Source organism: Manacus candei, unplaced genomic scaffold, assembly GCF_025592945.1.
Source record: "Manacus candei isolate 608988 ecotype Guabito, Panama unplaced genomic scaffold, ASM2559294v1 h1tg000065l, whole genome shotgun sequence".
Taxonomy (NCBI): domain Eukaryota; kingdom Metazoa; phylum Chordata; class Aves; order Passeriformes; family Pipridae; genus Manacus; species Manacus candei.
Window position 1 is genome coordinate 5962501 of NW_026138113.1, and position 132500 is coordinate 6095000.

At 40.2% G+C, this 132500-nt stretch overlaps 1 long non-coding RNA gene across 1 annotated transcript; it reads left to right on the forward strand.

The window, feature by feature from the left end:
- The first annotated feature begins 44991 nt into the window (after window positions 1-44991).
- On the forward strand, window positions 44992-106961 carry LOC127479239 (uncharacterized). Its single transcript, XR_007907515.1, has 3 exons — window positions 44992-45130; window positions 47197-47275; window positions 106790-106961. It is a non-coding gene; the product is annotated as an uncharacterized LOC127479239 (long non-coding RNA).
- The last annotated feature ends 25539 nt before the right edge of the window (window positions 106962-132500 follow it).

Consider the following 132500-nt stretch of genomic DNA (forward strand, 5'->3'; position numbering starts at 1 on the left):
TGCAGATCTCTCTCTTTGCACCTTCGCCTGATTGCAGTATGTCCCAGGAGAGATTAAAACCAATCCAGTGCTGTCCAGGTGAGAAAAATTAACTTTTTAACCTTCTGTTTTCTCCAGAGATCTGGGTTAGGCTGAAGTTTAACCACTGGCACAGAGGGTTGCAGGCACACTGAGTGGAGGACTGCATTTACATAGTTTTGTTCTATTTGAAATGGTTTGCAACAAGGTCACTTTTTTTTCCCCAAGCAAACCATTTCCTATCACTCAGAGTGATGCAGTGATGGGCTAAAAAGAAAAAGGAATTATAATTGCTATGACAGAACTTAGATTTTTGTGATGCTCTGTTGGTTGTCCCTTACCAACCAGACCCGTTTTTTCCAAGATGAGCTGATTATCTCCCTGACCTCCCAGCGTAAATGTCAGTGGAGAATCCAGCAATCCAGTTTGCTTCCACTTCATGTCCCCCAGGATGATGCAGTTCAGCTTGGCAGAAGGACAGCAGCGAACTGGCTGCAGTGTCCCTGGGGCGACTCCTGCTCACGGGTTCACTGCATGCTCAGGGAAGTACAAGGACAGTCTTTAGCAATAAAACTGGGCAGCTGGTGCAGGTGAGGCAGCTTTTTAAGGCCAAAACTGCCATTTGAAAAGCCTGGCTCAATAACCTCCTCATCATGCTTGAACTTCCTTCACCATTCTTTCCCAGTGGTGTCCACACTGCAATCAGAGCAGAGGCCAGTGGTGCCCACCTCATCCCAGGGCTGGGTTTGTGGGCTGTCTTGGAGAGCTATAGAGTATTTCTTGGAAGATGCAGTTACAGCTGCACTAAAAAAAAAAACAACGAAAGATGAAAAAGAGACAAACCAACCCCAGACACTGCAAAAGCAGCCCCTGTGGTGTGTCCCAACCTGGTGGTGGGGCGCTCAGCTGAGCAGTGAAGAGCAAGGTCTGGCTCTGTGACCCTGCTACCCAGCCTTGGTGGTGACCCAGAGTGGTGTTGGGGGTGCCTGCCCAGGGACTGCAGGGCTGGGGTCACCCCAACCCTGAGTGCATCGGAGGGTGGGTGAGGGTCACCCCATGGGGCTGGTGACTGCACTGGGGACTGGGTCACACCATGAGTCTGAGGATGGCACCAGGGATGGGGTCACCCCAGGGTCTGAGGACAATGCTGAGGATGGAGTCACCCCACAAATCTGGGGCCTGCACTGGGAGCAGGATCACCTGCAGGGCTGGAGATGGAGTCACCCCACAAATCTGGGGTTGATACTGGGAATGGGGTCACACCAAGAGTCTAGGGATGGCACTAGGGACAGGGTCACACCAGGCTCTGGTGCATCACTGGGGTCTCTCAGCAGGTCTGTGGCTGCACCCAGCCTGTGATGCCCACAGCACTGCCAACCAATCCCACCAAGAGAGAGCTGCTCTCCACTAATCCTCTGCTTCCACCTGGTTCCACCCTTTGGCCCATCCCAGCCCCACCCAAGGTATTTAAGCACTGGCCCAGCTCAATCCCTCAGTGTTGCTGGTGGCTGCTCTGTGTCCTTCAAGCTGGGCTGAGCTGGGGGCCCTTCCCTGGTGACACCCTGAAGGCCATGGTGCCTCTGTGGGTGGATCAGCCTATCCTGACACATTGGGGCTGTGCTGTGCACAGAGCCCCTGACCCAGGGGATGCTGATGCCCCGGGCTGGGTCAGGCTGTGGCTGGGCGAGGGTCCGTGGTCATGAAGGGACAGGGCAGGTGCTCACCACGGCCTCTGCAGTGCCCATGAAAGCCTTCACATCGTTAGTGCAGAGCTGGCTAACACTGGCTCTCTGGTGGTACTGAGGAACAAGGACTGCGCTGAACCTGTAAGTGATAACCCTTCAACAAGATACCGTGACTGAGGGCACCTGCTGTGGGCAGCACTCTGGCAGCAAGGGGGGCTGGTGGTTGGTGGGCAGCACCACGAATCTGTGGAGCATTGCTTGGTCTCTCCCTGTGTGACTGGAAGGAACAGATTGCCCCAGCATGGCCAGCTGGGTTTTAGGCTGGTGGTGAAATACCATCCTGGAATGCAGAAACTTTAGTTGTCCCACTCTGTAACACTGCTGGGAGCAGGTGCCATCCCTTACCCCTGCTGTTGACTCTCAGGCCTTCCCTTTCCATGCTCAGTATCTTCTAGATCTTGTTCACATGGAGGTTCTGTTGAATGGATATTGGCAATTTTGGATGATGACAACTTTGCACACACATAGGAAGGGATTACATGTGACAGAAAAATTTGCCACCTAATAGAGAATACAGGCGAAACAGTTTAGTGCTTACTCTTTCTCTCTAGAGTAAGGAAATTCAAATAATGGTAGATCTAATGATGGTCAGAGGAGATGGGAGTCAGGAGGCTCTGAGTTCTCAATTTGAAAGTTTGCACTGAATAGTAAAGACTGATACAGTACGTCCTTGGCTACATGGTCCTCTTACCTCTAACAAGCTGTTTGTACCACAGAGCTTGTTATTTCCTGTGCTGAGGGAGGGAAAGGCAGGGAACTGCAGGCGAGCCATGGAGATCAAAATCACTGGCATCAGCTCCACTGAAGTGCTCAGAATGAGTCTGGAGACAGCAAGTGGCAGAAATGTTGACGTAAAAACATCTGTGCGATTCCAGGCTGTTTAGGAGTACAGTGAAAAATCATGGCGGATAAATCCCCTAACTCTCCAAAGCAAGGTGAAGTCCATAATTACCAGATAAGTACAGCCTTGAGTAAGTACTACTGTGAAACAGAGAGAAATGTGAAGAAAATCTGTTTTGAAGCAAAATTATCAATTTTTTTATTCCCATCGTATAAAATAATTCTAAAATTCTGACAATATGTATGATGCTCTCTATAAAATCCCATTTTAATCAGTGATGACAGTTTGACATTTTTCCAGCTGCTTAGAAGCACTAGACAGTCAAGTATCTCAGTAGGACATGGGTTGGCATGCTGGGATGTATGTAAGCTTTAACTTTCCTCCTACTCACCAACTTACCATGGTATTCGAAGAACAGGGGGAAAAAAAGCTTTCTGCAGGTTTCACATTAGCTTATGCCATCTGTGTTTTTATCCTTGTCTTGCAAAAGCAAAATCTTTGCTTTTAAAGCGTATCCAGATGCTGCCAGCTAATATTATCATTCTCAGTAGCAAGTGAGGATTTGATTTATAAAATGTCCTGGTCTTCGCTGAACAATAAATGGTTCGGCACACTTGAGGGACATATAAATAGCAATTAAAACACAGTTTAGAGTAATGCTTAGGCTCTTAAAGAAAATGACATCAATTTAAAGGAAGGCATAATGTTCTGGGCTGGACATCAATCAAAAGGAGGGAAAATTTTTTGTCTAAAGCAGCATCTAAATGATGGGATAAAGCGTCTGGGTGAACAGGCTCCACAACACGGCGTCTGGCAGATAGAAGATGCCTTGGTGAAGATACTGTGCTTGATGAGACCCCCCTTCTCAGATGTACCTGCTCCAGACCCTGCTAAAGGCAACCTGACTTCGAAAGCATACAGTGGCTTTATAGCCTATTTCCTTTAGAGAGAGATCTCATTAGATGAGGGAACAGGCATAGTCTGGGGTTAAAGGGGGATAATTTCTCACTTACTTAGCATCTCCTACTGCATCCTAGTCAGATCTTTTATCCTAATCTATCTTAATCTACCTTAGATATTTCCACGGTGACCATCATGACGGTCACTTGCCATTATTTGGTCACCACCTTCTCTTCCTTACTGAATTTATCTTCTATATGTTCTTCTGAAGTAGGAAAACACTGAAAATCCCTTTTTATAAATGGAAATCTGATGTAAAATGTTCCCATTGTTCCACTGTTCAAAGCCTTGCACTGGACAGCATTTCCATATACCTTCCAAAATTTCCAAGTCCCAGGTCTTCATCTTTGCTGTGAACTTTTATGTTGTGTACCTGGTTATTTCTGTAGCACTCTGCCCAATCCCTCTGCCTTAGTGTTCCTGTCATCTCTCGTTGCTTGTTCTTGTTTCCTCCCTCCTGTTTCTCAGTGGAGTGAATACCAATCCACTCTCCAGTGCAGAGTTTTTTTGTTTGGATTGCAATTTCTGTGGAGCAAGACACCAAATCATAGCTCACAGCCCACTGTGTATACACACAGCACCTTGTTAGCTGTATAAACAATGAGAATAAATTGGATTCAAATTATCAGTATTGTAGTAGCACAGGGATAGGCACGTAAAATCAGTGCTATGAACCTAACCTTCATGTGTAGTTACTGAAATTATGCATAAAACCAATCATTTTGCATATTGGTAGGGTCATCTAACTTGACATGCATCTGTACAACTACTTAGTGTTCACACAGTTTTAAGCACAAATGTCCTGTAAGTCTGTATGGCACTGGGGATGCTGAAACTGGACTCTCAATGAGAAACTGTTGGCGTATTTTTAGTTACGGAATTGTGTTGCTGGATTGTTTGTGGAATTCATAAGTGTTGTCTGAAGGGTTTTTAAAACTCACTTTACCACATCTGAGCCTTGTATCTCACAGCTTCAGATAGGCGATTGGACATATTAATGCTGGCACTATACTTCTATGAAGAGTGGGCATTAAGTTGAGGAAATAAGTGCACAATTTGCACCTGCAGATAAAAAGACTTTGAGAAGTCAGGACAACATTTTTGTCTTTGTTTATTCCTGTTCTGAATGTACTTTTTCAACTAGTTTTAGGTAGCAGAATGCATGAAAAAACCAAGAGATTTAGATCAAGGAGTTAGAGATCTAATCAGAATGTTGATGACTTATTTACAAATGTTTTCTCAGCCATGTTGTTTTCTTTAATTTCTACAGGATATCCTTTTCCTTCAAAGTCTCCTGAAACTACAAGACAGGCTGCTTTTTTTGGGGCTATTTGTTAGGAGGCTGACAAGATGAATTAGTCAAATAATTGCTGCTAAACTCATACAGTGCTGCCTATTTAAGGTGTTTAGTCTGGATAAATTGTTCTCTGTTAAAGCACAATCATTCTCTCTCAAAAATACATCATTTTGATACATTCCATCTCTGTTTAGAATGCTTATCTTACCTTTCCTAATATCTTATGATGTTTTGTGCAGTGTAAGACATTATTTGGTTTTATGCTGAAAAATCCATCTTTTTTCTTCCTTCAGATTACAGATCTTCACAGTTGGGGGGGGGGGGTGGGCAAGGCAAAAAAGGTTCAAATCCTTTATTTGAAGATACTGATACTGGTGATAATTATCAAATATTTAGTTTCTTTGACTTTAGATGGAGCATTAACCATGTCCCCAGCTTGTAAATCCAGTCACTGATGAAAATCTGCCCGAGTGAACTCGGACAGAAATTTTGGTGAGTGTCTCTGCGGGTTTTTCCAGGGAGGCTGCAGCAGTGCTAGTACTCGCAGAATCCCCAGGGCTCTGAAGATGATTAATGATAACAAAGCTTTCCCTATTGTGTTAGCAGATAGGAAGGAAGGAAGAGTACTCTAAAAAGAGAGTGCATAGAATTTCTGAGTATTGAAGTTCAGGAGCAGAGTTTAACCCTTGAAATCAGCTACAAAATGTCTTCCAGTTATGTGAGGAAGATGAAATCTACTTTCCTCTTCTTCACAAAATCTGCCTACTTGGCTGCATTAGCAGATTTCTCCAGCAAGTATGTGCAGAGGGAAACCAGTGCACTGAGATGTAGCAATGCTTTTGGATGAGTTGGGCTGCTTGAAATGTAGCAGTTAGGCATACCCACAATCCACTTAGGTTTAGCTTTTTGAAATGTGTTAGAGATTTCTGCTAATGGGTTTTCCCTGTGGGCAGCATTACCAACCTGATTATACAGGTTTTAAGAAACTCTCTTAGGAAGATTCTTTTTCATCATAAGTTTTGACATTGACCTACTAAACTAGGTAATTTAGCATTTTATTTTCTAAGAATGAAAAAGAAAATTGAATATTTCATGACAAGAGAGGGATTATAGTAACACTGTTCTTTATAGGAAACCTATCATGTCCGGGGGCCAGATCATGCTTCCGAGGTCTGTGCATCTACATGAAGGTCTCAACTCCTGCTTACAGAACAGCAACAGGAGTCCTTTGGTTGTGATACCCGCTCTAATTACTTACTGTGGAAGCTTCTATTGTAAGTGCTTGTGAATATAGCTTGGAGATGGAGCCATGAGGTGAATAAAATTCACCTTCCTACCAGGAAAATTTCAATGAAGAGGTGATACATTTGCTAACCACAATCATTTTTATAGGGACCTTCTATATCAACAAAAACAGGGAGATCATGGCAAAGACAACTCTAGTTGACTGTGGCCATCTGGAGCCTCTGAAAAGGGAGCTCTGACCTCCCAAAATCTTAGTTTCTCCAGGATTAGGTGCAACTTTTGAAAAGAGGTGGTGAGCAAATTTTTGTCTTCACTCGCTGTGAACATTGCAAGAGAATCTTTGTGAAGAAATTTTGGTGGAGATTGCATCACAAACCCCCCACTCCTAAAGCTAACTGGAAGGATGTGGCAATCTAGCCCTAGTGATTTAATTGTTATATTCCATTAGTAGCAATTGTTCTTTTCCATTAAGGAGTACCTGATTAATAGTTGGCTGAAAAACAGGAATGCTTTGTTTCACTAAGACATATTACCTGATATACTGGAACTGGGATTCCATTACAAAACATACACAAAATTTTTAAACTGGTTTTACAGCAGGTAAATATTATCAAAATATTTCCCTTTAAAAAAATTTCAAGTGCTATAGGACTTGGCCAACTCTCCTGCTAAGAGACTGTGCTTTAAAATAATACATTTGCCCACTTGTTGTCAGTCTGTGCAAAACTAGTGTCGTCTTTGAGCTTTGGAGTGAAATATTCAAGCCTGTGCTTGCAAGAAATCCATTTGGTAGTCGTTGTTTTACTACATTTACTAATTTGTTACTAATTTGCTACTATTGTTAGGCATGGAGTTTAGAAGCACATTACTAACCCTCTAGCTGATCCCAGAGAAAAGTAATGGATTGCTGGGATTCTGATATTTGATAGTTTCCTTCCTCTCAGTCCCTTCATCTTTCTGTGTTCTCCTCTTTACTTGACTTTGCACTCCAGAGTGTCCAGAGCTGGAGGATGTCCAAGCACAGCAACACACTGTGAGGCTGTGTAGTGATTTGATGGTCAGCTGGGGAAGGGGGGGAAGCATCTCCAAAGAATGTCCAGAAAATTAAAAAATAATGTGGTGTTGACTCAGAGTGTATGTTCACGTGTGACCACCCTTACCTGACTGCGTAACTGATGCATGTATGGAAAATACAACATACATGGTAGAGGTAAAACATCTTGCTCTCCAGCAATTTTCTAAAAATAGCCTGGAAAAAAAATACTTAGCATTTCTGTGATGCCTCTCATTATGTCTCAAAGCACTTCTCCAACGTGACTTCAGTCTCAAAGCAGGATTCAAGCAGGGGCAGCCGGGTTGAAGGTTTTTTGGGGTTTACATTAGCGCCGGTTAACAGAGCTGCTGCCAATAACTGAGTCCCACATGTGGCCAGGTCCTTCGGTTTGCAGCATTCTCTGCCTCAAATGTAGGGTTAAGATTTCTTCCTGTGCTCTGACCCCGTTATGGTAGGTAAACAGGCCAGAGCAGCATAAAAGGGCTGGAAGCCCCATTTCTGGCTGGGGCAGAATTCCCTCGGCACGGGCCCTGCAGAACACGGCAATAAGGCACCGCACAGACTCTCCCCCAGATGTCTGGTACCTTTGGTATGCAAATAGGGGGGACCCTGATAGGCGGCCAGCATGGCGCCTTTCAAGTTCTCCTTTAGTTCCTGCTGTGTGTCTTTCCCCTCTTACTGCAGAGAGAAGAACACTCTAGTTTTGTTATGTTTGAATTACACTATCTTTTGTATTAGGACGGATCAAAAAAACTAGCACCCAAGCCACTTTCAGTTTGCGTAGCTGTATAAGCAACTGTTTCAGAATTAAAGCGTTTAATTAAAATCTACATATACCCCCAACAAAAGTAAAATTGTTCTGTAGCATCGCTGTTAGCATGAAGTTTATGCAAGGCAATATTCAGAGATTTCTCGGTCACTTACTGTATAAAAGCAGTTCCAATTCCACCTTTGAAATAACCCACAAAATTCTTCATATAAATAAATATTCCACTTGCATAATTTATAATTGCTGTGGTTAAAAATGTTAAATTGCCAAGAGGTCTAACTGACTCTGGTCTGGTTCTTCTGTTTTATATACATATTAAAAAAAAAAAAGAAAAGAAAAAGAGAATGTTGAAACAGCTGAGGTTGGTTTGGTTGAGGGTTAATGTTTGGGTAAGAAGCCTCCAAGGAAAACTGAAGTGCTGAATGAACACCACTCTATGGTAATTAGTGAGTGGTATTTTTCCCTTGGAGTCAGTTTCTGAATCAGTGTAATGGCTAGTGATGGGAATGAGGAGGGATGCCGGATGGAGAAGATGATAACTTTCTCAGTGAGATGTAATGTTGAGATTGTAGCCATGTCATTAAAGATATGTAGGCAGTTCTAGGAAAAGAAGGAATGCAAGTTTTATTGTATTGGTCAGAGTTTAAGTGATTGGTTTAAGTTATCTTTTTTTTTAATATCCTCATCTCATATATGGGTATTGTGGTGCCATATTAAATGGTTCCTGTCTTCCATGCTAGAGATACCTGAATTCAGTGGTTGGTAAAACATTCCTTGTTTATGGAGTTTATATAGTTCTCTCTGTAAAGTCTGCAGAGCACTTTAGGATCTCTGAATAAATGTTGGTCATTATACTGAACTTTGAAAGTACTTTTATGATCAGAAATAGAATATTTTGCTTCAAAGATGTGAAATGTAGATTAATAGATAGATCCGAAAAGTGTGTGTGTTAGGAGATCAAAAGGCAAGACTTTGTTTTATTCAGTTCCACGGCTAAACATCTATATGGTCTCAGACCTGTTACAGCAGTAAAGCAGTTGGAGTTCTACTTCTCTTGCAGCAATTACTTGTACATATTTAAGGTCTGATAAAGTGAGGAACTCGTAGGATCATTTCTTTCACTTATTTAAATGAGCTTGGAAGAGATCAGTATTCTGTAACATAGTATATCTGTGATGTAAAAAAGATGGTGAGCTCAGTCAAGGTGCTGTGAACATTGGAAGAACCACTGCAGTGCATGATTCTTTGGCTTCCAATGTGGGAAGCTTATGTTCGTAGAGGATGAAACTCCTTTTCATCCCTTTGAAAAGTATTACTGTCAATAAAGGTCCAGAATAAAATATATTTGGGGGAGTTTCAATCTTCGGTGTTGGTGTTTTTTCTGCTGTTTGGATAGTTGCACTCTTGCTGCTTCAAGAACAACTTGTTCTTTAAATAATACATAAGTGGAATCAATTCTCAAGACAGAAATGTCATTTGGTTTTCCAAAAACAGGAATGCCAAATAGCTGTGGCAGTCACATGACACAATTTTTTTCAGAATGGCTTTTGAAATGGTGTAATTGTGTAATAAGTTAATGTGTTAACTAGTGAAAGAACTATGAACATCTGTCTCTGTCCCTTCCAGAACTGTCAGTCAACTAAAGGCTGGACATTTTTTGCACAGAAGCATCTAGTTTTCAAGAGAGGGAAAAGGCTTTCCACTAAATAGAAGTTTTAACAAAATTTAATTGAAAACATTGGCATTTTTTCTGAAAATCCAAACATCCAGTCATAATACTTTATGAAACACAAGTGTTTGAATGAATGTGGGAATTGCATCAAAATACAGGTGTTTTCTTTTGAGCCTTTCTTTCTCAGAGTTTATCTCATGAATAGCTTCTTAGCAGGGAATATGCAGGCTAGCCTAGTGTGGCAGCTTGAAGGCTGTTTCCATGACCTTTAAGTGATGATAGGGAGTGGACTTATTCTGAAGTTAGCCAGCTCCCTCAGCCCTTGGGACATATCTGAGCTGGTCTCATGGACCTGTGTGAGTCTTCCTGGGAGACTTGCTCCTAACTAGAGAGCCCTTGATATTGTGTGGTGGTGTTTTGGAATACAGCCCCTACTTTGGCAAAGTAACAGTCATTTGGGTTAAAGATAAATGAAGAGCTATTATTTTTAATTGAATTATCTAATTTAAGAATAGACGTGTGGGGTTTTAGGAGCGCCAGGCTTTGATTTTAATAAACAAAGTACACCCACTGAGAGAATTCTTGGTCCTCTGGAACAGAGCACAGAAGACCTACGGATATCAGCGAGATCAGGTTTTCTCCAGAATGTTCTCTGGCTGTGAATGGCTGTAATAGCTTTTCACCATCTTTAGGGTTATGCCTTCATTGCTGTCCCCTAGGATGCTGTATTTACTCTTGTTTTTTGGACATAGGCTGAGGTCTTGTTATGGTATGCTAGGCATAGGTTTGGTAGGGTGCTCAAACCGATGCTTCATGGTCCATTGAGGTGTCTGATGGGAGTCAGTGGTTTTTAGGGAATACGTCACATTCTTAAAACTAGGCATGTGTGAAGCAGTGGGTTAGCTAAGGCTGTAGATCAGGTTTTGTGTATTGTGGCTGTGGACTGTTCTTTCCATCTATTAAAGCGATATCCTGTTTTCCCAAGAATATCATATTTAGGAGAAAGCTAGTCAAGAATTCTTCTAAGTAAAAGACCTTTTTTTCTGTGCTTCACATAATAGCAGTTCAGTGAGATAAAAATAGTACAGAAAACAAATTAAACTTACAAATGAGAGGATATTAGACTTTGGTCATCTTAAAAGTTGGTATTGGCCTTTTTTCTGAGAGATTATTTTATTTGTTTGGGGTTTTTTCTTTTATTGATTTTCTTTTTCCCCTCAATGTTGCCAAGGTTTCTCACTGTTTTGTTGTTGCTTTCTCATAAAACTCTCCGCAATTCTTAAGGGAAACATTCTCATTAAGGTCGCACTGGTAAAAGAAATCTTTATGGCAAGGTTAGGAAGTATTTCTAATGATTTGGAGGTATTTTTCAAGACAATTTATCCTTGCAGTGGTCATTTAAAACTGAAATAAAACTCCGAGTAATAAGACTCATTCTTTTCCACCAAACCCTGCAGACTCCTGGACTTAAGAGGGAATGATACATGAAACCATTGAACATAGGGTAGAAGAACAGTAAAACCGACTTTCTGAATGGAGAAGAAAGGAGTTTTAAAGCCTTGTCTAAACACAAGTGTTGCTTCTATTAGCTTTGCTGATAATTAATTTGATACAAATGTGCTGATATTTCTCATGCACAGGAGTGGAAAAATGCTTACCTGCATGGAGGAATGACTGCCAAATAGCTTTGGTGCTCACCCTGGTCCCCCACACAGACACTAAGGCTGCATTAAGGGCAGGAAATTAAACAGGCCCATTGAGCATTCCCAAGTGCTGGCACATGGAAAGCCATGCTGGGAAGTTCTCAGGAGGGTTCTTCATGGGCCTTTCACCACTGCCAGCTGCCCTGTGCTGAAGCCCTCTGCCTATGGCTGGGAGCTTGGGTGGGATGGGGTTTGCAGGCAGCCAGTTTGTTGTGGTGGCACAGAGGTATGGGCTCCTTAGGTCAATCCAACCCTGATGCCCTGCAGTGTTCCCAAGCATGTTTAATTTGTTTTACTGGTAAGGCTACTAGATGTAGCCTTAGCAAGCAGTACGAGTGAGTTTGTGTGGTTTGCTGTGTTTTGCATAAGAGTAAGCTACCTCACCTCACACGACATACAGTAATTAGTGTGAAGTTAATAGTATACCTGAATGCTGCAGCTTATTATACAGTCACATTGCCATGTAGGCCAACCCTGTGTGTACAGAAGTAGGCCATGTTTACGCTGCTGTTACTATATCAACCCTACAGCTTGTACTACACTGGGTTACAAATACCTGTGCTACATAAATATAACTAGATGAGCATGCAAACGTGTGAAGCTGGCCTTAGCGGTAGTGAGCTGGGAAGAGCACAATAGAATATAAGTCATGACTACAAAGTGGACTTACTGTCTAAGAGTCCAGAAAATTTGCAGGAATTCAGTATTTTATTATTTGGGGTGGGGGGTTTTAAGTACATTTTTAAGGACAATTTTTTTTTCTGTACAGATGAATTTTTATATTTATTTTGATAGAGTAGCTTTGTCACTGGAGACTGAACTTCAGAATACCATAGATCTTTTCACAGTATGTGCTATACATTAAACTGCCTATCAGAACTTATTAGGGTTTCTCCTGGCTTTCTCCTGGTTCCCACCAACTGAACAACACTAAAATTCCCTTTATGTTATTTCCTGGTGTGATGACCTGGTGAGGTGTCCAGAAAGATAGCAATGAGATGCCATCACTGTGTAGCTGTCCAGCTCCCTTTAAGCCATCAACAAGCTTTTGATATCCTGCTCAAAATGTGCTCTATAAACCATCCCCTGGGGCTGTTGCCCAAAGGCTCATAGCCTACATGTTCAAGACTTATTTGTGAGATTCCTGAAAGATTTATAGAGCTAGAAAACAAATAAGTGGTGTGTAGATGCATGTGTGTGTTTAGACACAAGGATGTAGGTTTTAAAAATCTGTTGGTCAATCTAAAGCCAATTAGTTATTTTATAAGCAGTTACAAAGGAGGGAGGGAACAGCAAAAGTAGAGTCCCCTTCATCTGAGGTTCTCAGGTGACTTTATAAACGTGACTGAGCATATTTCTTCATGTACTTGTGAAGTGGGTATGAGAAGTGTGGTTCTTTTTAATACATCAGGTGATTCTCCCCAGCTGTTGGATGTGACAGTACTGAAGGCTGAGAGAGTGACTATAAAGCCATTGTGCTTCCTGCCACATACTATGCTTTAGAAACAACATGCTGTTCCAGTGCAAACTTGTGTCTGAACAGGCTTTTTAAAAGCTTTCTAAGAAAGAATGGGGAAAAAAATATATCAAAATATGAATTTGCTCTAAGGTCACTGTGACGTAGATTTATCTTGAGCAACCTGCACAGATAATGACTACAGGGTTTTTTAAGATGTGTGTTAAAAATGTCAACAAAATATTGTTCAGAATCAAACACATTTCCAATATTTAGAGTATTTACTTTTGACATATCATTGTTAATATATCATGGTGGGTACTGGGGTTTACAAGTCACCAGTTTCAATTCAGTGGGTGTGTGTGTTGGAGCAGAATTCATATACACGTAAATGTGGTAGCAAAGTATTCTTATTCCATATTGTTATTGTATAAATGAGATTTAGTATTTTGCTAATTTGAGGTCAACAGTATTAGAGGATGGTAAAAGTGAATTTGACTTGAAGACTATGACAACACTGGAGGATTATTTTTTTAAAAAAGATATTTTCATCCTAAAAACGCTGTTTAACTTTTGTCTTAGTCATTGACTTGCACCGAAACAACAGTTTTCCAGAGGATGTAGTGGTTGGGTGCATGACTATTTGCGACAGTAGTTTTGAATATTCTGTTCTAAGAAGCAAGACTATTCATGTTTTAAGATCCCATTTTCTCCTTATTTCTAGAGGGTAAGGTACAAGGTTTAAGCAGTATATATGGATTCATTATCCTAATATACTGGTTGAGCTAAGAAAACCCTATATATACATATAGTTTTTTTCTTTGAGGATAATATCACATAAGAACCAATATGATTCTGTGCCAAAGAGGAAGATGAAGAAAGTGAGGATACTTTTGAAATATTTTGAGATTTTTTGAAATTCTATAATCCTGTTTGCACATGAAATGTTGTTTCTTGACTTTAGCAGTCTTACTTGTTACCTCAAATGTAGACAGAAGTGTTTCTATTTAACTGTCATTGTGGGAATCCATATTTATCTTTCAGTATTGATGGTATATATTCATTTTTTTAGTAATTGCTGCAGAGCCTGTGTGGGATATGAAAACTGGCTGTCAAGATTTCATTTTCTTGTGTTTTGCCTGGCAATAAAGGCTTTATTATCTGAATTTACCTGCCAGTTCTGTTGAGAACATGAAAAGTGAACTATCATAGGTTTTAGTCCTGTCAGCTCAGTGATTCTGCAGTACCAGCTCTCCTCGCCTCCATGTAGGGATGGCTGCAAGGGCCAGGCACTAGCAAAGCATTGGTACCAGGGTGATTTTTCCCTAAGGGATAGGCAGAGCCATAAAGGTGGAGTTGGTTGAGACCTCAGGTTTCTAATCCAAAGTCTACTGGCAACAACAATAGAGTTCCCATTTAGTTTGATGGAGTTTAGCTCAAACGTTGATGATACAACTCATCATCTTGGTTGCTGTGTCAGTCTGGTGATGATGATGCTTCATCTTCTTCCCTCGTCCTTCCAGAATGAGATTGGGTGAGCAGAGTGGTGTGTGGGAATAATGGCACTTGTATTTAGTGAGACACATGAAATCACAGCAGGAGTTGAATTCTTGCAAGTTCACCAGCTGCAGGTGCAATAGAAGGTTTTTAAATTTTATTTGTATTTTTAGCAGGTTGGATCGAACCCTGGCTAAAAGGCAGATAATCTTTGTGAGCATATCAGGAAATTGGGCCTGCTTTCACTGACCTTCTGGTTAGTTTCTGCCATTGTCTGACACGTCCTCTAACAGTGAATATAGTGACTGATGGCTCTGTGAAGCATCTCAGTGGTACAGCTCTTCCTCTGCAGCATGATGCTATTGTACTGCTGATTGTCTGAAGCTACACTTGCTATTTAGGACGGTAAACAAACAATTGTTTGACAGGTAATTGCCAAGTTCCCCTCCCTCAGAATGGATTCTGACTTCCCTTTGGGTCTGGAGATCTCTAATGCAGATGCTTCTCTCTTGGCAGTTACAATATTGCTTGGAATTTGGATTTAGAGCTAATCTGGAGGGAGAGGCTTTCTTGGTAAGGATTTATTCAGTTTGTCAATGCACATGCTGCGAAGCTGCCTCTAGAGCTTGTGAAAAAGCATGCCCAAAAGTGATTCCCGGTGTGCATTTTGGTCAAAATACTGAAGGACTTCAATCAGGACGTGTATTTGCCTTTACCTCTGAGGAGCCAGGGAGCAGCTTTTCAGGCAGTGCATGCTGTGTTCAAGCCAAATGTGCCACAGCTGGGCTTGAGAACTATTGTTTGGTGACAAGCTGGAAGCTGGCTTAAAAAAAAACGGGTGATCTTCCACTCAACTTCCTTAAGGAGAGTGGCTTGATCATGCACCATGGGAAGTAGCATAAAACCAGCTCTTCAGTGTCAACAGAGCACTCAGTTGCGGATGGAATAAGTTAAAACCTTGCCTGAGACTATTAAATAAGAGACTAATTATAGTTGTGCTTTAAGTAGCTCACTGATTTCATTCTTTGGCTGTAATCTGTGAGGAGCATCACAGTCATTTAAACACATTGGTAGCCTGCTAATAGTGAAGAATTGCACTCCAATGAAAATACAGTGTTGAAACAATAGAATAATATTTTACTAGTGTAATGTCTCACAGGGATTTTAGTTGAATATGTTTGTTTCTCATTTGGAGCACATTCACTGAAATTTGCAAATGCAGATTAGCAAATGGTTACAACAAACTAAGAACATCTATGTCATATGCACTTAATCAAGGATTGCTGTGTGAGCAGAGCTTGTGCATGGGCATACATCAAAGCTGATATCTATCTATGTTGTAATGTATTCTTCCACATGACCATATCCAATACATGGTACTTATTATTCTATTAGTACCCAAACAACAAACCCTTTCCAATATCCATCTGTGAAGATGCAAATAGCTGCATACTTTGTTTTATTAAGGATCAGTCATTAGGGGGTCACTGGTTAAAAGTCTGAAGATCATTAGAGGGATTTAAAAAAAATAAACAAACAGCTGTTGTCATATATCTTGAAGAGTTTCTGTTGTACCAATGCAATTTTTATCTGTGGTGATGATGTTGTCATGGGAACATATGCACAAGGGAATTAAGTGATGTCAGGAAAAGTGTAAATGATGCAAACACTCCTCATTTGAAATGTTAATTACCACCCTTCCCACTACTCCAAAGAACAGTTCAATTTGATTTTATTTCAGATGTAGGAAAAAATATGACACTTTTGTCTAACAATAAGTAGCTTATATTGTTGTACCAAAGTGAGTATGAGTCAGTGAGTTAATCTGCATTGGCAGCATTTGCACTGGGGACCATCTGCAGCCCTGCTTGTCTGAGCATCAGTAATATTCCTCTGTGAATATCTCATCTTGATGGTCAGGGGAGGCAGGCAGCCTCTTTAAAGAGTTCCATAAATGCTTATAATTGCTGCATTAAACTTCAGTTTATTATTTTCTCCAGGTGCAGGTATGCGGATGATATGAAACCCCACTGCATTTACATACAAATTGAAGATTTTTATTAATCAGCCCAGTAACAGGAATCAAACAGCAACACTCCATCAGGTCCTTAAATACATTTGGTGACATTTTTACCATGCATTAGCATGATAGGGCAAGCAGAATATAATGTACCAATGATTGCTTTTCCATTGAAAGCACAAACGGTTTCATTTTTCCTGTCATCTCAAATAAGTGTTAAAGAGGGTTTGGAGGCTATTGTGTATGTTCCGTATGCTAGGGACTTACAAACACTGATGGCCACATTAAATAACCATTAGTGGCTCGGCTTAGATCATTGCAACATCCCTCCTCTTCAGAATTTATTCTTTGATTTAAAGTGAAAGCAATCTGTGACTGCTTTCATAAAGTCCTTCGGCTCCCTCCATTTTTTTTTTCCTCAAACAAAATGCATTACAACAGTAATTTTATGACTGTTAAGATAACTGCCGTTAACAAGCACTTAATTAAAATGTACAATAAATAGCAGGCTGCAGTCTTATCTCCTCTCATGAGCTCCCAGCAGCCTGAGACTCCAATGCACAGCCCTGCTGTTCCTCAGCTTGTTTGCAGATTAATTGCTTTTCTGTCTGGCAAAAGCTGCTTCTCCTTCAGCCAGATCGTAAATGACCAGATAGGGACTTTATCAATCAAGCTACTACTTTCTGTGATCACTTCCATTCAACACCTTCTGAATTTCGCATTGAGAGGAACAGAAGTTATAGAGATAGGATTTAACATCTTAGTTTTTGTGTGCTTGGAATTTACGATAGTGCTGTCACCATTTGACACTGTTAATCTTTACATACAATACCCTTGGAGCAAGGCTGGTTTTGTTCCTGGGATGGAACCATCCCTTGTAAGAATTGTGAAGAATACATGTGAAACACAACCGAGATGCTCTCCATAGCACAAGGTTGCTTCTCTTCCATAATCTGTATGCACTTGCTGACACGGCTCAGCATTGCTCTGTAACCTTGGATTCTGACCAAGCTAGCAGGTAGCGGTTACATTAATTGAGAACTTGTTTTCTTGTCATTAGTTATCATTTATATGGAGACCTTAGCCATGGCAAAGGATAGTTGCTAAATGCGTCTTCAATGAAAACCTTATTATGCTCAAAGGAGGCTTTGTAGAATCAAAAGTTAGAGTTTTGCTGTTTAGACTTTGCCTATCAACAAAACCCTAGTGCGTATAGATTTAAGGAAACACAGCTCTTTGCAAATGAGTTGTGATTTCTGAGTTTAGTAAGATGATCTAAGCAGGTCTAATCACTGTAGAAATGCTTTTCTTTTTACTAAAAGGCTTTAAGAGAGCAACTACTGCTGCTACTTGCAGAATACACAAGAGTTACAAATGTAAATATGATACCAGAGTGCAAATGTACTGTAGGCCACTTTAGAAATGCAATCCTTGAACTGCAGTAGGTATGTTGTTTTCTTCTTACCTGCTCAGAATATAAACAAATCTCTAATTTAACAGGTTTATCTCACATGCTGAGCAAAGGGAATGGCTTCCATTTGGAGTTCTAAACATGCACTGTATAGTAACTTTGAAAATACACTGTATTAACTTCAGGCTGGCTTCTGAATACACATGAAGCTGCAGTGTTAAACATAATTTGTGTAGCTGCTTCAGTGTCATCAGTAAGGTCAGTCTTCCTAAATTAAACCAAAATGCTTGCCCCCCTCTCCTTGCACACTATTCTCTGAATACAGCAGCCCTGTGAACATGTTTTGTTATTGTTGTTTGGTTGTCTTTTGTTTTTCTCCTCCTGTCAGTCAGAGAGGCAAGGGACTTTCCTCATGGAAAAACTTATGCCTAGGAGAGACAAAATGCAGGAGTTCCCTGACAGCAGCATGTAGATTTATGTTAGCAGCCTCTAAGGACACTTGGAGCATCTTTGCAAAGGGTCTTTTTCTGTCTGATCTCCTCTGAGTGGTCTTCTCAGAGCTTCATTCTTGAAACACATCACCAGGAGTTAATTGCAAATGAATGAAAAGCAGAGTAGCCACTGCAGCCACTCTGGCTGGCAGAAGTGCTCTCAGACAGTCCCTGAGCAGACCCATCAAGGGACTGGAGGAGTGTTGGAGTGAGTGATACACGTGTATCAGGGGAAGAAAAATCCCCACAGCAACGGGCGTGTTCCCGAGGCACGGGAATGAAAAAGCTGCTCACAAAGAGTTGCTATAAAGCTGTTAAAGAAGAAAAAACACAACTGTTTGGAATCCTCCAAGCTATTTGTCATGGTCACTACACTGCTACCACTTAAATAAGCAAACAAACAAGCACAGAAGATAAAGACAAGAAATAATCACTGAGCGTATCAGTGAGAAGAGAATGCAGGCCAGTGAAGATAGTAAAATTACATACATAGGTCAACCAATTTGCACTGTAATCCTGCTGCAGCTGAATAGTCCTGGTGTAACATGTGTATGCATGGACATTTGCAGCTTTAATGTTGTTATGACAGAGAAATGTTATTATCAAGGTGCTTATGTGCACTAGGGTCAGGACACCATTTACTTCTCACACCTGTAACCATCAGGTGAACAGACAGATTCACAGAACACTCCTTTGAAGGAGGGAGATGCACTACATAAACAAATCTCTAATTTAACAGGTTTATCTCACATGCTGAGCAAAAGGAATGGCTTCCATTTGGAGTTCTAAACATGCACTGTATAGTAAACCACTGTGTTTATGTCTTTTTATGTTTTTCTTATTTTAAGTGGTTTTGTTCTTAAACTAGGCCTTGCAGTTGCACAGCCCTTATGTTTTCCCATGGCATCTGTACACTTGAAATTCTGAGTTCTTACCAGTTTTCCCTCTGTTTTTATATGTCAGTAAAGGTGGGGTGTTTTTCTTTTGGACACCTGATGTCTTGGAAGGAAATCTCTGCTTAAAGTTCAGCTGGTGCTTATTTTTGTTGAGTTGGCATTTATGTCCTATGCTAGTAGCAGGCTGAGCTTTCTTGATGAGATCTTCTTCACTTAATACTATTTTCATATAATTTTTCAGATGTTTGGGACTCCCCACCCCCCCTGCCCGACGTTGTGCTATTTGTGAAACCTCTGTTGAAAAACGAAATGGCTTGGTGTAGCCTGAACTTTTTCAGATAACTTCTAATACACTTGAATGCTGGCTCAGAAAACTGTTGCATAAGCCATATTTCTGTGCAACTTGCTACAGGTTTCTTTGCAGGTGAGCAACAACATTAGGCACTAATGGGGCAGGCCCACTTACAGAGTACAGCCGTGGCTGATTAATCCAGATCATCTCACTCCACTCACTATAGCATATGTGTTTTAATTTTTTATTACTTAACAATTTATTTTGAAATTATGCTGATTAAAAAGGTCATATTTTCATCAGTACCTACATTAATTCCACCTTGTAATATTTACTTCACCCACTCAGTTGGGTGGAGTGACTTTTTTATGGATGAGCAGATGCTATAGCTGAGCTGTCAATTTTTATATTACTTCACTAATTTATTCACAAGAAATGTTTTAATCTCAAACACTCCACCGTGAGCAAGTGGCAAGATTCCTGGGTTCTGCAACACCCTGACAATTCAGTGATATCTTCTTCACACTTTGAAATGGAGACATTCTCAAATCTGACATAAGCAAATGTAGTATGCACTGAATATTGTATTTTGACATTGTATTTGGCATGATGGTCTTTGGTAGTTCAGCTGAGTGAAGGAGTCTTTACCTGTGTAAATCAGTACAACTCCATATAAGTCAATTAAACAGTTCAGCAGGTAAGGCTTTCTTGTTCCATTGTAAGATTCTCAGTTTAGCCCTTGTAATGGTCTTTATTCTTTCTGTCTCCATCATCAGATAGCAAGGGTACAACCCTAAGGTTACAGAGATTTCTAGTTACCCTAATTTGTTTAATACAATCCCATGGATTTTTTTATTATTATTATTTATTTACTTAGTATATTCTCAGTTTGTGGAAATAGAACAGTTATGGTAGGGAAAACTGGAGGATTGGGCACTCAAGAGAAGAACTAATGAGAATTTTGAAACTTGAGGGAGTTGAGGGAGAATTTTGAAACAATTTCAGACTGTGGCATTAGAAAATTGACAAAGTTCTTCTGCTTCATGGATAGAGAGGTGTTGAGAAATACTGGGGTTTCTTTAGGTTTTTTAGTTATCAATAAACATGTCTACATGTAATAAATACATATTTTGAAGATTTTCACACTCAAAATAGCTGAAATAGCTATCAAAAAGAGCTGTGTTTTCTTTAAAAAAATAAAACTAGACCCCACATCCTGGATTAGAGCTGTGCTGTGAGTGGCCAGCTCTGTGATGGGTTTTGTTGTAGAGCAATTCAGAAACATGTGATGTAGCAGAGTTATTGGGAAACCTGGAAGCACAGCATACTTGGTATGGTGATGACAGCTTTTCAAGCTCTGCAAGGACAGAGCTGCATGCTGCCCAACCTCCAAGTATGTATTCAGAGCCCTACTCAGCACTGGTGCTGGCATTGTAGAAAACCAAAAATACCCTTCTTAATGCAGCCAGTGTTGAGAACTTCATTTCCTTAAAAAGAAGTCTGGAAGTCTTTCCAGATTATATATTTGTGCCTCTAACTTCAGAGGATATGACTGAACTAAGAGACTATGAGTACAATTAATAGTGAAGGGCTGTTCTTGTGCTCTTAGAATATTCTCATTTTAGCCCTTCTAATGATCTTGGCTCTTTCTCTTTCCATCATCACATAACAAGGGTACAAATCCTAAGGGAATATGTACATTCATTCCTAGTTGGCTCAAGATAATGTAATTTGGAGTTGATGAACAACAAATATGAATTTGGGTAGACTAATACTAAATGAATTATCATTAAGAGCAGAAACTAATAAGAAAATTTAACTTCACTTAAATATCTATTGCACATTGTAACTGATTTTTATCTTAACAGATTTTGTGGGGATGACAGTCAAGCTGTGGGCTATTTTAGTGGTATTTATGACACAGTTGTATCAGGAATCATTTTAAAGCTATGCTAGGGAGTCTGTTCTACAAAGGTTGGACCAGAAGAGATTTCTAATTCAGAAAATGTTGTTTGTGTTTCTTCCAAGGTGGATTTAAGATGTTTGATCAAAACCTTATCACAGACAGAAATCTATACAAAAACTGTAGTCTTCAGAGGTTGTTTTTCAGTAAAGCATTTAAACATGTTACTTGGTTTGATGAGTTAAGGTAGAAGTTGAATTTCAGATAGAAACCTGGTTTTCAGACATTTTCAAATTTTGGTGATCATTAGTCTTTAAAATGAACCAACACCATTCCTCTTGAAAGGAGCAGTGCTGAACTTTGGAGTGATCAGGATGTGTATTCTCTTCTGATTCTGTGGGTGCAAGAGTACTCATGGAGTGATAATTTACTAAAGATTTTTGTATTTAATCTCTTCTTTGGGTGATTTTTTTTCCCTACAGGGAATCTTCATAATGGTTTACATTTAGGCTGAATTCAAATTAATTATTGCAAGTGTTTTTGCTCTTCTCCATGACTTACTTCTGCCCTCTGGCTGATCAGTGGTCCATGGTCAGCACTCACATCTCCAAGGGGCCTAAAACATGTAGAACACTTTGACATTTAGGGAGGTCAAACTGAAGGGGTTGGAAGGAGTGTTTTAACTTGCAGGAGAGCATTTCCCTTCCATTTACATTCAGGTTGTTTAAATAATTGTTATTAAAGAGGGATAAGCACTAGCTTTCATCTCAGTCATGTTGATCTTTTTGGAACAGACATGCATCCAACTCAGAAGGTCAGACCTAGAATTTAGGATTTGAGGGAAAGGTTCAAACTGTTTTCTGAATTTTGATAAGTCTTCCTGATTTTAAGTTTGATTGCATTAGGATTTGCCACCAGTGTTCCCAATCTGGTAGATTTTCAGGCCCAGGTGCTAGGTGCAGGCACTGACTTAAAGACCAGGTGAAGTTTGGTCTGAGCAATCAAAGGGATTTCCTCCCTTCCCTCTCTGCTAGTGTTGTGGAGATGAGTGAGCTTCTCCCATTCACAAGACAGCAAGGTCAGAAGGATTTTCTTCCATGTATTTTTGCCATAACAGATACTATCTGATCTGGTGTACTTTGGTTTGGGAAGGGTTAAGACAAAATTAATGTGTTTGCTGTGGATGTACATAGGTAGGATGTAGTTATGAATTGATGGGGTATAATGATAACTTTGGTGTACATTTGTTGCAGCAGAGAAACAGCAGTTGCAGTAGTTTTACACTGTGTGATGTGATGTTCTGGGAAATTTAAGTCCAGTTAAGGCAGCCTGAGGATTACAGTGTGTATTAGTATTAACCATTTACAAAAAAGTCTTGGTAAATTAAATGTCAACTCCTACCCAGCTGTGGCTGTTGAAATTCAGATCCAGATGCAAGATTGGATCTTGTGTGTGTGTTTGCTATGCTGAAACACAGTGGCAAAAAGCAAAGATATTCTCCTCTGCCTCTTAGCTAGCACTTAATCGAGCTCTGTGTCTCAAATATCTCCTCAATGATCAGGAGTTCTTAACTGCTCACATTTTTCATTCCTCCCATCACCTGAGAAGGCTTGTCTATTGTTAAGCCAAGCAGCAGTGACTTTCCAGTAAAATAAGATGAAACAAAGCAAAACCTTTTTCTTGTTCTGTGAGGTCTTTTTAATTCTGTTGCAAAATACTTTTTCTACCTTAGTTATGAGTGGAAAAACCCGTGTCACTTTTTACAGCATTTCAGTGCCAAGCTCTTAAAAGTAATGCAATTGGAAATGGTAAAGACCTGGGAGGTCACTGAATAATGGCTATTCCCAGGCAGGATTTTTCCCTATAGTGTGTGTATATTCCCTAGAGCTTTTCCAAGTCTTGTTTTTTAAAAGTCTCCATTAATAGGACTCATTTCTCTTGGAAAATTATTGCATATGGAAAAGGTTTCACAAGAAACTTTTCCTTTTACACGATAAATCAAAATTTGAAAAGTTGTGTTCTCATACACAAGTTCTTGTCTACTGCTGACCGTGGTTCATCTCTCTGACCACTTTGCTGCTGTTGGTATGTCTGGTGCACCATGTCTTTTCTCAGTGGGCCTGACTAGAAGTCATTTGATTTTATCATCCCTTTCCCTGGATCATTGTGCTGCTTGGAGTAGATCAGAACAAACCCCTGTTTTTAAGATTTGCTGTGATGATTGACCTCTGTTTGCTTCCAGCCACAAACCAAGGGCTCAGGCTCTCTGCAGACACAGGGGCAGGAAGGACAGACACACACTTGGGTTCGAGGGAGCAGTGTCAGGCCACAAGTAGTTATGGCAGCAGAATGTTGCCCCCCACCCTTTCACTGGCAGTTTTATTTGCTGTTGGTCATTTATTTTTTTAGCTAACATCAGTTGTCCTAATGAGACACCTTCCTTCAATCCAGGGCCAAGTCCTGGACTGAGTATTAGAGGATGTAGGTTTTGTAATTCATTGTGATTCAGTATTCAGAAATATCTCCCATACGAAAGAAAAAGCTCAGTAGGAGTATAATGAAGAGAGGTAAGAGGCTAGAGAAACTTAGAAACAGGACTGCAGACTAAGCATTTGGCAGTTGGTTTATATTGGCGTTTCTTTGAATTTAATTTGAACTATTAAATTCCTGTGTTCAGTTCTGTCTATAGCTGGTATAAGTACAGAGGAGCATAAATGAAGCCAGTGGAGTTATGCTGAATTTAGATTAATGTTAAACACCTTAGGTAGTGCAACTATTTAATGAATTTATTACTGGAGTCCTTTGTGAAAAGAAATCTCGTGATTTCTCTTAAAAAAAAAAAAAAAAGAAAAAAAAGTTATTCCATTATGGTCTTTTGCTGATAAATTTATCCTTCTCTCTTTTCTCTCCATCATTTATATTTTTAAAACTTCTGTAACCCCTATTGTGTGGTTCAAAGGTATAGCCAGAGGTCCAAATTTGTACAGATTAAGGGCAACCCCTTTGGTTTGGGCTGGGGCACACTGGATCAGGCTGTAGCACACTGGATCAAAGACACTGGCTCTGTGCAATGTTCTGGGTATGGAACATGAGAAAATATGCTGTAGGAGAGCAATGGGGGAGTTCAGTAGGGAGAACGGAGTTCCCATTGTGGAAACTGCTGCATGCTCTAGCTCTGGTCAAAAGTGCCATTAAATCTTCAGTGCTCAAGATGTTCTTTAATGATGTGTAAATTCAGAGGTTTCTAAATTTAGAAGTTTTGCTTTTGGCAGAAAGCTTGTTAGGACTGTTTTTTTCTTCTACATCATAAAGAAACCTGCAAGCTGTTTTCTACAGAATTACATAGAGGCTGTAGATCCCTTAATTTGTTGCTTAAACACCAACATTTTTACAACCTTGTTTAGTAGGTTTTTGGGGTTTTTTTGGTACTTTTACCCAGAAAGTTTTCTCTAGAGATATCTTCTCCCACTAACTGAGGTACTTTTAACAAATGATGCCCAAGGGCTTGTTCTTGTCTCGTATTTGTATGACCTATACAAATACAGTGGATTCATAGGCAGAAAAATCAAATAAAAATAATTACAGACAATGGCCCTGAATCTGGAAACTAGTATTTTGGAGGAATTTGTGTCTAGTGGCTTCTGTCAATGTTGTCTGGCATGTGAGTGCTCAGGGTCATTATTAGACAGGGGCTGTACTTGTGTCCCTACCCTCGTCTCAGTATCTCCTTTCATGTATCAGATGTACATTCACCTCTAGAACCCATGAATGGGTTTCCATTCATGTTAGATCAGGTCCTGGCCTGTTTGCTTGAGTTCATTCTGCCAGAATTTTCCTTCAAGAGTCCATCAGCGATAGTACACAGTGACCAGACATCCATCCATCCATCCTAAAATCTACTTTGCCTTTTACAGAATCTGTAGAAAACGTTAAAACATTAGGCACTTTATGAATGAGGCTTTTTGATTACTGGTCACTTCCCCCTCTGATGATGCAAACAGGCCTTTGCTGAACCTTTAGGGAGTTACAGGTCTCAGACCACCACTCTTCAAAGAAGTTACTCTCACTGAAGGGAAGATTTCTTATTAAGCTGTTCGGGTTTCTTCTCACTCTTCAGAGAAGTGAGATGTCTTTCCTCATTTATTGCTATTCTATTCATTTTTATGGGTAACTCATTTCAGCTTAAATCCAAATAGTAAATATCCCAATCCCCATGTCAATAGAAAATATTCTTTTATATATATATAAAGGCATTATACTGAGCATTTCTGAAAAACAGACCCCAGGACACCTTGAGAGATGGCTGCTCCCAAATTAATAGCTGTTTTTGAAAAATCAGCTATGTATTTCCAGCTTCTTTTTACACTTCCTCAGTGATAAAATATTAGTCTCTCTGCAAGACAGGCTGTAAGAGGCAGTCAAGTGTCTTTGTATAGCCATCTCCTTGGCAAGCAATCACCACACCTTCGAAAAACTCCTTGGCAAAGTGCATGTTAACGTTAAGTGCTGAGCATTTTAAAGGCATTGTCAAGAAGAGCATAGGACTGAATTCCACATCAGGGATTTGGAAGATTCTGCAGGAGGCCAGAGGGAGAAAAGAGAGCAAAGCAGTGGAAGGATTCAAATCAATTTGGAGCAGAAGGAAGAGCAATGGTGATGATTGAAAATAACATACCCTAGTTGTGAGGGTAATTGTGGCAAGATATAGCTTACTTTTTATTCTGGGATGATGTATCAAAGGCAACTTTGCATGACCATCATGAAAAGACCTACATTATGTCTTAATCTGATCCCTTGGTCCATGTACCTTTAATTAAAAAGAGAAGTGAGGTCTGTGGTACAGTGTGGAGAACAGTATGGTTGTGCTAGGTCTACATCCTGTATTGTCTCAAGTGAATAGGGTCAGTGCTTCTGTAGTGTGTCATCTGTACTTTGGATTAAGAATGGTTTGCTTTCCTAAGGATTTGCTGTTTTTAAAAACAAAAACAATCACAAAACATTGAAGATGTTCAGCTAACAAGATTCTGCAGAAGAGCTTTGGCTGGCTGTTGTTTTACAGAGACTAGCATATCTTTCCTTGTGGATTTAAAACATCACCTCTATGGCAAAGAACATGAAATGACCAAGATTTTCCCTGTAGTTCCACTTCCCTTGTGCTAGTCTCATATGTAAACATCATCAGACCTAAGATTACTAATTCCTTCTCAATTAGTTTGAAATCCTCTGAATCCAAAGCTCATCCTCTTTTAATGTTTAATTTTTTAATTTTTTTTTTTTTTTTTTTAAATCTCCTAGCACCATAAGAACTGTGGACTTGCGGACTTTATGCCAAGATAAATTAAAATCTCGTTTTTAGTTGGGAACTGCATTCTGTGAAGGAGCTGTTGTGTTATGTGCACGCCTGTGGAGCTTTCTGTGAGCGGGTGCCTGGAACCCGCTGCATATCAGTAACTTTATACAGAGATGTGGGCTGTATCACATGTCCAGGCTGGTATTTCAGCCTCCTCTTAACGTCCAAAGAGTTTTAATAGGACAAAAGGCCAATTTCAAGTCTGACAATTTCAGTGTACTGGAATCTATGCTGAACACAGAGCAAAAAGCACAGTGAGGGTTGTGTCTGTGTATTCGACAAAGGGGCAACGTGTTTTCATGGGTTAAAAATGGACATTTTCCATATCCTCATGTACAAAATAGATAAAATATGTGAGCTAACCTTCAACCTCTTCAGCTTGTCTCCTGTTTCTGTGTAGAGCCTCTGCTCCTCTGAAGTGTAGAGGAATAGCTGTCCATGTTAATGAAGCCTTGCAGGACATTGGCATGGTGTGGACTGATGTAGGTACATTTTCATTCAAAGTGGGATCCTATCTCTCAATGTGTTAAAACTGCACCTCGTCCTGTGTTCTCACTCAGATGAAGGAACTGGAGTTCAGCTGGCACCGGACTCTACTATTTTGGCTGATAAGGTTTAGTGTAAACAAACGCAGGTCTGTGAATTATCTGGCATGAGGATCAGCTAGGGGTGCTGGCTTCCTATAGCCTTAATCTAGTTGGCCTAAATGATTTATAAACTGGCAACATGATAAATGTTGTTTTAAGTGGACAAATCACATTGAAGAGGTGTAACTTTCTGTCAGTATGTAACATGACCGCCTCTCTTAGGGGAAGAATAACAATCACAAAGAGCAGTAAAGGTAACAGGATCACAAGTAGGCATATTCCTTCTCTACAGCATAAATCATTAGAAGGGCACTCCTTTCTTTCCTCTTTGCTTGTCCTTCTTCGTCCTTTCTTCCTTTTTTTTTTTTTAAGTGCTATTTTCTAGCACTTCCATATAATTTTGGAAAGCTAAACCCTCCGCTTGATTTGTGCTGCACTTTCTTCATAAATCTATGAAGCTTGTCTCCATCAAGCTGTATTTTCCATTAAAATATGGTTCCCAGGTGATTTTCAATACTATGAAAAACATGTAGCCATAAGTCTTTCACTGATTGTTTATTATCTGTTTAGGTGCTCCTGAGGATTTTGACAGCTAGGACTTGTATCATATGTAATGTAATAAAAGTGGATGTCTTCAGCCTAACAGGGATAGCTGGTCTTTCATTTCTGTTTGCTGGGGCTGTATTTGTTTACTGTGTGTTGGGGTTTTTTATTTTTTTTTTAACCTGAAACTTTGAGTCTACTCCAAATCAGGTCAATTTAAACTTTGTGTTTTCTTTGCTGTGTAGATGAACAAAAAACCCAAAATAAAACCCAAGCAAAACACAACAATAACTTTCCTGTTATAAACAGCACAGGAAGCAGTTACAACAAAGCTGGTATTTATGCTGTTGGAGGAGTAGATTTACTTCAGCTGGTTTCCAGCACGGACACACTGTTCCACCTGTGATTGCAGAAAATGCAGCAGAACATTCGGTGTGTCTGTGTTGGAGATGTGCAACAAGCATGCTGTGGGTTGCAATGCTGTGGGTTGGAATGTGTGAAGCTGCTCACAGGTTAATGCTTTAAGCTACAGGTTTGTGGAGAATTTAGTGAAAACTGATAGGAATTGGTTAATAATGTCTATCTGTAGGCAAAAGTGCAGATCTTTTGCAGGCAAAGTTACCTCTGGCCTTAAAGGGAACTTTACATTGGGATTACAGGATCAGCCAATATTTAAGCACCGATTATTTGGTAGAATCCAGTAAGGCTGGGTGAGGAGTAAAACCTTACCTAAACTCAAACAGTGTACTCTGAGTTTGGTTGGTTGAGTCTTTGTATACTGTCTGTTACCAGAATAGATGCTGTGTCTTCCTGGTTGCTGTGCTGACACGTGCAATGCACTGCAAGAAAAGCCATAGCCAGCATGGAAGACTTCTGCTTAGGAAAGTTTGCCAGGGAAGGCCCCATCACAGAGGAAAGAGGCACAGAGAACTATTGATTACCATTATAAGTCAGTGCAGAACTTGGAAGAAAAATAACAACTAATTATTAGGGTGATTTGTAATTTAAAGGTTGACTTTTTAACAAGCAAGCAAAATAACTTACTATGGCCAGGAAAACTACTCAGCCTGGATTTCAGTGCCTTTGTAATATGGAATGTCCTCTCCCTGCCCTGCAAAGAGATGTCTTCCCAATGGTATTCATGCAGTGGTTACATAGATTTGATATAACTTTGGGTTTGCATTGTATCTTCTCCAGTTGCACCTCAGAACTGGTTGTCCAATGAGAAATTACTGTTTCCTAAATGCTTGGTAAAGCACTTAATTGTGAAAATAACTAGTTTACCTCACAACATCAATTTGAAAAATTACTCATTAATTTTTGAGGTGTAGCCGCCTTCCCTGGAGGACAGAACTACTGATCTCATCTGTACCTAAAATCTTGGATTTGCTTGCTAGAAGGCGTGTCTGATCTGCAAATGAAATTTGGCTTACTGTCTCCATTTCCTTATAAACACCCTTGACTGCACCTTTGGCAGAACACATGATAATTAAACAGTTGTGGCTTGTACTATTCAGGCTGAACAGAGCTGGCAGAGAAGTGTTTAGATGACTGACATGTGACACAGAAATACTGTTTCCCTCTACTTTTCAGTGGCATTTACTAGCAAAGTAGAGTTGAAACTCTCTAAGAGCTATGTGAACTTAAAATGATTGGGGTTAATTTTCTTATTATTTGCTTCATATATATTACTATTTAAGCCTAAATTATCTGTTCAACTCATAGACAAATAAGTCAAGATAAATGGAGCACAGAGATTTAAAGAAGCTGAGATCTGAATCAGAACCACCACCTGAGAAATGCCTTTTTTACCTACAAAAGTTTTAAATATATTGGATTGTTCAAATTCTTCCTCTGGAGACAGTTAACAGCACGGTTCTACCAATGCAAACCACATCAATAGATGTTTTAGGCATATTTTTCAGTGTTTGAGACTATACTTGCTCAAAACTGAAATAACTTCAACTGCAATTGCTGCAAACTGATTTTTAGTAGTTTTTTTAAAATACATTTTGTTTTCAAAACAAAGTTTTGTTGGATCTTTGTTTCCCCTGGGCTCTGGCCATTACTGGCCAAGAAATTCTACATGGAGACCTCTCGTTTTCTCAATTACTATCTTCTCTATTGCTTTTAGTCTACAGAACTGCCATTCTCTGTCCTCAGTCTTGACTGCAGGGATATCATCTTCTGGTACTCAGCCCTCCTTTGTCCACAATGTCCAAGGAATGTTCCAAAGCATAGCAGGTAAATTGAACCAGGATGTCCTGAGACTTCCCAAAGTGATGCATAATGTATACAAAGGTTTTTTTAATAGTTGACTGGCTTCCGAATTTACACCCAATGTGTTTTTCCATCCTTAGTTTATAATTTTAGCACTGATTCACTCCTGAAATGAAAACCTCTTGAAGAGTAAAGGCTGATACAGTTAAACCCCTCTGGGTTATGATCCATTCATTTAGAGCCAAATGGCCCACTTGTTAATGTCATTTGCATTATGACCAATTATTAGATATTTCCTTATTAAGCAGAAAATCTCTTTTGCCCGGTGTTGTAAACCATCTTAATAGCTATTCACCTTCTTGTGCATCATAGCAGTTAGAAAAAGAAAATTGGGAAAGTAGGGTTCATTTACTGACCATTTCAACATTTGAGACGTTCCCTTCATTTTATTTTTAAATGAAAGCGGATGATCAGGGTATTTGTCTTACCTCAGTAGGGACATTAAAACTGGAATGTGTCAGATGTTTAGCTCTGACACTCTAAAAGGATGTTACTATTGGTGCTATTGTTTTGGGGGTTACAAGACTGAGCCCAGCAGCTTGGGAGAAAGAAAAAGCTTTCATTTGCCAGTTGTTCTTGCTCTGATGCCCCTTTCCAAGCCAGGCCTACAAGTTCTGTTTTCATCCACCTTAGTGCACCAGACTTTCCCAACTGGCTACAGGGTTCTTATAGTTCCTGGTGGACTGCACAGATTTGGAAACAACCTACTTCATCCAAATTTGAACATTTACACTACACCATATTTTTTTTTCAAATACTGTACCCTGTACTACTCCTCCTGGGTGTTCTGGGAAATTGTCATTCTCAACTTTCCCAGCCCCAGGTCACTTATCCCCTTTTTCTCTTGACAGGAAGGATAATTACTCTGCACTTTGGGTGTTTGCATGCAGCATTCAGTTCATATCTACTAAATATACATACACATAAATTTAGACAGCAGCCTTCTTTTACTAGTTTAGCAAACTGTGTACTTTTAACCCTCTGTCCTAGAATATGTTCTTCATGCCCCTGAACTTCCTACTTTCCTTTTTCTATGCGTGTTTCAGTTTGAATTTGCCTTAATTCTGATACCTTGGCTGAGGAGATCTGTACCCAGTGCTTCAGGCTGCACAGCACAGGGAGTTGCCACATCTTTCTGGGGCTGACATGCCTTGACTCGTGTTCTAGGATTGTGTTTTACTTTCTTATGGCCACATCACTAAGCTTGCTGGCCATCTTGTGAATGATAAATATGTTCGGCTCATCCACTGTTACAGTTTGTACTTCAGTGCAAAGTTATTATTATTATTATTTGCACCTAAAAGCATCCATTTTTACACTGTTATTTTTTTACCACTATTTCCAAATCTCTAGTTCATCCCTTTGTTCTTGTGAAGGATGTCTAGCCTGGCCTGTGTACTGACAAAGCTTCCCTTGGGCTGAACCAGAGTTACACTCTCACCTCTGTAGTTTGCACTTAGAAGAATCGATTCATTACCTCCAGTGACTGTGGTCTGCAGTGAGACAGTGAATGTGTGCTCAGAGGATGCACCAAGATCTCTAGAGCTGGTCATGTGCATGAACACAGTGGCTTCCCAGTCCTTGTGGCCATTTTCCCGTAGCAGGTTGGAGCTAATATACTCTCATAGTGGCTTTAAAAGACTCCCGTGCCCTGGACTAATCTGTCTGATGGAATAGGATGAGTTTCAACTACTAAACCCTCCCTCCTGAGGCCAAATGCTTTAAAGTAAGATCTGATGCAGATCCTTATCCTAGGACTGTCAATAATGTTTTCAGAGTACGTCACCTCTTTTTCCTTTCAAATGTAGTTTATTCATTTACTGATGTTTTGAAGTCAGACAGCAGTTAATATATGATATTGTGTAAATTGGGTGGAGTTGATTTAATTAATAAGTAGCATAGAGTTGAGTTTAGTCTAAAATTTACATTAGTATTGCCAGTAATAGCATGCAAAAGTCATAAGTAGGAGCCCTCCTCCCCATACAAACACTAAAAATGAAGAATTTAGTTACAAATGTCCCAAAGATTAAATCTGTGATTCTTTTTTTTGTGTGTCTTCTGACTCTTAAGCTTTAACATTTCAGGCTTTTCTCCACTGCTGTGACCTCTAACAGAAGGTTTAAATGTTAATTGAGATTCTCACTTAAGCTCACTTGGCTACAGATCTTGCAACTTTTTAACAAAGTTAAACCAACAAAATCCAAGAAAATGCAGTGAAGATCCTGAAATATTACTTTTCTTTTTCCTTCACTAAAAATTTGGTCTTTGCTTAGGTAGAACTGGAAATATTTCTCTCTTTATTTCTTGTCATGAGCAAAGTTATTTCCCTAGGTGGTGATGCTTTTGAGAAATGTGTGGAGTGCTGCACAGTAAGAAGTTGACCTACTTGGCACCAAACATTTTAAATGTGGCTTTGATGCTGTAAAGGGGTTAATACACGTGGGCACTACCACCAACACAAAGTTGGGACTCCAGGGTTGGGTTTAATAAAGGAGATGCGGCCTGACTTGTGGTAGGAGTGTGGTTTCCATTGTCCAGAATCACAGGCCTTTACATTCTTTATTGTATTTATGAAAATTATTGGATGCTGTGAATAATTCAGAAAACTTGAAGATTATTGGCTGCCTTTTTAATCTTGTGTTTTGCTTTACTTTTAAACACATTTGTTTTCGAACTTGTGGTTTCCAAATGGCTACAACTGTCATTTCTCTCAGGCATAACTCAATTAAGGAAAGTCTCATGACACTTCATATTTTTTGGTTTATTTGTAGAAATTCCCTGTCAAGAATAATAACATTTTTTAGTGTGAGTTCTTGGGTTTGCAAACTTGGAATGTGTTTTCTATGGGTCCTCATAATTTTTCATGCTAGGGTGAACATTCCTGGTTTGCACTTTGAATATTTGGTAAAACAAACAAACACAAAAAAGAAGTGAGGAGTTAATAAGTATAAAAATGGGAATGAATGTTACAAGGAATTTCCAAGTATTCATGCAGCACTGGCTCTTGCACATCCTCTACTTCTGTCTGAAGAATTGGTCTTACTTTAAACATTCACATTTAAGCAGCTGGATTCATTATTGAACCAACTATCAACAACCAAGGGATACGGCCTTTATCAAATTTAATAAACCTTTGAGGACTGCAGAAAGAATACACTTGTCTTTAAAGATCAGGCTGTCCAAATGAAAACTAACCAGAAACTCAGATCACATTCTTGCTTGTGGATGCATTGTGAAAGCCAGCTGTTCTGTGTTCTGCAATAGAAATTAGTAATTTTAACAAAGCATTATACTTCTTTTGATGGCCTGCAATGTTAATTCTCTCTCTTGATTTTTATTTTTTTCTTTTTTTTTCTTTTCTCCTTTGACTTGGAGATCAGTATCTGGACTACATGTTGTAATATGGTAAGAGAAGTATACAAATATAAGCCTGTCTAAATATGTGAATACAAGTTAGGCTATTAATTCAAAGCACCTTGCTATATTTATTAATGTTCTATGTTATGAGATTAAAGCTATAATTTAGAGTTACAGGAATTATAAACATCTCTTTAGCAAGTCATATAGTAACCATAATAATTTTTAAAGGGTGGAGTGTAATTTATTCAACATTGTAAGGAAAAATAAGGTAAATGAGTTAGCATAGGGGTGGGGCAGCAGCAAACTGCTTGTGGAGACTCTTACTCCCTGAGGTGATAGAGGTTAAATGCATTAGAGAGCTTATAGGCTTGCTCCCTAGAGAGAAAGGGGGCCAGACGTTTCTAACTGACATGTCAAGGACACCACACATTTGCCCTTCTGACTAATGGTATGATACTGAGCTGATAGCAAGGTTGCAGTGGCAATTTTCAGAGAGAAAAATGGAACACAATAGGTGGCTCCTAATTAGAGAGGAGGGCAATATGCTGGGACAATCTTGGCGTTTCAGAGGTCCACTAGCTCAAGGCGTAGCGAGCCAGAGGCCACTAACACAAACTCAGAATATTATTGAAGCATTAATGGCCAAGCAGGCATTTTAGGTGAAATGTTCACAGACAAGCATTCTCCAGTGTAACCTTCATAAGGAAAGTCTGAGCATTAAGTTTGGGCCTGGTCCTACCCCGTTGAAACCAGTGTGTTTCATCTAGCAACTGGTTATAGAGATGGGTTGTCTCTTGCAAGTTTCCACTCTAAATCACTAATTTTACTTAAAAGCAGTGGTTCAGATATGTAGATATGTAGAAACCATCACTTCAGTGATGGAGGAGGGATGTGTCACTGGATATGCACATGAAAGAAGATGCCTACAGAGTGGCAAGATTACTGTGTGAAGGAGAGAAAGTGGTAAGGAGATTAGAATACAACAGTAGTAAAGGGAGGACTCAGAGTAGGCAGGTGGAAGTGCAAAGAGGGAAAGAGAATGGGGAAGGAGGGGCCCTAGTTATCTCAGTGTCATGACTCAAAACAAAAGTTATTTCACATTAAATTTGGGAACTCCAGACTCTTTAAAAAACCACCACTTGTGTGGTAGAAACAGAGACCTTTTAGCTAGCAGATGCTGTACAGTAACCTAATAATGAGGCTTGGACCTAGAGAAACACAGCAAGCCAAAGCTGTGATTTCTACTTGCATAGCTATTTTACTGCAGCTATTTTAAGTCTCATCAGAAAGTTTATTTGTTTCTTTTAACGTCACTCTCCATGAAAGTCCCAAATACAGGGGGGATTGCATAGGTAAGCAGATAGTTTCAGACCATGGAGCCGTGTGTTAGGTGAGCAATATTGCTTCTTTATTAAAAATCTCTGGACTAGTCTTAAACATTGGCCTGAAGTGCTTGATGAAAAAATGAGAACTTGATAGATAACATGAGAAAAAGAAGGACTTCAAGAAGACCAGCACCGTTCCAGTGCACTGAGACAAACCCTCTAACAGAGGAAGTGAGAAGGTGTGGGGTTTACATGTTGGCTAGAACTGTTTTTAAGCTTAGCTGCTTGGTAGCAGAGATGTGCAAATGTTGCAACAGATTGCACTGAAAGTTAGGTGGAAGGAAATGCTTCATTGATTTAGGTACATGGCACAAGGAGAGCAACAAAAAAAGCACATACCTGCTGCTCCTCTGCCAGGCTCTTGCCTTTCCAGCTACCTCTCTTGCCCAACAAGCCTCAAGAATGCACACTCCCTTAATCCTGTGCTGGGAGGTTTGGGGCTTGGTGGAAGAAAGGACCTTCAGCAGAAGGAGGGAGGGTTGTTTGGAGAATGAAATTCAGTAAACTCCAACCTCCAAGTGAACCTGCTGGGACTGATTTGCTGCCAGCCCTTGGGAACAAAACTGCAGCACTCAGTTCCTGAATCCCACAGCTCCCACAGCCCGGAGGGTTCACACTGCTCTATCTGGCACCTCTTACCATGTCAGAACAAGGCATTGTGTGTGTGATTTCAACATGCTTCTGGTTTTGTTCTAACTGCCAAGAAACACTAGTTGTGTTATTATGAAATGATTGAGGAGTATTTGCTCATACAAATTATTTGTTTTAAGAGTTTGGTAATTAAATGTCAACACACAGTGTTGGTGTCTGAAAAGCTCTTGGGTGAAAGCCCTGCTCTAACTTTGAAACTACAATACATTGTTTCTGTTCTCTCAAAAGAGATTTGTTTGAGACACCCTATTCAGTAGAATGCATCTCACTGTAATGTGCATGGTCTTCGGCCTTCAAAGACACCCTTGTGCAAAGGGCGTGTTGCATTAATTTGTTCAGCCAATTTAGGGTGTGTGGCATTAATTTGTTTGGCCAATTTGTTTAGAATCTGGCAGAGCATAAGCACCCAGTGCAATGTCTGTGCATAATGCCTGTGTCATCTCTACACCAGATCTCAAGAGCAAGAGATTTACTGCGTGATGCCTGGCCACACCTTGGGTTGGTGCTCAGGGGAACAAAGGTAGGAGCCAAAGAGACACGGAGCTTGTTGAGGGCGAGTATGAAAATGCTTTTTATACTTTGAAGGTCTGATTTCCACACACACACTGCCTGAGCTGCAGGAGTAAGTTATAGTACAAGTACTGTTCACTGCCAGCACTGTGCTCACCTGGGACAGAGCAGGTAATAATAATCACACCCACAGTAAGCCTGGCTTTACCTCAGTGGAAAGCCACACACAGTTCAGCATGAAATGACTACCTTTTGGTGCAGTAGTGTGTAGCTCACTGCAGAATGCCAATGCTAAAGCCCATTGAGCTTTTGACTTGCATAGAAATAAGGTATTTTAATCCTATATAATTTTGTAAGATGCTTCTCTCTCATTCCTGTTTCCTGTCATGCTCAAGATGAATAGTAATGTACTTTCCAAAATATTTCTATGTAAGGACCAGCTAGTTGTAATTAAAAATTGCAAAATTGACTAAAGTCTTATTTAAAAGTATACAACTTGTTCAAAAATATGAGCACCAATGGGCTTTGACAGTTGATTAAAATCCTTGTTGTTTTTTTCCTAAACAGACAAAAAGATCTAGGATTAGAACTGATGGAAAGAACTGTAACATTTTCTATTTTCCATTAAAATTTATTTTTCAGGAAAGTCTACAACACCAGTTAGTATTCTTCAGAATTTAGGCTAAATGTCTTGAGATTTGTGATGTTGTTCTGGGAACACATCTATATTCTGAGAAAGACGGGCAGTGAGGGCAGTGACATCATGGAAGAGCTTCAGCTTGACTTAAGTCAGATATTTTCATCCTGTGTGTCTACACTGCTGAATTTAACAGAGTAGGTAAGTGTAGAAAAGGATATCAGGCCTGGATGTGCATACATCTAGATTTTCATATACACATTTATACTGTGAGCTACTGTCAAAAAATAGAGTAGGGTGACAATTTTGTGATATTTATAAAGATGTCCTTATACAGTGGTTTAGGAAAATATGGATAAAGTCACCAGGGTTGTTCACTGGGCACCTGGGAGTGAGGTCTCACTGAGATGCTGGAGACTGGAATGTGTGCTTTCCCCATCATGTATGAAATACTAAAAAAAATCAGGTGTGCAGAAATGCTCCCGTTTCCCAGAATAAGACTGTACATTTCAGAGTGTGCTAAGGATACTAATGGATGACCTACAGTGAGCTATACATTGTGCAATCTAAAGCCAAGGGCTTTATGTCAGGCTTAGAGATTTTGAATGGTAACACACTTTTCAGAGCCTCAAAGTAATTAGCCTTTCGCTCCAAGTTGACACACTTACGCTTTTAATATCAGGAATAAGGAAAAAGACTAAGGCTTCTAACCTCAAATCCATAGCAGCTTAGGCACTTTCACCTCGCTGGTTTTGTTATGACAGCTCTTTGTTTGGCTGATAGTGAGTGGTGTTTTGAATAGAAGTGCTTTTGCTGCGTGCTTTGCCACTTTCCGGTAATAAGGGAGGACTTGGAGGTTATGCAGCAAGGTGCTAATTGACATTAACACTCAAGACAGGAAATGCTGACACAATTTAAAATTAACATCCTGTCAATATACTGCTGACCTGTGTTAAATGTGTACTTTGTCAAACTTTCAGAATTAGATTTTAATACAGAAACAGCGTAATGCTGGTCTTGAGAAAACTGAATTTAATACAGTGAGAAGTCACTCAATTGTTTCCCATTTTACCTTACCTTTTCTCAAAGAAGGAAAGTAAAATTTTGCCCCAAAAGGTGAAATATATATAAAGCCATCTAAGACAGCTAAAAATGATACCATATTTGTTCACATTCAATTACTAAGAGAAACTGTCCTTCAGTTCTCAGTTTATTTTAGATGTTCCCTTACCAATGACAATGATTCCTGGAAATGGATTTTACAAAATACTGTAGCACAGTATGGCAGAATGCATCAGACCAGGCTATTCTTGTAACTTACCAATAAATTAAAATGGGAAAAAAAAAAGGCTGACAGAAAAAAACCATACAGCAACAGATCAAAAAAGTGGCTTACTTGCCAGTGCATTATTCATTCCTTAACAAAGGAGCTGTGAGGATATCCAGTTATTAGTGACTCCTGGGAGAACTGGAGAAGAGAAAATGGCATCATTCTGCTAGTTCTCAAACAAATAGTTACCAGGTGATGGGGTGGTACTTATCAGTAGTCATTAAAAGGTACACAAGAAATCTTAAAGCGCAGTGCAGCTCTGGGATGATGCTGTGTTTTCCCTTTTGTTTATGAATGACAGTAGCTAATTTTGTTTATAAACTGTCCTGTTGACTGCTCACATGCAAAGCTCTGGTGGCACTTGTAGAGTGTCTCACTTACAAACTGTTATGTATATTTGAAGAAACAAAGGGTGTTGGTCACTATTAAGCAAGTCAGAGCCTTCTCTTTGGAAAGGTGGAAGGCACGAGACAGAATAATGCGAAATAAGAGAAACAGGGCACGCTTGGGTGTGGTCTGATCTGTGGGGGAGGCTCTTGGCTGAACATGAATCAGAGGTTGTCCCAGGCATTAGGAACAGCACAAAAAAAAAGGCATGGAGCCAGGAAAAGGTGATGAAGAAAAAGGAAGCAATCGGAGGAGAAGATTGGGCTGTGTGGAAGGAGGTGGAGCAAGACAGTTTGAAATGGGAGGTGTTGGTAAGGGCAGACCTGCACAAGCTCAGGGAGTGTGGAAATGTTTCAGGAAGGTGGTGCAAGCTGCATATCACTGCTGGCAAACTTTCTCTAAGAAAACAGTAAGTGGGTGGCCTGTTGCTATACACGCTTCCCACTGATGGTTCCTGGGAGCAGGCCAATATTGTGTATTGCAGTTAAGGTTACAGTGAGACTGGAAAAATATTGGCTGTAGCCCTGGTTCTGCAAATTATTTCCACGGAGCACCTATTTTGACTAATAAGTAAGTGCTCTGAAAGGCAACCATTTCAGTTTGTGTGTGTGAAAAGGGGGAAGGTGCTCCCACAGGGAGACACTGCTCTACTGGAAAGTGATTTTTTTAGAGCAGCTACCACATTAGGTGGAAAATCTCTAAAGCAATAGCCACCAGGTGATCTTATCCTGTGTTACAAGGTACTAGTTGGGCTTGTAGGAAGGCTGCTCTGATCTGGGGCAGAAGAAAATGAAAATTGTAAATGGAACATACAGTGGAGACTTGGACCTTTTCTCTGAAATCAATTGGCAAAGGACTCTCAGAGCAAAATAGTCACCATGAAATGATCTGTTTTACTCTGTTTTAGTTCTTTGCCACCAAGGAAAAAAAAAAGGATTCTTATTTCCCATTTTTTCTTGTACAAAAACCAGAGTAATTTCTTAGTAAGGAACTCAACTATCATGGTCACACTGTGCTCTTGGGGAGAAAAAAATTGCCTTCCACTATAAAGTGTTTACATTGGCTGCCGAGCTTTCTCCTGATTTCCTCTGTTGGGAATGAATAATTAGGAAGTGAACTGGGAGGTGAAAAAGGCCTCTGTGTTTAAGTCTAATGTCACAGCTTTCCAAGGACAAAGCTTTTAGTACATAGAAAGGTTTCTCTGTCAGGCAGATGAATTCAACAGCTAAGCAAGATGCCAAGAAGAGGAGTCAAACAAAGCAGAGAATTCCCAGTAGGAAGATTTTAGTATGCACTTATGACAGGTATTGCATGAAATGGATGCAGAGCACACATATGTGGGACACACAGGCAACACACATAAGGTGTTAATAGCCTTGGCTGATGCCAAGGAAGAAAAGGAGCAGACAGGGTCAGCTACTGTTTCCTGAGCTAAATGTTCTTTTTCTTATGGTGGTCAGAGCCAGGGGTAGTTTTACAATGTGCAAAACATGCACTTGTAATTAAAGTGAAACTCACACTGACAGAGAAAGGGGATGGCAAATGTTGACCTCACGTGCAGCATCTGTAGAGCATTTGGGGACACATTCTTTCAGCAAAAGTGGTGTTGGCTTCTGATGTTCCTTTTTAATAAAAGGTGAACAGGAATAAAGTTCTGTGTTAATTTGTATGCGTGGCATGAAGCCATTTCTCAGGAGAGGACAGTGCTGATGGTGCTTTAGAATAGAGAACTATTCCTCTATATTTTTTCTGATTTTTCCATCCTTCTATTTAAAAACAGGGATGTTGCCATTGCTTGAAAACAGTGGAAGTTAAAGCAGTAAATATGAGAAGGGAAAAAATAGAAAGGTTTTACTTATGCTTTCTGCTTGCTTTTTGCTGTTAAGCTTTTCAATACTATGTTTACATAGCTATTTAGGCAGGTAGGTCCCCAATCTAATTTACTAATACATCTATCCAAGTTTGGCTTGTAAATTCCTTTGGAAATCTAGCCTTTTAAAGTAAGACTTGAAAAAACAGCCACTGAAAACTTTGTCCATTTTCAGATACATCTTGGCTGATATAGGTGGGCCTAAAGAGAGAAAAGTGTGGAATTTCTGTCAGAACCAGTGTGCCCTTGACCCTCTAGAAGGTGGATGGAAAGGCAGCCTATATGAAAAAAGAGGCTCAGATCCTCAGCTGTCGAGTTGTGGCTTGAGCTGCGCTTTTCTGCTTGCCTGGGGGAACATCTCTCCCCTGGTCTTTTGAATTGAAGATTCCTGGGGAGGACAAGAAAATCTGCCCCCTGCTCTAGCCCTCCTAGACTTTTTAATCTCCTGCACAAACCAAAGAATCAACAAGTAAATCATCTTCCTTGCAGAGAGATAAGTGCCTTTAAGAGGCAGAGCACTCTGCCTTCCAACAAACTCATGCATAAAAGGTTAATTTAGAGGGTGAGATATCCGTGTATGTTGGGCAACTGGGGAGCTGAAGGGGTTTTTTTATTCCTCCCATTCTCTTGGCATTGGCTGGTGAGTGCAGGTTGAAGGTATGACTTTACGTTATGGAGCACTGCTCCATCACCCGGGCCTTTGTCAATTCACCAAATGTGACAATTACAGCATTTCAGAGATGAGACTTTCTAATCCTATTACTCATTCATCAACCTGCAGATGATAGCAGAAGCCAGATCGAACAGTGCCAAAAGAGCAGTGAGGAGCCTTCTCCAGTGCTGTGAAACTAGGCTTAGCTCAGGCACAATAGGTGTGTAATTTAAGGTTTTGTTGAGCTGAAATCCAATCACATACTTGACTGGTAGATCACAGAAAGACACAGACAAAAAGAATGAGATAATTCTACCTCACACAAACACTAGAATCCGGCTTTGACTTAATAACAAGTGTGTGATCAACCTTACACTGTTTCTTTTTTTTTATTTATTTATTTTATTTTATTTGAACCTAGAGATGGGATGGCACTGCAATACTTTACCTACTTGGGTGTCAGCCAATAATATGTAGAAAAAAATATCAAAGGAAATGGAGATACTTGTTTAGACAAATAAATGGAAAAAGTATAGATGTTCATTATATGAAAGATAATATGAAAATTTAACTTCGAGGCTTAGCTCAGTGTTATCTTGTCAGCATCTTGTACATGTTGCTTTCCTAAGGATGGAGAGGATCTAGCAAAAATATGAGGAGAACAAAGCTAAAAAAAAATCCTTGGCTATAGAAAGAAAAAGTATACTGTGAACCTTACTGTCCTCTCTCTCTTGCAACTAAAATGCTCCTTTTGCATTGTTGTATTTCAGACACATTTTACAGTTACAAGGGGAACGATGGGAGCTCTCCTGGGTGGCTGGGTGGAGCAGGTGCTGGGGTGCTGCAGCCTTGTGCCACTGCAGGTCATGGAACCATGCACGGGGGACTTGAGCATGGAGGGGAGGAATCACTGTCTTTTATGGAAACAGAAAAGTGGGTTCACTCTGTTCTGTGTTTAAAGAGGTAGCTTTTCATCAGATAGTGTGTTATTTATATCAGGTTTTGTAAAGGAAAGTATTCAATACAGGCTACTCTAGGAGTGGCCTTTAAATATTAACAAAATTAAGTGTAGGGCATAGAAGTTAAAAGCTCTGGGAGGAAAGCTCCCTGGAATAGGAAGTTTCACATTTACATCCATCACCATCATTAGTGCTGTCCTTCCATATAGTGTAGCAGTCCCACTTCTCTGGCCAAGTAAAAGTCCTCTGTCAAGACCAAACTTGGAAAAACATACTTCCATAGTTCTGGTGGGAATCTCAAACTCTTTGAACTAAAAAATTCAGTGGGAGTAACTGTGCATGAAATTTGGTGCTAGCTTGTAGGTGTCATGACACTCAGAAATACAGAGACTCCCAAACTAGAGGAGACATTAAAAGCATGAGAGCAAACCCACTGCTAGGAAAAAAGGCAAAAAGGTTTAACGACCTGGGTCTGGTGGAGAAACAAGAACTCTAGTGTACTGGCTGAAAAAGTATGAGTTTTTAAAGTTTGCAAATCAAGAAATGCCTTCAAGCCACATTACTTTAATGGATATGTAAGGCTTCAAGTGCCTTAGACCCCGTTACATGTGCAGTGGGTCACTAATGTTCAACCAGCACAGTGGCAGCCCGTGAACGTGGGCAGGACAAAACTCATGTGGAAACCAGCTGACAGAGGTAATGTGCAGCAACAGGTAACACATGCAATGTCCTTGTGTCAAAGCAGAGGAGCCAATCCCCAGTGTTAGTAATGCAGTCAGGAGGGGAAAAAACCTCAAGAAGCTCAGAGAGATAAAAGGGTAGGGGAATCCTAGGCATCAAAGAGTTAAAATAAAGTTTGAAGCTGGGCATTAGTCTCAGAAGATGAAAATCCAAGCAATGTTTTGCTAATGAAAAAGTAAATAAATTACCAATTTGCAGGTTATCAGACTCAAAAGCACACAGAAACAACATCACTTGAAAGATTTTTTTTTTTTAAGAAGTGAATTAGTGGGGGGAAATCCTACAGCAATGAAACTCATATTTAAAATGACAGAGATATTTTCAGTTGGTCATAGGAATATGAGGAGATTGAGATATGTTCCAAACACAGAGTAAAAAAGAAGATATCCACAGCACAGTATAATCTGAGAAGCTCAAGTGGAGTCTAATGTGCTTCCCAAACTGTGGAGATCTCATAAACATCATGATTTCCTTCAGCAATATAAACTCTGACATTTGACCAGACAATTGCCTTGGGGACATTAGCTAAAATAACCTCAGCTTTAAAATTGAAATATGAACTTCTGAAAGCTTTGGTAGTTGCTTTCCAGTGACACTGAGACAGCCAATATGACTAGTGGCTGCTGCTGGATATATCAGTATCCCTAATTTAGGAAGACCCCAGTGATTTTGACTGTGTTGAGCAGCAAACATCCTCTGATCTAGAAACATTCTTGTCTTTTGGTTTGCATATGTGGGTAGCTCAGCTGCCTTTCCCTGACATGAAGGTAGCTATAGTTTTCACCCTCCTTTTTGCCTGTGAAGAAGCCAAACAAATGTGACTGTTAATGCTGCATAGCAGAGTTAGTGTGCTAACTCTGGTTGTGCTGCTTCTCCTTGGATGTGTGGGATGGATCCTTCTGTGGCTTGGGGAGTGCCTGTGCAGGGTAGTACAGAGGTTACTGTTGTCATTGATGTTTTGGGGAGGAGGCATCAAGCATTTACCCTCTCAGCTGGCAGGTGGGGTTTATAATTCCTTTTTCTAGTGGAATACAGTTTGGGTTCCTTTGTGCTGTGAGCCTCAGCTCATGAGTGGCAACCCACTGTAGAGTAGAGCCTGAGAGGGAGAGACAGTTGCCAGAACAAACGCAATTGTTGGTGGTCTCGGGGGGCTGCAAGTGCTCTCTGTGGGAGCTGTTTGATGTTGTTGACCCCACACTGAATCAGGAGGGGAAGGAGGAAACTGCATTCAGCACTTTCTGTGTAAGTACATCTGCTAACGACCTGTGCCTGGTAAGGTGTAAATGTATGCACAGTTCAGCACTTCAGAAGTGCCCTCACTTCATAGACATGCATGCACGCTGTACTGTATTTTTAATTAGTATGCTCTTTTAGGATATTACATAGCTGTAAAAAGTTACCCAGATTTTCGTTGCTGTGGGCTTCTTGATATCCTGGAGCAACAAGGATTCTTTACACTGTAGGTGAGCACCTGCTCATCTGTGTAAGCCCCTGACTCTTCTCTCCTCTAGGAACCAAATCAACTACTGGGATAGCTATGTGATTTTCCTGCTTTTGTCCAATGTAGTAATATGGATCATGCTGTCTTCCTGACCACAGAGTAATTTGGTTTGTGTGTTCCCTGTAAAAAGAGAATGTAAGGACCTGTTTGGTAATACAGTCCCTTAAACTCTATGAGTTTGTTCTCTCTGCACACCAGCTCTGAGGGTACATAGGTCTCTTCTGACTTCATCAGGACAGCATGTGGAGAGGAGAGTCAGGGACAAATTTGGTTGTTCCCTAACTTCTCAAATCAAAACAGGTAGGACAAACATAACTTCTCCCCCCTTACCTCTCTTCCACCCTGCCTTTGCCTTATCCTCTATGGCTCTTTGCTCCCCTGTGTGAGCTGTAGGAGAACCAGCTGCCTCCCTAAAATCCTTCTTTCTGCAGTAGCCTTCAAAAGGTCAGCTGCCACGGGCCAGTGGTGGGTGTTTTTGCATTACTCCTTTCTTTTTATCTTCACACTCTTTCCCTTGGTTCCTTGTCAAACTCTAAGAAAAGCTCTTGAGGGCCACAGAACTGGGGGCAGGTTTGGCCTCAAAGAAATTTAAGTAGCATGTTTCTGTCTCTGCAGATCCCAGTCGTTGCTGTCTGTTGCTGTAAAGTGTCAGACTGTATTGGTTGGTGACTAACAGCAGCAACACTTAACAAAGTTGAGTGAGGATGATGTTTAAGCATTTCTCATCCTAAGGAGCTACTGTGGCAGCTGCGGAAGGCTCCTACAGTCTGGGTGTGCTCTGAATAACCTCTCCTACTATGGTTCACATTAAAAATTTTGATTATCTGTCAGACTGCTGCTCCCCTTCTCTTCAGCTATCAGAGTTGCAACACTCTGTAGAAGTCATTTACTTGCCAGCAGTACCGTTAGCCCTTTGTGAACAATTAAGCTGAGGTCGGAGGTTGTAATATATCAAATTCGTGGACCGTATTAAATTTTATTTTTACTGAAAGGAACTTTTTGTCTCTTTTATCAGGAGGAAAATTAAGCTGTGAACTGGAATTCCATCAGGCTGTCTACTGTGAAGCCCCGTGGCTTTAGCAAAGGGGCAGCAGTGGTCAGAAATGACACTCAAAAGGTAAATTTATTTCGTTTTTATTAAAAAGGATAAGTTATGACCTGTACAATATATCTTAAAGAAGGAGTGATGTTAACACAACAGACTGCATTTTTCCATTTCTTTTAAAGGCCTGATCTTGCAACAGATGGATGAGAGGGAAGGGGATGCTGAGCTACCACTGATGTTGCAGAGTAGGGACGTACCCACCCTCTGTGCTGCCCCACCAGCAGCAGCTTCTGGTTTTGGTTTTTAGGTGAAATGTAGGAGATTCTCTTCTGGTCTGAAAAGGGCATGGAAGTGTAAGCTAAATAACAAGTGGCTCAGAATAGGTTTTTGGAGAAGATTTTCTGTTTGATTCTGGAGCTGGAAGTTTCTTGAAGTAAAGTTTTTAAAACCTTTGAAAACACCTTAGGTCTGGGTCTCTTCTCTCACCAAACCCACCAGGAGTTTTCTGCTTTGGATCACTTTCAAAAGTTCTGTTCAAATTTAATGTCTGTGAATTTTTGCCATTCTATTATTTAATAAATGGAAACAATGTTATTATAAACCCAAACTACAGTGAAGCCCTGTGTCATTCACTTTTTTCCAGAGAACAGACACTTTGAGATCTACAAACCAAAACATGCTGGATACCTGGTCAGCAGCCAGCCAGGCTGATGCTGCCTTTCACCTCTCTGGGGTTGCATTCTCTGGGTTAGGTGGTTTGCCTTCTGGGCCCACACATGCAAGTATGTGCTTGTTCTCTTCATGTAAGACAGGCCTTTCTGTCCTGCACATATACCCAAATATGTGTGTGAGGCTCAGTAACTTACATGCTGCTCTTGTCACTATTTACACAACCTGCTCTGTTTGCATGCATCTGGCCAGCTGTGGCTTACACACAGACAGGTTTGATTTTGTGCACAGTGGCTGATGATGTCAAATTAGGCTGCAAAGACCCAAGAACCTTTTAATTTTTCTGTAGGATTAAAGGATTGCCCTGTTATATTTAGCGTGGGTTTCTCCTCCCCTCTTTGCTGCACAGTGTTATGTTCCACTCATCCATATCTCCTGTATTTCCATTCCGAAGAAGGCGGAATTTCAACAGCAAGAAAAGGGATTCTATTGTGCTCTGTATAATTTGAAAAACACCCTGTGGGATGAATTGTGCAATTTCAATATTCATTACCTCAAATATAGACAATAGAGTAGATCTTAGTAGGAAAGACTGATTAGCAGATCACTGAAGAGAGTTTTTTCAACTTGGCACATTACTTGGTGATAAGTGAGTAAAATAGTTACTCGAGACCTGAATCTTTGGTATTAAAAAATGCAATGTAATGGCAGTGTGGGAACCATCCTTCAGTAAATATATACATGGGAGCTCATGGGCTATGCACAGGTAGAACTGACTTCCTTTGTGAGTCTTGGACTTTACTGGTGAACAGCTGAGACCGGGACATTTCTGTTGGTCCCTCCAACTCTGAAAGAAAGACTGGAGAGGAGAAGGGGAGCATGAAATGAGCCTATAAAGTAAATGGTAATGTTTTAATTACAATTCTATTGTTATTCTTCCTATTCGTCTGTTTGTAATTGTGTAGTTTGCATATTCATTCCTTTCATTCCGAGAAGTTTTTGTTGTTGTGTTTTTTTGTTTGGTAAAAGTTTGACTCCAAAAAGAAGGCAAACTTTATTATTACAGCCTGTTAAGGCTGTAAGGGAAAAAAACCAAAAAAGGGCTATTTTCCCTAAATTCAAAGATTTCTGTGGGATAAGGATACAAGGTGCATATACTTTTGTGGAAATAGAGATACGAGTATTTTTTGCAGACAAGTACAAATGAAATTATGTTTGGCAGCATGATTTGGGAGTGTACTAAAATTTATCCAAACAAAAACTCCTCTAACTGTCACCCAAATGCATTCAAAGTAAACTGATAATTTTTATAAAGGCTGCAGTACTTGACAGTTCCTTTTTTTCAAGGGTAGCTTTTCAGGGTATTCATTCTGTTAAAAACTTCAGTTTAAATGCAGCACTACATACTGGCTTAGTTCCTTTCCAACAGAAGATGATATTCAACCACAATTTTGTTTCTCTCTTTTTAGCAGATAACATGTAATCCATAGACTTCCAGTTCCTGTGAAAGAGAGATGATGCTTTTACTTCACACAACCATCTAAGGAAGTAAGTTTATCTTCTTTTATAAACACTATCAACCTTCTTGACTAGTTCTTTATGTCCACCCGTCAAACACTATTCTCATTATGTGGACACTTCTCAAGCTTTGGTGTCAGTGTGCCTTAGACTCATAAGAGCATGCTGAGACAGTGCACAAAGCTGTAACATCTTCCATCTCTGTGGCTGCTTTGATAGGAAATGGGGTTCCACTTTTGTTCTGAGATCAGAATGGTGTTAGGGGTCGTTCTTCAAGCCTAAGCCAACCTCAGTTGTTGTTGGGAGATACACATGTACTGGAGCAAACTGGGGTAGTGCATGAACCCAGACCAGGGCTTGGAAGGTTGACTGAGGTATGTTTTCCTTCGCTGTAAAGTTGAAGTAACAGTCAATTCAAGCAGCAGCCTCTGATGCCTGCTTAGAATTACAGTGTTCTGTGCACCTACAACACATGATCAGGGAGCAGGGGAGTCCACTGCAGACTCCACTCATGTAAGCTGTCTCCAGCTGTCACCAGAGATATTGGGAAGCAAGTCACCATCACAGGTATTTCCTGCTGCCGTCAAATGATGTGTAGTGACTAAAAGGGTTGCCAAGGCTGAGTAAAGAACAGGCTGCAACAGACAATATTTAATAAGTGCATCCCAAGATTTTACAGAGTTATTTCCATATTTATACATACTATATTTTAAAATGGCTCTGCTTGCCCATCTACTTTTTTCCTAGCTGGTGCTGTCTCTGGGTTTGAGAACTTTGTTCTCCATTGTGTTCTGTCTCACAGGCATACTAAAATGACAAACCAATTCCCTTGCTTCCTAGTTAATGAATAGACTCTAGGGCTTTTTTTCAGGCAAGAGTGTTAAAGAAAACCTAGCTTTTAGCTATTAAAAATATTCAGTGATATTTATGACAGATTTTCCACTTCTTCTTTCCTGCTGCACATAATCTTCAAGATCATTAAAGGGAAATTCTGAGATTTTCCATGCTCAGTGCTAATGTAGCACTTGTTTCATAATGAAGCTTGAAATGGTGGGTTTTTGCTCTGCACATGATTAATGCTAAAGTCCACATCCTTATCTGATAGAAAACACCAAGAGCTCCACTGAAGTAAATGAAGTTAGGATAATTTGCATCGGTTGAGGATGTGGCCCTGTATCTGGTTGACATTATCCTGCCTGCTACAGTATAGACACCAGCTGGGGTGCTGTTGTTTCTTTCCTATGTGGGATAGAAAGGGCCTCAGTAGGAGAGAATGAAAGTAGAGAATGGCCATTGCTAGCACAAGTTAGGAATGAGCTCTCTGAAGTATAAGATGAGTGAAATTAAAAGGAAAACTCACCATAATATAGTGAGATGCAACTGAAATGACATGAACTTAGTGAAATTGTTCTGCTTCATGTTACTCCAGAGGGATCAGTGCTCAGAAGAATTCCTCCAGCCTATGACTGTGATCAGGGGTGGGAAACTTCTCCCATGCCCTGGGGTTTCCAGGTCAAACTAAATTGCTTCAGGGCTGTACCTCAGAGCCATGTGGAGGCTCTAACTACTACTGTGCAAAATGCCCTGTTTCTCAGGTGGAGCTGGCAGGAACCAGTTCTTCAGCTGCAGGGTTGGCTTTCTATTTGCATTTGGATGAAAACCAAGAGGTTGGTTTTTTTCTCTCTGACTTTGAATATAACTATCTCTCCTCCTTTAAGCTGCCCTACTTCTTAAGCAATGATGTTGTTTGCAGTGCTGTTGCTACCTGGTTCTGATCTTTTGTTTCAGAACACTTGTGCCATAATACTCCCCACTGGAGGTGTCTTGCTAGAGGCACTGTCTCCCCTCCAGTCCCAAGGAGAACACATCATTTCTCTGTGGCACAGTGGAGACTTGTGGGGTTGTCATTCTCTCCAGCATGACTGAAATGGCTGTAAAATAGGGTGTGCATTTTTAGTAGGTTACAACTGTGTTCCTTGAACTGAAGGAAGAGACCCTATACAGAAAAAGAATTAATGTTTTTACTCAATTTTTTTCACCAAAATAAATTTCTGCAGTAGTTTTTCTTCAGTAATCTTCAATAAAACCTTATAAATATTTGATCCAGCCACTGTTTAAATCAGAACAGAATTCCTGTTGAGTTGAGTGAGGTCAGACTGGGGCTCCAAGTAAAGGTCAACACAGTTTTTAGCTCCTTCTCTCTCATTCTTGCCCGATCCAACACTTACACATAAGAAAGTTGGCCAGCTGTGAGATGGTGATTCAAGAAGGATGGGTATGCCTCAGAATCCATTGCTCCAGCTGTCTCAGGCTGTTCTGGTGAGCCAGAGGTTTGTGCTCTTCAGCCCAGGGATAGAGAATTACAAATGTGTGCTGAAATAGAAGCCAGAGTTCAGAGTGAGGACATAGTAGAATGAAGCCCATTGCTATGGGAGAATTATAATAAATGGCATGAGCAAAGCATGATCATTTCAAATTCTTGCCAAATGTGACTTGTGTTGTCACTTTTCTTGGGAATATGGTCTACTACCAAAAGGGAAAAGAAAAAGAGAGAGAGAAAAAGAGAGAAGCTGGTGATTCTTTGGAATTAAAGGTTTAGAATATGACATGGGGAATTAGACATGGGCCTCCTGTTAGAGAGAAAGTTGACCTCTGTGCATAGTTCTGAAAATAAACCCCATCTCCAGCTCAGCTGGATTTTTTTCTTCTACTGAAGAACAAGCATAGATGTCACTGAGGAGAGTGGAAACTTTTGAGGTCGTTTTCAAATGCAATTGTAAAACTGAGTGTTGACATGTAGGTGTCCACACCCAAAATATTTACAAATCAAGCTGTGCGTGAGCCTTGTTTTTATGGTGGCAATAAAATATTGCTAAGTATTTCACGGTAAATCTAGGCTTCAGCAATTGTTATTAAAAAGAGGAGTAAACAGGCAGAAATAGCAGAATTGAGACTTAGAGTGAAAAGACTGTTTTGTAAACATTTAGGCCCTTCAACTATCTTTATCATTAGCATGTGCTTTTGGCATCTAGCACCACTGAAGTCCGGCAGGTGAAGATGACACTCTCAAGTCAACAGGAGTATAAAGTGGCAGTAAAACATAATGTGCAGAACACTGAACTGGGACTCACAGCATCAAGTCCCACTGCAGCACTGGGTGTGATTTGGATTCTCTCAGCTTCAGTTTCCTTCTGTGTAAACAGTGATGATCCCTTTTGTGAAGTTCTTTGACATCTGCAGAAGAGAAGTACTGTAAAAAGGCTTGCTTGCTATTATGCATATCTTCAAAACAAAGCTTAATGCTTCAGCTCTTTGCTGGGTTGGGGTGAGTGTATTTAGCACGTTGTGTGATCAAGCTGTAGATTACATAGGCAGTGGTTTGTAATAAGAGCCTTATCAGTAACAAAAACCCTTCTGTCATTATCAGACAAGCAACAATCGTATTTTAAAATGGTTGCCAAATGTGTTTATTTGAAGATGGTTGTTTCTAGCATGGCTCAAACCATTGTGTGGCAAGTGTTCAATTGCTTCCCACTAAAGCCAACATTTATAGCTTGGAAAACTCTGTTAGATAAATGTCAGTTTCTGCCATAATTTGTGGAATCAATACAAACTGAGTCAAAGAATCACAAACAGTAATGTGAAAATAAAATGATCTGCGTTATGGTTTTTAAGTAAATGATGATAAACTAATAAATGCCATTAGCTGCTGCCATTACTTTGTTGAATTTAGCTGATGTTACTGTGTTGACTTTAAAAGCTATCAGCTTAACTATATAAATCCATTTGACATGTCTTTATTCAGATAAAACTTTAATACTGCAAGTGTAGCAAATTAGATGCAAATGCTCTTTTTATTTTAAGTATATTTAAAGCTGCCTTTTCAATGCAAATTTTACAGGAAATCTCAACAAGCTAGGACAGACATCTTAGCTGTCAGCGTGCAGCACTTTCATTTCGGTCTCAGGCATAGGAGCTGCGTTTGTCCCTGCAGACTGAGATAATTAAAACTACAGAGGGATGGTTTAAAATATACATGATACACAGTTACTTAAATTGTGGGATAATGTATAAATGCAGCCCTTAACATTTTTTGATAGCACAACACTGACCAGATAACATAGCAGAGTGGATTGTAGAATATCTTTGTTTAAACAGTTTAATGTTTGGGGGTTTTTGTTTGGTTGGTTTTTTTTCCTTCTTTATTTGCTTTTCACTTAAATTATTGTGGAGGCACAGAAATACCAATTCAAATTCCAGGTTCTGAATGCCCTCATTAAAAAGATACTGATACTATTAACTTCTTTTTTTTTTTTTTTTAATTATGCTTTAACTTCTTTGCTTTTGAGCAGTCCATAACCTCCTTGGAATACATATCTATTTCAGCTTTCATTTGCTGAACCCCCTGAATGAGTTTATCCAAACAATGTGAATTTACTCAGATCTTTTTAAAATCCCACATCTCTTGTGGTTGATAAAGCTGACTTTAGCTAAGAAGAGTTGGATCAGGGTGATTTAAATTTCACAGTGAAAATGATAAGGGCTTTACTAGAAATAATAAGCACATTCAAATACTGTCATGGGCAAACAGTGGAATGTGCAGTGAGAAATTTGGCAAGGCTAGTCTTTTTCAGTGTTGATTTAATGAAGTAATGGATAGTAAAATAGAAAAAAAAAAGAGACTTGCATTGAGAGGTAAACTTATGTTAATTCCATATCAGTAGTTTTATAAAGCTTTATTCATTAAAAAGCAGCATTAATGCTCTAATAACTTTTAAAATGTCACGGTGTTTAAAAACAACAAAAACCCAAACCAACCCACCAGCAAGGGAAGAAGAAGAGTCTCTTTTGGCAGCTCTCTACAAAGTGGCTGAGTGATACCCTATTATTGTCAGGAACCACATGTCAGTTTGTTGAGCCTGAGGATAACTTGTGTTTCAGGGAGAGAAAAAGAAAAAAGAAAAGGAAAAAAAAAAAAAAGCCCACATCCATTTAAGCTCCAGGGCAAACAATAATGGTCCCCAGTTTAAAATCGTTTTGAACATTTGCTTGTCCATTTAAACAACGCAGAGCCTCACCTTTCTCATTGAAATGGTGTGGGGAATCTGCACAGCCCCAGTTGCAGAGGGAGACTTGTCTGGAGCTTTTATATTTGCAGGATCAAAAGGTCCAGATCTATGAATCCAGATGTGCTTTTGAGTGACGGCTGTTTTGAGCATTGCTGTGGAATAGGGCAGGGAGAGGGCCAAGAGCAGCCAGGAGCAGAAGGGAAGTTATTTTTCGAGGCACTCTTTCAGGCGCTTTATAGCCGTCATTAACGGGGTTTGTGTACGGCAGGCAACTGGCATCCAGAATTAGTGGGGTCTGAGCAGTGAGGCATCTGGAAAAAAAATAAATCTACTGTGTATGGCACTTTCAAGAGGAGGCGAGAGAGAAGAAAAGGGAAGAAACATCACTGTGTTGCCAAAGGGCTGAGGTTAAGAATCCCTCTGTGCAATTTAACAGTTTTTAATTCCTACATTTTAATGCCTCGCAGGCCATTGTGTCAGTCTACTTTAGCTCCTTCAAGGAGCCATCTCGCTGCTGCCAAGTGGATTAGCTCTCCGAGGGGCTGCCGGGTCCCTCCCGCTCAGGGATTGCATCCATCACCCCCCGGCGCTCGCTCGCCTCTGCCCCCGAGCCCTGCTCCTCGCTCCGCCCCTGAATTTGGGGTCCCGTCCCGTCCGCACCAAACGCTGCAGTGGCTAATGCCTCTGCCTGACAGCCTCTAAGTGGGATAAGCATTGTTTTTCACAGGTGCCCCTATGATCTTTCTTTTCCTTATTCTTTTTTTTTTTTTTTAACCTTTTTTTTTTTTTCCCCTTAAGAAAGGTGGTAAAAACCTAATAGAAGGCTTCCTGCCATCAGCGCAGGGGAGAAGCGGTCATTAGCAGACAGGGAAAGATCAATATTCCTGCCCAACCCTTCTGGTTGCAGTTCCAGTCAGTAATTATATAGCTGTTATAAATCCATGAATATCATGTATAAGGAAAAACTAATCTCTTCAAACCAGCTTATTTCCATAGTTAATGACCAGAGAACTGCAACTGACTTTGTCATTGACAACTTCTTCGTGTTTGGTAAACAGATTTTGTAGGAATAAAATTATTCTAAGGTTAAAAAAAATAATACGAGGTAAAATTCCCCCATCCACCACCACACACATATTTCCTGCATTTGGCTCATTACCGGACAAGTATGTCCTTTAAGACCTAGAGATTAATGAGCCATTTTATGAGACTAATACATTTTAAATTTTAACATTGGAGTTTGCATCTATAATTGTACAATTATACGTTCGTTTAGATTTTTTTAAAGATAACTAATCACAGGTGACTAGAACTGTGTGAAGAAGCAGAATTTATGTTTCTCCTGCTGTAGGAGTACTAAATCACGCAGGAATTGAAATTGTTTTCCATATGACAGATAGCTCAGGCAAGATTAGTCAGTCACTGTTTCAGATATAATGCTTTTTTTATTACGCATACTTTATGTGGGACTATTATATTTGTAACGTATATTTCTGCATGCAGCAAATTAACTATTGTGTAATGCAAGGACCAAGAAGGAATATCATTAGTTCTTGCTATCCCGCAGTTTTGAGCAGCTGGTGAAATATATACCAATCATCCAACAGCTAGCTTCATGTTAACATGTATAACAAAGCCTGAACAATTCCTGTTTGACAGAACTTTACCATGTAGTAATAAATAAGGCTGAATTATTGATGGTGATAACTGCTAATATTATTATGACCTCAATTAAGTGCTTTTTTTTCAGACACATTAGCAACAAAAGGTCTTCTCTTTGCTCATTGCTGGTTTTTTTTCAAGTTCACTTTACATTAAAATCGAATTGATCAAACCTATTTGCCATTTCGCTGTGAGTGGATAACCATAATGGGTAATCTATCAGCATGGTGCTCCCCTTAAAGCTATTAACACCTTTTGTTGTTTTACTCAAGTTTCTAAACGTGCTGAGAGGTTCAAAAAGGCAAACCCTACAATCTGTTAGGATTGCACCGAGCTGTGACTTGTGGCACTCTTTTAATTACCATACTTTTAAACTCTACAGTTAAATACTGATATTTCTGACACTAAGTAAGTCTTTATTTACTTATGAAGCTGTGAGACAGCTAAATTAAAGCTGATTAGCAAGATGGCAGCTCTGCTGCTTGCAGCTGAGGTGAGTTTAGCATGGCATCTCCCCACAGCTCGCTGTTTGACTCTTAGTCACTGGGGCTGAGATCACTCGGCAGCAAGACAAATAAAGGGAGCTTAGAGTTTTTTACCCCTTGGCAAATTGGCAAATTGTGTTAGTTACATGGATATGTGTGTACAGCATGAAGCAGTCTGTTTGTTTGTGAGGGAGCTTTTATAAAAGGCAGAGGGAGATAATTTCTAGGGACAGGTTGTGTAGTGTGCATGCTTGGGGAGTTGTGGGATTACACTCATTAAAAAAGTGAAGAGCTAATGAAATAATCAGAGGAAGACTGAATAAACTGGAGAATACAAATATGGACCAGCTGCTTTAGGAATGTGTCTTTCTTTTCACTTAAGTCTCTGTTGAAGGTTTCTGCCCTTCCATAACCATTCCTCAGGTTTGAGCATCTGGATTTTGGAGAATTGCCTTATTAATACTTCTATGGAGCTAAATAGCAAAAGATAGAGGAAATTTCTCGTTTACCTGCTCACGTCAAGCTTAGGCCAAGAGCTCTGGTAGTAAAATGCTAATGAATGGCCAAGTGAAAGTGTGCAGTGCCTGTGTTCACTGGCACAAAATCCTGGAAATGTTCTTGCTGGAAATCTCGAAAATCTTGGTGAAAAGCCTATACAGAATAAGCAGAGGAGTCCTTAACCCCTGCACATGTTCCTCCTTTTAGTTTTTACTTTTTATTAACCTTTGTGTGCGTGTGTGTGTGTGTGAAGATGGTGGTATTGTGGTTTGTTATGTTTTGATTTTGGTTTTAATCCTCTCTGTTCAGCTCTATCACTAGTAGTCTTGATGAGTGTGTCCTACTCTTCAATGTGCAGAGACCCAGCTGGAGATTTTTTCCCTCCATGGCTTGCATTAAGGGAAGGAGCTGCTGTCAGCACAGAGCAGAGGCTTCTGTTCCACTGTGGGTTCAGTAGAAGTGGGAGCACCTCGGTGGGAACTTTTGTGTGGGGTTTGTACAGTGGATGTAAGTTTGGTGAGAGAGCACAGCTGATTTTCTGTAACAGGGAAGGGGAAAGGTCTCTGCCCAGCAAACAAAATGAAGCCTTGCGACCATGCAAGAATGTAACCTGTGACACTTCATGTGAGAGTCTCACGAGTTCATTCATAATTATTCTTACATCAAATTCTTTTAAATTGCAGAGTGCCACAAGTAAAGACAGGGATCTCAGTTAGTTGCTGGCACAAGAAGAGTCAATGGCACTAATTTAAGCCAGGTTACACCTTTTATGATGTTAATGTCAGAAGTGGTTTGGGCCCTTTTGCTTCTACTTACATAGTGAGTCAAAAGCAGGGTGAAATGAAGAAATATTTGTGTTGGCTTCAAAACCAGATTGAAGATAAATTGCTGTTAAGCTCCATTTCTGTCTAGCTGTTGATACATGTAATATGGCAAATTAATTAAAAGCTTATACTCACAATATATAGGGATTTCAATTGTTTTAAAGTGGTGGTTAGTCTTTCAGCAACTAGAGGATACACACGACTGAGTTGTTCTAGTAGATTGGTGCTTCCAGAAGCATATGTTTAATTTACCACATTTGCAGTTTCTTCATGTCAATCACCTTTTGTGCATTTTTATCATGTGTTGAACAAAACAGAACTGTCCTTTGCCCGTTTTGTGAGTGTTCTGCAAAGCAGGGAATGAAGTGGGTCGATGACAGCTCATTCATCTCACTGTTTTTGAAAGGGATTCTCATACTGGACATCACGCAGAGCAGTATTTTTTGAAGCCCACCCACCTAGTACTAGTCCCCCTTCAGAAGTGGTTGTATTTCCCTAAGGCACTTCTTGGAGTGGTAAATGTGCATCATCAAACAGCAGATTTCTTAATGGTATATAGTGATGTTGACTTTACTGATGCTTCAGCTGCTGTTGTCTTAATATAGACTGTCGCTCGTATGTCAGCTGGAAACAAAAATCAATAAGCGATGAGAATGGGAGTAAAGGGAAAATGAAGAAACAAAATGATGAAGAACTTGGTATCTTCCTTCATAAACTTTATTCAGCTGGTGTGTGTGTTTTACCATTTCACAGAATCTGCAGATAGTCCCCACAGTCTCCTGCTCGCATGAATTGGAACACTTCCCGTTTTGTGAAGAAGGAAACTAAGGCCCAGTGGCTGTGGCGGCAGCTGCCCCAGCTCCTCAGATTTACCTCCGGAAAGCTGCTCAAGAACAGTCAGAATCCGGGTAAATATTCATGCCTACCACGTCTCTGTTCCCAAACAGTCTGTGCCTAGGTTGCTCAGGCCTATGCGCTCGTGGGTGCGTGACACACACATTTAGTCAGCCAACAACTTTAAAGGACGAAGCGCGTTATTATTTAAGAAAAATATTAGAGGTGTTTGGCACTCTCTCGATGCTGTCTGATCACCACGTTTGCCCTCTGTAGGCACGCGGGGTGGGCAGTGTCGTGTTCCCCGCAGCCGCAGTGCCTCGGAGGGGCCAAGACTGCCCTGCCCCGGGCAGGGGGCACCCATCAGGGGCACCCGCATCATCAGGGGCACCCGCATCCCCCGGGGCAGGAGGGCGAGGAAGTGGCGCGTGTAAATGCCCAGGAGCGCCGAGAGCCCCGTCACACGGCGCAGACGGGGGAGGTCGTTAGTGAAAGCACCGAAGCGGCCACATCTGTGATTGAATGCTCAGTCGTTCGGTCCCTGCTGCTGTGTTTACCGCTCCTTAATGCGGTATTGTTTACTCACAATTAAACTCTTTGCCGTTAATTTCGCTCTCAGGCGCTGAATTGGTCACACGGCCCCAGCTGCCAGGGCCCAGGCAGATGTGCTCTGCACACTTGTGTAAGCAGGGCTCGGTTTGGCAGCAGCCGCTCCGATCCCTTCCCTTCCCTTCCCTGCCCGGCCGCCGGCTCGGAGCGTGGAAAGCGTTGATTCTTGTCAGCCCAAATTTCACACCGGAGATAACAAACGCTTGGAACCCAGGCACTGCTCGAAGGAGATAAACGCATTTTCCCCCATTAATTAAAACGTATCTGTAAATTTAAGCGGAGATGGTGGCTATAATAAGTTTTGAGCTGGTGACAAATGTCAACAGCAAAAGGCCCGAGATAAGACAATGTCAGATCCCAATGCGACAATATGTGTGTGTCTTCACCCCCAGCACGCTGGAGCATCGCACCGAAGGGCTCCATGGTCGGTGTTTGCGGCTGACACCAGTTCAAGTGACATACAACAGGGATTCTGGGGAGATCGAGAGAGCCCTGTTAGAAGGGAGAGTGGTTTGTGCATGTCTTATAGGGGGCTTTAAGTGATTTTGAATATTTGGTGTTTCCGTAAACTTCTCTTTTGATTCTTTTGCCTTAAAGGAAGTACTACAATGTACAAAGTGTATATATTGGTATGTCCAACATACCTGTTCCAAAACTGACAACTGAAGTGATGTCAACCTGTAGAATACGGGTAGATGCCTTTATAAATCTTCTTTGTTCTTCCTCAGCTCTTTGCTAGTCATGTCAGGGACACTGTGGGCAATTATTTGAAGCATTCCTAACCTATCATGTGCAGTACATAATTATTTCTGGTGAAATGTGTGGGTGTGTTTTATGTTAAACTCAAGAAAGTTAATGAAAATTGGGAAGAAAACAGTGGCAGTGGGATTCCATTCCTTGCTGGAGATGGACACATTTACCCCAGAAGCTGTGAGAAGTGCCTGGTCTTGAATCAGTTAACACTGCAATTGTATTGCAGCCTTTTTTCCCATTCTCTTCATCAAAGTGTGTGATATAATAGCAAGGTCCAGATTTACTAATTGGGTCACAGCTGGAGGATTCTGAGTGGAAACTGTTTCTGACCCGGTGTCCCTGGTAGCTCTAATGCTGCAATAGTTTCTCTTTGCAAAGGAAGCACAGAGAAGATATGGAACACAGGTGTCTGGTTTCTTCCTAGAAAAAAAATGTAACTTTCTTTCCTCCTTTATCATCTCTACTGAACTTTCCAGAAATGTGTTTGTCAAGGAGGTGCATTTAGGTCTTTTTTTCATGATTAAAGACCACCTCATTCAGGTTGCCTGCTGAAGATTCATGATCTTTTGGACACTCCTGATTTTTCCTTTGTTTAAAGTAGTGACTGAAAAGGGCAGGTCTGGTGATTCCCATTTGGATCTGTGGGCTATCCCTTCTGACATTACAGAGACATGGTTTAATTTGAATTTCGGAGTGCTTATGCACCAAGGCAGGAACTCTACCTCCAGTTCTGGCCTAGGGTTCCATGACCAGGTCTCTTTAGGACTTGTCTGGTTGGTTGTTAGGTGTGAAGTCTTGTTTGTTTTTTGGTTTTTTTTGTGTGTCTTTTGGTTTTTTTTCCATAATACTTATGACATGTGACTATAGTAGCTACTTAAGAGAGTAAATCTATGTACCCTTTCGGATGAGGTCAGGGTGCAGTCTGGTTTTGTGAGGCATCATTAAAAAAGATGGCCAAAAAAAAGAGCGTTTTAAAGCAGTGTAGGTTTAGAATTCTCAAATTCCCCTAGAGGTTGGTGATGATCAAGTGGCCATTCAAATAATATTTGATTTCCTTTACATTTTTTTCTTACATTAGATTAGTTCCTGTTACATACTAATTATCTAAAATGTTATTAGATTATTAGATATTATTTTCAACTCAAAACAGTAATAAAGTTATTATTTCAATTATTTAAAGTAGAGCTGCAGGAATGATTCAAAGTGAACACTTTATTTGATCAGCTTTCCTTATTGCTGTAATTGCAGCATATCCACAACTGTGTTCAAATTTCTTTAAATTTATTACTAGACAACTACATTGTGCATATTTTTCTCATAGAATTGATCATAATGTTGAAACTTTGGTCTGGGTTGTAGGTGGCTTATTTCAGACTGTCAAAATAAATCAAAATATATTGTGGCTGTTCTTGCAAGGCAAGTCTTATAAGTACTGTGCAAATTTAAAATCTGGTTCCAATAAGTGGTTGTGTTGTACTGATTTGCCTTTTAAATTCACCTTCTGTGAAAAACAGCATCTACTTATTTTTGCACTCACCTTTAATTGGTTTCAGTTTTTTTAAAAAAGTGCAAAGATCACATGGAAACTGTAAGGTGCTTACTGTCCTGGAACTGCATGTCATACGTTACTTTTGCTATGCAAGTTGTCTTTTCATTCACTTTCAAACCAAAGGCAGGGAATGAGGCATAGAGCAGTTGCTTCTTATACTGTGGCAGTTCACTAAACCCCAGGCTGTGGTTTAAAGAAAGCAATGTATTCACTAATTTTAGTTTCTGTATGGCTCCTAAAATGCCCTTTGGTCTATTGCAGATTCTTAGGAGTTGTATCTGATTTGAAAATACCTCCTCTCTCTTCCTATGTCAGTTCCAAGAAGTTCCACTGAAAGAGCAGGCAGAGACCATAGACCTCTTGCCCATCAGTTCCTGTCTTGTACATCATACTCAACCACTTGATTTCACCTTTTCCACAAGCTTATGATCAGTCACCCACACGAAGTGATACTGCTGACTTTCCCTGACTGGGAAAAAGGTAACAGTGTCCTGTGCACTCTACACACTTGTTTCTTGGTGGTACCTACAGCAGTGCAGTGCTAACGATTTTTTTTTTTTCTTTAAGACTGTGTGATTTAGCAACTCAAAATGTGACATTTCCCAAGGTAACCTTAGAAGCAGACGGTCGGTGAGAGGCATCACCCGAAGCACAAGCCCCCGCGGTGGAGGAGGCTCGGCGGGGCAGTGCGGGGCATCCCCGCAGCTCCGGCCACTGCGGCGGGAGCTGGAGGGAGCTGTCCCCAGTGGGACACGGACAGCACAGCCAAGGGCTTTGTCAGGCCTCTCATTGCTGCGGGAGAATTACGGGACATTAATCCTTTTGAAATGCCCTTGCTAATTCTTGCAGTTTAGTTCCTGTGAGCCCGGGTTTCTCCTCCCCTGAAGCCTACACATTTTATTAGGTATTGTAAGTGGCTACACCTGCAGGTTTAAGTGACTAACACAAATGTTATAATGGTCGCGATCAGTCAAAGAAAAAGTTCAAAGTTCAAAGGTCGGTCTTTTGTAACTGGCGAGGAAGAGCTATGGGATAATGGCTTGTTAATGTTATTTACCTCATTCAGCTGAAAAACTTTCTGTTGTGTCAAGACATTTACGTGGGCAATTCTGCGTATTGTCATTTGAATAGGGGTTAAATTATTCTGTTTTGTCATTAAGTGATCCTTGATTGGCAATCCACTACACAATGGGTGATCATTAGGAAAAGGCCATAAAACTGTTACACCATTTAAGAGCGAATGGTGAATGAAGCCAGATATCTCCAAGACCCGTCGTTCCCCCACCCCCAGACTGCAGCTGCTGGAGAAACAATTTAAAACAGAAACGTTTAGAGGCTTGGAACAATTTGGAACAGTCATTTATTCCCTAATTTTGTTTTGAAAATATATACACTGAGGTGAACAGTAGATAAACCTGCTTATAGTTACCTAAAACGTGTTTAGTATTGTCAGGTCTCCTGATTTTTGTTGTATCATGGCAAGCATGAGCAAGGTTGCTCTCTTTAAATTCCAGTCTGTTTGAGTATTGAGGCTGTAAGACATTAGTCTTACAAATAAAATCAAACTATGGTATGTTAGTGTCAGAGAAATTATGAAAATGAGGACAAAGCCCAAATCAAAGAGCTTGAGAACTGGAAGACACAGAAGGAAGTGTAACTTGCTTAATGAAGTTGCCTCCAAATCCAGATGTTAATGGTATTCAAGGCCTAAGCCATGGCTTTTGTGGGCCCTAAGTTGATGGCTACCATTCAAATCCAGATTCTTTCCGATCCTAAATTTTCTGTCAAGGAAGGTGACAACAGGCTTGTCAGTCTCCTGTAAATCACTTAAATTGCTGTAATGCTTATTGTAGGCTGGCACCAAGATTATTCAATACATAGGTTAGTAAGGCACTGGTTCTGCTGTGGTTAGACCTGTCCAAGTAGGGCTCCTGTGCTCCTTTCTCCCCAACATGGTCCTGGCCTTGGCTCCTGTCTGACCTCCAGCTGAACCATTTCATCCCACTGGAGGAGCAGGGAGGCAAGGGGTAGGAGTAAGTGGCTTAGACAGGACAACTGGCTGGTCTTGACTTGCTTCAGTTAAGTTCTTGTGGGACCAACATGAGAAAGAACTCATGCTATAGCTAACAGATGGCTTCCAGCCAACTTTACCTTTACCATCCTCAGCTTTTGTTATGATGCTCAGGTGACCCCTGGGGACTGGATTATCTAGCAGCTGTCCAGATAGTTTCACCCATGCTCTTGGGAATGGTGGTTTTTCCATGACTGAAAAGCCAGTACAGCTTTTAAATAAAACTGCAGAGTAATGAACTGCTTAGTGATTTGTCCTTCCTTCTTTGTATTCCAATTACAATTGTGGCTCATCCCACTTGAGAAAAACATACTCTGTGGTCTACAAAGAGACTTATTTTTTCAGCTGCAATTAAAGATAGGATTCTTTTCTAGTAATTAAAGATGTGCTGTTGCAAGCTGTGCAAGCAGGCTATAAACAGCCCACTGTCTGCTGGGGAGACCGAGAGCTGTGGCTGCCTGTGTTTTCCAACCCCCCCCAGATGGGTAGTTAGACATCCAGTCTGCAAACATTCACTCTTCTCTTTTGCTTCACTTGGAAGGATCCATTGTCTTTCAGGGCCTTTGGAGAGTATTATGGTGACAAGTGTATGAGATCAGATGTTATGCTGTAAATCTGTCTTTAAAAGGGAAAAAAGAAAAGAAATAGGAAAACATCCATGTTTTTACATTGAAGTTCCAGCATAGCAATAGTCAAAGATGTTTTGAATAGCAATAGACAAAGGTGTTTTAATAGATTCTGTGTATTTTCCAACATCTGAATTTCCCTTTAAACTTGTACTAGGTAAATGTTACTCAGTTGCCCTTTTAGAAAACAACAATTTGACTTTTTTCCCCTCTTTGTATTCTGACAAATATTGGTCTTGATGAGTGTTAAGGGAGTAGAAACGCTAAACATCAAAGTGCTCATTATCAACCAGCCAGCTGCACTCCCCCCTGCACCTCCTCATCACACATAAACCTGATCTTTTCTGTGGGGACCGTCCCCCCCAGAGACACAGAACAAGTTCTTCTCTATGCTAACAGTGCACAACATTGTCAAATGATGTGTAATGATTTTATAATGTGAACTAATGCCACCAGGGACTGAACTGAGACTTCTGATTTCATTACACTCAATGCTGAGGCTGGTTTGGAATATGAATTTGGGGCAAAGATAAAGGCTATGTTCATGTCCTTTACCTATCAGCCCTTGACCAGTGTTATTTGGTGTGGATCCAGACAAGGATCCTGCCCCAGGTCTCTTAGGAAAATAATATTTGTGATGTATGTATGTTTCTATAAAATACCAGGAGTGCTCCTAAGTACCTTTTGCTGAGTAGCCTTTGTGCCATGTTTGAAATCTTAGTAGAAGTCAGGAGAAACTTCCCTGCTGTGTCAGAATCAGGTCTTGGCTGGCCAAGACAATGTTCCTAAAAGCTGTTGGTTAACACTGGTCTGCAGAGTTAGAGGTGAGATTTTGTTCTTTCTCATAGTTTTTAATTAAAATAGATGCATTAGTTAACCTTTAATTTATAGGTAGCTCTAGAAATGTAAAGGCAGTGTATGTATATACATTGTATACTACATTTATGGTCTGTTCAGTTGAACCTTTTTACTCAATGACAGAAACATAACCACACCTGTGAATGGTGCTCCTTTACCTATTACTATTTGTAGTAGCATGAAGCCTAGGACACCGGTCTCATTTAAGTTATTCCATCTTTCTGCGTCCTAGGAGACTGTGAAAAATAGAAAAAATGCCATAACACTTTTGTCTAGAATGCATAATATGGGAATTAGCTTCCTTCTTCATTCTGATGTAAGGAAAAAAAAAACCCCAGGCTTTCAGTCAAATTCTCATCTACTGTAAGTATGCCTGATTCTATTGTTTTCGAGACAGTTTATCCCATTTGTACCAGCAGAAAATGTAGGCCATGCTAGTGACAGCAGGGAGATGAACATCCTGAGTATCTAGCTAATTTTCAAATGTAATCTACCCGCTAATGTGTGATATGGGAACTAAGTGTCCTTTATATACTCTTAAAGCACTTCAGATGCAAGAGGGATAGAAACTAATCCACCTTCAAAGGTAATTATATTGGGAATTACACTACTTCATGCAGTAAACTGTATTCAGTACCCTGCCCTTTTTTTCTAACACTACACCATTGCCACTATTTTAGATATGAGTAAAAGTGAATCGTAAATCAATTAAATTCAATATATAAAATGGAAAGGAGAATCCTTACAGAGATCTAAAAACGTCTAAAATATAAGTGGTGATTAAGCTGGTTTCCTCTTGTGCTTATATATACTGGAAAAATGACTGACTTTCATCATCTAATATATTTAAACTATCTTGGTTGTAGGGGTCAGAGCTACTGTGAGATGGGAGGAAAGACAATACTAATCAAAAGTAAACCATGCCACTTTTTTCCCCTGGTGCCGCTAATCTTAATTGAATCAATCTCGTGGCATATGTTGACAGTGAAAGATTGCTCGAACCTGGGAGGCCAAGCTGGACAGAGCTTCCAGAATAAATAAAAAAAAAAAATCTTCCTTAATCATTAATTTGTTCATTCACTCCCATTTGCTTCCATTCTTCAATGTCTCAGAAGATGTACCCCATGCAACCTTCCTCTTTAGCAATCATTTCCAAGTGTTTCTCCCAATATGCTCATGTGCTTTTGAAGAAACTAATTTGCCTGAGATGAATACAGCAGAGATGGTTTTTTTTTTTCCTTTTTAGAGAAATGTAGTTGGATTTTACAGAATTGTGCATTTTGTGAAAAAGGATAGCATTTCTAATGATTTGCAACAGAACTGAGTCAATTTTGGAACTGGAATATTCGGTTTTAGAGGATATTAGGTAAATCCTACTTGGACTAAGATGGAGTTGAGGAGTACTTTACAACCTATTCATGGATTCACAGTAGCCCTACTTCTATAAAAATAAAGCAGAAAGGTGAAAAACCCCTTGAAGTTGGTGGAAAAACAAGAGAACTTTATGCAGGCATCCTGCAAATATATGTGAGGGTTCCACAATGTTATAATCATAACAACCAATTAATAGTGATATTCTGTAAGACTGACTTTTCCTCCAGGATTTTGCTGACCCTGGTACTGTTAGAATTCCCCTGTTGACTGTTATTTAAATATTATTTTTTTTTTGCAACTGAACCAGCAAAATCTACACACGTACTTGTGCCTACTTCCCCAGTTTCCCAGTGATATATATATATATATATTGCATTAAAGGTTTGTCAACATTACAAAAGTACTTTAATGAATTTGTTAACACACAAGTTTGAGAAAGACAGTGTATGAGCTATTGTTTCTGTTCTGGTCTTCATATCTGCAAATGTTTGTGTTTGCTGAATTATGAGTGCGAAAATCTTGAAATGAAGTCTGAAAGGGTAGAAGCATCCTTGCGGAATCAGTATCTTAAAGGCCAAGTTGAAGTCTCTCTAGAGATAAGGCTAGATTAGATCTATTCTTTCTAACAAATAGTTGTAATTAAATAATGTGTGTAAGTGTGAAGCATAAGGAGAAAAGTTTTTATGAACTTTTGTAATCCATTATGAGCCAATATAATTTAAAACCTCACTATAGTGTGCATTATTAAGACTCACTGTATGCAATGAGATGGTATTTGATGATGAAAAGCAGGTTTACTGCTGAGATGCAATAAAACATCTAATATAGTAGCAGAACTTTGCTAGAGATATAATGGTTAGTGCTGAGTGTATATTGTTTACACTAAACTGAAATATAAGAGTGTGTAAATAACATACTTATTTTCCCGATACATTTATTCTTTCTATAAAGTAACTCAGTTTATTCCATTTGATTTGGGTATGTGCAGAGAGAGACATACACTCTTAGGTCATTTCTCAGGGATTGATTACACTGTATAACTTGAACTTCTTCCAAAGCAAGGGAGTCAATCTTAACTTCTTACTTTTGTATTGAAAAAACCCCAAATCAAATATATTTCTCATAAATGAAAAATCCTTTATGCTTTAGTAGCCCAAGTCAATGTCATTTACAAAATTACAAAAGGAATTATACAGGGAACCCCAAACCTTTCAAATGGCAAATAAATAATTTCATCCATATTTAAAATCAAGACAGCATATTTGGTAAAGTTTCTTCCTCTTTAAAAGTACCATCTTGTTTTATTTTGATGTATATCTTTATAGCAGAATAATTAGCATTTTACAAATCGGTGATGGTGAAGTTGTTCACATTATTCTGAGGGCAATAAATCCACATGCACATAGTTTTGTATTATGGAGATCGTTTAAGTGAGTGTAATTTTAACATTTTGATGACAGTTTTAGGATCCTACCAAGCAGTGATAAAGCTAGCAGTTATACTATGTGATAATTCTGCCTTTCATTATGATGCAGTTTCTCCATACTAAATCAGGCCAAGATGCAAGTGCTTACCCCTGGGCAAAATTCATTCATTATGCATGTACGTTATTCCTAAAATTATTGATAATAGTCTTCATAACAGTTATTTTTCATGCATTAACTTTTGCAGCTATATTAATATTGAGGATCTTTCTTTTAGTCTTGAGTATTTCTTGAATAATAAATACAACCTCAGAGCCTCTTATAGTTTCTTAAAGTTGAAGGCTCTCGTCACTTTTAATGCTGTAGGGCCACAGTGCAATTACGAGGCAGCATATTAAGCTGTGTTTGAGAAAAACCTTAGAAAGAGGGTAATGAATGTCCCGTGTGCCTCTGCAGTTCAAGACATGGCCCAGGAACCTTTGTTTGCTGTAAGGAAAGGAAGCAATGATGCTGCTGAAAGTGATTACATTTCACGAGTGTAAACTTGGTACCAGGTTTGTCATCTTCCTTTATGCAATATGCTGGAGTATCAGCTGATCAGAAGAGTCAGCAGCTGAAGCCCTCGTCAGCTGGGAATTTCAGCAAGTTGCAAAATGGGCTTTGCTACCAGAGATGCTCATTTGCAATGCAGGAATTTGAGGCCCAGGCTATACTTTTAATGGTGCCTTAGTTCTGAGGACATGTGAGAGAGGAGTGAAAATTCATTAGTGAAAATTTTCTTACCAGTTCTTTTATTTCCTTCCTCTTGAGATCATGGTGGTCTATAATATTAACTACATTGAAAACTAGCAATTTTCAGGGCGGATCTTGCTGTCTCTTTCTTTTTTGACAGATGTTGCCTGTGAGATGTTGTAATCTCCTCTGTTGCTTGGCTTTATGAAGCCTGGTTACAATAGCATGAGAGGCAGCATGGCATAGGAGGAGGCTTCTGTATCGTGGGTCTGGATACAGTCCAGGATATGTCCTGTATGTTGACAAGGCATTGTTTCTGTGGTGTGTGAAGGGTGATCAGATGACCCATTTGTTGGGCTTTTGAGGTGCTATAGTGATTTTTACAGTAATTTCCACTCTCACTGACCCTGTGCCCATGTCAGAAAATTCGGGGGGCTGGAGGGAATGAGGTCAGCCCTGCCCTGCAGACACAGACTGGACCTGGTGGAAGGAGCATAGAGGAAACTGAACCAGATTCCTCTGTGACCCGTGTGAGAGGAAAGGCTCATTTTATTGCTTCTCTTCCCAAGCACATTTGCATAGAGGGTAGGTACAGTAGCGTTCAGCCCTATATACCTGCATCAACATAGCTTATTGTTTAATTAAGAGATAAATGATTGTATTTGGATTAGAAAATACGAAAGTTTCTTCCTTCTTTCTTTTTCTTGGCATAATTTCTAGTACAGCATGTATTTTATCTTTTCATATGCTGTCTTCTTTGCAGGGGCCCAGCACTTGACTTTCACCTGGTCTGATAGCAGAGAGGTTTTGGCTGTCTCAGTAGCCACATGTGAGTCAGTCTCAAGAAACAGTCCCTAGCTGATGTTTTAGAAGTCTTATTTAAAAGCATGAGGACATGAGTCAACAAAAGAACACAGCATCAGCATAAATGGTATTTACTCATTTGGGTTTACAGGCTGGAAAGCCAATGCTGAGCTGAAGAGAGGGAGGTGCAGTGCATCAACAAGTGGGACTAAGGGAGCTGCACATCACCTTTATTCTCTTGGAACCAGCAGCCATTCCAGCTCCAACCCGAGCATGTCAAGATGACTTTATCTGTTCCCTGCATGCTATATTTTGACCTGGATTTCTCTCACTTAATTTCAAGGATTTTCCTTGCCTGTAGAGGCAGCCTAAGGCAACCAAGTTCCCCATGTAGGGAGATAGCTCACAGTGTACATCTAAGCTCTTTCCTTAGTCTATTTTTTTGCCTCTTAGTCAGGGATGTGGCTGTAATGAGACAAAGGTGGGAAGAGAGCTGTCAGGGTGGCAAGAGGAGACATTTCCCCTTGTTGGTTAAATGGTTCTTATACCTTCTACACATTTTGGGGAAAAAAATAAAGGAGTATGAGTGGAAGTGAAAGCCATCCCTCAGCAGGTCCCTATATTTCCTATATCTCACATCTGTTTTTAACAAGACACCAAAGAGCTGTTGTAAGAACAAGCAGAAATAGTCAATGTTACCCCAACCGATCAAGTAAAACCAGGAAAAGGTCTAGTGTTCATTAGACATTTTGTTATCTTCCAATGTATGAAGTGCTTTCTTTGGGGAATAACTTCAGAGAGTCGGATTTTCACGGTTCACTAACTGTAATAAATAAATCTGAATAAATCCAAACTTCAATGCCAAGGACTGAATCAAACCCACTTATTTTTATACTGAAAATATCCTGGCATTAAAAGGCTTAGCATGTTGGTCTGTTCTGTTTAACAATGAGGTGAAAAAAATGGTGCAGTTGACTGTAGTATAAACTGTAACTATAAAATGCTAGAACTCTTCCGTAGCTTCTCTTAAGGAGATAGTTTGAAGTTGCACACTCAGACTTTTTCTTCACATGACTAATCCACTCTCCTGTGACCTATCTTTAGTTTGATATTGAATCAGGAACAAGAACTGTAGCTTCAGCTGACCCCAAACATTTAGTTACATTAATCACAGGGCGTTTTTGGACTCTGAGCATACTGAATGAAAGACACTTTCTTTGCGAGACATTGATCAAACAGTCTACAGGTATCACTACATCGAGGCACATTAATCATCTGGTGCATTATCAGTTCCACCAGGAGAATATGTAAATGTGATTCCTGTCAATGATAAGGGAAAGCAGAATTTATTTTTAAAAGTGGTCCTTCTGGAGCTGTTGATATGATCTTACCTAAGACAATAGGTTGTAAAGATACATTTTAGCAGGGCTGCCAATGAACATAAAGAACAAGCAAATTAAAGCTATCAAAAAAAAGGAAAAAAGGAAAAGATAGTGGCTATACTTCAGTCACTTGTGAGAATTGCTGTTCCACAACATTGTAGAGGAGACTTTTTCTGCGTAATAAAACAGGGCAGTTTTGTGGAAGCTCTTATAATTGTTCTGTAACCACAAAAGCTTTGTTTAAGAGTGATGTTATTCTGTTCTCTGCTTCAGTGCTCTTGCCCTAGAATACACCAGTGATATACTTGCCTCGTGGCTGAGGATGTGATGCTCATACTTACTGTGAAACTCTGAGGCATTGCCTCACCTTCGCAGATGGCTCACCTTCACTCATATTAATGGGGTTGCCTGACTGAGGGTTGCAACATGCATCTTGCTGAAAGCGTTTTTGCATAGGTTTTCTTATACAATTGATTAATTTACTCCATTTTGTCTCAGGAAAAATTGTTTTTACTTCTCTTTCTTCTTGTTTTTAAACCTGTGCCAAATCAGCACACAAAAACATGCATTCTGTCAGTGTGGGGGAGTGAAGATGTTTCCTGGCAGAAATAATTTTTGAAGTCTTATCTGAGGGGATTAGAGAGAGACCTAGGGCAGGGAAACTGGTAGAGATTGAATATATGAAGTGGTCATCTCACTTCTACTTCTTGTCTCTTTAGTGTTCTTTTTTACTTTCCCAGCATCTTTGGGGTACAAAAGTGGAACAGGAGTCCTTCAGGAAGATGAGTGCTTCTCTATAATGGATATGACTCTTGCTGGCTTTTGGTCCCTGAAGGCTGGAAGAAATGCAGTGCAATCTGTGCACAAAGGCTGAGGACAGAGTTTGCTGTGGATCTAATTTTGGCTTTGTCCAAGTCAGGAGGAAGTTCTGCAACAGATCACAAAAGATTTTAGGGTTTTTTTAAGCAGTTCGAGGGGCAAATGGGCAAAATTCTGAAGGTTTTGAGGGAATAGAGCTAAAATGTGCTTTTGATAGATTAGGGTTTGAAAGTCATGTAATTAATGCCTCTTCATCTTGTAGTTGAGACAAGATCCACAGGGTTTGTGTTTTCTCTCCTTACAGTACAGCATTTGGTCTAATGGTCAGCATTATGGTTCTCATTTAAATGTGGAAGAGTTAGGAAAACTTGAATGTAATTGCAATATGTCTGTGTAAACAAAGACATAATTAACTGCATATGCACAATGCTGCCTGGGAAGCTAGCAAGGTAAACAATGTACAGTTTCTGCACATGCAGTAAACCTCTTTCAGTGTCCTTCCTTTTGCATGTTTAATACTGTTTGTCATCATATTGCAGCAATGTGCCTTTCATAATTATATTTACAAATACTTGTAGTTTTTTCAAGGTCAGAGGATTACATCTGCACATTTCAATAATTAGTCATACAGTGTATTGTAAGTGTCTTATGGATTTCCTTCATCATGTCTCACTATTGAGCAACATCATAACACAGCTCTTAAGTGAAAGTGCTTGTGGAAATGCAGGATTTTTGTAGAAATGACCCCAGCTCCCACTGACTAATGTAAGAATTAGAGAGCATGCCACTGTGTCCTTGGAACACTCCATATGTGGCTGCACCTGCACAGATAATACTGCTAATGGCATTTTAATATGAAGTTTTAAAAGTTTCAGGTTTACTGTTTAAAGGGATGAAAATAGATACAACATTTCTGGTTTGCATTGCACCTTGTATTTCTCAAAGTTCTTTCAGGAAAAGACCAGCTACTGACATTCTTCCTGTGTCCTCTTCTGCTTCTCTGGAGAACACAATAGGAAGTTAGTTTTAGATGTTATTTATGTAGGAAATAAAGTAGGATTTCAACATACCATGGACACAGTTAAAACAGTAAAAGAAACTCATGACTTGCTTAGAAAAGGGAGTAAACTATATAGTCTAAACTGGTAAATAATATATACTACTTATCCCAAACTGGATCACAGAAAGCTTAGGAATCTGCAGGTTTATTACTATGGGTGAATACATGCCAGTTGAAGTCTTCAGGGAAACCAGGGAGAAGAAAAAACCTTAGAAATTACCAGAAATCCACAAGTTTTCTTGAACAAGGAAAACTTGCAATGCCTGTAATGGTGGTGGTAGACTTCTATCCACAGAGCTCAGGACACCCAGGCTGCCTGGAGAGGCAGGTACCCAGGAAGAGCCCAGAAGCTGCTGACATTTCCAGGGTGGCACAGAGAGCCCAAGGCAAAAACAACTGAACCTTCTGCATTACTAGTGAGAGCTGGAAATGACAGGTCAGCAGATTGTCACCCATTCCACATCTTTCTCTCTTCCTTCCCCTTGCCCTCTTAGCTTTACACTTCCTGCCTCTACCTCCTTCATTCTTTAACTATTTCCTTCACCCTTCTTTCTCTTAGTTCTCAGTTATATTATCCCACTGGAGTATTTAAGAGTGTCTCTAATGAAACAGGACTTTTGCTGCCAGCAGTCATTTTTCTAAGGTGTAATCAACTAACTGATAAAAATAGCTGATTATAGCTGCAAGTTCATGCCACAGCAGTAAAGAGAGACTTAGCATTTCCATTACAAGACTCATTATTGAGAGGTTTATAGCTCAGTTATTAAAAAGAAGGTGCTATGAAATTTGTTATTACAGTAGAGAGAAGTTTTTTCTGAGTCCAGTATTTAAAAGTCTGGTTTATTTTACCAATTTCTATTTCTCCTGGTCTATGGGCATAAAACCAATAGACAATGAGAAAAAAATATGTGCCCATACTAGTGTTAGTGGCAAATGGAACAGTTGCCACTGTGGATAAATAGTTTAAAACAGCAGAATAAAAATTGCTGCCCAAGTCTTGAAAGAGATGCACCTTAGGCAGCTCTGAGCCCATCCCAGAGAAGACAAGCAGAAAGCCAGTACCACACAGTATGTCCTTGTTGGTTTGACTGTTGTGGCCTGAGATGGACTGGGTGTTGTAGAGCTGAGGTCTAGGACTAACACTGTGGCATTTCTTCTCTGTTTTTTTTTTTTCCCTTTGAGAAGATCTAACTAATGGTTGATGCATTATCAATAATACTCATTCCATTGAGATAGACTCATTCCTAACCCAGAGGAATCTCTGAGAAGAGGAAGAAGTTGCCTGGTTTTCTGCTGCAGACTGCCGAGGTCTGTTTGGCCACTGTGTTCTGGGCCCTGTGCTCTTCTCTTAGAATAAATTTTGTCATCAATAAGGGTAAATACAGTTTATTTCATACAAAAATCTTTTCTTTTAAAGCAAATTTATAGTTGTTGAAAATTCCATTTGGGGATAATAGAGTGGTGGGATGTATTCAAGGTCCAGAGGACACAAATAAAATTCAGTAGATCATTAGAAAAGTAATTATATTAATGTAACATTGAAAGATGATAAAAATAACAAGAGAGATGGAATGTGGAAGGCATACCTTTTGTATCATACATACAAATCTAAAATTTTCACAATTTTATTAACTTTTTGAAATGGTTTTTAGTGCAGAGACTTGTGTTGACAGTTCCTTCCTTTGGGATCACTGCAATGGAGCTATCTTCAATGTTACTATAACCTTTTCTCTTTTCTCCCCTTTTTCCTTTCCATTTAAATGAACTATGTGTTCAACTTTGAAAATATGAGCAGCTTCATTTATTGCAACAGAACTACTTAGGTACTTACAGATAAGAAAGTAGGGAAAGGCACGCAAGAATTGCCTTCTTTTTAATATGTATAAAGACCTTCAAACAAGAGGTAAGTGGTTTGAATTTTTAGTAATGTCAATATTCTCTCAGGTCTGGATATGTTGCTTTTGTTTTAACAATTGTAGGCTGTTTCATATCACAGTTTTTCCAGGGGATTTTAATTTTTTTTCTCATTTACGCTTCATTGAGTCCTGGGAATATTTTAAGAGTTCTTTTGACATTTCTGCATGGAAGTTCTCTTATCTTGTTTATGTATTTCTCTACATTTATGTTTTGCTAGAATGTTGCCTTATTTTTCTTTAATGCTGTAACTATTTTTTAAATTTTCTTTACGATTTTGATGGGCTTTTTTAAAATTGTTTTAAGTTATTTTTTGGAAAGGTGGCCTTTAAAATATAGATAGAAATTAAAAAAATCTCCATTTACTACATCTGAATTTTTCTGTTCCAAGGTGAGCAAATACTAGAGAAATGTTGTTTACTTGAAATTTTCAAAGATGTCCCAAAGGCAGCCACCTGGAAATATTAAAGAGGGAAGGCTGAGGTATTTATGAGGAACACTGTGGTGGCTCTCTCCTTTAGGATCGTGCTAAGAGACATTGTTTATAAATGGGTTATGAGCTTCAACAGTTTTATTAGGATTTTTATTTGTGCACATTAAAACTAGGTGTGTTATAGTTGATCCATGCAGTTGCTGCAATTGCTGAGCAAGTCTATTCCCCAGATACCTGAGGACAGTTTCACAGTGAGCTTGCTAACTGTGTAATTTGGGAATGTGAGTTCACCTTCAATTATAGTTTGTCTTTTCTTCAAAATAATAAGGTACTTCTAGGAATATGTCCATGCATAGGAAATTCCAACCCTGATTTTCCAAAGCCCCTGTGTTGGCTGTTGTAGACCTGGGTTCTTGACTACTTCTCTGTCTGGCCTCCCTGTTGGAAGAGGAAATGCCTGCAGACATGATGTGAGAGCAGATTGCTGATGAGCTGCCTTGTGCCCTTTAGATTTTAGTTTTCTGTGGATTTAACTTGCCTGGACTGGATACAGTTGCTGTCATGTGTGCAGACAAGATAGGTGCAAATTCCCCATTATACTCCAATCACAAAATCCTTTGAGGAGGAAAGAGTAGATGTTTCACTAGGCTTATTGGTCTGAAAATTAATGGTTTGTCTATGAGTCTGTGGTCTGTGTGCACAGTGACTGTCCTGGATTACCTACTCACTGCAGCCTTACAGGAGAGTCTGACAAATCATGTGTTTTTAGTGTGCTACTGTGTTAAACCATTACTTTGCTAACATGTCCCTTGGGCTGCAGTCTGGAGACAGAAGTCAGAAGATATTTCCTTGGTTGAATACATGTGGAATGAAAACTATTGCCATTTGAAAGCGTCATTTCATGGGGGAAGGGGAGGAGGGAGGGCACAGAAGGAGTATGTTGATTGCGACTGACATGCGCCTTAATATCTGATGTGGCTTTCACACTTGGAAATATTCAGGACTCCATATGTTCCCCAAACCCCACTGAACAGTGCATATAACATTGCCTTTATCATTCTTTAATCTCAGTTTAATTGCTGTGGTCAAATTACCCCACACTTAATAACCCACAGCTTGGTATATTATTTAATATGGTTGACACATACTTTGTTTTAAATGTCAGTGCTGGTAAAGCCCTGGAGTTGGCAATGCTGTGCATGATAGATGGCAGAGGAGATGGATCATCTGTTCTTTGTCTGTGCTGTTGGTATGTTGGCTGCAACTTTTTCAACTGTGACACTAAACTCATGCCAAACCCAAAGCTACTGAATGGGTAACATTATCCCTTGTATCTGATGCTTTGTAGCCGATCATTCTCAATTTCTCTGGCTTTTTTTACAGGAATGCGTAATATTATATCACCCAAGTCGAAGTGGTGAACTAGTGTTGTTTCGAATGGGCTGATTTAATTATTTCAGCACCCAGTGGCACCTTTGTTATTAAAGGATTTTCACAAAGCAGTACATAGTCTAATTATGAATTTACACAAGAGACCGTAACAGCATCTGCTGGGTAAATAATATACATTTGTAAAATGGTCTAGTTACTAATTTACACAGCTGACCACTGAGACACTGAAAGGCTGTTGCATTCTGTCATGTCAGCTCTCAAACACTTCCAACATTCCTGCTTCTCTTTACAACTGTTAACAAAACAGTGAAAATTGTGTAGCTAAAACTCCCTTCTACAAAAAACAGGACTGTTTTGTGTTGATGAATTGAGCTGCAATTCCATTCAAAGCTGGTTTCTTGTCCCCGGCTGGTAGCAGTGCATGGGAAGTGTCAGATCACACATATTCCGATGCCCACATCTACACCAGCACAAGCATGCAGATTAAGAAGGAGGTTTATATTTTCATTCTGGATTGATAGCTCCTGCTCTGTTGCTGCAAGTCTGTCCTCAAACCAGATTAGCTGGTCTCCAGAGACTTGTCCCTGCATAGGAGAACCCAAGGTAGGAGATACGTACTACTGTAACTCCTGTGTCACATCCCTACAACAATGTTCAGGCTGCAGCCAAGACATGCTTATCTGAAAGAATCTTTGCCTACAATCTTGATTCCTTGCAGCTATAAAAGTTTGGTGCCAGTTGCAACAAGTCAGGGGCTGCATTGACTTGTTCCGGAAAGGCTGGTTGGTCTGAGATCTGCAGATGCAAGCACAGTTCACTCATTGAGAACACTTTGGCCTTGTTTTGGCATCTGGGTGTTGATACAGAGGTACAAATTATCCACTTCTGAGAGCAGCTATGATAAATCCATGAAGCTCCTGGGTAACAAGACGATGACAACTGGGGAGTAAATTGCTGGTGTAAGGTAAATTTTTGCCAGATCAGTGAGACTGACATTCTCAGCCTGGAACCCATTAGTGATTAGTGAGAATAAGATTTAAGATTTCTCAAACCCTCAGCTACATGCAGCTTTGCAAAATGGAAAGAAGAGCTTTAGCTATGGCATAGTGTTAAGAAGAGAAGAGCTCAAAGTTAGGAAATGCCTTGAGTATCTTAGTTATCCATGGAGGTGCAGTTGTCTACCAAAACCAAACCAAACCAAGCTGAAAAAGACTGAAGAGAAAGAAATATAAAGCAGCATACATGGGGTGATCCTATCTCTTCCTGTGTTTCTGGAAGGAGAACAAAGTGGTTTCATTGCCATCTGTGCAGTTAAGGTGCCCATCAACTTGGAGTCATCCTTTTGCAGGCAGAAAAGCAGACAGACTCTCCTGTAACAAATCCCCCTCAGAGCTGTCTCAGCCATGTAAGCCACAGAGCCTTTTCCAGCAATGCTGGGAAAAGATTTATGTCTGTAGTACAGGAGAAGGTCTCCTTCCCTGTTTAAGTCTGAATTCTACATCAGCTACATCTGGGGAGGGGAATTTGGACTGGTTTTCCCAAGCGCTCTATTTTCCATTTAACATCGTGCTTAGGAAATGAACCTATGCCTTCACAACAAAGCTTGTGTTTCACATTAAAAGAACATCCATGAAGAACTGTTTATCCAGAAAAGAAAACCAATACAGCTATTTTTCTTGATTCATTGAGTACAGTATGGGACAAAGACAGGAGAAAAGAGTGGGAAAAGCTGAAAATAAGGACTCCGCTTCCTCAAGAGGAGTGATGATTCTCATCAGTTGTACCTCATGCTCCTACATCTGTGGTGTAATTACTCTCAAAATTATAGGAGGATGGTATTGTAGAAGTAAATCACCAGGGCCCTAAAAGGAAAAGACTTTTGAAATTGCATATGGGATTGTCAACCTGCTGACCCTAAATACCTGATTTGTTTACACATAAGATCCTTTTAGCAGTTACATATTTTAAGCATAGGCTTGTATCGTGGTGAATGAGCAGCTGGATCCGTGAAGAATCCAGGTTTCACATGGACCAGGCAGAAGATACCTTCTGGATAAAGAAAAGAAATATTCATTGATTATTGTATTGCATTGTCTCTTTTGCCTCACACTGCCTTCCTATCGAAGGTAACATGGCAATTTGTTAAAAGAGGAGAAATATATTTTTGCTCTGTTCCAAGCAAAGGATCTTTACAAAGCTTTTGACTCATATTCAAGTGTATCACACCATTTGTGATGGCTTTATAAACTAAGCATAGCTTAAGAGAGGCAAGTATGAGTCAGACTGAAAGAGAACATACAATTATTACTCTACTGTAAATTTGGGATTAAGATTATCCGTGAAAATTGGAACTATTACCAGGCTGTGCATAATGAATTGTGGTTGGGGTGGGTAAATGGGGAGTTGAGAGAGAGAAAAACTGTGTTTAAGATGAAAGCTGCTTTCAGTGAAGACAGAATCATAGCAAAAAATGTAACAGGAGAAGTGAAATATAATTAGGACCGTGACATTAATACTGGATTTGCAGAATGTTGCCTAACAGGTGGGTGGAGTTTATTTGACTTTATTTCAGCTGGAGTATTGAAGCACACAGATGCAGCCTTTAAAATTAATCTAGACTGTGAGAAAAAAGGTAACAGGAATGTTCAAATACATGAGCTCCCACCATCAGCATGTTTCCTCACTTTCTTTTCTAGCTGTAATAATCACCTCCTAGTTAAGATGGTTCTTGCTCTTGTCATTCCTTGTTTCTGTAGCTCTACACTGGAAAGCAGAGGGGATATTGGGTTTCCTTTCATCACAATGACAAGTCAGGGGAACATCTGTTTTAAACAAAATGTGCAAAAGGTTTGAAAAAGAATTATTTTTTTTTGGCGTTTTTTGTTTATACCTGTTAGGCACCTATTTTTATTAAAATAAAATTTATGGGCATAATATGAAGAGAAGACATTTAAAAGATTGAATTGTAGAGTAATCAGAGAGAAAATCTAAGAAAGGCAAAATGTCCACCAGAATGGACAACAGGAGTTGCTTTCTGGACTCCAGTATGGAAGCATCAATATAGAAACATTTGTTTCGGTTTATGAACTTTTTTTGCAATCCAGCTAAAATATCAGCACCACCTGTGATACAAGCATCAGATTTATTATCAGGTTCTCAGGAATTGCAAAACAGCCGAACCCCACCCGGCTGTTAATAAATCAGGTGCTGAAAGCACTTCAAATGAGAACCTTGCTGAAGAGACAAGTAACTCATGAGGATCAAAGGCTCAAGTCAGTTAAACTGGCCATTTGCCCTTTTGGCGTAATCAAAATGTATTTTCAAAAAGAAGAAATGAGAAAAATAAATGGAAAAAAAATCATGTGACATGATCCTTTTATCAGACTAGGACATATTAAAATGGGAGTGGACATTGGTAATTCAGTCACTCTGATTCTGCAAAACTGAGTTTTATAACATTGCAGAGTTAGTAAAGCTTATGGATTTGATCCAAAGCCCACTGAAGTCAATGAAGAAATACTATTTCTTTTGGTTTCAGTGGTTTGGATCTGGCTGTTGGAATCTGCTTGCTTTGGACAACAAGGATCCACCCTTCCATGAAGCTGACTTATCTCTTTACTGTGTTCCCCTGACATCACATACGTGCAGAAAATCAACTGAAAGCCAGGCTTCTGATGAAAGAAATTGCCTGAATAATATTGCAATATCCAGCTTCCTGGGTTAATTAATAAAATTACTTGCTCATCAACATAGATTACATGCTGGGCATTTAGCTGGTGTGCTCTAGGGATGGGGTGAGAGTAAAGTTCACAAGTGGGTGGAGATGTAGGAAAGAGAGAGGAGAACACAGGTGAAGAAATACCATGAATATCAATTCATGATGACAGGAACATTTTTTTAAACACTGCATAGCTCTGCAGTAGAAGACAGGTCATTGTTATGAACTGGGTGCTTTTTCTTCTTGTGGATGATCATGTTGCCATGTAGCAGCCTGGAAGGGGTCTGTATGTCAGGGTGAGTATGGGCTTCATGGGTGCCTGCACTGTCCTTGGCAGAAGATGCACTGACCTTGTGGGCAGCAGGAAGAACCACAGGAGGAGTGTTAAGGTGAACAGGCAGGGCTGAGGCACTTCTCCCACACTTGGTAGTGAAGTAAATGTGAGTCACAAACAGCACTATGGGTGGAAATGGTGTTTTGCAATAATTTAATATAGAAATCGATGCTTTCAGGCTCGTGGTTGTGATGCTGAGGGATGAAAGATCTCTTTTCTTGGGTACCCAGGTGCAGTGCCACTGATCTGAGCAGAGTTAGTCTGGGTTATAACTAGTGCAGGAGCGAAATCAGTCACGTTCCTGTGGCAGTGATGTACACCTGAAACCAGCGCAGAAATGGATGACTCACTGGGTCAGTGTGTGACGCTCTAGAGTTTACTGTTTGCACATGCATCTGGTTTTGTGTAAGAAACTGGAGAGCACCCTAGTTTATGCTGGGTTGAGTGCATTAGGAAATCTGTGGAGTGGCTGAGAACTGTGCAGTTTCAGTTGGGCAAACATCAGACAAGAAAAGAGCATATTTGCTGTCCCTCCTTGCTTTGCTTTTGTAGGATATCTGATGTTAGGAGAGCATACTCATCCAGACTCACCTGCAGTGACAGATCCATTTGCACCCAGCACGTGCTCTGAGAAGAGCCATTTCAAGCTTTGGAGTGGTGTCTCCAAACACAGTGAGGTTCCACCCCTCATCTTTAATAGGAATTCACAGAAGTGCAGGTCCTGGTGTTTGCTGTGCAAATCTTCTCCATCCAGGCTGTGATGTGCAAAATGAGACCTGCTTCTGATTCAACTCAAAGACTTGTTTTGAGAGAGGTCATATCAGTTCTCCTTTGTTACTGGTACTTGGAGAAATTTTTTTTCAGTCCTATGCCTTAAAATGAATGTTGAGCAACAACCTTGTTTTGTTTAGGGCTTACTTTTCCATTTGCTGGGTTGGCAACAGTGTTGATGCTCGCAGAAGAAAGGTCAATATTTCTGTCTTTGACCTTCTTTGGAGTATTAAAGATACTTGAATATAATAAGTCTCAGTGTGGGATGCACTCCTTAATTAATTTTAAAGGCAGCATATTGCAACTTGGGCTCCCCTTCTGAAAGCCAGGCAGCGCTTCCCACAGAGGGTGTGAGCCTGTGTTGGCTCAGTGGGCACATCCCCTTCCCTGACTAAACAACAAACACCTCACAGCTTCCAACTCTGCAAAATGGCTACAACAACCTCATCTTCCCCAAGCTTAATTAATCGGTTGCTTTTTAAAATTATGAATGCCTAATGTGGGATAACCTACTGCAAACGTTTTGATCTGTGTAGATACCAGGAAATTTTAGGTTTGTTCCACCACGTGTACTAGGGCAAATTAGAAGTTCTGAAGTCAGGAAACTGCATTTTCTATGGCTGAGACTGCACTGCACTCCCCTTTTGATACAGAAATTTTAGGAACATTGATGGTTGAAGTAGACACATCCACTGTTTGTAGTGATTCTGTCAACAGACCTCATGGTATACAGCCAGCCTAATAATCACAAGGACTTCTTTCTGTTTAAATCCCAGAAAAGGAACTGACATCTTTTATCAGAAAGACAGACGATGTGTACCCCGTGACAATGCCAGATTATGGATCCCAAGAGGCTTTCCTTACATTCTTATTTTATCATGGAAATCACAACCAGTGCTGTTTACTTTCTATACCTCCACACAATTTTCAAGGTGTTGCCAGCAGGACCTGTGCTGATACTGACATGTGTTGTCACATTGCAAGATCTGTTAGAACACCCCCATATATATAAATATCAGTGTTTTCTTGGATCTCCCTTTGCTTTCAGTGACTTTGGAAATAGTAGTACTTGTTAATTCACATGCTTTGTCTGTTTTGTAGGCTTTTTTCCTACTTCTAAGAAAAGACTTGTTCCTAGTAGACTGATTTGTAGTATCACTCTCTTTTGTGGTTATTTTTATCATAGGGATCTATGAATATGTCATTTTCTAGCTATTACTACAGAGTAGGATAGAATGAATGTCTGGGGGAAAAAGAGAAAACTGTGGTTGTTATTTTAAATGACTTTTGCCTGATATTTTTTCATTATGGTATTCCCGTCATGCTGCTTTGGAGTTCCCTGCCCAGACCCACACCAGAAGTTGTGGAGATGGACAGCAGAACTGCTGAGGAAATGTAAGGCTTCAGCCACACAACCACATTCCAAAAAGCTGCTCACTGTTCTCCATTGCGATATGAAAGCTAAAATGTCACTCAAATTCCTTCCCTCTGGACTTCCCTCACCCTAGGGATCAGTAGTACATAAGAATGACCCATCCCTAGTGTACTGCCATCCACAAACTCATGATTTGTCATGGTTGCAGTTCCTTGAAACTAAACTTTGGGTTTGTGAGAACAACAGGTTCTTCATGCTGATCCCCTGTGATTTGACTCGTTTGCCTGGCAGACTGTCAACCTTCTCTAAAGTTATGATCATTTGTTTCAGCCTTTGGGGCAGATTTTGGCTAAAAATATTTGTTCCTGAATGTACCTACAACTTGTTCCTTTTGTAAACAACAACAACAACAACAAAACCAAACAAAAAAGTATTACTATATTTTCACTTGTACATTCATACACATATATATTAATATTTTTTCCCACTTCAAGAAGGCATCTTAAAGATCAGTTTAATAGTTCAATGGACAGCAGGTCCTACAGCAGCCAAGTACACTGGATATTTCAATTTTCTTACAAAAAATATAATTAGTTTCTTTTTACTACATGCAGAAGACATGGTCTATTGGTTTAGGTTTCTGGAGCCCACACAGTGCATTAGGTCAATCCAGCAGATTCATCTCAGAAAAGAGATATATTCCTCTTTTATTTGGACCTGAGATGCCAAAAGATGCTTGTGTCTTGAGTCTTCATGTCATGACACCTCATTTAGTTTACTCCTGCACAAAATGGTATGTTATCAGACCCAAGGGCTTTGCATCATGTGTCCACAAAACAGGGTATGAATCAATATAGAAATCCAAAGCTCATTTTACTCCTTCCTTTCCTCTGCCCCATATATAAAGTGTCCAGATGGTTTGTGGCAATAGAATAGTAATGACAGTAGGATGGTAATTTCATCTAGAGTTTTACAAGCAAGAGGAGGGGTTAAGAATTAAACCAGGTATGAAGGTTGCCAAATATATCTTCCATTTATCATCCTGGCTAACAGGGGCTAAATTATTTCTGAGTGGCACTTTGAAAAGGGAGGGGAGAAAAGAAGCATACACTAATACGTGCAAACATGTACCTCATGTTGCAGAGGTGTCTCTGAGGAGTGGCTGGTTTGGTAAGCTAAAGTATAGTCCTTCCTGCAGGAGGAGTACAGTGTGTTACTCATGCTGGAATTCTGGTCATGCTGTTGGAGCTGAAGCACCTGAATGCATACCCAGGTGGGAACAGGCTCTAGCCTAGTGGTAATACAAAAGATGGACCTTTTTTAAAGGAGCTAGAAATGAAGGGAATATTTGTTTCCAGAGCACTCTCACAGCAATGTTTAAAGACCTGGACAGTGTCAAAGTAACTATCGCTTTAGACTGTGATAAAGAATGGGGTTGTGCTGATATAACCAGTTCAGGATGTGGCCCATCACATGCACTCTATGAAGGTGTTTACAGTCCTGTTCTTAAAAGGGTTATAGGTAGATAAAGCATCTGGTGAATGCAAAACAACAACATGCTTGAGTCATTTATACTAGACTGTTTTATAATATGATATTTCTCAGGTGCAGACTCACATTTACTTGTCTAACCATTTCCATTATTATTATTATTATATAGTAATTATAATTTACTTGTACAAATTAGAGGAAGGATTAAATGACATATAAAAAGCATACTGACCGGAACTAAATAGAAAATTCCAAGGAGGAGTCCTTAAAATAAAGCGATTGTATAATACTTAATTGCATAATATAAACTGTAATTTCCCAAAAGACATTGTATTAATCTTATGGTGGTTAGCTATTACGTTTGGTCCATTTATAATCACTTTGAGCTACTTAAATACAAATTTAAAAAAGGATCAAACTTGTTTCCCACTAATATGCCTAGTGCTTTCCCCATAGCTTATTCATCTTCAAAGCTCTTCACCAACACTAGCTAATTATTTCTTTTTTCTAATTAGTAGAAATTGACTATGGTCAAAAGGGCCATTCAGCAAATTAGCATGGTTCTACCTTCAAATCTCAAAGCTTCTGACCCAGAGCTTTCAAATGGTTGATGAAGATATCATACAGTGGTTATGCAGAGCCCATAGTCAAGGCAGCCAACTGGAGAAAAAAAATTTTTTGAATAATCACACCTCAGGGTAGTGTATCAAATCTTCTCATTCACAACTTTCTCTGGAGGCAGCAACATGGACAGAGCAGGGCCAGACCCAGGGCTGCCTGGGACATGGGACATATCTTGCTGTGTATTAAGACATGTGGGGTTCATGGTGGCCCCCTGTTCAGAGGCTACTTCTGTTCTTGGGTCTTGGATGTGCCAAAGGTCATTTGGTGTTACTCGGGTGGTGGCCCTGGCTGCTGGAAAAGCAAGTCAACAGCTCTGCTGAAGTGTTAGCTTTGCTCTGGGGGGAGTGTATTCTGTCCATTTTGAATTGTAAACTGGCATACTAAGGTAATACACAGTAAGATGGATTTAGGAAGTGATTTGGGTTTTTTTTTTAAGCCCTGTTTGCATTCAAACTGCATTCTCAAAAGAGTGTTTCCTCTGAGTCTTTCGTGTCACCCTGCCACTCACTGCATTGCTCGTTGTTTGAGAATTCATATGCATCTGTGACTCTATAGCTGTAACCTATAGGTAGCAGAAAACTCTGGAAATGAACAAGCTCACCCTCCCTTTGTGTTCTGAATTTCTTCACTCATTCTTCAAAAAAGGCAGCTAAGTGACAAATCCTTGCTGAGCAGCAGCTCAGTTTGGCTCTTGGAGAACAGCTGTGAGTGTGAGACTTGTTTATGTTTCAGAAACTGTGAATGTTTTAACCCTGAACAACAGTGTGTGCTCCGGGAGATTAATATCTGCATTACATGGACTTGCTGAGAATAAATTAACTCTTGATGACACGATTACTGTCTTAGCAGTGTTCACTGCATACAATTGCATGGTGTCAAAGATATTAATGTGTTTTTGTGAGGAATTTAGGAAACAATTTATTTATATGACTGTGCTTCATTCCATATCACACCAGGACATCAATTAGCTACTATTGCCTGTAAAAGAAATGTAAATCATGTGTCTCATTGGTTACGAGGATAATACTGGGCCAATAATTCACAAAGAATAATTCATTCCATGAATTGTGCCTCATTCTGTGCTCATGAATTGTTCACAAACAGATACAACTTTTTCAAGTTTTCTTTTTTCAAATTATTATAATGGATTCTTCTTGGTTACAGTTTACTCATGGAGGTTTTGAATATTGAGGATTTGAAGTTTGGGGTGATTTTGTTTGGTCACACCTTACAGTAAGTTTCTTTCTTGACTGAATCAGTACAATTTTTGTAAAAATTTGATATTTTGAAGACTTGTGGGACATAATGCAAATATACTTCACAAATTTTTGTAAAATAGGGTGCTTGGGAAAAAAAAATCCTTTGACACTGGCCAGAAATACATAAAGTTTGAATCTCCAGAATGGTGATAATCAGAGTTGGCTTTAAAAAGGATTTATGTGGAGATTTGAAGGAAAACATGCTCTGGGAAATAATATATAAAAATAAAATCACTCTCACCTCTAGTGCAGTTTCTAAAATTAGGGATCAAAAATGATTGCCTTAGGAAGATAATTAACTCCAGCCACTTTTAAAAGAAAAATAATGTAAAAAAATCCCAAACAAACAGTAAACCCCCAAATACCAAACCCAAGAAATGTGTGCATTTTAGTTCCTATTTTTTTCTGCAGAAGCTTTGCCTTTAATAGAAGAAAAAATTTGAAAGGTTAGACATTCGTGTTATTGGAAGGAGTTGTGTTTGTGTTGGCAGCATGAGAACAAGGAGAAAAAGGTGAATTTTCTAGAAAGTTCTGTTTTTTGAACAACTTGGAGATGATTTAAGAATTGTCCTGTTCATATCCTGGTTCCATATAAGCAAAGTAGCAAATACATATGATAGAAAAATTAGGTATGATTTTAATTTTCAAGATAGAGCCTAAAATAATCTTCTTGACTCAGATGTATCCTTTTTTTTGTCAGCAGTTGGTGACATAAATTAGAGACAATTTTAACCATGCCAATTTTTGAACCCATCCTTAGTATATCACATGTGTTGGAAGTGAGGTTGCTTGTTTTCCATGACACTTCCTGTATATGAAATACTGAATGAAAGGGCTGAACTTAGGTTTTCTTCCTTTTAGTGAAAATTGATAGAATATTTTCAAGGGTTTAATTTTTTTTTTTTTTTGTGTTTGATTCACACAGATACCCAAAACCTTTCTTCTCTAAACAGCCTACTGAGAATCTGAAATCCACCCTCTTCTCTTGTATTGCCAGGCATGCCTTTCCCATGCTAATACGTTAAGAAAACTTTTATTGCACTGAAGAGCATATAAAGTTCACTGGTTTGCCATGACCTTTTCTCCTCTAAATTGTTTCATCATTGTGACCAATATGGACCAAAGAGAAGACATAAAAATGCTAGGGACATTTATTTCTAAGGGGGTTAAGCAACTTTTGCTATGCCCTTTTTACATTCTTCCAGACCTTCTAAAAAGAGACCGTAACATGACAGCGATGGCCTCCTTAATTACATTTTGTTGTCAGAGGAAGCATGCTTTAAAAGAACAGTAACCCTACACTCCTATAGTTGAGGATTTCAATAATCTCAACCAGGTTCACAACATTTGGAAAACCCCAAACCTTCTGTCAACTGATTGAAGCAAATTTTACGCATGCAAGAAATACAGTCATCTGGCACAAGGTTCTGTGTTACAGGGCTCGGGCAAAAGGATCCCATTTCAGTTTGCCAGAGTTTCACGAGCAGTTGGGCAGATTTCATGATGGCAATGGCTTATCAAAAACCCCAAACCTAAAGAGCAATACACTCCTGCTGTGCTTGTTTTCAATAATGTTCATCTCCATCATAAATTTAAATCAGATACTGAGTATTGCTAGTCTAGTACTGAACTCTTAATAGCAGTTGAAGATTTAAAAAAAATATAGATACCAGTGGAACTCAGGGTGAGTAACACTTTACCTCCTTCCTGGCCTTTTTTGGTTGACCCCTGAACCTAGTTGTTTTGTTTCTATCACAACTGCTGGTAGCTTTGTTCAAAACAAAGGAGAAAATTGGTCCTGTGTGATTCCATTTTATATTTGTGTAAGTTCTGTCATGATTTTAGCAGAGATTGCCAGGGAAAAAAATCACACTTTCAGCAGAATGCTACAGTGATACAGGATACATAGACTTAAATCCAAACAAAGGTGGGTAAAGGGTAATGCATTGAATTTATTAGAATACAATTGGTAGGAAATGCCAATGAGAGGCATTTACCCCAAATAGAAAAGGCTGTTGTCTGTACATATCCTAGGGTTCCTGTAGCATGCCTATTAGTTAGGTTGGTGAACCTGCTGGCCTTTCCTTGCAAGATGAATTGCCTTCGCTCAGGACTGTTTGGGGAGCAGTGGAGCCTGTTGTGGTTCTTGCAAAAAAAAATAATAAGAAGGAAGGGGCCGTGTCTGCCTGCCCCATTTGGGGAGGACACAGCCTGTGTGTCCTGACTTCTGTACCTGCTGAACAAACATGAACACAGTCTGTACCAAAATTAAGGCCCTAGGAGCAAAACTTCTAAGTTCCTACTCAGGACTTAAGAACAATCAAAAATTAAATTGGTCCCAGAGCAATTTTCAGAGGTTTCATCAGGCTGAACTCTGTGCATTTTGGGAAAGGCTTGCAGAGCCCATACAAATACCTATGTAATTCACATCAACAGTGCTCATATTTTAGGCATCTACCATCCACTCTTAGTGGCGTGATTCTAGACAATCCCTGTGGCCTAAAGCAGAGTAGTCTGTTGGCATGGTGTGAGGGTTGAATCTTTAGCATCTGAAAAGTGCCTTACAGATGAAGTAGAGTAGATGCTATACCCTGTGCAGCTGCCCCCATTCAGGTACTGCTAAGGAGCACAAAGTATGGGTCTGTAGTGACAGCTGAAACAGACACTCTTAAGGAGTGTATAGAAAATGTTCAGATTTGAGTGCATTTATCCAAAAGGAATGATGACAAGAGCCTTGTGGAAGTATTTATGCACTAAAACCACTGGAAACATCTGTACATTTGGCCACAGTATTATGCTGGGTGAAAGTGCTAGATAGGGTGACATGCTAACATTGTTCCCACAGGATCTCCTTTGCTGGCTGTAGTGAGAAGACAGAGAAGAACGGAGTTGTTATTGGTATTGTCCTCTGAAAAGTTGACAGCTGTCTTTATAAAAAAAAATGAATTTAAAAAAAAAACAACCAACCAAACAAACAAACAAAAAAAAAAAACAAACACAAAAGGTGAGGTAAGAAATGTAACAGTATTGAGATAAAGAGGTTGTTTTGCTAACGTGTTTGGGAGGGTGAAGGAGGGGCTCTTGTGGCACAGTGATATGTGGGACCTGCTGGGAGGAGGATGGCTCAGAGCAGAGGTGGGGACAGGCCACACAGGAGAGCTTTCCTGATTCCTGAGGAGCTCAGCCCCGGGTGTGCCTTGGTGGCCGGTGCAGGGGCGTCCTGTTGAGCTCTGCACAGCAGGAGGTTGTCAGGGCAGCTTCGCCCCAGGGAGCCAGACCATTCCAACTGGCTTTGAGGGACCACAAATTCTTGCTGCGTCACAGCAAGGGAGCCTTCAGCCAGGTTTGTTTTTCCTTTGTGAGATGTGGGCCCTAGATAGACGTCCAAGCATTTCCTCACTGCAGGCTGCCCCATCGGAGGCTCTTTGTTTAGGGATTGTGGTCCTGGGGCTCATTCAGTAGGAGAAAGAGGCTTCCTGAACTCTACTTTAGTCCGGGTTACTCAGACTGAGAATCTGACTTTGCCCATGACTTCAACACGCTCTTTCTTCAACATGTGCCTATTACTATTGTCTTCTCCACATTCCTGTTAAGGCGATTTATTTCTATGATGTGATCCACGTACCAATTTTTACCAGTACAAATTGTCCCCTGTACAGTTCTGAAACTCTTCTGTCCCGAGATATCTGAGGTTCCCTTCAGGGGATTCAAATCCTGTGCACCTCACAAACATGAATTTTGTACTTGAAAAAAAAAAATTAATATATATATATGTATATGTATATATATGACTACATTTTACAGTTGAAAAATTTGAACAATGAGATTTCATTAGTAACCACAAGACAGTTCCATAACCTTGGATTTGCAGATCACCAAACTTTAGCTGTGCGGAAAAGTGTTTGGGAGACAAGTCAGTGGCTGCAATTTCTCATTTTAGTCTTTTCTGCATTAGATACTGGAGGGAACAGAAGCTAAAATGGATGAGTAAGTAAAATTTTAAGGTCTGACTGGTTGGGTAGGAGAGTCACATTCTTAGAGCAATAAATAGCTCCTTCTAGATTATGATGTGCTAGCAGTGTTGGGGAAGCAATAACATGGGACTGGCCCAAGTTAATGATATATATTAGAGGAGATTATGCAGATATCAAGCACATGTTTAGTAAAGCATCTATTGTCTGCATCTATCACCACAACATTCTGGTAAGTGTTGGGAAACATGGAAAGTGTGAAGTAGGAGGAGAAAAACTCGATCTGCATTTGTTGACTGCTTGTTGACAGCAACTAAGACATTTGCAGAATGCTTTAGAAATTCTTTAATTAATTGTTGGGATTGTTTATGCACAACCTATAAAACCCATTCTGATCATGACTCTGGCTGCCAGAGTGGGGAAGGATGTTACAGGGAAGGGGTGTGTTTGTGTGCATCTGCGAGTGAGTGTGCGTGTGAAGAACAAGGAGCCGAGACACTTAGCACTAAAATCCTGAAACAATTCAGACTACAGAATGATCTTCACAAAGGAAACAGAGATAGACTTTTGATGGTAGCAGGTAGGAGGGCAGATGTCTTGGGATGAGGCACCTATGACGCCGTGAGCTAGGCTGGAGATCTGTGTCCTGATGAACACGTGTCACCCACCGTGGGTCGGTACCCACAGCTCAGCTGGATCACGGCCAAAGCGCGGCAGCAGATGGGGTGTTTCCCTCCATTGCTGGCTTGGGATAATGTCTTCAGTTCGGGTCTGATTCAAACTTTGCTGAAGTTTGTGGAATGAAGCCAATCAGCCATGAATCAAGGGCTTTAATGACTATTTATTTTTCTAACATTTGTATTGTAATTAGGCTGCCATTTTTTTTAAAACGAGATCTCCTTCCACCCCCCAAATTGCCATCAATCCTTCCAACAGGAGCATGCTACAGTTTAATGTAAATTGGGACAAGCAGTGGGCGTGGAACCACGCCAACACAAATGCTCCTTTTTACAAGCATAGTCCTGAAAGAAGGATGGAGCAGTTTTGTAAGTTCTGTGCACTCCATTGTTGCTTAGGTTAAATTTTCAGTTTCTGTTCAGTTGTCCTGTCACTTTGTCACTCTTGTGTAAATGAAATGGACTGTTTTGCTGTTGGTGTGTTGAGTGCTAGAACAAGCACAAACAAGAGCTTCTCTACTGCTTTTCTAACTGTATTTCAGTCCTGAAAATGTGGTAGTTGTGTCATGATTTACAGCTCCTATTTGGTGTTTTTAATTGGGAATTTACACGACAATTTGTGGCTACATGATTATGTTAAGATTATCTTATAAAAGATCTAGGACAGTTGTTTGTGAAACCCTGGGGGCACATACCAACCTCCTTAGTTATCTAACCAACTGTTGTGCTCCTTGGTTAAAAGAGTGGGGCCTTAAGAAGTGGTTTGATCTTCCTCTGGAAGGTTAAAGGTCGAATGACTCATAAATGAAGAAAGAGTGATTTAATCCAAGGAACCTGTGCTGTTATTGTAAAACAATATTCACCGGTGATGGTACACTGCTGTATAAATGACAAACTGTGCAGTGATGGAAGTTGTTATTACATCATTGGAAACTTCACCTGCACTACATTTATGACTCCATAAACATAGGTTTATTTAACAGCTGTGGGAACACCTATGGCCATTTTGTGTTAAAGGTCAGGAGTCCTAAATTTCAGTTTGCATGTTAGTTTTCATGGGTGAGGTTCATAAAATATGATGACTAGCGTTAAGTGATCAGAACATAACCAAAATGGAATATTGAGAAAAACATGTGCTAACACAACAATTTGTGCTGAGCTGTGTTCTCTCAAAGTGCTTGGGAGGATTGTTTGTTTGCTGAGTGTTGCTCTGAAAACAGATCTGTATCACTGGTCAAAATTCTGTTTCCCTCTCAATGGGAGCCTCTAATTGTATCTGCCACCAGATTCCAATAGAGATTTGCCTTCTAGGATATTTTTAAAGGGGGGCAGTCAGTCCAGCCTATTTCAGGACATGAATTAAAGGCAGTCATACATACAGCAGCTGCTCCTCAGTTCCTTTGCCAAACTAGATGATTAAAAATATTAATATTTATTCTTGAAGTTGCCATGTTAAACATTGGGCCAACTGGCTGACTGAGCAGCGAGCTATGGATTGCCAAGTGCACCAAATAAAGAAAAATTAAAGAGAAAATAATGTGTACTAGTATAAATACTTTTAAAATGAGAGTGTGGTTTTATGCAGGTGGTGTCTCCTTGCAGTAGGTCCTCCACAGGAGCATGTGGCCACTGTGTAAAGGGTAAGAAATAACTGCTGAGTGAATAATTCTTTTTCATACTTCTGAAACATTTGAAAAGCTAAACTGGATCTCCATTTGGAGATTATATTGCATATATGCTGTGGGAGAACAAGAATCTTTCTCTGGTTTGTGCAACATTGTTCTTTCTCAGCTCCTTTTCCTTGGCCTTGTCTAAGTCATGCCACACATGAATATCCAAGTGCTCCTTTACATTCTCCACCCTTGTTATTGCTTCAGGTGCTGTACTATTGCTCAGTGAATGGTAGCAGATTTTTAACAAATTTGCAACAGCAATCTGGACTACTGAAAGGATTATGACTAAACCAATAAATTACTGTTGTCTGCTTTCATCACATGACAGATTCCCATAACCCAGTCCAGTGTGGCTGAAGATTTTATGCTGATAAAGATTGCTGGGTTTGCTTACATTTTAGAAACACTATTGTTCCATTAGATTCATAAACAATTGTTACTCAAAGATCAAACGAGATAATTACTGTTTTTTTGCACTTTTAGAACACAGATGAGACGATTAGAAAAAGCCAAAAAGATATGAAGCAACAGTGAAGCTTCTCTTAAGCAATGTCAAACATATCTTTCTTGTTCAACAGCATTTTGTATCTCCATCAATAATCTCGCCAATGGTCATATAATTAACTATGCTAATAATGCTTCTTTTAGTCTTTTTATTACTATTATTGCTGTGAACCTACTTAGGAGCAATCCACTGTAATTAGTAATTAATCTGATGATTGTGTTGCCCTATGCAAACGTGAGATGGAGCATGTTGATTTAACCACAGCAGCCTCAGTCTCTGCTCCACACGTTGTTGCTGCCATGTGCCCTGACCTGGCACAGCCCTTCCTGCAGCCCTTGCTGCCCTTGTAGCTGCCCAGGCTAGGGTCTGCTGGGTCCCAACTGCCTTCCTGGGGACAATGACGGGGACACAGCAGCCCATGTGTCACCTCATCAATCTTCCTTGGCTGCTGTCAGTGCCTGTGCTTTGAGAGCACCTCAGGGTGCCATTGTCACCTTGTTGCATACACAGTAAAGAGGAAAATGCGAGATTGTCTGACTTGGGTAGCAAGTACTCCTGAGAAATGTGTCATTGAGTGTTTAATATGGAAGTGTTTCCACTCCAGCTTGGTGTTTCACGTGGAAACCATTTCTTTCTCGCTTTCTAAACATTGCCTTTGATTCTCTTCTCTTTAAATCCCTAAATTATCCTCATCTATTCACTCTTGTTTACTCTGGCAATCTTGTAATGTTAGCATTTGCCAACATCCCATTTTTTTTTCTTAGCTTAGAATAGGAAACAAATGTGATAGTATTTATTGGCAAGTGGTGACGTTCTTGTGGCAATCATTGTGCTGAGAATTGAGGATTCCCACTCGAAAGTGATCTCTTTTTTTTAATTATTTCTGGTGCCTCTTTAGTATCAGAACTACCACCATGCTTTTTTTGTTAGGGAGTATATGGAAATGGAAATGAAAATGTAAAATACCTTTTAAAGAAATATTGCAAGCCATGTTTTAAGCACCTGAACCTTGAGAATCCCATTTTGCCTTGGTTATGTCTCTTTATCATCATTCTCTGTTGCAACAATGCTGCAGTAGGTACTCAGTCTCAGGGTGCATTGTAATTATTCTCCTTGTTTTATAGGACAAGGTTTCTGAAATTCAGTATTAGAAAATTATGTTTGTGTGTTCCTAGCATAGCTCTTATCCTTCTCTAAACAAGAGTTAGAACAGAGCGTTCAGCTCTGCCAAGGGCCCAGTGGACTGTAAGGTGGCTCTAAGCCATTATAATTCAAGGAAAGTGATATTAACACTAGCACAGTGACTGGAAAAATTAGTTTTAAATGTTTTGTAACCACATGTAAGTGTAAAACCTGAAGGTACAAATCAGGTTTAGGCTAGATAGTGCTATTCAGAGCTAAAATTCATAGAAAATGCATAAATATTTTTCTGCCCAGAACTAGAAATATGGAGCCTCAACCTGCCTAATCCCAGCTCCACGTAATCACCAAAATACCTGTCAAAAGTCTATTTATCCCGAGGTATTTGACACTTTGTAAGTGTCCCTGAATTATCTGTCTTAGCAACATACACCTCTACTTGAGCTGTGCAAATACAGCAAAAGGTAGGGTTCTGGTGAAACCAGTATTTACACACTATCTCAGTGTTGGAAGTAATTAATCTTCAACTGTATGAGGCTCTTTGTGATGTAAAGCAAGTGCTGACACTTTTGTGTAAACATGAAGATTAGCATATTTACAAACTGGTAGATGTTACTTTGATCAGCGGCTGCTTGCACTGGAAAGGCATGCTGGCATGCGGGTTTACTCTTCATGTGACAAAGACATCTAATCCTTTTACACTATTCTCAGATCCATATTTAGAATTCTGACTTGTGTTTTCTATATCCACTTGAGCTCACTGTTTGGTTTGTTTAGCAGTGTTCATCCACTCTTTATACTCACCAGTGACTCATTCCAGTTTGTTTTCTTTGCAAAGCAAGCAGTAAAATTCCAAAGTAGTAAATGACCTGGGTGAAAAACCCTTAAACTCCTTTCGATTTAATTACTAAAGCAAATTGGAAACACTTGCAGTCAAGCTTTTTGATGGCCTGTATAAAGATCTTCACTGTTTTCTTTCTTGCTTTTAAGTTCGTTAGTGTGAAAATTAGCCAACCAAGCTCCAGCCTACTTCTAATGCTGTTATATCAAGACTTTTGTTTCTGTGTACATTTAAACTCATCTGGAAGACTTTAAAAGATGCATCCTAGATGTTTGTTTTTGTTCATTGTAATTTAATGGTAAACTGTAAACAATACATAATTCATTTGAGTGCAAATTATAGCTTTACATACTCTCAACTGGTTAGTGACAGGGGATCTTGTGGTAACAAGATAATGACCTGAGCAGGTTAGAACAGGCTGGGTCTTATCTTTTAAGAAGGGTGAAATAATGTTATGACATTGTCAGCATATTGTCTAACATGCTGGGGTGCTAGCAGCTCATTACTTATGTGCACCCCATCTGCCTGAGCAAACGATTGCAAGATTGGCCCTTCTGGGTGTACCTGTGTTGGCAAGACCGAACACGCCCTGCGACCGCAGAGCAGCAGGAGAGACGTGTAGCTGAGGTGGGCCCACACACGCCTGGGGAGGAAAGGTGAGACTGAGTCTGTGGGGTGGGTGGGGTACTGCTGCCATTCTCAGCGCTGGAGCCTTCATTTGGACACTGAAAGCAAATTTGCTCAGTCCACCTGTGGTCATTGGAGATGGGAGACAGATCTGTTTGGTCTTAGATGATTTCCTGCTTTCTCTGGTAAACTGGAGCTTTGCCTCCATCCTCAGGCGTTACCTGTCAGGTTGTCAAAGATGACGAAACTCCTTCTCACCAATCTACTGTCTCCTGGAAGGTGTGTGGTTAATTCCAGATTCTTTGACCACTTGACCTGGCTCCTATTCCCACACTAAAATCTCTGATCTGATTTTAGGGCTCTGACTCAGTTTCCGTTTGACAGCAGCTCCCAGTGATAAATGCACAATTCGGAGATGCAGCTGCCACCACCCTGCAGTTTGCCCTTATGGCACCACTGGAAAGACTAATCCAGCATTTTACCAGTGGTTTAAGCTAATATGTTTGTTTGTAAAGTTGAGATGATAAGAGCATCCCCTTCCACCCCACAGTACAGAGGTGTAATTGCTGTTGGAAGAGTGCAGCAGGCACCTAGTGGTGGCAACAGCTTCAATGAGGTTGACTACAGCCCTCAGTGGTTGTTTGCCTTGCCCAGAGCTGTAGGCTCTCTATGCAAAATGAAAAGAACAATAAATCTCAGCCATCTCTCTAGTGTCTTCCAAGTGGATCAGAGCGACATATAATTCCATATACCAAAGGACCCCACCAGCTTTCCAGCCAAGTAGGACATCTATGCTTACAAGGTTGGCCTGGGGCTCTTTAGTGGGCTATTAGACTTTTTACTGTGTTGAAGAAACAGCTGTGAATAACGCACAAGAAACACATATAATGATGCCTTGTGTCCTACATTCGTGTTTCCAGGGCTGGTGTCCCACTGAGGGCAGGGTTAGTGTTTTCCCCTGGAAATATTGCTGTCTGTAGGCTTTAGTCACACACATTTAGGGAAGGTTTAGTTGCATGGAGCTTCCCCCTTTGTATCTAACATATGAACAATAGCGACAGGATCTGTGTTTTGATTTCTTGTTAAGCAAAGTAAGCAGGTGAAGTGCTCAGAAAAGAAACTGATACACTTTTCTTGCCTTGCTTGCGGAGCGTCACATGTATGTTAGATCTATTACTGATTAAAACTCTTGTTAAACCGGGGATCAAAAAGAAAGCTCGACACCTCATTTAGCTCTTTTCATGACTGGATTAGCCTAAATAGAACAACTTGTCTATATGGCAACAGCGCAGGCACTTAATTTAAAAAATATTTTCCTATCTAGGGAGAGAAAATGTGAGTATATAAATAAGGAGGAAGAAAATGTTTTATTTGATTACAGTTATGAAAATTGAAAAATTATTGGGTGAAATCTTGACCCCACCAAAGTCAATAAAAGTTTTTCAATGGTTTTCAGTGAAACTTAATGTATTTTCTATTGATATTTAAGGGAAAAAAACCAAAACACAACAACTTTTGCAGGTTGTATTGTTAATTATTTAAAATGGAATATCTGGTTGCACATTTATTAACTAATACTGTCTTAACAGAAGCCTTCCTAAGCATATATTAATCTCTGTGGTTTACTAAAAGCTTTCAATATGTTTGAGTTGCTTTTAACTTAATAGGCAGCTTAGAAGACATGTAGTTAATATGCTAAGCAAAATGGAATGTTTGTTTTCCTCTCAATGCCGTTATTTGTGTCTTCATTTTTCCACATTGCAAGTGTTCAGCACTTTTGCAGCTTAAACGCACAAGCCGGGAGGGAAGAGTTTGCAGCCAATACTGGAATATAAGCCTGGATCCTTCTGGCTTTCGGTCTGATTCCCTCCTGCTTCCCCTCTGTGTTGCTGAGTACGGGCAAAGGAAGAGCCCATCTCCAGGTTGCTGAGCCTGGGCTGTCTTGCAGACTCAAACAGACATTAACATGACAACAAGGAAGCAAGGTAGGCTCGGACCCTTGGGATTATAGCCTGACTAGGGGCTGAGAGTGTGGAGGAAATGTCTACAAAGGCTACAAAAAAGGGAATAGAGTCTCAAGGCTACAGTGAAGCTGGGAAGCTGCAATAGTCCTGGATCACAGGATTTGGGTCTGGCAAGCTGATTATTCAGCTCTGCAACACTCAGAGCCCAACCATGAACATCATATGAACTTTGATGTTTTTAATGTTGTCCATGGCTGGGCTGTAGTTGGCAGGACTGACCCTTTTATGCTCTCACAGGTCTTTTTTTCTGACAGTTTTATGGACATAAATAGATAAAAATCTTCATCTTAGGAAAAGCATATATTTAGGAATTTTAAGATACTAATTTTGTGTTGCCCTAGAGCATTTTCTGCAAATGTTAGCATGCACATACTATTTCTGGTGATTAAAGCAGAGTATTTTGACTTTAAAGTGGCATCTTCTGAATAAATGTGTCTTCAAATGATTTATGCATGCCATTAGGGTTTAGTGCTGGTAGTTGTCCTGGAAAGCCTGATCTGGTCTTTCAAGAGTTGCCTTAGCTTTATCAGTCCATTTACATGTGGTCATATTTCAACCTCCAGGAGCTTTAAAATGTTTACTACACAGAACACAAATTTAAGCCTGTGTTTGTTTTTATTGGTGGAACCTCTTTCCTTTCTTCAACATTCTCAAATGTTCCCTGGTTTAAGTAGAGTTATCTAAGGTAATCCACTCTTGCCCTTACCAGGGATATTCCACTTTGTTCATAAGCACATAACATAACTCTAGTCCCCAGTGATTTCATTGTGAAATTAAAACCCAGACACTCATCCAGATGTCTTAGAAGATAAGGGCAGGCCTAATCCGTATGTCACAGAGGACTTGAGGAGCAGGAATTCACCTATACATCATCACGTTGTTATTAGCCTGGACCATGGCAAGCCCAACACAAACATTTTCCACAGGGCTTGCATTCAGGCTTGGCAGTGTTAAGAAAATACCCTCCAGCAATGTGTTATTTTAGGCTGAAACAAAAGTAGACATGAATGGCAAGAGGAACAGAGAAGTATTGTTTTTATTTTCAATGTGAACCCATAACTTGTGTTAAATGAAAATCTAACCAACTAAGATGTAAATACCGTCGTGTTCAAATGAGCTATCGAATATCAACACATTTATTTTGTGATGGAGCATTGATGCTTGTCTTAGGCACTGTGGGAAGGGCAATTTAGATAGTAGAAGCCAAAAGCTTTATCTGATTAAAACTGATATGATGATTGATTTTGACAGAGAGAAATCACTTCCATTGCAAAAAAAATAAGGCAACAAAAAATTGTGCATTTGTCATTAATATGAATGGTGGCACTAAAATTAGAAACAAAACGCAGGCCTGTGAGAGAGGCAGCACTTTACCTCTGTTTTTCACAGTTCTTCCACAGAAGTCACCCCCAAAACTGCCATAATTATTTTATGAAATCCATGGAAAACTCCTAAGGTGAGGACGAGAACCCACCTCCCCAGGAGGTGACCCAGCCTGCACAGCCTCCTATTTCTGTCTGTTCCTGCCCTCACTTGCTGCTTCTCCATCTTGCCCTGGGAGCACTCCCAAAAATGTGTAGAGGGATGCTACTGGATAACAACAGGGCTGAGTTTGTGATTAAAGCATTAAACTGGGAGTTAGCTGGTTTGGATTCAGCTCTTGCCTGTGCCACAGATGTTCTGCATAGCTAGACATGGCATGCTCTGTTTTTGACAAAATTCATCCCTGTGCTGAGAGCCAGCTAGAGGCTTGGATGCCGCCTGATGCTGGGAGAAAAACCAGGCTTACTCACACTGGCTGAGCATTATACAAGTATATTTAGAAAACTCTAATGGCATGTGGTGTCCTTCAGCAAAGGGCTGAACTTCTTGTTTATATCCAGTGCCTCAGTGCTCCCTCCCACCAAACGGGAAAACTGCAAGGTTTTTCACATTCAGATTTGTGAAATGCTGCTGTAATGTGAGGGACACTTAAGTGCATGTCTGTTAGAAGGAAAGCCTACAGCTCTCAAATGAGCTGTCCAGATTTTATGCACCACAAGCGTGAAGAAGTGCCCTGGAAAAATCTTCAGAAACAAAGAAAAAGCTGTATTAACAAATTCTGAGGGTTGGTTTTGTGTTGTTTTGTTTTTTCTTTTTTTTACCAATTTTTTTTTTCTTTTTTCAAATGACTATCAACAGTAAATTCATGCAAATGTATTTATGAAAATCAAGACTAGAAGAAAAGGATCCAGGCAGGACAGAGAAACACTTTCTAAAATGGAATGTGTCTTTGATTTTTTTGTTTTGGGAAGTGATCCAGGTTACCCTAACAGAAAGCAGAGACACTTTGCGGCTGGGGTCTCTTTGTGCACAATGAAATGGCAAAGCAGTTCAAGACCAGTTCATCTGTGTGAAAATATGACCCTGTATGAGTCTGGAGGTCAATGAAACCACTGTTGATCTGCTAAGGGCATGCTGGTCACTGCTTTAGGGTCACTTTGATTTATGTGCTTGGATTTTCCACTTTCTGAAGAATAAAATATGGGTAACTGTCTCTTAGCTAACTCTCATTTGTTGCTGACAGTATGCATTTTTTTTCAGAAATATGCATTGCATGAAAAAGTCTGATAAATTTAATGTAAGGATAAAGTGACACCCTTATGAAAGATGAATCTACTCACAGAGATAATTTTTTTCTAATTATCACTGTGAGTAGATTCTTCTTTCATAAAGGTGAAAACCATAGCTTTTGATTTCTTTTTTTTGTTTGTTTCTTTTAAGCAATACACAAGCTTCCCACCTCTCTCTGATATTGAAATATCTCTTTATTTTGGTTCAAGCGTTTAACAGTTTTTACAGATTTACTTTTAAGATGCTCTTTTGAAGGATGGAATTGATGGTAACATCATTTAATGGATGGGATAGTTGAGACAGAGGCAGAATCAGCTAAAATAAATCTGCAGCAAACCAGAAAGTTAATAATTATTTACTTCCCTAACTCCTCCCATCCACCTTCAAAAGTAAAATGACTGGAAGCTTTAAATGTGCTTTCTTAGTACAAAAATTGTAACTGCTTCCCTGCTGAGGTGTCTTGGAAGTGTTGCCACAGGTGGTCACCACTCCACAGAGAATTTAACCTTCAATACCTCTTGAAGTCTGACAGGGACTTCCATGCCTTCATGATGACTCTGGGCACCAGGGCTGGAATGATTTCTTGCTCATTTCACTGGCAGAAATTGGTACCAAATAACTTCCCACTATACAACTCAGCATGGTGAGAGAGGTGGAGATCCAGGGCTCTGCTGTAGGAATCAGGAGGCACTGCACACCCTGCCTCTGACATGAGGGACAAAATGTCATCTCAGCTGACATAAAAAATTTTTTCCCTTGATTACTTTGCATCATTAATTTCAGTGCAATTAACACAGGGGGCACCTGAGTCAATTTATCCGGATTTTTTTATTCTGCTTTTCTGTCAGACCTTCAACAGTTTTGGCTTCAGTGTCACTTGTTCCACTGGTGTAAACAGTCTTCCCTCTACTATTTGCTATTCTAAGTACTTCTATCAACTGCTATTCTAGTACTTCTATCAAATTCCTTAATTTGTCCTATAAGACTCTTTAACCTCTTGAAACTTAAAAAATAAAAACTATTAAAGAAAGTTGCTGCCACCTGCTTTGCATGTGACTGCTGAGAGCTAGCAGTTAGGACCAGACACTCATGAGGCCATGTAGCTTGGAGCTACTCACACAGTGCATCAGAAAGTCCATTTTTATTAATGATGATGAAATTTTGCCTTGTTTTTTTGTCTGTCTCTGTGATTAAGTACATTTAAAATATACTTGTGCTTTGACTTGTGTTTCATCTCATGGGAGTCAATTCCACTAAATTTGTGGCTACAAGGGAAAATTTGTGTAATTTATGGAGGGAAGAACAGGGGTAAATACTGTAGAAGTGTAACATTTTTTTTGTTATTAATACCTTATTTCAGACAAACTATTTAGTCGGGGTTGTATCTGCATAAGTGTTCAGAAAGCATGAGGAGTGATTGAGAAATGTGAAAAGTCACTCTGTTCAGATACATGCACAATTTCACTGAATCTTCCATTATTCAACTTACAGATCAGCTTAGTAACAAAATTTGAATATGAGTAAAGAAACAACACATTTATGACTGTGCTCTAACTTCACCATTGTATTTCTTGTACCATTTGTTAGGGAGTTGTACAAAACCCCAAAATGCTGTGTTTTGTATGGTCTATGAACAAAACATGGGGCTGGAGAAGCCACATTTATGAAATGTTCAACTTGCCTCTCACTACTTGTTCCTTGGAATAACTGCTTCACAAGCTTTCTCCTTCAAGACATCCTAAAGGCTGTTTAATACTCTCTTAGTTGTCATTTCTGTCAGCACTCAGCACTGTGAAGAGTAGCTGAACTAAACCATATTAGCAGGTCTTTACAATTATTTGTAAATGTTGGGATACTCAGAAGATTATTGCACTGGTACATTGCCTTTGGTGCCTGAGGGGAGCACAAATTATATCTTATCTGCAGGAATAGCACTGAGGAGCCGTCTTATGAGATGCTGTGGTGCTCAACCCACTTCCAATCCCATCACTGGGATTGTCAGGGTACAATTTATATCAGTGAGCAGAATGGACAGAGCCTCTAACGTTAGAATTTCGCATGAATCTAATGCATGGGAAATGGATTTTTTTTCTTGAGTGGATAAAAATATCTTCTCATCTGAAACCTTAAACTGATGACATTTCAGAATTCCATTTGGAGAGATGGAAAAATAGATGATCGGTGTTTTTTAAAACTCTTTCTGATAGCTGGTGCTCCTTGCCTATACAGTTTGTTGAAGTACTACTGACACAAAGCATTTCAAACTTTTGACTATATATCTGACTCCAGAAAGGTTTGTTTATAATTGTCTGTATTTAAGGAAAACTGCTGTTTTCTGAAACTTACTAGTTCAGGGTGGTCAGGACTGGAACCTGGAAGTTAGGCTTCTAAAATTCAAAGAAGTGGTTCAGTTTTCAAAAGCACTGAGCAGCCTCTGAGTGCCATGGAAAGTGTCTAGGATTTAAAACTCTGGGAAAAGGTCAGGCTGGTTGTTTTGCAGCCTAAATTTAAGCTCCTATGTACTAAAGATGCCAAGGAAGAAATATCCCAAATCTTTGAAAAGAGACATACTTTTAACCGCTACTGAATTGAAAGAAAAGCTTATTTTCAGTATGATAGGAGCATATTTATAATTGTGGTCGTGCCATCTTGTAATTTACAACTTAAAAGGATGTCAGTTGTTGCATAATTCTACTGACCAGTGAGCCATTTGCCCTGGCTGCTAAAGTAGACATTAAAATTGGTTTTATTTGTTATAGTTATATATTTATATATTTTATTTATTTATTTATTTATTTATTTATTGTCTATCTGCTACTGGGAGCTTCTGAGTGACCTGTTGGTGTACCTTACGGATCTGGGGAAGGGAGAGAATGACTGTTGTTACTCTCAGCTCTTCTGTGCCAGGGTATTGCAAGGAGAGGCTGTGGGGAGCTTCCACCTGACCATAACATAAGAAATCTCACGTGGAGACTGAAAATTTAGGACATTATCTCACCAAAGAGCCTCACTGATACAGGTTTCACTCAAGACTGCAGGTTCTAACTTGTTCTAAGGGGAGCATGAAGGACTTGCTACCCATAATGGGAGTGAAATCCTGCCTGGCTCCTGCTGGGGTTGTGCTGTGGCGTTTGGTGAAGGCAGATTTCATCACTGGATGGTGTATCCTGACATGGGCGTGGGAGAGAGTGAGCTGAGCTGGAGCATGGAAGCCATGAGCAGGGCAGCAACCTGGAGGCTGTCATGTGTTGTAGAGAGAAGGTGCACCTGGGAGGGAGTGGAGACAGGGAAAATCATTTCTTTGTGCAAATGCTGCCTAAAAAAGAGAACCCTTGCGTGACAAAAGGGTTTTATTGTGTGAGCTTCAATTTTCTGTCTATATTTGCTTGTGTTTGGGTTTGCTTATTTATACTTTATCACATATGAGGATGATGATTTGTTCTCAGTTAGGGTAACAACTGTTACAATACAGAATCAGAGTGTAATTTGCAATGGAAGTGACCTCAGCAGAACTGCTCCTTTTGGACTGCTCAGAGGTTGATGCAGTGGGGCCATAGAAAAGTGGTGACTTCACTTTTAGGACCATCATCCTCAGAAAGAGTGTATGACGTTCGTTTTTCTCTTCTTTTTCATTAAATTGTTAGTAAAGTCATTGAGATAGCAGCATAAAATTATGTTAAAGGCAGGTCCACAGGCACTGATGTGTATTTCCAAAATCACACCAGTACAGGTTAACTTTCCATTCTCATGTCTTATGCTCTGGTTTCCCAGTGCTGGCTCCTGTGTGATGTTAGAACAGCTGCAGTAAGAGACCACTGAACCTTTTTTTTTTTGCAAGAAATAGAATAACACTGGCATCTCAACTGACTTTTCCTCTCTCAACAAAACAGGTCTGCTCTTTCAAGAAGTTTGGGTAAACTGCTACAGACCAATAATAGCTGTTGTGATTTTGTAACTGGGGAAAGTTTCACTCATTGCAGCACTGTGACCTCAGTGAAATCAATGGTGTTGGATTAGGGTAGAAAAAGTTTGTTGCAATGATTTTAAAATGCCCAACACATGTCTATGTGAAGGCTGGGGACTGACCATGCTAGTTTTCTGAAACAAGTTTTTGTTGTTTCCTGGTTCTCTTCAGGAGAGAAACTAATAAACAGCACAGATTTCCTGAAATTTATTCAAAGGAAATATATAGACTGTTTGCATTAAAAAAAAATTGCATTTTTTTTTAATTGAAAGGCAGAGAGACCAAGGATGCTAATTCTAATGTTCTGTCTGCTCTGCAGATTTTATTGCACAATTTAAAGGTATGTTTCTTCTGTCTTTGTGGTGCTGGTTGCATTGGTAAAGAAGCAACATGGAATTCACCTCAGGTGAAGTTATAAATGGGGCATGCTTATGCAGAAATGCCCTCCTTCCAAGCAGAGTGTACTTGCCTGGTCTATATCTACCCAGAAGAAACTTGCCCAAATTTTGTGAACCAGAAGCAGATGTGTCACCCCAAGGCCAGGACTGAAGAGCAGCAACCATCCCATGACTGTGTGATTTTGCACGGGATGGCCCCAGACTGGCACTTGATCCCGTTGGATCATTTCTTGCCAGGTCCACAGGGCCTTTCCAGCCATGGTAGAATGGCTCTCATGTCCTGTTTAATTTTTGTCTCAGAATTGTTCAATTTGCCCATTCAAGCTTTCTATGTTTGATGTTTTCTATAAACTCCCCAGCTCCCAGAGTCATATGAGAAGCTTAGATATCACAAAAAGTTTTCAGCCTTCGTAGGGATAGAAAAAAGTTTCTGAGTGTGAATTTCAAATGCAGACTTCACAAACAAATACAGTGAACATTTACATTCATTGAGCCTAAACATCTCCTGGTTTTCTGGGGCATCATTTCTGACTTCTGACTACTGCAAGTTTGCAGCGCTGCTGCTGACTGTGCATTCAGGCTGCATTTATGTTGCTTGGTTTGATACATTCCTGGGAGACTTATTTCTACTCTATGCATTTAGCTACAGCCTGGGCAAAGCAAGAGAATCCATTTTTCATTTTATGATTTTTCTTTCCCATTACTTTAGCTTCTACCTTTTAGGGTACTAATTTGGCTACTATTCTGGAAAATACATTCACTGCTGAGTATAATTATTGGTGATAAATTGTACAAATCACTCTGAATAAGTGTGTACAAATTGACACTGTATGAACTGGAGGGATGTTTTGACAGTAGCACGTAAAGAATTGCAAAAAACATTAGAACATGCAATAATTTTGGATCTGCATGCATTTTGTGAATGTTTACACTACACATACCTTTTTTTAAAATTTTCTTCTAGTGTCACACATATGTTGCCTCCTCTTGAAAACAGAGGAGGAATTTAAAGATTTCTGTGAATTTAAAAAAAAAAAAGTTTTTATTTCTATTGTAAAAGACCTTGGTTAGTGCTGTTATGGAAAGTAACTGGTGAATGAGGTTTACATCTGAAGGCCAATGATGTGAAATACTACTAGATGCTTGTCAGTTTTGTCAGAGGACACAATTTTACTGACTTCTAGTTAAATTTTTAATTTCTGATTAATAGGCAGATGTTTACTGGTTTCTGGATCATGGCCAAAAAATCTGAAATCTTGTAAATTCTATTTTACAAGCTTTCTAAAAGAGAAAAGACAAGAACTCTTTTCTCCAACCAGGTAAATGTGTGACTATAATACCAGTAGAAGGGTCCTTGAAGTGTTTTCCTTCCCATGCACAGAAGTCACTTAAGTATAAGGCACCAAAGAGCCACACCTGAGAGATTCAAGACAATTTTTTTGTTTGTGCTTTGCTGGAATTTTTTGTTTCAGAAGTGTTTGTCTAATAGTGCATGATTGAAGTGACCCTCTTAAATCTACCATTAAAACTTGAAATGACACAAGCCTGAATCATACAAGCAAAAGGGCATTACCTTGAATTTGTGTGCAAAACATGCAGAAAGTAGTTTCAATCACTAGATATGTTCCAAAATACTACAGGTGTGTTGTTGTAGACCACAGTCTGAACATGTCTCCCTTCTCTCCTACCTGACAGTAGACTCATATTGGAACAGGTCCAGTGCTTTAATGAATTACAAACCTGTAAAATATTTCTTTCCCTCTGCCTGTAGTAACTGCTCTTTAACCTGGCAGCAAGTCTGGGTACAAATAGGCACTTGGGGGCTGTTCATGGGGAAATATGCTGTGTGTGGAAACAGGGGCTGTGCCATGGAGCCAGTGACTGTACCCTGGCCACGTACTGGCCCGTGGTGCCAAAGGATGGGTAGAACCCGATGGTGGTGCTTGACGCCAAGCGCGTGTGCAGGAGCTTCTTGCCAGAGCAGGTGGGCAAGAATAACCTCAGCTGGGAGCAGGGGAGAGGGCTCAGGCAGGGTCAGGCAGGGAAAGACATTCCTGGCACTTCTCCTCCTGCACTGCACCGGGAGAGCAGTGCCAAACAACACATGGGCTGTTGGCATCTCCAATTACTTCTACTTGTGTGAGTCAGGAACCATTTCTCTGAAGCCGATGGCACCTCATTAACATTAAACTGATGTGAATAAAAGGTAACTGGGACATATATGTTTCCATACCTTTATACCACTGGGTCTTATTCTACTTTTGTTCACACCGGTTTGATATTGATACAACTCCTCTGGCTTTCATGACATGAATCTGCGTTTAACCTGGGTCAGCAAGATCTCAATCAGCTTCATTTACTTCAAAAATGTGCGCCTAGAGCTATTGGGAAAGGATGGGTCTGTAAGAGAAGAACAGAAGACGGGAGGTAAAAATAAGAAAGGGATCAAGAAACAGCTCAAGGATGGAACTTTACATTTCTTGTCTTTGTTTGCCTGCAGTTTGTTGCCTTTGTCAGTGAAAAATGAGTGAGATGAAAGAAGGGAATGTCTCTTGAGTTAGAGGTTGTCTTTGGGCTGGGTTAAGCCCTGCGGTAGAAGCATGTTAGTCCTCCCTCTTTTCCTCATTTCAGCTGTCCCGTGTGTTGGGAAAAAAAAAACCCTCTTCTTTTTTTTTTTTTTTTTCTTTCCCCAATACAAAATAGGAAAGAACTACAAGGAAACAGAGCAGAGTATTTTTTCCAGTTTGCCTTAGGGTTTCCTGGAATTTTTGCTACTGTACATTTATTTAAAGTAACCCTATCTGTTTAAATACATGCTGATCTTTGGTTGCTCTGAGATCAGAATCAGCCCCGAAGAATGCCTTTTGCTCGCAGTCATTTCTGTATTGTCAGTTCTTCCTCCGCACCCCCCGCCACGCTGACCTCCGGGGTATCAGGTGACAGCAGGATAAACTGCAACACATGTGGTCTGGGCAGGCAGCGAGCTATGATCCAAACCGATACAGAAACTGTGATCTGTTGTCAATCTCCTCAAGGATGACAAAACAATCTGTTTCAAAATGAAGGTAGATGTAAGATAAATTCTGTGCCTGCTATTATATTTTTCTTGGCATTAAAAAAGTGCTCTAACTGTTTTGTGGCTTTGTCACCACCAATTATGAACTAAAATAACATCATCTGCTGCAAAGTGCTGTGATCCAAAACTCCCATGTCTCTTTGCAGTGACATTGTGAATAAATAAAATCAGCTCCAATGATTCATTAATACATGTTTAATAAGGCTTTGCAAAGTTATGTCAGACACTTGGAGAGGATGTTTGGAACTAAAGGCTCAATCCCTCAGTGTCTAACCCAGACGAACTGCCTCCTTAATTTTGCTGAAACAATATGTGCAGTGAAGGGTTTGCTAGAGCTCTGGAAAGTTTTTTGTTGTGAGCGATATTTAAAAATTCTGTGCAATTGTCATCATTATGTACCCCAAATGAAAACAAGTCTTTTGTAGTCAAACTTAGGACATTATGCAATAAACTGAAATTTATTGTTTAATTCTCCAACCAAGCTATTGCATAGCAAATGGAATTAATTAAAATTTTTTGTTGACTGTCTCATTTTCCCAATAAACATATTTTTATTTGAGCAACGTGTGTATATGAAAATATTTCAAGAAAAAATAAATAATTCAAGTAGAGAAGCTTTGTTGTAAATTACATTGCAATTTTTTTTTCCTTAAATATAATTTATATCAGACTCATTTGTTAGAACTGGTAAGATGCTTATAGCTTTTAAAAAAGGTAAAGTCATTCAATTTTTTATTGTCTAGACTACATGTAAGCCACTGCTAATTAATACTGCTCTTTCTGGTGACTTTGGAGCAGGCAAAGCAGGCAAACTCAAACAAACCAATTATAAATGATTTTTCAATGTAAACTTTTAACAGTGTAGCCTAAGGGCTTGCTCAACATAAAAGTGCAATTTAGAAAACATAAGTTTTAACTAAGGTCAGGATATATCAGGCAATGATGGATGTACATGTAAAAACATCTGACTGTGGAATGACAACGTTTTCTTCAAGACTAAGCAAAATGTTGGTGGCAGTGATAAGCAGAATGACAAATAGCCTTGAATGAAGTGGCCAGAAGTTTTGGGTTTGGCATCTGGGTTGCTGGTTTGTGGGTTTTTTTGAGTGTGTGTTGGTTTGGTTTTCATCAGAGTTTTGCAAATCAGAGTTTCCTGGATGCTGCAAGCAGTAGAGTCTAAGTTTTAGGCATATATTCTACAGCAAGCCTATAAGAAAGTGTCAAACTTCTAAACACCGTCTGCCTTCTTGGGTCTCAGGTAGAAATTAACTCTCTTTTCTTCTGTTCCCAGCTGCTAGAGCAGAACCCCTTGGCTGTGGGAGTGTGCCACACATGCCCCTCTGCCTGCGTGGGATGCAGCACTCACTGCTGTCATGGACACAGCTCATCTGGCTCTGTTTTTCCAGCTACTGAATGGAAAACATCATGGTCCCACGATGCAAAGCACTGTTCCAGAATATCCCAACACCACAGGTTTAAGCTGGTTCACCATTTTGGAGGAGTAGGCCTGAGGGAAAGATCTCCATTTGAATAGGTGGTAGCTGACTGTTCCACACTGTCTGAAAGGCTCTTCATCCTAATTGTCTGTCTCCCAACAGCCTGAGTGAAGCTGGCACAGGCTCACATCATGTGCTGTATCTAATTTGGTAGAAGCAGTCACATGCCCATAGTGCGATCTGTATCAGATTTGTACAGCTGAGTCATCTGGTATCAATTCTGGTGGAGCGAAGGCTCCATAGCTGCAAACCCTCGCGTGTTCCTGCAGCTCCCGCTGCCGTCTTGTAATCACTTATCACAGTTCTGCTGTAGCCCTGGTCCCCTGTCCCTTCCCCAACTCACCCCACACCTCTTCTGTAGCTCAGGAATATCTTTCTGAGACACTTGTGTCACCTCGTCCAGGACTCAGCAGTCCAGTGAGTCACACAAGCTTTGTAAATGATCTCTGAACCTCCCACTCTTTGCTGCAGACAGCATAAGAAATCAGGGGTTATCAACATATCCTTCTCCTTCGGGAAGTCCATAGCTTAGCCTCCCTTCACACATGGTGTCTCCACAGCCTCTTGAAAAGAGGACAGAGAATATTGTTTCTTATAAAGCTATTTCCTTCTCTTTTCAGCTGAAAACTCTTGTCCTGGTCACCAACACACCACTCGCCATGTCTGTGCCTGGCTCCTTCGCTCACAGCGAGTAAGGAAAGGAAGCCAAAGGCATAACCATGGTTTCACAAAATGTGCATGGAACCCATAAATTGGAGATGGGTCACCAGATTATCAGCCAAGCTCTGACTGAGTTTGTCATTTTGTCCAAGCGAAAACTAATTTTGCCAATGAAGTAAAAGTCTAATTAATTTTATTTTCAGTAAAAGCACTGCCTTCTTCTATACCTATTAGAATTCCAGTCTTACTGACCAAATAGTGTATGTTCATAGCTATTGGTGAAACCTAATGGATGCTACTTGGAAAAACAAAAAATTACAGCTTAGTTGAATTAGAATCGTTTATAACATCTGCAATCATACTTGTTTGTTCCCTCTTCTTATGAGCAAAGTCATTCCACTGGTGCGGTCTCCCCTCTTTATTTCTTGTCATCTATAATTACGTTGAAAGGATTAATAATCATGCATTTTATCCAGCGTCTCGGCTTGATGACAGGGCATTGTTTAATGAGAGTACAATCAGTGTCCTGGCTCTCTGGGAGAGCCAAGGCACTGCTCGCAGTGGAAATCATTGAAAATAAACATGTGGAAGCTTAAGCGCTCTTTAATAACTCCTTTTGCTTATTTGGTTAGCAATTTTGATGATTTTGTCCGTTGTGCCTGGCTCTGCTGCTGCAGAGGCATGGTTATTTATGGTGCCAGAGGAGGTTATGATCTCCTTATATAAACTACGGGACTGAGGTAGAATATAGTAAGTTCTGAGTCACAGTAAGCACTTTAGTTCTTCAACTGTACTGCCATTAGATCGAGAATTGGCCGTTAGATTGTAATAGAATTAGGATACTGATTAGGATACTGATGTGCCAAGTACCCAGAAAAGCTATGGATTTGTTATAGAGGCACACTTTGTCCTGTCTGTAGTTTTTATTTCTACTTAGCTTATATTGGCTAATGGCAAGATGATGTTACAAAGTGGCACTGCCCATGTGTTGGAAGCAATTACTGGATCATTTCTTTCTCGGAGGTGCCATGGGTTGATGTTCAGAGCTTGGGGCCATATGTGCTTGATCTGAAAGAAAGGATTTAAAAAGGTCTCTGCTGGGTAAGATGCAGCCTGCTTGCAGCATTGCAGCTCTCAAGTGTTACAATTTTTGCAGCGCTCGCAAAGTCCTGGACTGCTTGCCCTGCCAGGGAACATGGACAATTTTCATAGGTCCTCTGAGAAGGGCTCAGTCTGAGCAGACAGCACTGGCTCAAAACTGACTTTTCCTGTTCTCTCCCTGACAGGAATCTGGAGAAGCCTGGCCTTGCAGTGTGTGATGGCTGCGGCATTTCCTGTGCCACAGCTCAGCTGGGTCAGGGCAGAGAGGGAGAGTGTAAACTCCCAGCGTGCAGCTCCTGGCTGGCAGCATCCTGTGCCTGCTGGAGGATCAACACAGGGGGCAGAGCTTTGTCATCAGTGAAGTCAAAGATGAGGATCGGTGGATGGGACAGAGGTTTGTCACCAGTGAAGTGAAACTTAACTCTAAAATAGGAGAGAGTATGAGAGTGCCTGTTGACAGGTACTCAGACAAATCCTCATAGATAACCAATCCTCAGGGGTGGTGGTCCAAGGCTGTTGAACACCAGAAGGTACCATAGAATTAGTGCTTCAATGCTCAGAGCCTCGTTGCATGACTGTGGCACAGCGACAGGCTGCTCTCAACTAATTTTTGGGGGACTTGTACTCCAGTCCTGACTCAGACAGTGAATGCACCACCTGGTGTCAACCTTTCATTGGGTGGCATCTTCTCCTGCAAATGCATTGTGAAGGACGATGCACAACCTTCCCCACACCTTATAATGAAGGAAGCAGTTTCCCCTCAGACCTTCTTCAGATATCCAGTACATCACCAGGCAGCCTGGAACACACTCTGTCCTCTTGCTTTATATGAGTGATTCAGATTTTTGCATAATATATTTAATTTGTAACTTATGTATGTGGCAATTTGGAAGACATTTGAGTAGGACATTTCCTTTTCTTGTTACTGCTAGTGCTTGAAATGATGAAAACTCATTCTTCCTCAAGGGGAGTACATGGGAAGGGTAGCCAAGAGCTCAGGCTGTGGTTGGTGGGACAGTGGGGGCCAGCAGTTTGTTCAACGAAAGTATATATTGATGTGGAACACAAGGGAGGGATTTTTTTTCCTCTTCTTCATCCACTTTATTTTTCAATGACAGAAGCTACCTATGAAAGACAAGGGTAGTATTTTTTGAACAGACTCCCTTTCTCCTTCAAAACCTTAATGTTACCAGTGGGCCAGTTTAGCTGGCTGTTTTAAATGATTCCACAGGGTCTGCTGAGGAGGGGAAGTGGGTTGAAATGAGTTCTGCTCCTACCCTCCCAGAGAAGCAAAGGGTTCCTACCCTCCTTACCTCCTTTGTTTTAAGGTAGGTTTTTATATAACATTATTTATAATTTGTCTAGCATAATATTTATTTATTATGCTATATATTTATGTTTATAGAATTAAATAAATTAATGTATCTGCCAAAATTATTGTATAATTTTATTATAGTCTCTATTATATTGCATATTATTTTGCATTTATAATTTTGATTTTGCTTTATTTCAGATGGATGGAAACTCAAAATGTGAAGAAATACCAAGAAACAAATATCTGTGCCACCCCACAGGAGTCATTAGTCCATCACTGACCTCACGCTCTTTTAACAAGACTTATTGACTCAAGAGTAGCCTAGAAGGGTTAGCTTAGGTTAGCTCTTCTTGCTTACACACACACACAGACACACTTGCACACCCCCACAGAAGCAAAAAGGTGCTTGAAATCCAGGAAGCCCAGGAACAACTGGAGGCTGCAGCCAAGACCCAACCATCCCCTACCCCAGTGCCATCCCTGTTGTGCAATGCTAGTTCATTACATCAGCATACTTTTAGCCTGTCAACACCAACCCACACCTCCTCAGCCCTGTTGTCCTGATGACCTCTTGTCTTCCCTCTACTTGGTCATCTGTGCTGGGCTTTTACCTTAACCCCACTTTCTCCTGCTCTGTGTCAGTGGTATTTGTGTAACATTTGCTCTGAGGTGCCTTGCAAGGAAATGCCCTGCAGAATGAATTCCCTATTGACCCTCTCATTAATAGTTCTCGCTGCCAAATGCTGTTTGCTTTTACTTTCAGAACTGTCTGCATCAATGGTGAGTTCCTCATTATTTACATAAAGTACTGTTCTCATCTTGCTGCCACAGACGGCAGCTCTGCTCTGGACTGGGTGAGAGGGAGTCCCTGCGATGACTTCATGGAGCAGTGCCATTTCTGGGAACAGCAGGATGTCCCATCAGAAGCATGCCCCTGCCCAAGGGGGAGTGCTGTGTGGCAAAGGAGTCATGGCAGAGCTTGTCAGCAGCACTATTGCTTATTTCCTGTAATCCACACGTGAGGGGCTAAAGTCTTGAGGACAAAATTAGTGCAAATTGATGTTACCAATATATTTGGTCCAGGAGGTCTAACAGGTTTTTCATCTTTGAGGAGATATATCTCTCTGGATGTTATGCAGAGGGGGGCACATGGGAGGGCACAATGACACTAGGCAAGACTGGGAGCAATGACCAGTGAAAGCAAATGCCAGAGAACAGTTGTCTCTGCAGGATGCATCTGTGGAGAGTTGGGAATTTCCCTCCTGGCTGCCCTGCCTGAGATGATAAGTTCTCCAGTACTTCACAGCAAAAAAAGTCCTGGGAAAAGCAGAACTATTTCTTGTGATAAAGGCTGGCTGCACATTTTGGGAAGATGAGCTTGTCAGGGATGCTGCTGCACTCAGGCTGAACCTGTGGGAAGTGTGCCTGTTCCTAATAAATGTTGTGTGTATTTATGTGGCAGTCATTGTGCTTTGCAAGGAGGGAGTCACAGAAATAATTAGTTAAGAGCGTGAGGTTTTTGGCACAGATTCCCTTTCTCAAGTAGCTGTGATGTTCACATATAAGAAAAATTGATTTGGCATCTAGACAGGATTTCAGCACGCTCATGGTTATGGAAATCAGCTATGGGCATGGAGGAAATCTGTATATTGATTCATAAACTGACTTGATGACTTGTTCATGCTTTAATATTTTCATGGGCTTTTACCCAAAATAAAATTGTCAGTAAGTACCACTTGACTGTGCTACAGCACCATCTAAAATGGTGGGAAGAATGCAGGGAAGAAAAGGGATTTCCTATTAGGCAGAAGACTTTACTTTCTGTGCTAATTAATTATTTCCTTATAGACAAGCATTTTTGTCATGGCCCTTTGCTATTGCATTAAAATGTGCACGTATATAAGACCCAGTGAAAAATGATTTCCTGTGATAGCCCCTGACTTTCATGGACACTTTTTATTTTGCAAGAGCTCAGGACATCCAGTCCTCCTACTCACACCACCATGTACCCACACTGCTGGAACTTCCATGGCTGCATGTGGGTAACAGGATGAGAATCCCTCTACCTTGGTATCATGTGCTGACTCTTTTTTTCTCCCAGGCTGCCACGGGGGTGTGTTTAGTCAGCACCAGCACTGACCCAAGACTGCCTCGCAGAGAACGCCCACTAATAGACTGACTCCTCATGAACATATTTCTCTGCAGGTTTAAGATCTTAATCCCTGGATAACACCTCCGCCTGCCTCCTGGTTTTCTTTGGAGACCTTCCAGCGTTGACCGATCCTGACCCTATTTGCCTTAAGCTATGTGGGCTCCAACTGGAGGCTGTATGGCTGCTGGCCATTGTTGAAACGAGCGGAAACGATGTCATGTGTAATTTCATCTGAGATCCAGCGCGATAACAATACGTGACCAAATACTGATCTCATTTGTAACAGTATGCTTCCGTTGTGCCTTCAGAAGGGACCAATGGGTGTAATGTGAGTCACAACTCAGACATTGTCCCATAGCAGAGCAGAATTTTCTCCATAAATAATGTCTCTTTTGGCAGGACACAGGAAAAAAAGCCTGGAGATCTATTCTATATTGCACTGCACACTTCAGAAAAGAGGCCTTATACGGAAAAGTACATTTTTGAAAGTGTAGGTGGACTAAATCTTCCCTTACGACAATTGGTTACTCATTTTCACAAAATTTCTGCGAGTTTTTTCTATAATTAGTGTGTAGGATTAAAAGATCTCTGGAGGCCTTGTTTGAAACTGCTGTGTTTGGAACCTTACATACTGAAAGTACTCATGGAGAAACCAGGGAGATGTCTCATGGTGTGTCAAGGTAGGCTGCTAGAAACACAGAGAAATTTCCATACCCTCGGGAAGAGACAAGAAGGCTATTTTGTCATTTGGTGGTTGACTTCTTGCTGATTATTAAACAGTCTGCCAAACTTGGGCTTAATGAGTGATTTGAACGTAGTTTGAAGGCAGCCTTTGTTTCCTTCACCTGCTATTTTAAGAAAAATCTCTTAAAATTAATTGACTGACAAACTCTATAATTGATGCTGTCTATGTAGCATGCACTGGCCAAAACTGATGGGAGCACTGGCATCTTGGTCGAGGCTGCTCTAAACCCTTCAGAGAACCTCTGCTTGCCCTCTCTTTATGCTCTTGGGTAGGAGAGGGCATGTTTAGTTTTCTGCTTACTCTATTCCCTTTTGTACTTGTTCATTTGCTAGGTGCATAAAGGAGAGGAGGTCATTTGTGCACATGGGATAAAGAGGTATTATGAATTCTAAAGTGTTTGCTTTATTGGGAAAAGCACAGTGAGCAAGAGAGCGCAGGAACATAATGTGTGAATTTTTAATGAATTCTGTGCCAAGTGTTTGTGCACTTTTTTTTTTCTACCTGTAGCAGCTTTATTCATTTGGGAGAGTACTGCGTACAAGATACTCTTTAGTAGTATGCTGGCTGCTGTTTAGTTTTAATAAATTAAATCCCTTATATCAATGTAATATTCTTTAGACAAGCACTTCCAAGACAGATTAGAAATGAACTTAAGGGGATTAAAAGCTTCTCTTGCTAAAAACAATGTTTCAGATGGGAAATCCACTTATTTATGTCACTTTCAGTGGACTACATTTGTCTTTAATATGCTACTGCTGAAGACAGCAGTGCTTTGCCCATGACTGCAGCCTTTCTGCTCTGCTTTACATATACAGAAATGTTTATTTTCTTCTGTTCAGTAAGCTGCTTTGGGAAGGATTGATGGCTTCCCATAAAACTGCTAGCAACCATTTTCTTCTTATTTAGAGGAAACAAAAGATTTAATGGATCTGGCATTTGGAATAGCATCAGTTTCTTTGTAAAATCAGAAACTATGTGAATGGAAGGTATGAGCAGAGAGAAAAATCTGCTTTGATTTTCCCCTTGCTGCATTGTAGCAGGCTGAAAACATCAACTGGAAGGTTCTTGCTGTCTGTGAAATTCTGGACATCTTGGGAGCAGCCTGCTTTAGGTGGTGTTAGCTCTGGTCTGTGCAGCAGGCTGAGGGGGAGGCACCAGCTCACATGCTGTTTCCTCTAACTCATACCAGGTTATTCATTTCTGTATTAAACACTTGTCCAAGCACATGGTCCAGCGGTGTGTCAATCCCAGTGGTGGCCTCTGGTACCAACCCAAAATACCTTGATTTTAAATATTATAAAATATAAAATTTAATAATATATTATATAATACATAATATATAATGTAATGACATATATATATATGTGTGTGTATAAGTCAGTATCTGCTAGATTTGGTGCACCACCAGTGTAAACACTGTTGTTGGGCAGCTTGTACATGGGATCAGATGCCCCCTTTTCATGCCACAACTACCCAATTACTGCTCCATCCATAGACATCCAGCATGAACTGACTGCTTTGGTCAACCCAGCAAAGCTGCAGCCACACCCCTCTCCAGAGCCTTGTCCTGCTGGATATCTGGCCATGCTCAGAGGGCTATGGGCATCATTAAAGGAAGCTTTTCAGTCCTAGGCTCTGGTAGGGGTTTTGCATTAATCACCAGCCAAGTCACATAATACTGGTCTGAAAAAGGCTGCCTCCTGATGCTCTCACATTATGAAGTTTCAATAGGGCAAGATCCACCTCTGGGGAATAAAGGAGGAGGCTCTCACGGGCAGGAACAATGACAAAACTGAATATTTTGAGTATTTGCACAATTTTAAGACCATGTTTCAGTCCCACAGGAGACAATCCAGCACTCTGAACTTTCCTAGCATCCATGTTTGGCAATCTGAACTTTCAGTTCACCTCCTGGAGTACAAAAATGCACAGTTTTGGAGTTTACTCCTCACAGGTGTAAATGCAATGAGGAAAAAGAAGGTACTAGGGCACAGCTGATCTCCCAAAGGGTAAAAAAAGGAAGACCTCCTCTTGAGCCTTCTCACAAATCTGCTGGGAAGAGAAGACTAGAGAGACTTTTAGGACAATGTGGTTTTGCCTTTTCTTAAATGACTTAAAAATCTTTGGTCTACAGTGAGAACAGAAGAAACGATCAGAGTAAAATGAAAAAATGGAAGAAATATGTGAAATTAATGTTTTAATTGGAACAAGGCCTTTCAGTCTATTTATTGTTGCCATTTGCATGTGGGACCATGAAACTACAGTGCTTGCTCCTTACATGTCAGCTCCAAGAGCTCAGCTATGGTTTGCAGATCTGTTATTATTCAATTGAACCGCAGATAGCTTGGGTGGAGAGGTTCCACTCCACAGGAACTAAAGTTTGTCTTGGTAACTGTGTCCCTGACACAGTTACCAAGTGCTGGATTCTGTTATTTTAGGCACACCTCCCCCCATCATTATTTAAAACAGTTTCCCAATTTCTATTCCATCATATTTCATTATACAGTAAAGTATTATTTATTTAAATGGTTTTTGAAGTAATTTGTTTCCTGGTACCTGGTTAAAACAAGATCATTTCCCTTAATGCCTTTGGGCCATTGATACTCCTGGATCCACTGTCCAGCCTCGATCAGTCTTCAAACACTGTTAGTGTCCCCTTTCCTCATCCAGAAGCTGACATTCAGATTGAATTATAGTGCATCTGATCAAGAAAGGGATACATTTTGAAAGCAAAACTCAAAGATTGAGTTGCATGACTCCCCAGGTATTCAAAAGAGCCCTACAGTGAGGCTTTGTATTAACCTTGTATTCCTGGGATTGAATGAAAATAGACTGGTAAGCAGAAATTAAACAGCCATCTTTATTTTTAACTATTTTATTCTGTTTTCTGAAGCTAGATTTCACTCCTTTGCCTGAAACCACATTTTCTGCTAGTCCTAGCATTTATCAGATATCTAAATCCTTGTATATTGTACACGATAACAAGATCTGACTGAAATTTCACCACTAGTTTTAGAGTGCAGAGGATAATTTTCTGCACAGTAATGATGATCTCTTCTGTTACTGTAGCCACTATGTGTGCACTGGTCATAACACCAGAGGATAAAATTTATATACATTGCTACACAGCTTATCTGAAAAAGAAAACAAAAATATTGTTCTAGAAAAAAATATATAATAAGGATCAGGGATGGAATTTCACTGAGAAATGTGGTGTAAAAATGCTTCTCATTTTAAATTAAGCTTTCAATGGCAAGTGCTTGGCTTTCAGCAACTCCTCTGAAACCCTTTTAATTGAAGTTCCATGAAAATCTGGGGAGTTCAGCTCGAGTTCACCTCCAAACCCCATCCTGATTTCATTAAAGATCTGATCTTTCTTTATTTGCCAATAAAATATATATATAAGTGTGTGCGAGTGTGTATAAATCAGTATCTGGTAGATAACTTGTTTTGTGTTGGTTTGGTTTGTTTTTTTTTTAAAAGGAACAGTTTCCCTTTTTTTTATGAAGGATGAACTCTGCTCTGTGCATGCAATGAGAGCTGGAACAAGCGATCCATGGGAGATCCTTCCCACTCCCCAACCCAGGATGGGATTTGGAGGGCATGACACACTTATTGCTTCCCTCATCTGACGTGTTCAGTATCACTTGTGCCAATGTCACCATCACCCCCCACCATGGCCTGGCTGAGGACAATGTAGTGTTTCCTTGGTGTTTGTGTTATTACAGTGCAAGCACCCTGATCAGCATGAGCTGAGGACTGAGCTTGCCTTGGTCAGGCTTAGGGGATTGCCACATTATTTGCATGTCCCTATTTTAAGTTCCTTTCTTCTAAGACCCAATAAAAGTCTTAATCATTCGAAAGGAAGGGTCTTGCTCAGGATTTATATCTGGACAGTGATTTCACCTTTTTTTTTTTCCCCCCCTTTCATCTTTGTTCCTTTTCCAGCTGCATTGGCCACATATACCTGTAACTAATTGAGACTATTTATACCAAGGAATATTATCTCTAAATCAGTAAAATAATAAGACATCTTTAAAAATCATATCCATAGATCAGAGATTTTTAACTCAGCTACAGGGTCCTTTCAAAGTTGTGAGGTTGGAGACATTAATTTTGCCCCTTCTGGGCAGAAAACAGTGTTCCCATTTCCTTCCAAATCAGCTCTGTTGTGTACATTCCCATGGGACCAAGAGGAAGGGTTCCTGGGAATTGCTGGCGTTCCCACTTTTATTTTGTGTGAGACTCCAGATGAAAATGTGTTGAAAACAGTGTAAATCCTGAATTCCCCAAGGCAGAGAGTTGTGATATACTCAAGTCCTGTGTCAGTCCACTGTGTAGCAGCGTGCCAATGACTCTTCCATTAGTTATCACTTGTGTACCTGTTTCTCAGTTTCATCTCACTAGTGGAGTAATAATTGATGTCAGGTTCCTTTATTTTAATCAATTATTTTATTCTATTACCATTGCAACTAGTACCTCTTCCACGAGGCTCCTCACAAGCTCTGCATGTTTTAGTGAATCAGATCTCAGTGTTTCTGATCAGAGTCCAGCTGGAACCACACATCTTTGTTTCATGTATTTAATATACTCAAAATGCACTAAATGACAGTTTATAATATCATTATCAACAGTTAAAGACATTATAACTTCAAGAAATGAAAAGAAAGTGCAGCCATATGTGGAAATGCTTTATTTTGTGCACTTTTAACCCTCACAATAGCTCAGCTGCAAAAATGGGGATAGCAATGAGAGGCGGGGAGAAAATCATATGTCTGCAAAATCATTTTTCAGCTTTCCGTCCACTGCTGTCATGAAAGAGCACTGAGCTATTTGGATGGTAAATAACAACCGAGGACTAATTTATTTTTCTTCATAAAATTATTTCTAGAATTGGATTCAAATGTGTTCCTTATTACACGGTTTGATAATTCAGTGATGCTTTCCCCCCATAACATACGAGCTGATTTAAACCTTCACTCCAAACAGCCTCGGGCTTATTAAGAACAGTGTGGACTGAGTATGGATTAGGTTTAAAAGTAATAAAAAAGTAGACCTGTTGGTTAGGTGAAAAATTCACTATCAGATTCCTGAGTGCAGCTTTCTTTTCATGTGCAAACTGCATTAAATGAGGCATTTAATTCAACAAATCCATAGTTCTGATCCACCAGAAATAGAGACTGGGTTAGTTCAATTTGTAACAAACGATCTCCATATGATCAAAGTCCTGAGAGCTGATTCCAACATACTGCTTAAATTAGTCTAACACCGAAGTGTTTGGCTCTGGGACAATATTTGGAATGTCTTACCAGAAGAAAAATTCCTCTGCACACATGGTTCCAATATCTGGGAATGCCAACCTTGCTTTTTAATGGGCTGACAGGGAGCCTCCGTGCTAACTTTCTGACTCCAAAAAGTTCTTGTGCTGTCACCCGCAAACCAGCTTGGATAATTTTTCCTTGGCTTCCTTATTAAAGCCTGAATGAAGGGATTGTGTGGCTTTCTTAATGTCACTTGGTCTGCTTGCCATAAATTCAAGCACTCATGATGAAAGCTCCACTTATATTTTGCTGGGAAATGGAATCAAGGAGAATGCACCCTCGCTCACAATAAATAACTAAAGTTGAGTTATTAAGTGTATTTCATATACCAGTGCCTTATTACATCAGCAGTTTAGATAATGGCTTCTTAAAAATACTCCTCCGCTGAAATGTATGACGAGCGAGTTGCACATAGGATCCCTATGCATGAAACCCAACCAGCCAACTAGAGCAATAACTTAGGACTGTATTAACAAATATCAAATATTTACATTTTTACATGCTGCTGTCTGTTTAGATTAAGCAACCATAGCAATAACAGCAGTCAGCAGCAAGGGCTGTATTTGCTCGATCCCTGCCAGGGAATTCTCAGCTGGGATTGTTTGTTTGCTTTGTGCAGTGAAGACTCGAGCTGTTTACACTGTAGCTCCAGTTTTAGAGAGTGCTAATTATGCTCCACTGCTGAACCCTTCTCCTTCTCATGATCTGCTGTTCTGCAAAAATACTTTACATTGGTCTCAAGGAAAGCAATCTGACTCACGGCAGGCAACAAAGGGTGCCCCAGTGCCTTACAACTTTTTTTTAATGTGGTAAGGGTGGCTAAATAGAAGTTCATGCCTTTAACTCTACTGTTAACTTTTTTTTTTTTTGAAAGTATGGACAACACTTTCAAAATCCTTGGCTGAATTTCCTCTCACAATTTTACTGCTTTTTATGAAACTTCTTAATGTGAAATGGGCAGATATAATTCAGCTAGAGGGGTGCATAGCATCTATCTCTCTCTTTACATATATTAAACATGCATATTATTTCATAACCTTCTCCCCAATTATTGTATGTGCAGTGGGATGTAATAAATTGATGCTCACCCAGGAACAGGCAGACCTGACAGTGAGTAAATGTCCCGATGTTATTGTTATAACTTTGCAGTTCCTTCCTGATTAGTTAAAATACCTGTTTCATGGCTATGAGACTATTTTTAAATCTGTGTTAAGTATTGCTTGATACTTTACGGGTGAAGGAGGCAGGATGAAGGATGAAAGGCTGGCATTCAGAAATTCAGCAAAACTACTGTTTTCATGGTAACTATGCTGAACAGGTGGCTAAGTAAACCAATTAAACAGACTTTAAGAACAAATTATGATAGTAATTCATTGTCTGGGATCATTGAAATGCACTGTGTGGAATCTGTTCCCCAGAGCTGCCTGAAAAATGAAAACCTATTTTATTGTTTTCCTACCATCAAATGTTCAAAGGATATCACTTTTTTCTTTTTTCTTTTCTTTTTTTTTAAATTTTTTATTTTTTTTTAAATATTAAGCGTGGGTAGAGGGGCAAAGGAGTGAGGAAATTTTCCAGGTTTTTTTTAAAGAGGGTGTGATCCAATTAAAAAGTTCAAATTATTAACATGCAAGAACATTGCAAACAAAACAAGAGTTTGCTAATAAAATCTTATAACTGTTTCAGAAAAGAATTCTTTTACTGTAAGTTGAAAACCTTCAATAGCTTCATAGACAAGAATGAACAAGAGCTCGAAGTCCTTCCGACAGAAATATTTTGATCAAAAACGTGCTTGGCAGAGGCCAGTAAAGAAAGTGTGAAACATGAGAGGAACCAATTATAGGCTTTTTGGCTTCAGCAGAGAGCTCTGGAGACGTAGGGGCTTCACTCCAGTTTTGGGGAATGATTGTCCAAGGATGTAGAGGACAATGCTCCAAACCATCTGCATGAGCTGATTCAGCCCTCTCAGCATCAACTCTCACCTCGTTGGCATTGCTTTAAAGTTCACACAGGTCCTGACAACTTTGGGGCTGTAACTAGTAGTCTCCAGTTCAGATCATCTCCTCTGCATGGTCTTGCCCAGTGATATGCTGTAGATGGTTAAAAAACAAACCAAACAACACTATATATGTATATATATAAAGGTATGTATATATATATATATATATACACACACACACATATATAATACATATATATATATTTATATTAAGAGGATGGTAATAGTATATTTCTAATTTTTGTTTCTTTTTCTTTTTAGATCTGAGACAGAAAAGGGTTCTCCAGAATGATTTCAGGCCATTGTATAGCAACAGCTCTGAGTGGCCACATAGGGCTGCATTTGAACCGCTGACCTAGGAACAAAATAAATTATGTGTAGGCTGAGGTATGGAGATGGTGAGTGACAGAAGAATAGTGCTCAGAAATGGTGTTCAAGAGATTCTGTATTCATTTAAGCAGTGTAACTCTTTAGCCAATTTATTCATTTGACAAGTCCCTTTCTAACCATCCTAATTCACCATTTAGCCTAAGATGGCCTTCATTAGTTTATTAGATATTCATCGAAAGAGATTTTAGCATAAATACAGTTCCAGAGAGGATTACTGCCCAGGGAATCTATTCTTTTAACCTACTTATTCGGCTATCAAGTATTTGTTGAAAAGGACTTGTATTTGCTTAGTCTCTTAATGAAGTCTAGAAAAGCTTTTCTGCAAAGGGAATATTGTTTTGTCAAAATTAGCTTACTTAAATAGCTTTCAAAGAAGTTGAAGAACAAAGATTTCAAAGCCACAGCTCCAGCCTAATATTTACTTTTTGCACTGTACAGTAGTTTAGACTTGCCAGAAAAAGTGCACTTGTGCTTTTTTTTGTTTTGTTTTGTTTAAATTTCTCTGCTTCTAATTGTGAGATATATATGTCATTTCTAGGGGTATGGAACTAATTGAGGAATATGTCCTGCCCTTGTTGAGGTGAACAGGGCAGATAAATAAAAACTCCATTGGACATAAATCTCCTCCACTAACATCAAAGAAACAGGATCCTGCTAAGTGTATTTGTATAATGCAGTAATTTATGCAAAAAGCAGCTTTTGTCAGCAATGCAACAAAGCAGCTTTGATAAATGTCCCCTAATTTATTGTCATGTATCTCAAATCAAAGTAAAACATTTACAGCCTGCATACTGAAGGAACCCAGGCCCAGGGTACTTAAAGGGTTTCTCTCCCTTTCCATCTCCCCCCCTTTAAAAAAAAAAAAAAGTACAAAAAGCTAAGTTGGGCAAAAGGTTAAAAAGGATCTGTTTTGAATGCTAAGTACTTTATACAAATTATAGGCAAAAAATAATAATGAATCTACTTAAAGAATGACAGAAAAGCCTGTACAAATTCAGATTAAAAAATCCGCTTAGCTTTTCTCTTATGGGTGGTGTCTGACGAATCATAATGTGGATGCTAATTATGTTTTACAGCGACAATTCCAGTTTCTCATGTTTTAAAGGAATAAAATGGTGACTGCAGGCAGTGGCTTTTTGCAGTCAGGTCTTCTCTTACGTTCTCACCTATGGATTGTCCTGAGCAGCCGTCTTTCAGATGGCACATTCTGGAAATCAGCCAAAGTGTAAATTGTTGGGAAGAACTTTTATTACTGACTTCAGGCAGGAAAGTCACACCCTGGAAGAGGACAAGGCCAACACCACCAGGAGCTCCATTCTTACTACAGAGCTGATGGTACTTCCATGGTGCAGAAGCACGTTGACTTTTCTTCCTACTTCTTGGGATAATTATTGGACTGACTGGTTTGACATAGCCAAGCAGACTGCTTGGTCTTTCAACGCACAAAAATTGTACAAAAGACCATTTTATTAAAAAATAAAAAGAAGATATCATGAATGGATGTGGTACTAGTATAGGTTGTCCAGAGAAGTTGTGGCTGCCCCATCCCTGGAAGTGTTCAAGACCAGATCAGATGGAGCTCTGAGCAATCTGGTCTAGTGGAAAGTGTCCCTGCCCAAGGCAGGGTGGTTAGAGCTAAGTGATCTTTAAGGTCCCTTCCAACCCAAGCCGTTCTATGACTCCCTGGCTGTTAAGGCTTGACATGACAGTGTTGATGGTGTTGGCAGCACACCCTGGCACGGGCAAGCATGTGGGAACCACTGTCATCTGTTCACCCTGTCACCCCGCTGGAAGTCCCCTCAGGAGCATGTCTCCAGACAGACACTTGGCCTCCAGCTGAGCACTGAGGTCTGCAGGGCCCTCTCTGAGGAGACTAGAAGAGAAAAATCAGCATTAAATGTGCTACTCCCCCACAGGGCTGCTGCTGGGGCTGGAGGGAATGCTAGACCAGGGAAGGACTGAAATCAGGGGGCTGGAGGGACACCATCCATGCCTATTGATCAGATGGTAAATGAAAAGTACATGAGTTTTTCAGTCACCCACAATGTCTTTCAGTTAAAAAGACCAAATGTGATATGGCTCCTCCTCAGGCCCCTTTGATATTTAGGGGGGGCAATAAATTAAGTTCTGTTTCAGCAGAGATCTAGCACGGCTCCACATGTCAGTTTGCTTCAGAAGTAGGCAGCATTTCTATGTTTTTTACTTGGAAAGCTCTGTTTATAATAAAACAAACATACAGCTTCAGGAGTACAATATCCTTTGAGAGGAGTTGTTTCAAAGTGTTTTACAACCCATCTGGTAGACTGACTCTAACCATTAGGCATGTTCTTTGGAGAAAATGCCTTATTCACACAGATAGTATGGTTCTGTTATTGCAAACCAGAAGAATGAAACTTTGCAAAGCCAGGCCTGCTGCACCATAAAACAGAGACATGGAGTTCGCTGAGAAAGTGAAAAGGAGCAGTTGTCAAAAAAAAAACAACAAACCTTTCATTCTCTTTCATTTTCTTTGTATAAAAGTTCTGCCTGCTGGGAATAAGTCTGCCTCTCCCAGTACCAGTGTGCCTCTTGGAAGAGCGTAAGTCATCTGTACTATGGAACAATTCACTCTAATTTCTTATGCATGTCTCTCTTTGTTGCTGTTGTCATTAATACACATTAGGGTCATGAGTTAAAATATAATGATTTAAGTTAATATCCTAATTGCTAAGTTTATAATTAAAATTTTGTACAAATATTTTGCAGCTACAGTCAATGAAATGAGAGCTGCTTATGTCAAAACCATCAAAAAAATTGCTTAGCAAAGCTAATCACAAGGAGCACTCCATTTGTATGTGTAAGACTCAAGGAGCTGTGGCCAAGAAAAGGTTATTTTTCACAAAAAAGAGCAACCTCTCCTCCCAAAACACACAGTTAATCCCATGGAAGACTCCATCATCATCATCGTAGTGCCAAGCAGAATGTGGCACAACAGTGGCAGGACCAAAGTAACAGCCCAAGTGGGTATATGATGTATGTAAGCATGCATATGTGTGTACACATACATATATGTGTGCATAGTAAATCCTGTCTCTATACGTATATCTATGCACATAGACACATGTACCCCATATGTACACATACCATATGGACATCATCTCTGTGTGTGTATATATATATATATGTAGAAGTATATGTGTATATTTACGTACATGTATATATTTATTTATACATTCACACATACACACATATGTATAAAAGTGCACATATGTATACACATATGTCATAGGTAGCTGTGAAGCATCTCTACCAAGGCTAAGTTATAAAATCTGTCTGCCTCACTGGGTGCCCCTTGGGCTGTGCAGTGGTAGGAGGGGAGCTGTGAGCACAGACCAGTGGGTGCCAGGGATGGAGCCGTGGTCACACTGGAGGAACCCACACTCAGAGGATGAAACCATTGTGAGGATGAGAGAGTAAGATTTCTCAAAGGGGAGTATCACCAGCGGCACTGGAGGCAGCTGAGCGGGGCCTCATCGGGTAGCAGGGACCACTGAGTTCACTGAGCCTGACCTGTTGGGAAGGGGCTCTCAAGCCTCCCACTGGGGATGCCAGACAAATCCCTGTGCTTCATGGGATGTATCGCATTTCAGATACCACTAATTAATCTAATGCGTGAAAAATCATGTAAACCCAGTGCTTGACAAACACACACAAACAGTGAAAGGTTTTGAGGGACGTGACCTAAATGCTGATGTTCTGTGGGCAGAGGGAGACTAAACACAAAAAAAGCAAACCATTAATTGAGATCTTTTTTGTTCAAGTTACAAATAGAAATGAGAACAATACACTTGAAGATCATGAAAAAAATCCATGGCCATTTTAATTTATGAACAGTCAGAAAGGGAAGAGGTCTCTCCCACTGGTCAGGCATGCAGGTGACATGGTAGAGGGACCTTGGTGCTGCTGGAGAACTGCCAGCAGAGCCATGCCATCACTTCAGGCCTTCATGTGACACAAAGAATTGGCTACACAAACATCAGAAGCATCACACACGAGGGAAAGGCTGAAGATCAAGGCAAACCTTGAAGGTCACACACCATAGGTGACTTTCCTAACCTCAGCTCCATTGCTCAGCTCTTCTGGTACCAGCAGGAAACAGAAGCAGGAGGATGGGTGAACATAAAGAGTAAAATGAGAAATGTACCCATGGGAGAGCTGAGAGTTATGGCAAGACCCAGCACTCGATTTATCAGCATCTGGTAATTTATCTGATCACCCTACGCTTCTCACCATCCATGGTGTAATTTAAGATGCTCAGCTCATGCCCTGTGCATGCACACCCTGCAGCCCCCAGTGAGCTCTGCATAGGAGATCTGATGAGGTTGCTTGGTCATAACATCTGGCCAGGATTCATATAAATTAGTGAGGTCAAAGGAAAGCCCTTAAGGTTAAATTTAAAATGGAGTTAGGAAGAAAAGAGACATGGTCAGCAGAGCTCTTCAGCAGGTATTTCATGTTAAAAATACATTATCTTACAGATATTGGTAGACTGCTCAGCTGCTGGTGTGCTCTTCAGTGTGGAGATGAGTGGTGGCAAGGGCTTGGCGTTCTGCAACAAGGGGGACTTACACACTCTTGGCAATGTATGCTGCCTCTTGCTTTCAAAATAGGCTTCTTTGTATTGCTTGTTACAGCAATAAACTTTGCATTTCTGAGCAGAGCATCTGATTGCTGCACTTCTGTGTCACTGCACCAGAGTCCCCAGCCACGGCCACATCCTGCCCTGAGGTCTGCAGACCTGTCTGTGCGTGCTCGCTTGTGCTTCATCTTCAGGAGGGGATGATGCTGGGGTGCTGTCAGAAGCTTCTATGGTTTGAATTTTGAATGGGAAAGGGGGTCTAACACTATGAGCTCATGAAAGCAGAAGTCTTCCTTTAATACACTTTAACTTTTTGAGTAAGTTAAATCAAGAAACCTTCCCCTGTCCTGTGTTTCTTTTTCACACCAATAGAAGGTTTCCCGAGCCAGTTAGCAATCACTCACATTCTCCTTCTCCTTAGTACACCAAGAAAAAGGCAAATTACAATTTTTACATTGCTTGCTAACATTACAGGGAGGCAGGTGTGTTTTGCACAGTTCAATTTGCAGCAAATCTTGAAATATAAATCTATATATTAACCAGGTAAGTTGCAGGCTATCCATTCGGCAGGAAAGGCCTCCCCAAGGTGTGCTGGCAGTGGTGGTACAGCCTGCAGGGGCACCTGGGTGAGAGAGGGAACAGTGGGTGCTGTGGGCAGGCAGCTGCCTGCACCCTGCCTGCATCCTGCCTGCACCACCCACACCTGACCAGGGCCACTTAAAAAAACGTCAGTGGTTTGTATTGACTGGAGCTTGTGAAGAAATTTTCCCAATACTTTCAAAGCAGAGGCAGCTGTGAGTAGCTGTTAAATAGACACAAACAAGAGCTCAGTCCAAAATATGAGTGTTCAACATAGTGCTTTATATATAAGTTGTGCTACGAGACCGCAAAAATGAAGAAACCAAAACATATTAATTATTTGAAATAGAAACACTCCCTTTTTGAAGGCAGGCACCCTTTTTAGATGTCTTTTTAAGTGTCACATTGATTTTTTAAATCTCTGAAGTCCCTTTATCTCAGTGCACTTATTTTATGAGAGTTACATTTTGACACATGGTTTTGGTTTATCATGTAATGCTTCAATAAGTAAATGCAAATTACCAATAATGATCTTTTTAATTTGAAACATAACTTGACCAAAAACAAACTTTTCAAGCAAATAAATTGAAAGTGATTTTTTTTAAAGTTTATCTTATTTCACAGATTAGCTTCAGTGTCTGACACACACATTTCAAAGAAGTTCACATTTAATGTGAGTAGGACAAATAAAAGAAATCCAACAAAATCAGCTCCCCCCCCACCCCCCCAGTCTTGGAATGTGTCATTAAAACCTCATGGATTTTAAATTCTTGTTCTTATACAGAAAATTACATTAACAGATTTTGACCTGGAGACTAAGCCAAGCTACATGTGTTAAAGGCCCAGCATCTCTGCTCTGATCCACAGGGCTGTTCCTGCATACTTACTAAATAAATGCAGCCTACTGATGTAATGCCATCCTGCATATGTCTCGTATTAATGGTATTTTCCTAATAGTAATAGCATTAAAAGCCTGCCTACTTTGCTATTGAGTTACCCTATTTAGGATAATTTGTGCAGAAAGACTGTGCTTGAGCATGTGAACAAGCATATCATTTTATAACACTTAAAATATTGAAATCAAAGCAAGTGGCCAGTTTGATTCCAGAACCAGTATTTTTCCATTAAAAAAAAAAATCTGTTGTGTTTCTTGAATAATTTATTGTCTGTATTTTTGTTGTATTTTCCATGTGGAATTGATGAAGAAAAAGTACTTTTTTTTCTAAAGAAAGTTTGGAAGAGTGAAAATTCACACATGGAAAACAAATGAGCATCGGGAAACGCTCCTCGTAGCTAATGGCTACTTGGTATGTCGCCAGAATTCATACAGATCCTTAAAATCAAGTAAATTATGCCCGCAGTGATAGCTCCCTTTTGCTGGAGTCCCACAACAACCACCAAATGGTGGAGCGAAGCTGAACTGCCAAGTTTCATTTTTCACCTCCCGATTCCTTTATATTAAGTAGATTCGTTTGCTGCAGAAGGGCCTATGCATATTTTATAGCCCCGACCCCTCTCTCAGGTGCGCTCACAGCGCCCCGGCTGCACCCTGCCAGTGCCCGGGCACGGTGTCCCTGTGCCATCCTCGCTCCCAATCCCGTCCTGCCCGCACGGGCAGCGGCTCCCGAAGGCAGGGATTATCCATACCACTGTGCTGAGTCAAAAAAGAAAGGAATGGCAGAGGTGAAAGCAATCAAGCATGTGCATCTTCTTCAAACAGCCTGTTAAAGGAAAATGGAGAGAATACGGGCTTTCAAAGGAATACATAAAAAAGAAGCGCTACTCCCCTGCTCTGTTCTTGTGATAAGAGATCACACACTTCAAATGCCTTATTGAACTCAAGGTTAAGGAACCTGCACTCATCACACAGCAGATTAAATAACTGGTGAATTATGTGCTAAAAAAATTAGGATGGATTACACAAATATCTGTTAAGGCTATGATAAATATTTATAAACAATCTTCCTTGCAGAACATGTCTCTGTCATTCAATTCACTGCAATGAAAAACCTGGAACAATGGAACTAATGACTACATTGTTCCAAAGTTAAGTAGTATATCTAATAAGGAAAATAATCAAATGAGCCAAATTCTTTATGAATACAACAGTGAAGCAATTAAAATAAATGTGATTTTCCAGATCAAAACTTCTGGCTGTTAATTGCTATATGGCACCTATCCTAGTCATATGAGTTTCCCTTGCAGCTGTTTTTATTTCATGATACATTTTGAAATCCCAGGAGCCTAGTCCTGGGATCTGCCGTACAGACAGTTAGCCTGAAAACCAGGATGCTTATCAAGTGTTTATAATCTGGGTAGATGAACTCTCAAGACAGACCTCTGAGAACAAGCACTTTCTTGCCATTTGCATTTTGTTTGCAATGTGTTTCCAATGAAGATAATTTATTGATGCATACTTCTGGGGCTGGAGCACGGGGTTTGCTGCCATATGCAGGCAAGCTCAGAAGGACGAGGCCTGGGGAGCAGGAGCTGTTCCTGCCTCCCCAGCACTTGGGGCTGAGGCCACAGCAGGCGACACGGCGTGGGGGCTATGACACACTTAATACAGACATAATTCTCTGTGTTTCTTATCTTCCATGACCTCTAACTCTCTGTATCTGATGGCTTCTCTTGGGTTTTTTTTTTTTTTTTTTTGCAATTTCTGGCATTTATGGGTGTCCATTGAGGAGCAATGGGGCAGGAGGGCTGTGGCCTCTGCAGGGGCAACGAGCCTATTTAATGCACAACACATTAGCCCCTGAGCTAAAAGTGCACACTGGAAACCTGGCATATTCCAGCCAAAAGCCAAAGCTGTGTTTTGGTATCTGTGGGTTATTAATGAGATTAAAGAACTCAGTTACAGGGAATGACAAATGCAGTTTGTCCAACATTAAGCAGATATTGGCATCCTTAGGTGCAACTCAGGAGTCAGTGAACTCAGCTATTGAACAAGCTAAAGCCATGAGCAATATGATATTGATTAGACAATGGGTATTGTATTTACCCACATAGTTTTATTGGGTGAGGCTCCACGCAATGTGTTTTTATTTGGGAAACTTAAGGAAGATAATTAAAAATGTTGTAAGGATAGCCTAGAAGCCTTCTTTTTAGTGCTTTTCTTTTTAAAGGCTGCAGATGTCTTGTCTTCTTCCTTTAAGACTGCATATGCTCGCTTCCCACCTTCCAAAAGATCAAGGGTAATAATAATAACAATAATAATACGGTATCCTGGAATTTTTCTACATGCCTCAAGAGAACTTTAATATTTTCCAGGAACTGTTTTCTGACAACAGCCGCCTCTTCTACTTTCCTTCTGCCCTGCTTGCATTTCCAGTGCTGCTGGGGCTAAGTTAAAGTGGTGTCTTTGAATGTGGGGCCTTTGCTGTAGAAAACACTTCTTTTCTTAACCAAAACCATGCCATGTTCAGCCATCCTGCACTGTCAGTAATTTCCCCTGTTCTGTGCCCTCCATGCAATTCCTGCTTTCCCCTTGCCATTGCCAAGCAGTGCTAATGCCAGCATTCAGTTTTGCTTTCCAGATAATAGGAGGTGGTGAAAACTTGAGCTTTAGCTCAGATTAGCCTCACTTCAAACTGTGGTGCTGGGCAGTGCCTGTGATGCCAGTGTGGGTCCAAGAGTTTCCTGTGTGGATTTTGGGCCATGCTGCTACTCTCACAGCCTGCCCGGACTGGCAGGGCAACAGTCAGGGCTCTCCCATCTCTGGGGGAAAAGCTTAGGTCAGGATCCCAGGTTGCCTCAAAACCAAACTAAAACACTTCTATGGTGGAGGTCGGTGGAGTGCTTCAGTTATTAGTCTTTACATTCTTACTTCTGTATTTCGACTGGAAGAGCTCACCCACTGCCATAGCCACGATCCTCTGGGAGAATGGAAGGCAGAGATGTAGCATCCCTGGAGAAAAGTTCCTCTTTTGCTCTTTTTCCCATAATTTGCATACCCTTTCTCTGTGGGCTTTTCTTTATCTTTCTTTTTTTTTTTCTTTTAATCCCACAGCACTATCATGTTTGCCAGCCCCAACATCACGTTCCTCTCTTTCATCAGAAGACTGACTCATAGCATCTTTCAATTTGGACTCGCTTTTTTTTTCCTGTGGGACTTTGGCCCAAACAACACAACACAACACACAAAGCATCTGCCCAGACTTGACACACAGCGAGGCATCGCCCAGCATGGGGGTGAACCAGGACCTATATTTTCACCATCGACTTCGCCCCAGGGAATTTTACTGTACTGAGACTATTGTACCTGAGTTTAGGTGTGACAGTTTAGCATTTCCCCTCCCTCCATGGGTGACTGCTGCTCTCTTACTCTCCAGTCTTCTGGGCATGGGACTGTTAATTCTTTTTCTCCAGCCTGATCCATGCCCCATGTTCTGGCACTGCTGCCAGCTCTGGTTCCCATTTGTGAAGCTGTTTTTCACATCTACTGCTGCTCCTTCTGCTCCTGAACCTGATGCTTTCTGGCTCCAGGCTCTGCAAGGACAGGCATGGGGCAGGATGTGTGGAGTGCCTGGAGGAGTGGGTGAGTGGCTTCTGGACTCACACTCAGAGCGGCCTCTCCATCTGCACCACAGCACGGGAATACAAAATGGCACCAAGTCGTACTTCTCATTAAATGTGGGCAAACTTGGCTAGAGAACAAGTGCAAAAGCTCATCTTTCTTCAGCTGCTTGTAATTCATGCTTGAGCAAGAGCATTATTTGGGGCTTAAGTCAGATTCCTCTAAGTAGGTCACAATTCTTCTTCTAGACACAAATTCTTGCCTCTGACTTCTCAGGATCATGGATTCTCAGTCTCTCCTGATTTGTGTAACACCTCAGGTGCCCTCTTATCAGATTTATCAGCTCATCAAATGAATCCACAAAACAGTTACTAACTTGCTGCCTGATAGGGTTCAGACTTGGAAAAGTTCCTCTGCTTTGGTTGGCAGCCGTTTCTCTGGCTGATTTGCATGGCTGATTTTTCCCATTTTAGTGATGCTCCTCTGTTAGCTCTGTAGCCAGGTAAAAGGATGCAACCTGCATCTCCTATGGTTAGTGTATCAATGAGAGGACAAGAGGCTGCAGAGATGGCCAGGAAACTCCAGTCCATATGGGGCTTGCTTTCTGAAACAGATGCAGTGCAGTCCATGCTATAAAACAGAATTAATTTTAGTGGTACAGAGATTGATTCCCCAAATCACGACAGCATGTGTTAGATATTAGTCCTATTCTTCTGTACAGCACTATGAAGGGTTCACACACACCCAGTGATACAATGAGGGAGATAAAATAATGCAATGAGATATAGAGTAGAAGATACTACAGCACAATACAATATCATACAAAACAAGGATGGCATATTGTGTGCAAGGACTGTCAGGGTATACTTTTAGGACATTTCTGCAGGACAGTTTTGAGTCTACACCAGCTCACCCTCCTGTTGAAAATCACAGTGATTTGCTTGTTTCAAGCCAAAAGAAAGAAAGAGAGGGGAAGAGAGAAGTTTTAGCCCCTCCAATGGAGGGGTGAATATCAATTATCAACTTTTAAAATACTGGTGGGATGTATGAACCATTTGGACACTGTATGTCTCACTAGAGAGATGTGGAGACTTACAGGTAAATATGGTTTTTGCCCAAGTTGTCCATTAGGGGAGACTACCCATAGGGTTGGAGAGCTATCATTAGAAGACAGATGTTTGAACACTTCTCTGCATCCCAGTCCCAGATGGTTTTTATTCCTCGATTGCCACCTTGGTGTGCAGTGGTAAAATGCTGGCACTGGATCACAGTTTGTTTCTGTGGTCACCTTTGTATTCCTGAAATGTGTTGCCATTTTACAACGGAATACAGGATGCCCGCTGGCTTTTATGTGATATTTTTTGTTTCTGTGAAGTTATTTTTCACTTCCTCTTCTAAAAACAAACAAAATGTTAAATGTCTAATTGAATAGACTGTTGGAAAAGCCGAATAGGAAGGTTGAGCACGTGAACTTCTGTGAAGTAAATACCTTTGTTTCCAAACAGTCTACTGATAGCAAATATTTATTGACATTTTCCTTCCACAGGGGCGTTAACAATTATAATTTGCTAGTACGTACATTGTGAGTACTTTCAGATTTTGAACAGAACATCTGTTGGTCAAAGATGAAAAAAACCCTTGAAATAAAAATCTATTTTTCCAAGGTTATGAATCCAGCAGCATCACAAATTATCACTACGAAAACATTTCAAAAGCCTGAACTTGCACTTATGGAAAAAGGAACACAGATAGAGGAAACAGATAAATATGCGTTGTGTTAGTAGGCTTTGTTTTCTGAAATGATATATTGTTCCGGAGAAGCAGTTAACAAACAAATTACTGTCTGTGTCCAATACAGCCAGATCTTTGGTTCCACGGAACAGATGTTGAGGTGAAGCAGATTAAAGCTTAATTCACAATAGGGCTGTACCACAGGAAAGGTGCCCTAAGTTTATCTATTGTTAAATAATATAATTTATCGTCTTAGAGGGCTACAGAGCAATTTCTGTTCCTTTTCTACTTTTTGAACAAAGATTTATAACATAGATAATCCCCAATTTTAGATATTTGCTGCAGGTTATATTTGAAAGAATTTCCCAAAAGACTG